Source organism: Grampus griseus (assembly GCF_964374135.1).
Source record: "Grampus griseus genome assembly, chromosome: 17".
Classification (NCBI taxonomy): domain Eukaryota; kingdom Metazoa; phylum Chordata; class Mammalia; order Artiodactyla; family Delphinidae; genus Grampus; species Grampus griseus.
The window spans coordinates 15741621-15868198 of NC_139011.1; the positions used below are offsets into that span (position 1 = coordinate 15741621).

At 38.8% G+C, this 126578-nt stretch overlaps 2 protein-coding genes across 3 annotated transcripts; both read left to right on the top strand.

Annotated features, from left to right (window-relative positions):
• Positions 1 to 3572: 3572 nt before the first annotated feature.
• On the top strand, positions 3573 to 73573 carry ATAD2 (ATPase family AAA domain containing 2). Its single transcript, XM_082675124.1, has 27 exons — positions 3573 to 3755; positions 15883 to 16031; positions 22190 to 22239; positions 24226 to 24391; positions 25024 to 25126; positions 25381 to 25468; positions 26189 to 26407; positions 35180 to 35297; positions 42907 to 43015; positions 43253 to 43368; positions 47216 to 47390; positions 48270 to 48358; positions 52804 to 52963; positions 53831 to 53921; positions 54940 to 55254; positions 55598 to 55730; positions 56079 to 56265; positions 57337 to 57522; positions 63851 to 63986; positions 65130 to 65326; positions 65864 to 66023; positions 67998 to 68120; positions 68243 to 68386; positions 69565 to 69957; positions 71617 to 71750; positions 72586 to 72714; positions 73485 to 73573. Exons 1-27 carry the CDS (start codon positions 3588 to 3590, stop codon positions 73527 to 73529), a joined length of 4083 nt encoding a protein of 1360 aa, XP_082531250.1. The 5' UTR covers positions 3573 to 3587; the 3' UTR covers positions 73530 to 73573.
• Positions 73574 to 93032: 19459 nt separating this feature from the next.
• ZHX1 (zinc fingers and homeoboxes 1) lies at positions 93033 to 117433 on the top strand. Of its 2 annotated transcripts, XR_014297937.1 has the most exons (5): positions 93033 to 93279; positions 101294 to 101410; positions 110186 to 113035; positions 113422 to 113518; positions 115550 to 117433. XR_014297937.1 is itself a non-coding variant. In XM_082674414.1 (4 exons), exon 3 carries the CDS (start codon positions 110411 to 110413, stop codon positions 113030 to 113032), a length of 2622 nt encoding a protein of 873 aa, XP_082530540.1. In that variant the 5' UTR covers positions 93033 to 93279; positions 101294 to 101410; positions 110186 to 110410; the 3' UTR covers positions 113033 to 113035; positions 115550 to 117433. The 2 variants fall into 2 exon arrangements, 1 of the variants encoding a protein (XP_082530540.1); XM_082674414.1 differs by lacking the exon at positions 113422 to 113518.
• Positions 117434 to 126578: the final 9145 nt, after the last annotated feature.

Consider the following 126578-nt stretch of genomic DNA (forward strand, 5'->3'; position numbering starts at 1 on the left):
CTATTTCAAATTAGGTCATGTTTACAGACACCAGAGTTTAGGACTTGGACGTATCCTGTTGGGGTACACAGATCAACCCACTACATCAACTAAAGGCTGAAGCAAGTATGGTAATTCTTAATGTTGTTGGAGAGAGAGTAAAGGAACAAAGAAAACCATTTGGCTGGCTCCATCTCTTGATGTTCTGAAATTTCTATTTCTTTGCTTATTAAAAAAAAACTATATGGGAACATATATATATGTGTAACTGATTCACTTTGTTATAAAGCAGAAACGAACACACCATTGTACAGCAATTATACTCCAATAAAGATGTTTAAAAAAAAGATATTATATTTCTAATACCCTAAAAAAAAACCCCTAAAAACTAGAATGACAGCTATAACTTCTGTGGAGGTCAATTTGGTAATATATAACAAAATCACAAATGTATATGCCTTTTGGGTGGAAGTTCTTTCCATAAATGTTTATCGATGTATAAGATGCATAAAGAAAAGTGGACATACCATAATGGTAGACTATGTTACTTTATTTTATTTTTATTTTTTTTGCAGTACGCGGGCCTGTCACTGTTGTGGCCTTTCCCGTTGCGGAGCACAGGCTCCGGATGCGCAGGCTCAGCGGCCATGGCTCACGGGCCCAGCTGCTCCGCGGCATGTGGGATCTTCCTGGACTGGGGCACGAACCAGTGTCCCCTGCATCGGCAGGCGGACTCTCAACCACTGCACCACCAGGGAAGCCCACTATGCTACTTTAAATATTGTTCTTTCTGCTTTCATTTATATTGGGTAAACAATCTTTTTATATATATATTTGAATTTTATTTTTTTTATATAGCAGTTTCTTATTATTTATCAATTTTATACATATTGGTGCATATATGTCAGTCCCAATCTCCCAATTCATCCCACCACTACCATCCCCCTAAGCAATCATCTTAAAGCTTTCTTTTCCCTATTGTAAAAGTAATACATATTCAATGCAAAAAAAAAAATCAGAAAAATTGAGAAAAGTACAGAGAAACTACACAACAACCATACTATTACCATCCAGAAATTAACCATTAACATTTTGTTGTAGTTTCTTTGGGGGCTTTTCCGATGCAAGTATACACATATACTTCTTTTTTTTTTTTGAATTTTATTTTATTTATTTTTTATACAGCAGGTTCTTATTAGTTATCAATTTTATACATATTGGTGCATATATGTCAGTCCCAATCTCCCAATTCATCCCACCACCACCATCCCCCTAAACAATCATCTTAAAGCTTTCTTTTCCCTATTGTAAAAGTAATACATATTTAGTGCAAAAAAAAAAAAACAGAAAAATTGAGAAAAGTACAGAGAAACTACACAACAACCATACTATTACCATCTATAAATTAAACATTAACATTTTGTTGTAGTTTCTTTGGGGGTTTTTCCGATGCAAGTATACACATATACTGTTTTTTAAACAAAGATATAACTGTATGGTATCTATTTCTTTGTACATTCTTAACAAGTTACAATGCACTATGCACAACTTTCTATATAATTAAATTAACACAGAGTTGCATCATAATTTTTAATGACTATTCTTCTTAAGGTCCCACTGAGGGACATTCAAGTTGTTTTCAGCTTTTTGACATTATAAATAATGCTGTGGTAAATATAATTTTTTTAAACTCTTAAAAGACCAAATTTTAAGTGGTGAATATATAGTAACTTCTGTATCTTAAATGTGCATGGAAAGGAATTCCTGATATTCCCTCCAAACTTGCTTTAGCCAGAGCCTTCTCTAAGTTAGGTACAGCTCCATCTTGCCATTAGCTCGAGCAAACAAACAAGCAACCAAATATTGGAGTCATCTTTGACTCTTCTCTTTCCCTCATGCCTAAATCCAATTAATTAGCAAATTTATGTGCTCTTTCTTCCAAAAATACCTAGTATTTGACCATTTCTCATTACCTCCACAGCTCTCATACTGGTCTGTGTCACGTCATCGCTTGCCTGGATAATTGTAGTGGCCTCCTAACTAGAGTTGCCAGATTTAGCAAATAAAAATACAGGACAACCAGTTAAAGTTGAATTTCAGATTAACAACAATTTTTTTAAGCATAAGTTTGTCCCCAATATTACATTCTCCATGCAGCAGCCAGACGGATTCTTTCAAAAAGTCAGAATAAGTCACTCCTCTGTTCAAAACCCTGTGATGTCTTTTCATCTCATAATAAAAAGCAAAAGCCTGAAAGCTGAGGCCTTGCAGGATCGGCTCCTAGCAGCTTTTTCCTCTTTGATCTCGTAGGCCCACTGTCCTCTCCTTCCCTCTGCATGCATCTCTCTTCTCCCAGATATACCTAACCTGCTTTAGGTCTTTGTTTACACTTCGTGAGACCTTCCCTAATCGCCGTTTAAAACTGCACGCTTCCCTTCACCTTCCCTACTCTATATTTCTCTGTTAACACTTACTAACTTTTAACAAACGTATCATTTAGTTTGTTGTCTTTCTCCTTTTACCAGAATTTAAGTTCCCTGAGGGCATTTTTGCTCTCTTTGTTCACAGCTGCATCCCCAGTGCTTAGAATACTGCCTGGCACATAACTGATGCTCAATCATGTCGAATTAAGGAAATGTGGTTATCCAAATCAATAAATAGCTTTTGTTTGTTTCAGTAGGGCTCCTCTCACATTCTGATCATTCAGCATGTTGCTATCTCTTTCAAAGTAGTCACGTTAACTGTTTTAATTTTTTAGAGAAGCCATCTTCTGTAATTCTGTAATGTTGGCAAACATTTATGTGTAGACACGGTTCTAAGGTATAATAAAATCTTAGAACCTCAGGTATTGTAATTAGAGTTAATACACAGATTAGGAAATTAAGACCCGGCGAGGTGAATCATTTGCTCAAGATCGCGGGATCTGTTGGCTCTAGGTACAGAACCTGCGCTTTAACTATAATACTCTGCCCGCTCTCTTTTATCTCTCTTTTTCTTAACTTGTTTGGGTTAAGCTCTTAAGAATCAAAGTCAAGACCTGTCAAAAGCCAAGTGCTTTCTCCTACTCCAGTTAAGGACTCTGCAATTCGCATTTGAATCCCGCGTGGCGGGAAGCCGAAGGCAGGTGTCGGGAGCAGCGGGGAGGAGCCGCCAGGCCCCGCCAGCCAATCACAGCGTCCGGGAGCCTCCCTTCCCCCTACGGCGTCCAAGCGCCAAAATTCCAAACGGGACGCGCGCCACTACCTGCCGTCTCCCTCCGCCGAGCTCTGCGAGCCGGCACTATCTAAGAAAAAGGAGAGAGTGGTCTCACGTCACTGTCCGCTCGGGTCCTCTACCCTGTCGGTGTGGATTCTCTTCAAGTTCGGCCCAAAGTCCTTTGCTCTACAGATGGGAGGGAAGTTTCGAGCCCGCCGTGATAGGGTGGCGACGTGGGAGGGACAGGCGGCGGAGGGATTCCGGGCGCGCGCGCTGCGGCCGTCGGCGCGGAGCTTGTGGCGCCAGAATTCGGAGCGCGGAAGAGCCTGAGCGGCTGTCGCTTGGCATCGGGTTCGTCTCCCGCCGCCGGGTTCGTCTCCCGCCGCGGACGCCCGGGCGAGGAAGGAGAGAAGATGGTGGTCCTCCGCAGCAGCCTAGAGCTGCACAGCCACCCCGCCGCCTCGGCCACGGACTCTCTGGACCTGTCCAGCGAGTTCCTGAGCCTGGAGCAGATCGGCCGGAGGCGGCTCCGCTCGGCCGGCGCCGCTGAGCAGTCCGCTGTCACCGTGGCCGCCGCGGGCGTGAGTACCGGCCTGGAGCGGGCCCCTCGGGGCCGGACCTGGGGACTGCTGGCGGCCCTTTGCCCGGTGGGGCCCAGGATGGTGGGGTGGGTGGGCGGGCGGTCCGGGTGACAGTTGGCTGGGGGTAGAGGAAGGAGAGGGAGGTAGGTTGGGAGGAGTATTGTCGAGGACAAGTAAAATGGAAGGCTTCTCAAGATCTGAGCCCCGGAGGGGTGTGGGTCGGGTGGAGAGATGGACTGACTGCGGGAGGGTGAGCGGTGCGTTACCACCCACTTTTACTCGAGAGGAAACCGGAGCCCTCCGCAGCCGAAGTGCAGCTGGAGGCCGAATCTCGGTTTGGGGCTGCCCCGCCCCCGACCTCACACACCTCCCTGTCCAGTCGCCCGGGCTCCCGCCCTAGGTTTGCAGCGATCGCGAGCCACACGCATTTACTGAGCGCTTCCTGTATGCATAACAAGTGTTTTAGGGGCCGCGGGGGATAGAAAGGTTGTAACTCAGGTTCCCTGACCTTCATTTACGATCCAGAGGGGTTCGGTAACCAGAACGCAGTGAATAATACCAGGTTGCATAATGTAGAGAGATGGAGAGCAACGTTTCATGTACGTCTTCTTCACTTAAGCCTCATAACAGCTCCATGAGAATGGATAGTTACGATATGGCTCTTACAGATGAAAAAACAGACTCAAGAAGCTAACCAGTAAGTGGTAGATCGAAAATTGGAACTTGGATTCTCTGCCGCCACCACCTTTCCCTTTCTGTTATTTCATGCTACGGTTATAAGCAAGGTCTGTAGGTTTCCAAGGAGGTGCAGGTCTTCCTGAAAAAAGTGCTTCTCCTCCCTTCACCTCCCCACCCCAGCTGCTGAAAGAGACACAGGTGGAGGAGACAGCGCTAACAAAAGGTTAGAGAAATTGAGGAAGCAACGTTAGTAAAGTTAAGGCAGCAGGAAGTAGTCTAGTTCTGTTGAAGGGAGGGTAGTCATGGGGGTGGGAAAACTAGGACCAGAGAGAGGGTTAGAACTGGGAAGTCAGAATGAGAGGCCAAGGGGAGGTAACCTGTGGTGGGAGAGAGGGACAAACCACAGGTAAGAGAGAGAACGCGATAGGAAATTAGTGGTGTCTTTTGTAGAGGCCCTATACGAGTTGTTCCTCTACTGAGGGGAATGAAATGGTCCAGTCAGTCTCTGAAATTGTGATTCTGAATTGAAAAAACAATTTCCTGACTTTTAGGATCTGTTTCTCAATCACAGGCAGAAGTTGTTAAGAGATCTGGGGAGGCTGGACACTTTTTCAATAAACTCAGTCACTCGACTCACTAACCTATGTTCAGAAACAGCTAATTATTTCAGTAAATATTTGAGTGTTTATTATCTTCAGGACAAAGCTAGTTCCTGGGACTGTAATGATGCATTGAATACTGGTTAAGAAACATAGGTGCTTAAAACAACTGTTACTTCTTCCTGTGATAAGCCATAATGGAAAAGAATATGAAAAAGAATGTATGTGTGTGTGTATATATATATACATATATGTATGTATAACTGAGTCACTTTGCTGTACAGCAGTAATTAACACAACATTGTAAATCAACTATACTTCAATAAAAAATTAATTTAAAAAAACAACTGTTAGTTATGAATATCAGTTTACCAATATCAGCAGGTTTCTATGCTTAAAAGGGGGTGATACCCACCACAAGGGTAGTGAGAATTAAATGTGATCAGGCATGTAAGGAGGTTACCTGAACACTTGGCTGATAGTTAGGACTCAGTCATTGTCAGCTGTTGAGACCACAGTCGATTTTAATGGCCACTCAATCTTTTAAGTTCCTCAAGCTAAAAACCTTAGAATCATCCTTAACTCTTCTCTCCGTTCATATTAGCAGATTCTGTTGGCTTTACTTTCAGAATGTTTTCAGAATCCGACCACGTCTCAGCTGCTCCATTGTTGCCATGCTGGTTCAAGCCATCATCTTTTGCCTGGATTATTAATATAGTGTTTTGGTTTTTGTGTGTGTGTTTTGGTTTGTTTTGGTTTTGTTTGTTTTGATCTAGTACTGTGGCTTGTGGGATCTTAGTTTCCCGACCAGGGATTGAACCCGGGCCCTGACAGTGAAAGCTCCGAGTCCTAACCACTGGACAGCCAGGGAATTCCCATGGATTATTAAAATAAATTCTTGACTAGCCTCCCTGTTTACCACCCTTATATGTAATGCCCTCCTCCCTTGAAAGTCAGTTCGCAGTATAGCTTACAGAGTGATCTTGTAAAAAGTCAAACAGTTGATCACTCCTCTGCTCAAAAATCCCTATCTAAGAGTAAAAGTTTAAAAGTTGAGAAGCAGCCCTGTACCTCCTTGCCCCCTTCTCTTTATGATGACATCCTCTTCCATTCTCCCTTTTGCAAAACCCAGTCTGTTCTACCCTCCCTGGCCTAGCTGCTTCTTGAATCCCAGGGCCTTTGCAGTTGCTCTGCTTTCTTTTGGGAATACTCTTTCCCTGGATATCTGCATGAGCTATTCCTTTACCTTTTACATTTTTTTTAATTAAAAAATAAAAAAAGCCTCAGAACTCGTAGTGCTTAATGTGTTCCAAGAATTTTACAAACATTAACTCAATCCTCATAACCTTATAAGGTAGGTGCGATTATCTTTGTTTTGCAGGTAAGAGGACTGAGGCACAGAGACTTAAATAAGTTGCTCAATTCACCATTATAGTAAGCAATAGAGCTGCGAGTCCTACCTAGGAGAACCTATGAAACAGTCTCTTTCAAGTGTTTGCTAAAATTTCACCTTTTCAATGATGCTTATCCTAACCACCCTGTTTAACATTGCAAACCACTCATTGACAGGCCCCTTTGCTCTGTTTTATGGTCCCCAGCACTTACCACCTTCTAAATATCCTATAATTTCCTACTTCTAAAATATTTTTATCTCTCCCCAAATCAGAATGTAACTCCATAGGGGTTTGGATTTTGACCTTTTGTTCAGCTGTTATTCCTAGCACCTAGAGCATAGTAGGTGCATAATAAATATTTTGTTGTTGTTTGTCTTGCTGTATCAGTGGTATGTGGTGGTTGAGCAATTAGCACTCACCTGGTTATTGTAGGGTTGAAAAGATTCTTTTCCAGACTAGGGTTTCCAGTAGGGATTATATCTTTTTGAGACATAGTACTCCTCTCTCAAATCCTCCGTAGAACAAATTGTAATCAGGGTGTTATTTAGTGAGCGTGGGATTGGGTCTTCAGGGGTAATGTATTCATGCTGACAAAGTCCACCAATACCAAAAATGAAACATACCTTTGTGATTGGAATATTTCCTAATTAGGGTTCTTTACATTCAATACATTTGATTTGATTATAGCTTGCTTTTTTACATCAATCATGCATTTCAGAAACTTAACTCCTTGATCCACCCTCATTGTATTTGGGTATTTCCTTGTCTCATTCACACATTTATTGACAGCATTTCTTAGAGTAGGTTCCTTTTAAAGATGGTTGGATTTATTCATATTAATTCATTAACTTGCATTTTTCTTCATCTAATCTTGGAGGCTGACCTTCAAGTTCTGAAGATACCTACAGTTACCTATTTATTAACCACATTTTCACATTTTGCTTTTTTTTTTTTTAAGTTTTTGGGTGCACTGCATGGCATGTGGGATCTTAGTTCCCTGACCAGGGATCGAACCCTCACCCCCTGAAGTGGAAGTGCAGAGTCTTAACCGCTGGACAGCTGGGGAAATTTCAACCACATTTTACTTTTACCTTTTGAATATGATCTCACTCAACTGCGCTTAAGGGTTTGTTTTCCCCCTGACTTGTATGGGTTCCCTGAAAATACTTTATTGTTGTTTTAAATCTGTTTCTTTGGTTTTTAAGCTTTTATTTTCTTCCTATTTATAAGTTTGGATGCCCTTTTCCTCCAGAGTCAGGCTAGCCATTGCCTATTTCTGTGCTTTCACAGGTCTGAGGCTCTTTGATTCATTAAATTTAGGGTTGTTTCTCATGCTGAAGAGATACTTAAGGATGGGTAGTAGGGGTTTTCTTGGTGATGATTGTACGTTACTTTTGGGTTGTGTTTATGTACGTTTTTATTCTTCGGTATGTTTTTAGGTAAAATGAAACACTGTAGTATGTAGAAGGTACTGTTTTTGGTTGTTTTTTTTTTCAATTGTATGTTTATTTACCCTGGAAAAATATCCCAAACTCGACACTGATATGTACAGCCTATGGGAGATACTTTAAAACTTGAAGCATATCACAACACAAAAATGACAAGTGTACAGTTCAGTGAAGTATGTCAAAGCATGGAGAGGGATATTTTGACAAGTGGCGATGACTGTTGCTCCCTGGAGTGGGCTGCTCTGCATTTGAGAGAGTGTACTTGTTTTGTGACAATAATAGTCCATTATTGTCCGTTTTTGTTAGTTTGTGTTGCGCTGGTTCTTGATTTTAGGCTTAGAAGTTGCAACTTTTAGAACAGAGATCTGATGAGATAGTGTTTAGGATGGATTATAGTCAACAGATCTGGAGTTTGGAAGACCAGTTAAAAGATTATAATACTGATAGCTACCATTTACATAGCATTTGCTGTGTTCCAGGCAAGGTACCTAATATGCACACACATACTTCCCCTGTAAAGTAACTATTATTATTTTGTTTGTTTTCCCGAAATTATTATTTTTAAATTTTTATAAATTTATTTATATTTTTAATTTTGGCTGCGTTGGGTCTTCATTGCTGTGCACGGGCTTCTCATTATAGTGGCTTCTCTTGTTACAGAGCACAGGCTCTAGGCGCGCGGGCTTCAGTAGTTGTGGCGCACGGGCTTAGTTGCTCCGTGGCATGTGGGATCTTCCTGCACCAGGGCTCGAATCCGTGTCCCCTGCATTGGCAGGCAGATTCTTAACCACTGTGCCACCAGGAAAGTCCCTATTTTTAAATTGAAGTATAGTAATTTAAAAGTTTACAAATAAAGTATTATTATACTCATTACAGATATGGAAACTAAGGTCTCTATGTAACTTGGAGAAGATTATACAGTTCAATCGTAGGCAGTCTATCTTTAAAAGGTTGGGCTCTTAATTAGTACATTATTATCACAACAGACCAAAGGAGAGAAAACCAGAGCCTAAATTAAGGTGGTATTAAGAGGCACGGAGAGAAAAAGTCCAAAAGTACTACAAGGGGTCTGAAAGCTGTTCAGATAGAGGCAGCAAAGGCAGTGTTGTTTCCAGCTGAAGAGGTAAGCTGTACATCTTTGGGACTATGACGCCAGAGTTCGGTGAGAGGTAAGGACTATTTTTCTTTGTGAGTCACCTATATAGAGTTGAGAGTTGAATCCTTGAAGGTGCATAGCAAAACACAAGAATATTTAAGATCTGGAGCAATGGCTTTATTTTAAGGGTGGGAAGAGGATGAATTAGGTTTAAAAAAAAAAGTATCATGGGCTTCCCTGGTGGCGCAGTGGTTGAGAGTCCGCCTGCCGATGCAAGGGACGCAGGTTCGTGCCCCAGTCTGGGAGGATCCCACATGCTGCGGAGCGGCTGGCCCGTGAGCCATGGCCGCTGAGCCTGTGCGTCTGGAGCCTGTGCTCCGCAACGGGAGAGGCCACAACAGTGAGAGGCCCGCATACCGCAAAAAAAAAAAAAAAAAATCATGTAAACAAAGGATCAAAGCAAACAACAGAGTGATCATAGAAGTGAATGAGGTAGAGAAGGCCATTGGCTTTAGCTATTTGGAGATTTAGATCTACTGGAAGAGCTGTATGGTTAGAAAGCAAATTGCTGGAACTTGTGGAGTAGATCCATGATGAGTAATTGACCACACCAGTGTTTAAATATGAAGCTAACGAGGGCTGTCACAACTATGTAATGTGGGTATAATGTGTATACCATTGTACATTAGAATACACTGCTTTTTAGGCTTTCAAGAAGCCCCAAGTCTGGATGAATACGTTTCATGTCAGTAATATAACTGTGATCTTAAAAATCCTGTTTAAATTTCATTTGTTGAATTGATAACTTGAATTAACTCAACCAATATGACTCCCATACATATTTTTTATTAATTTAAAGCTTTACTAAGTTTGATCTTTTGTGGAAAAATAACATCAGAATATTTGTTTCTCAATTGTGTCCACTTTGAGGAAAAACTTTTCTTATTGTTGCATGCTCCCTGTTCTAACTTACTGATTCTGCAACATTATAACAGACTTAAAATCTAATGAACTATATTTTTTCTCCTTTTAAACTTCACTTTTAAGAACAATCAGTGCTCTCAATATTAAAGTGGATTTTAGCGAAAGAATAAATGAGGACACTACATCACTAGGTTTAGTTTTCAGACTAAGTATGTTTTCTTTGCTTTTCACTTCTTAGGAAAATTTTTTCTTATAATGTTGCAAAAATGTAAAAAATAGATAGTGAAAGTACCCATTTCTATCATCCAGTGTTAATTACTGTTACTAGTTGGTGTTTAACTTACCTCTTGAGAATTATTTTGATTAGCTGTATTAAAATGTGACTTCGGGGCTTCCCTGGTGGCGCAGTGGTTGAGAGTCCGCCTGCCGATGCAGGGGACACGGGTTCATGCCCCGGTCTGGGAAGATCCCACATGCCGCGGAGCGGCTGGGCCCGTGAGCCATGGCCGCTGGGCCTGTGCGTGCGGAGCCTGTGCTCCGCAACGGGAGAGGCCAAAACAGTGAGAGGCCCACGTACCGCAAAAAAAAAAAAAAAAAAAAAAAAATGTGACTTTGATTTAACAACTGTGCTAGTTTCCTTAGGAAATCAGATGTTCAAAAGATAATTCAGGGCTTCCCTGGTGGTGCAGTGGTTGGGAGTCCGCCTGCCGATGCAGGGGACACAGGGTCGTGCCCCGGTCCGGGAAGATCTCACATGCCGTGGAGCGGCTGGGCCCGTGAGCCATGGCCGCTGAGCCTGCGCGTCCGGAGCCTGTGCGCCGCAACGGGAGAGGCCACAACAGTGAGAGGCCCACGTACTGGAAAAAAAAAAAAAAAAAAAAAGATAATTCATCTAGAGGTATTTATAACACAAAAAATTGCAGATTACCTATACATGAAACATTAAGCAGTTTGTTAAATTCATGTAATGGCTGAAATACTATTCATTCATGTAAAAAGATTTTTAGAATGGATTTTATGACATGGGAAAATGGTTGTATCACTAGAAAAAAGTAACAAAGAATAAATAATATTATCGCAATTTTAAAATTGTGTGAATGTGTTTGCAAAGGAAAAGAATGGTTTATGCACCAAAAGGTTAACTGTGGTTATCTGTGGGTAGCTTGGAATTAAGGGTGACAGTTTCATCTTTGTACATTTCTTCATTTTTCTGATTATAATGGGCACGTATTGCTTTTTATATTGCTTTTATAAAAACCATTTTTGAAAGTTATATTTTTAAATTCCCCAGTATGCGCCTTTATATAGGTGACTCTCAAAAAACCTGTTTTGTTTTTTTCTCCATGCTGTTAAGGAGAGCCTTTCTTGATGCTTAGTGCTTATTTAGGGACGATGAACTAAGCCACTCACTATGCAAACCAAAGATTCACTTATAAGATTAAATCTTCTAAGTTTCTCAAGGAATCTTTTTCCCGGTATTTAGCAACTTCCTCCTTTCTTTTTTCCTATGGAAACAAACTTTTTTTTTTTTATCCCCAGGAATATAGTGACATTTACTTTCTTTTTTTATTGTGATAACATATAGATAACATAAAATTATCATTTTAACCATTTTTAAGTGTATAGTTTTGTAATAAGTACATTCATTGTTCTGCAACCATCACCACCCTCTGCGTGCAGAATTTTTCATCTTGCAAAACTGAAACTCTGTACCTATCAAACACTAACTCCCCTGGGAATTCCCTGGCAGTCCAGTGGTTAGGACTCAGCCCTTTCACTGCCGTGGCCCAGGTTCAATCCCTAGTCGGGAAACAGAGATCCCGCCAAAAAAAAACCCAACACACCACACACACACACACACACACACACACACACACACACAATTTTCCCTCTTCCCAGCCCCTGGCAAGGAGCTTCATAAAAGGAACCTTACTTCTTCTGTGACTGACTTATTTCACTTAGCATAATGTATTCAAGGTTCATTCATGTTATTTCAGCGTGTTTAAAATTTCCTTTATTTTAAACACTGAATAATATTCCACTGTATGTACTATATATATGTATATATACATATATATATTTTTTAATCCGTTCATTTGTTGATGAACACTGGGATTGCTTCCACCTTTTGGCTGTTGTGAATATGCTGCTATAAACATGAGCGTTCAAATATCTCTTCAGGTCCCTGCTTTCACTTCTTTTGAGTATATACCCAGAAGCAACATTGCTGGATCATATGGTAATTCTATGTTGAATTTTTTGAGGAATTGCCATATCATTTTCCACAGTGTACACAAGGGTTCCAGTTTCTTCACATCCTTGCCAATACTTATTTTCTTTTTTTGTTTTTGATAATAGCCATCCTAATGAGTGTGAAGTGGTATCTCATTGGGCTTGATTTGCATTTCCTTATGACTACTCATGCTGAGCATCTTTTCATATGTATTGACCATTTGTGTATATTCTTCAGAGGAATGTCTATTTAAATATTTTGCCCATTTTTATCTTTTTTTGTTGTTGGTGTTAAAAGTATAGGAGTTCTTTATATATTGTGGATATCAGTCCTTTGTCATTGTCAGATACATGATTTGCAAATATGTTCTCCTGTTCCATGAGTTTCCATTTCACTCTACTGATAATGTCCTTTGTACAAAAGTTCTTTAATTTTGATGAAGTTCAACTTATCTGTTTTTTCTTTTGTTATCTGTGCTTTTGGTGTCCTAAGAAATCATTGCCAAATCCAATGTCATGAAAGTTTTCCCCTGCATTTCCAAATTTTTTTAGCTCTATAATCTCTTTCACATTTTTTAAAAAGTCTTTATTGAATTTGTTACAATATTGCTTGTTTTATGTTTTGGTTTTTTGGCCCTGAGGCATGTAGGATCTTAACTTCCTGACCAGGGATCTAACCCGCACCCCCTGCATTGGAAGGTGAAGTCTTAACCACTGGACCACCAGGGAAGTACCAGCTTTTACATTTTTAAGCTGACCTTAGATGTAAGGTCTCCCCCGCCCCCCGCATAGGTTTAAGTAGTTACAAAGGGATCATTTCTGTCATTTTTTAAGGTTGACATTAAAAAATAAAACTATTACATCACACTTTTATAAGTATCCACTGGAATGTAAAAATTATAGTTATTTGATACCTGTCTTGAAACATTAAAAATTAATAAATGGGGCTTCCCTGGTGGCGCAGTGGTTGAGAGTCCGCCTGCTGATGCAGGGGACACGGGTTCATGCCCCGGTCCGGGAAGATCCCACGTGCCGCGGAGCGGCTGGGCCCGTGAGCCATGGCCGCTGAGCCTGCGCGTACGGAGCCTGTGCTCCGCAACGGGAGAGGCCGCAACAGTGAGAAGCCTGCGTACCGCAAAAAAAAAAAAAAAAAAATTAATACATGAACAAGTTCTCTTAGTAGTCAGAAATTTTACCTTCTTTTTTTTCCCTCTTTTATTTTGTATTTTCAATCCACTTAACCCACAGCATTTTATCTTGATATATTTTCATGCTTGAAAGTCAGTTATTAATTATCCTTTCATACTTATAAAACAAAAGTTGGATTTTTTCCACTTTTCCATGATGACAGAGCTCCAAGAAATAAAATTTTTGTGTATTGAATTATCATTATTAACATTCAATTGATCAAAACAACAAAAAAGTATCTATTTTGATTAAAAATGATTAAACATAGGAAGTAATCTTTTATTAGGATTTCATGTGGTTTAAGTCTCCCTGCCCACCCGGTTAGTTTAAGTATCTGTGGATGAATCTTTTTTTTTGTTTTTTGTTTTTTTGTTTTTTGATTTTTGTTTTACATCTTTATTGGAGTATAATTGCTTTACAATGGTGTGTTAGTTTCTGCTTTATAACAAAGTGAATTAATTATACATATACATATGTTCCCATATCTCTTCCCTCTTGCGTCTCCCTCCCTCCCACCCCTCCAGGCGGTCACAAAGCACCGAGCTGATCTCCCTGTGCTATGCGGCTGCTTCCCACTAGCTATCTACCTTACTTGGTGGTGTATATATGTCCATGCCTCTCTCTCGCTTTGTCACAGCTTACCCTTCCCCCTACCCTGTGGATGAATCTTATTTATTGCTGAAGAGTGTTTTGTCATTAGTTTCATTGTTTTTATAAAGGTAAGCACTGAGAAACATTGTTCATATAAATAAGTAGATAGTAATGAAGGGAATTATATTTGCAGTGCCACTCAGTTTTTCTGGCTTATAAGCAGAAAATCACTTGCCAAACATTTTTAATGGTCTCTTAGCTTGATTAGATCTCCTTTCAATTTTGTTAAAAGCGGAAGAATTGGAAACCACCTAACAAAGGAAAGGATTTGTTGCCTAGCTTAGTCATTCATTCGCTTAACACCTACATTAGTGTTTTTCTTTGGCTTTAGGAAGGTTTTTAATGCCTTGAAGCAGCCCACAATAGTAAGATTCAGAATGAGTGAGAGTTATGACTTTCTTTTGTAAAATGGGAGAAAGGTAAATGAAAGAGGATGCCTGTGTTAAGATGCCTTCTTAGATCCGTTTTTTTTTTTTTTTGGTTTTTTGTGGGGTTTTTTTTTGTGGTACACGGGCCTCTTACTGTTGTGGCCTCTCCCGTTGCGGAGCACAGGCTCCGGACGCGCAGGCTCAGCAGCCGTGGCTCACGGGCCCAGCCGCTCCACGGCATGTGGGATCTTCCCAGACCGGGGCATGAACCCGTGTCCCCTGCATCAGCAGGCGGACTCTCAACCACTGCGCCACCAGGGAAGCCCTTAGGTCCATTTTAAGAAAAAAGTACACATGGAAGTTGAGAGAGTGGAAATAGATACCCTTACAATTTTCCTTGGAAAGTCTTATGTTACACTACACCCATCTAAGATGTAGGTAGGTATTCATCTAAAAAATAATACACCTACCTAAATGTATAGCTATTCTTTTTTGAAACATCCTGAAATATAGGTACACTGATAAAAGTAACAAATCATACGTATCACTTAATACCTTATGAAGAAACTAATTTTTTTAATTGTCCTCTCGTGCCTTTAAGAACCTGTCTAATTCTTGCACAGATCCTTGTGGTGTAAATATCCTTACTTTACCTTTGAACCAATCAAATATTCTTCCTGAAACAAAATTCAATGACAGAATATCCTAATAAAATATAAGGAAATGACCAGGTAAAGCCAGCCTGAGGTGCATGGGGTAAGGGGGCACTGATGTTTTATTGTTTTTTAAAAAAAACACTGCCTGTTTTTCTAAAATTATAAGTTTTTAGAGTAGTAAGACATAGGATTATAGAGTTGTTAGGTACATTTGCCTTCTCTTCTAACGTAAAAGTATCCTCTGTATGATTTCTAAGAGGCATGTATGAAATTTTGAATACTTTATGACAGAACCTCTGTAGCTCATAAAGCAACCCAGTAACTTAGAGAGCCTGTAGTCTCTTGAGCAAAAATAAAGTTAAATAGAGCTCTGTGGTTTTTAGAAGAAATTAATGTACCTAAACAGTCTCTAAATTCATTTTTTACATTATGTGGGTGAAATTGGGTGAGATAGTAATAACTCCTTTTTGTCATCCAAACCAAATTACACTTCTGACAGTCCAGTCATTTTAGGGTTGTTTCCAGTGGTTTCATGGTGTATGCGTATCTTTCTAATTTCTGTAGCCTTAAAATAGAGGAGTACTTACCGTTATGAACTATTACAACTTTTTATCAGTGGTAGAAAATTTCACTGGAGACTACTTGTTGTGAAGTAGAACTATAAAACATTAATAAATCTTATACTAGCCGCCTCATAGACATTGCTCATATTTGTTCATTGTAAAATGATTATTCTAGAGATTAATTATTTTCGTTTCTTGGGGAGATGCAAAGATGATACTGTGCACCGAAAGCAGTTGTTAAAACTTTTAATCAGAGACAGATCTTAGGAGTTTAACTTGGGGATTTGACTGAAGAAAAACTTAGATGTCTTTCTTAATTTTTTTTTAAAGGATGGGTCTTCAGTTAAGGAAGTTGAAACCTACCACCGGACACGTGCTTTAAGGTGCTTGAGAAAAAATGCACAGAATTCTTCAGATTCTAGTTTTGATAAGAATATGGAAATAACGGAGAAACATACTAATGGCAGGCATTTTACAAGGTAATACAAGATGCTTAAATGCTAATTCAAAATAGTTTTAAAGTAATAATTTAAGTTCTGCATTTAATTTTTAAGTGTGTTCTTGACTGGTCATCAAGAGTCCAGATTGTAAAATGTAATTTATTTGAGATGAAATTGCACTAAATGAATGTTATTGAATTAAAAATTTAATATGTCCTCCGGTCAGGTTTGTTTTTATTTTCTTGTTCAAAGATGGTATCTGTGATATGTGTGAGTGCAACTGAAGAGGTTGGTTGATATAGGATGAGTTCTGGGTACTTGAGTAATCTAAAGAGAGTTTATGACTATAACTTATGATATGTGGTTCTGCTTCATAGTCTGTAAAAAACCTTTATTCAAAATAGTAGTTATATTTCTGATTACTTACTGTCAAGTTTTTCATCAATTCTAAGTCATTTATGAATATCTCTATTGGTATTCTTCTAAGGCTTCACATAGGAGGCAGAACATGGCTTTGTTTTTGTTTTTTGACTTGTTTAGTGGTTCAATGGTTTTTTGACTAGGTGCTTTATACATATTTAAATTTTGTTTCTCAAGAACCCTGAGGTAGATGGCATGAATTACATTTTAATACTCAAGGAATTAATTTCAGTGAATTAGGAAGTATGTACTTCATGGAAATTGGGTTTATTTGGTCCAGGGCAAATTTAAATCTAACTTTAATTAGCTCAAAACCTTCACTTTTGTCCCCATTTTGGTGGGCTTAACAGGAATTGGGAGAGGGGTGCCAATTATAATAAAATTTGATGAAATAATTGTTTTTACATTAATTCTTCTCACAAAGAATTTACTCGTAATGACGTAGAAAACTAGAACCATCTTACTCTCAAATAGAATTTTTTTAAAAAATATTTATTTATTTATTTTTGGCTGCGTTGGATCTTCTTTGCTGCGCAAGGGCTTTCTGTAGTTGCAGTGAGTGGGCACTACTCTTTGTTGCGGTGCGCAGGCCACTGTGGTGGCTTCTGTTGTTGCGGAGTGCAGGCTCTAGGGAGCCTGATTCCTCCAGCTCTGTTTTTTTCCCCAGCGAGGTTGCTTTGGCTCGATTCTTATTTTGTGTAGCAGATTTTCCAGATAAGTGAGGTTGTGCCCTTTTAAGTTTCTTTTTGGTACTGTTATTTTTTTCAATTACATACTTGGTCTTTTATTGTATATATTTAAATCTGCATCTTGTTTCATCCACTATTCATGGAATACCTACTGTATTTCATGGAATCCAAGTTAGCAACAATTGAAACACACAGCATTATTTTATGAGACAGTAAGAAAGAAAAAAACACTGAAAGTTAAACTATGACATACCATCAGTAGTTAAGATATATCCCAATTTCAGAGATGGTAAAATGGGGGGGAAATGTACAATTTTTAGAATCAATGAAATACACTTTAAGCTACCCCAGTATTTCTGAAACTTGAAGTCTTCTTGGCGTGGGGTTGGATTGGTGGGTTCCGTGAATTCTCTATGAGAATTTAAAGATTATTTCATGATCTGAAGAAAAAATATTCTGAATCATCTAAATTGCTACCTCATAGAGAATAGCCATAAAATTTCAGGCACTATTTGGTACCAAGTAGTACTGCTTTAGTTATCTCGGGTTCTGGAGATAAGAACTGAGTCTGGGGACTTCTGTGGTGGTCCAGTGGGTAAGACTCTGCACTCCCAATGCAGGGGGCCCAGGCTCGATCCCTGGTCGGGGAACGAGATCCTGCATGCATGCCGCTACTAAGCAGTCCGCATACCGCAACCAAGAAGTTTGCATGCTGCAACCAAGAAGTCCACATGCCGCAGCAAAGGTCCCACATGCCACAACTAAGACCCAGCACAACCAAAATGAATAAATTAAAAAAAAAAAACAAAAAAAACTGAGTCTGACCTTAATACATAAAGGATGCATCTGCTTCCAAGAGAAAGCCACGTGATGTGATGTCATGACGTGCTGTTCAAATGAAGATTTGGAGCACTTCAGATAAAGAGAAATGGATGAATTGAGTCATCATGTTACACAATAAACATAATACATAACATGCCAAACTCAAGAGAAACCCATAGCAGTCTGAACCACATTCACACAGCAAATGGCTAATTTGTTTCAGCAAAACCTCCAATGTATTACGTTAATATTTTTGTTGGTAGTTGTTTTTATAGTTTCATTTGTATAAAACCTAAATGAATTTATTTATATCTAGTTTGGCTTGTACATAATCATAAAAAACTTAATATTGGAAATCCTCAAAAGTCTTTTTCTTTAAAAGGCTCTGTATGTTACTCAGGTCTGTGAAACATTGTGTTAGGTATTAAAGGAATGTATTAAAATAAGTACTTTTTTAATCCTGATTTAAAGATGAGTGACTTGGTGGGACTTCCCTGGTGGTCCAGTGGTAAAGAATCCGCCTTCCAATGCAGGGGACTCGGGTTCGATCCCTGGTCAGGGAACTAAGATCCCACATGGCGCAGGGCAACTAAGCCCGCACGCTGCAACTACTGAGCCTGCACGCCGCAACTAGAGCCTGCTTGCTGCAAACTACAAAGCCCACGTGCTCTGGAGCCCGTGCGCCACAACTAGAGAGAGAGAAAACCTGCATGCCACAGCTAGAGAGAAGCCCGCGTGCTGCGACAAAGATCCCACATGCCACAATGAAGATCCTGCGTGCTGCAACTAAGACCGACGCAGCCAAAAATATAAATAAATAAATAAACAAACAAAAATATTTTTTAAGATAATATTATTTTTAAAAATGAGTGACTTGGTGTTTTTAAATGAGGTTGCTTCTAAAATTTATTGAATTCCTATCTTTATTAATTATTTTAAAATAACAATTCACGTACCATTAAAATTCATGATTTTAAAGTGTATAATTCAGTGGTTTTAGAATATTTGCAGTATTGTACAAGTATTGCTGCTATCTAATTTCAGTATATTTTCATCACCCCAAAAGAAACACCATACGCATTATCCCTCCATCCCCAGCCCCTTGGGAACCACAAGTCTACTTTCTATCTCTGTGGATTTGCCTATTCTGGATATTTTATACAAGTGGAATCATACGACATATGTTCTTTCGTGTTTGGCTTCTTTTACTTGGTATGTTTTGAAGGTTCATGTATATTGTAGTATCTATCATCACTTCATTCTTTTTATTGCCAAGTAAGATTCCATTATATGAATATGTTACATTTTGTTTATCCACTCATTAGTTGATGAACATTGGTGTACAAATTTTTGTGTGAACATAGGGTTTTGGTTCTTTTGGGTATATACCTAGGAGTGAATTGGTGGGCTAAACGGTAACTCTGTTTTAACATTGTCCAAAGCAGCTGTACCATTTTACATTCCCACCAGCAGTGCATGAGGATTCCAATTTGTCTACATCCTCAGTAACACTTGCCATAGTCTGTCCTTTTGGTTTTAGCCATGTGGGTGTGAAGTATCTCATTGTGGTTCTCATTTGCATTTCCTTGGTGGTTAATGATGTTGAATATTTTTTCATGTGCTTATTGGCTGGCCATTTATATTTCTTCTGATCTTTAAAAGAAGAATTACTATCTTTAAAAAAACTCCCTGTATTCACATCATTATTACAAAGACGATAATTTTATATAGTAGTAACACCAGGATCTGTTTGTATAAGACATATAAAGTAGTCTATAGTATTTTTGAATTCTGCCTTATGTAGTTTTCTTATTTCCTATCATGGTGACCCTTTTTGCTGTTGCCAGTTTGACTATAGTAATCTCTAACTTCCTTTCTATGTTTTTTTACCCCTCACCCCTTTATTTTAAATCTATTTGGGGCTCAAAGACCAGGGGACCAAGACTGTTAGAATAATAAAGATTTGAATAACTGTGCCTTGAGAGCAGGATATATATTTGTCTGGTCCTGGAGTTCTTAACTAGGTCCAGTAATCATGGTTTTCAGGGGGCATATGAAACCTCTGAAGTAATGTTTAAACTTGTATATGTATATGCAGTTTTCTAGGGAGAAAAGATCCATAGCTTTCATCAGATTCACAGGAGTTGACAAAAGTCCAGACTCCTGTTTTGGTAAATAGTTTCATTGGAACACAGCCATGCCCATTACTTCTGTCTATGGCTGCATTCCTGCTTCACTGTTAGAGTTGTATGAGTAGTTATGACAGAAACTGACAAGCCAAAAATATTTATTATCTAGCTGTTTAAGAACAAGTATAGCAACCCCTGCAAGGGTAAAAAGTGCTTCCCTTCCCCTACAGGCAAAAAAAAAAGAAAACCCAGAAAAAAAACACTGCTTTAGTCTTTGTATCCCTAGCACCTGATGGGGGTCTGGTTTATAAAAGTGTAGACCTGCATGGTATGGAGGGAGTGTCTCCTCTATGAGAAGAGTCTGTGAACAAACTAGACCTTGATCTGTAGATGGATTGCTGAAAGGTTTTTTATTTTGTTCTTTGTTCTTACCTGTGTTCCAAAAGAGATAAGGAATTAATGATGACTTACATTGTTAGGAGGACACATGAGTTAGCTCTTCTGGATAAGATGGTTTTGTTTTATTTTAAAGTGTCCCATTTGAAACTCCATGGGTTTAACCAGCACACTTGCAAATATTGCTTGATTCATAGGTTGATTAATATAGCCTATCCAAGTATGGAAAATTGAGCCCCTAAAAATAGGTTAATGAGACATACTGCTTTGTTGCTCAGTGGATTTGGGGAAAAAGATGAGAGAAGGATACTTTGTTTAAGCTTTGGAAGGTCTTCTTTGCAATTCAACAGATTCTGTATACCAGTTTGTAGGTGGGATATCTGATTCACAAATGTGACTCTTTCTACATGTCATGTAAAGATTGTAGCCAGCAAATGTTTGGAGAAGGAAACGAACATGTCACTAAGTTCTGTAACATGTTTATAGGTCCTCAAGGATGTGGGACCACTATATCCCTGTGGTATAAAACACATTGTCTTGTTTTTACTCAGTGCTTAATAGTTTAGTTATACCTAAATACTTAGGCTAAGGATTTCATTTCTTGTTTTAAGTAAGATACTTTGTTCTGATTAATTCTGTTTAGCTAAAAGTTAACGCATACAGTTGGCGCTCTGTATCCACTGGTTCTGCATGTGCAGATTCAACCAACAGTGGATTGAAAATATCCCCTCCCCCCAAATTCCAGAAATCTCCAAAAAGCAAAACTTGAATTTACCACTCACCAACAGCTGTTTACATAGTATTTACATTGTATTAGGTATTATAAGTAAACTAGAGGTGATTTAAAGTATACAAGAGGACAGGCTTCCCTGATGGCACAGTGGTTAAGAATCTGCCTGCCAACGCAGGGGACACGTGTTCGAGCCCTGGTCCGGGAAGGTTCCCACATGCGGCGGAACACCTAAGCCCATGCGCCACAACTACTGAGCCTGCGCTCTAGAGCCCATGTGCCACAACTACTGAAGCCCGCGTGCCTAGAGCCCGTGTTCTGCAACAAGAGAAGCCTGCGCACCTCAATGAAGAGTAGCCCCCACTTGCGGCAGCTAGAGAAAGCCCACGCACAGCAAGGAAGACACAACGCAGCCAAAAATAAATAAATTTATTAAAAAAAAAAATACAAGAGGATGGGGCTTCCCTGGTGGCGCAGTGGTTGAGAGTCCGCCTGCCGATGCAGGGGACGCGGGTTCGTGCCCCGGTCCGGGAAGATCCCACGTGCCGCGGAGCGGCTGGGCCCGTGAGCCATGGCCGCTGAGCCTGCGCATCCGGAGACTGTGCTCCGCAACGGTAGAGGCCGCAACAGTGAGAGGCCCGCGTACCGCAAAAAAAAAATAATAATAAAAATAAAAGAGGATGGGCAGAGGTTATATGCAAATACTATGCCATTTTATATAAGAGACTTGAGCATCCTCGGATTTTGGTATCCATGTGGGGTCCTGGAACCAATCCCCTGCTGTTACTGAGACACAGCTGTATATCATTGAATTTCACAACAGGGTTCTCAGCCTTTGTTTAGCCATAACAATATATAAGCACAGGTATTCTCACGCTATTTTTTCACTGGTTTTTAGGTAACTAAGTATTTACCCTACAAGCTGATTTAATTTTTGGTCCTAGTTTGTAGTATTATAAAATATAGGATTTAAAATTATTTTGAATTATTTGCTATATTTTTTTCATATAGGCAGTTGGCCAGACAGCAGGCTGATAAAAAAAAAGAAGAGTGCAAAGAAGGTAAGTAATGTTAAAGGCATTTAAATTTTTTAAAGCATGTATTTAGTATTTTGTTTACAGGCATATTGTGGTACATACAATAAACTCCATATTTGAAGTGTACAGTTTGTTTGGTTTTGATATAAGTGCATGCCGTCAAACCATCACCACGATAAGGTAGTAAAGATAACCATCACCCTCCAGGATTTCCTCAGGCCCCTTTGTAATCGCTCCTGGCTCCTCTAGCTCCTCTCCATGACCCAAGATTCCTGAGCAGCCACCAATCTGCTTGCTGTCACTGTAGAGAGTGTGACAGCACTCTACAGAGTGCTGTAGAGTATGGTGAGTTTGTATTGTCTAGAGTTTTATATTAATGGAATTATACGGCATGCATTCTTCTTTGGCTTCTTTGACTCAGCATAATTACTTTGAGTATCATCCATGTTGTTGCTTTTTATTGCTGAGTAGTATTCCATTATGTGGATATACCACAATTTTTTTCCTTAGCTTTATTTTAATATAATTGGCATATAACATTGCCTTAACTTAAGGAGTACATTGCATTGTTGATTTGATACTTATATATTGCAAAATGATAATTACCGTGGCTTTATCTAACACCTGCATCATGTCACATAATTACCATTTCTTTTTTGTGCTGAGAACACTCAAGATCCACTCTCCCAGCAACTTTCAAGTATACAATATGGTAGCAGTCTCCATCCTGTTTAGCAGCAGGGACCAATTTCATGGAAGACAATTTTTCCACAGACCGGGGGGCGGGGGTGTTGGGGGGATGGTTTGGGGATGATTCAAGAGCATTACATTTATTGTGCACCTTATTTCTGTTATTATTACATTGTAATATATAATGAAATAATTATACAACTCACCATAATGCAGAATCAGTGGGAGCCCTGAGCTTGTTTTCACTTGCCACTCACTGATAGGGTTTTGGTATGAGTCGGCAAGCAATTGATTTATTATGGTCTCTGTGCAGTCAAATCTCTCTGCTAATGATAATCTGTATTTGCACCTGCTCCCCAGCGCTAGCATCACTGCCTCAGCTCCACCTCAGATCATCGGGCATTAGGTTCTCATAAGGAGTGTGCAACCTAGATCCCTCGCATGCGCAGTTCACAGTAGGGTTTGAGCTCCTATGAGAATCTAATGCCACCACTGATCTGACAGGAGGCGGAGGTCAGGCGGTAATGCAAGTGATGGGGAGCGACTGTAAATACAGATGAAGCTTCGCTTGATCACCTGCTGCTCACCTCCTGCTGTGCGGTCTGGTTCCTAACAGGCTCGTGGGTTGGGGACCCCTGCAATACAGTATTACTAACTATAGCCACTCTGCTGTACATTAGAGCCCCAGAACTTACTCATTTTATGGCTGAAAATTTGTACTCTTTGACTAACAATCTCCCCTTTTTCTCTCACTTCCCAGTCCTTTGTAACCATCATTCTAGTCTCTGTTTCTATGAGTTTGGTTTTTCTAGATTGAACATGTAAATGATATCATTCAGTATTTGTCTTTCTCTGACTTATTTCACTTAGTATAATGCCCTCAAGGTCCATCCATATTACTGCAAATAGCAGGATGTCCTTTCTCATGGCTAAATAATATTCTATTGTGTGTATATTCCACATCTTTATCCATTCACCTATTGATGGACACTTAGGTTGTTTCCCCCAGTTTCATCTTTTGATGGACATTTGGGTTGTTTCCATTTGGGGACTGTCACAAAACTGCTTTGAACATTGTGTACAAGTCTTTGTATTATATATATAGCTTTCATTTTTTCTTGAGAGTGGTATGGCTGGACCTATGGTAGGTGTATGTTGTAACTTTATTTTTGTTTTCTAGTATTTTTGAGAAGGGTAAGTTCAAGAAACTAAAATTTCGTTATATGAAAGTGTAGCTATTCAGTTGTTCATTTTAGAATTGTTTTATAAATGCTGTTATTTCAAATCTTTCTACTTGCTTTTATGTACACATCTATGAAGACAAAGTAATTACAGTTACTCGGTCATTGAGGACTAGAAACATAGTTCAAAAGACAGAACGCTTGCATGAAGAGAATGGTGATGTTGAAGTTCGCCGAAGTTGCAGGATTAGAAGTCGTTATGGTAGCGTGAACCAGTCTGTACTATTTGACAAACTTATAACAAAGTAAGTAAAAATTTAGATCACGATTATTTAGCTGGCAAAAAACTTTTTGTTGGGGACTAAGTTTTGACTAGCAGGAGTATTTAATGCATTCAGTTTATGTAAAGTATAAAGGAGAGTGATTATTAGAGGACTTTGTAATAATTCTGTATGTGTATTTAAATTCTTACAAAGAATATGAAATATTTTTACATTAGTAAATCAGTGCTTCTATTAAGGGTATTTAAAATCCCAGCACTCAGAGAATACAATGAAAGAAAAATGAAGTTTTTAAAAATATACTACTCTTTTATTTTTTAAATAAATTTCTTTATTTCTGGCTGCGTTGGGTCTTCGTTGCTGCATGCGAGCTTTCTCTAGTTGCATCGAGCTAGGGCTACTCTTCGTTGTGGTGCACAGGCTTCTCATTGTGGTGGCTTCTCTTGTTGCGGAGTGTGGGCTCTATAGAGTGTAGGCTCAGTAGCTGTGGCGCATGGGCTTAGTCGCTCCGCGGCATGTGGGATCTTCCCGGACTAGGGCTCGAACCCGTGTCCCCTGCATTGGCAGGCGGATTCTTAACCACTACGCCACCAGGAAAGTCCTAAAATATACTACTCTTACAGTTTTAGCTTATTTTTATATCATTTTTTTTAAAGCACTGCTGAAGCTGTACTTCAAAAAATGGATGATATGAAGAAGATGCGTAGACAGCGAATGAGAGAACTTGAAGACTTGGGAGTGTTTAATGAAACAGAAGAAGTAAATATATTCTTCCACTAAGGGGATGATTTAATAATCTCCAGTTTAACCTTTTTTCTCTAGAACCTATCCATTTCTTGGTTAAATTATTCATCATTTTGTTCAGCATTTGTTTGATCAGTCACTAGTTATTGCTGGAGTTTTAAGAGTTTATAGCTGGAAATATCTTCATTTTCAGTAGGATTGGAAGGCCCTACTGGATTCTTTTAAATAAACATACTAAACTTTAATGGATTTTATTTACATATTTTTAGGAGAATCTTAATATGTACACAAGAGGAAAACAAAAAGATATTCAAAGAACTGATGAAGAAACAACTGACAATCAAGAAGGCAGTGTGGGTTAGTCTTTTCTCTTGTTCTGTCTTTTGGGTTTTATTTAGCAGAATATAGCCTTTTTATTCAGAAGCTGTGACATTTATGGTAGTTTATGATAAGTTAGGGTTATCATAGTTTCAAAGAAAAAGTGAAGGCAGGGGAGATAAAAGGGTAATATGTTTTGTTGGGAAAGTACTTAAACATGCTAAAACAAATGAAACTGGTTTGCTTGTATAATACATCTACAGACAGCATATCTCTCTCTACCTGTTTGAGTTAAAAGTTAAAAGTTGAGTTTTACTATTCTGTTTAGGACTTATTGCTGCAATTTCTTAGAACTTTTATTGAATGAAAAATCAGTTTTCCGAAATGCATTTTAAATGTTTGGTGAGGGCGTTTTACATTATCTTAAGTAGATTATTTGAGTTATACTGCATGAAACTCAGTGGCAGCCAGAAGTCCACTATATCAATGAAATTAGCAGTAACGCTATAAACTTTAGTTTGGTATGTACTGGTAGTAGCCTTTAAACTACTTTTTTCCTTCCCCTAGTTGTTTTTAATTCTATAGTTTTTTACTTCATTTTTTAAAAATCTTCATTTGATGTTGCAGAATTACAGATTCTTTCTATGAACAACCTAGAAGTAAATAAATTTTAAAAGGAGAGTCTTTTTCTATTCCCCTATTTTAACAATTGTTAGCATTTGGGTGAGAAGCCTGAAAGTAAATGTTTCTTAATTGTAGAGTCATCCGAAGAGGGTGAAGACCAGGAAGATGAAGATGATGGTGAAGATGAAGATGATGATGAAGAAGATGATGATGAAGAAGATGACGATGATGAAGATGATGACGATGATGAAGATGATGACGATGAAGATGAAGAGGATGGAGAAGAAGATAATCAGAAACGATATTATCTTAGACAGAGAAAAGCTACTGTTTACTATCAGGCTCCATTGGAAAGTAAGTGCTATCTTTTTTTTTTTTTTTTTTCCAGGAGAAGATGTAAACAGGTTTCCTTTATCTTCACTGCCTTTCTTCTGTTATTCTTATTTTTCATGTTTTCATTTTGCAGAATACCCATGGCTGTTGTCTTTCATAACTTACCCAAGATGTGCAAGAAGTTATTTCTTCTAAAGAAAGTTAAATGTTAGCCTTGATGAAAGTAAATAATTGGATTATTTTGAAATTTCATGTCTGTTTTTAATTATTTTAGTTTTCACAGCTTTGTACTTTATTTTTTTTAACATCTTTATTGGAGTATAATTGCTTTACAACAAAATGAATCAGTTATATATATACATATGTTCCAATATCTCTTCCCTCTTGCGTCTCCCTCCCTCCCACCCTCCCTATCCCACCCCTCCAGGCAGTCACAAAGCACCGAGCCGATCTCCCTGTGCCATGCGACTGCTTCCCACTAGCTATCTACCTTACGTTTGGTAGTGTATATATGTCCACGCCTCTCTCTCGCTTTGTCACAGCTCACCCTTCCCCCTCCCTATATCCTCAAATCCATTCTCTCGTAGGTCTGGGTCTTTATTCCTGTCTTACTCCTAGGCTCTTCATGACATTTATTTTTTCTTAAATTCCATATATATGTGTTAGCATACGGTATTTGTCTCTCTCTTTCTGACTTACTTCACTCTGTATGACAGACTCTAGGTCTATCCACCTCATTACAAATAGTTCAATTTCATTTCTTTTTATGGCTGAGTAATATTCCATTGTATATATATGCCATATCTTCTTTATCCATTCATCCGATGATGGACACTTAGGTTGTTTCCATCTCCAGGCTATTGTAAATACAGCTGCAATGAACATTTTGGTACATGACTCTTTTTGAATTGTGGTTTTCTCAGGGTATATGCCCAGTAGTGGGATTGCTGGGTCATATGGTAGTTCTATTTGTAGTTTTTTAAGGAACCTCCATACTGTTCTCCACAGTGGCTGTATCAATTTACATTCCCACCAACAGTGCAAGAGTGTTCCCTTTTATCCACACCCTCCCCAGCATTTATTGTTTCTAGATTTTTTGATGATGGCCATTCTGACTGGTGTGAGATGATATCTCATTGTAGTTTTGATTTGCATTTCTCTAATGATTAGTGATGTTGAGCATTCTTTCATGTGTTTGTTGGCAGTCCACATATCTTCTTTAGAGAAATGTCTATTTAGGTCTTCTGTCCATTTTTGGACTGGGTTGTTTGTTTTTTTGTTATTAAGCTGCATGAGCTGCTTAAAAATTTTGAAGATTAATCCTTTGTCAGTTGCTTCATTTGCAAATATTTTCTCCTATTCTGAGGGTTGTCTTTTGGTCTTGTTTATGGTTTCCTTTGCTGTGCAAAAGCTTTGAAGTTTCATTAGGTCCCACTTGTTTATTTTTTGTTTGTTTGTTTTTTTAACATCTTTATTGGGGTATAATTGCTTTACAATGGTGTGTTAGTTTCTGCTTTATAACAAAGTGAATCACTTATACATATACATATGTTCCCATATCTCTTCCCTCTTGCGTCTCCCTCCCTCCCACCCTCCCTATCCCACCCCTCCAGGCGGTCACAAAGCACCGAGCCGATCCCCCTGTGCCATGCGGCTGCTTCCCACTAGCTATCTACCTTACGTTTGTTAGTGTATATATGTCCATGCCTCTCTCCCGCCCTGTCACAGCTCACCCTTCCCCCTCCCCATATCCTCAAGTCCATTCTCCAGTAGGTCTGTGTCTTTATTCCTGTCTTACCCCTAGGTTCTTCATGACATTTTTTTTCTTAAATTCCATGCATATGTGTTAGCATACGGTATTTGTCTTTTGCTTTCTGACTTACTTCACTCTGTATGACAGACTCTAGGTCTATCCACCTCATTACAAATAGCTCAATTTCGTTTCTTTTTATGGCTGAGTAATATTCCATTGTATATATATGCCATATCTTCTTTATCCATTCATCCGATGATGGGCACTTAGGTTGTTTCCATCTCCGGGCTATTGTAAATAGAGCTGCAATGAACATTTTGGTACATGACTCTTTTTGAATTGTGGTTTTCTCAGGGTATATGCCCAGTAGTGGGATTGCTGGGTCATATGGTAGTTCTATTTTTAGCTTTTTAAGGAACCTCCATACTGTTCTCCACAGTGGCTGTATCAATTTACATTCCCACCAACAGTGTAAGAGGGTTCCCTTTTCTCCACACCCTCTCCAGGATTTATTCTTTATAGATTTTTTGATGATGGCCATTCTGACTGGTATGAGGTGATACCTCATTGTAGTTTTGATTTGCATTTCTCTAATGATTAATGATGTTGAGCATCCTTTCACGTGTTTGTTGGCAGTCTGTATATCTTCTTTAGAGAAATGTCTATTTAGGTCTTCTGCCCATTTTTGGATTGGGTTGTCTGTTTTTTTGTTATTGAGCAGCATGAGCTGCTTGTAAATTTTGGAGATTCATCCTTTGTGAGTTGCTTCATTTGCAAATATTTTCTCCCATTCTGAGGATTGTCTTTTGGTCTTGTTTATGGTTTCCTTTGCTGTGCAAAAGCTTTGAAGTTTCATTAGGTCCTGTTTGTTTATTTTTGTTTTTATTTCCTCTTCTCTAGGAGGTGGGTCAGAAAGGATCTTGTTGTGATTTATGTCATAGAGTGTTCTGCCTATGTTTTCCTCTAAGAGTTTGGTAGTTTCTGGCCTTACATTTATGTCTTTAATCCATTTTGAGCTTATTTTTGTGTATGGTGTTAGGGAGTGATCTAATCTCATACTTTTACATGTACCTGTCCAGTTTCCCAGCACCACTTATTGAAGAGGCTGTCTTTTCTCCACTGTACATTCCTGCCACCTTTATCAAAGATAAGGTGTCCATATGTGCGTGGGTTTATCTCTGGGCTTTCTATCCTGTTCCATTGATCTATCTTTCTGTTTTTGTGCCAGTACCATACTGTCTTGATTACTGTAGCTTTGTAGTATAGTCTGAAGTCAGGGAGCCTGATTCCTCCAGCTCCGTTTTTCGTTCTCAAGATTGCTTTGAAAAAAAAACAGATTGCTTTGGCTATTCGGGGTCTTTTGTGTTTCCATACAAATTGTGAAATTTTTTGTTCTAGTTCTGTGAAAAATGCCAGTGGTAGTTTGATAGGGATTGCATTGAATCTGTAGATTGCTTTGGGTAGTAGAGTCATTTTCACAATGTTGATTCTTCCAATCCAAGAACATGGTGTATCTCTCCATCTATTTGTATCGTCTTTAATTTCTTTCATCAGTGTCTTATAATTTTCTGCATACAGGTCTTTTGTCTCCTTAGGTAGGTTTATTCCTAGGTATTTTATTCTTTTTGTTGCAGTGGTAAATGGGAGTATTTTCTTGATTTCACTTTCAAATTTTTCATCATTAGTGTATAGGAATGCCAGAGATTTCTGTGCATTAATTTTGTATCCTGCTACTTTACCAAATTCATTGATTAGCTCTAGCAGTTTTCTGGTAGCATCTTCAGGATTCTCTATGTATAGTATCATGTCATCTGCAAACAGTGACAGCTTTACTTCTTCTTTTCCGATTTGGATTCCTTTTATTTCCTTGTCTTCTCTGATTGCTGTGGCTAAAACTTCCAAAACTATGTTGAATAAGAGTGGTGAGAGTGGGCAACCTTGTCTTGTTCCTGATCTTAGTGGAAATGCTTTCAGTTTTTCACCATTGAGGACGATGTTGGCTGTGGGTTTGTCATATATGGCCTTTATTATGTTGAGGAAAGTTCCCTCTATGCCTACTTTCGGCAGGGTTTTTATCATAAATGGGTGATGAATTTTGTCGAAAGCTTTCTCTGCATCTATTGAGATGATCATATGGTTTTTCTCCTTCAGTTTGTTAATATGGTGTATCACGTTGATTGATTTGCGTATATTGAAGAATCCTTGCATTCCTGGAATAAACCCCACTTGATCATGGTGTATGATCCTTTTAATATGCTGTTGGATTCTGTTTGCTAGTATTTTGTTGGGGATTTTTGCATCTATGTTCATCAGTGATATTGGCCTATAGTTTTCTTTCTTTGTGACATCCTTGTCTGGTTTTGGTATCAGGGTGATGGTGGCCTCGTAGAATGAGTTTGGGAGTGTTCCTCCCTCTGCTATATTTTGGAAGAGTTTGAGAAGGATAGGTGTTAGCTCTTCTCTAAATGTTTGATAGAATTCGCCTGTGAAGCCATCTGGTCCTGGGCTTTTGTTTGTTGGAAGATTTTTAATCACAGTTTCAATTTCAGTGCTTGTGATTGGTCTGTTCATATTTTCTATTTCTTCCTGATTCAGTCTTGGCAGGTTGTGCATTTCTAAGAACTTGTCCATTTCTTCCAGGTTGTCCATTTTATTGGCATAGAGTTGCTTGTAGTAATCTCTCATGATCTTTTGTATTTCTGCAGTGTCAGTTGTTACTTCTCCTTTTTCATTTCTAATTCTATTGATTTGAGTCTTCTCCCTTTTTTTCTTGATGAGTCTGGCTAATGGTTTATCAATTTTGTTTATCTTCTCAAAGAACCAGCTTTTAGTTTTATTGATCTTTGCTATTGTTTCCTTCATTTCTGTTTCATTTATTTCTGATCTGATTTTTATGATTTCTTTCCTTCTGCTAACTTTGGGGTTTTTCTGTTCTTCTTCCTCTAATTGCTTTAGGTGCAAGGTTAGGTTGTTTATTCGAGATGTTTCCTGTTTCTTAAAGTAGGCTTGTATTGCTGTAAACTTGCCTCTTAGAACTGCTTTTGCTGTATCCCATAGGTTTTGAGTTGTCATGTCTCCATTGTCATTTGTTTCTAGGTATTTTTTACTTTCCTCTTTGATTTCTTCACTGATCACTTTGTTATTAAGTAGTGTATTGTTTAGCCTCCATGTGTTTGTATTCTTTACAGATCTTTTCCTGTAATTGATATCTAGTCTCATAGCGTTGTGGTTGGAAAAGATACTTGATACAACTTCAATTTTCTTAAATTTACCAAGGCTTGATTTGTGACCCAAGATATGATCTATCCTGGAGAATGTTCCATGAGCACTAGAGAAAAATGTGTATTCTGTTTTTTTGGATGGAATGTCCTATAAATATCAGTTAAGTCCATCTTGTTTAATGTATCATTTAAAGCTTGTGTTTCCTTATTTATTTTCATTTTGGATGATCTGTCCATTGGTGAAAGTGGGGTGTTAAATTCCCCTACTATGAATGTGTTACTGTCGATATCCCCTTTTATGGCTGTTAGTATTTGCCTTATGTATTGAGGTGCTCCTACGTTGGGTGCATAAATATTTACAATTGTTGTATCTTCTTCTTGGATCGATCCCTTGATCATTATGTAGTGTCCTTCTTTGTCTTTATTTGTAATAGTCTTTGTTTTAAAGTCTATTTTGTCTGATATGAGAATTGCTAGTCCAGCTTTCTTTTGATTTCCATTTGCATGGAATATCTTTTTCCATCCCCTCACTTTCAGTCTGTATGTGTCCCTAGGTCTGAAGTGGGTCTCTTGTAGACAGCATATATACGGGTCTCGTTTTTGTGTCCATTCGGCTAGTCTATGTCTTTTGGTTGGAGCATTTAATCCATTTACATTTAAGGTAATTATTGATATGTATGATCCTGTCACCATTTTCTTAATTGTTTTGGGTTTGTTATTGTAGGTCTTTTCTTTCTCTTGTGTTTCCTGCCTAGAGAAGTTCCTTTAGTGTTTGTTGTAAAGCTGGTTTGGTGGTGCTGAACTCTCTCAGCTTTTGCTTGTCTGTAAAGGTTTTAATTTCTCCATCAAATCTGAATGAGATCCTTGCTGGGTAGAGTAATCTTGGTTGTAGGTTTTTCTCCTTCATCACTTTAAATATGTCCTGCCAGTTCCTTCTGGCTTGCAGAGTTTCTGCTGAAAGATCAGCTGTTAACCTTATGGGGATTCCCTTGTGTGTTATTTGTTGTTTTTCCCTTGCTGCTTTTAATATGTTTTCTTTGTATTTAATTTTTGACAGTTGGATTAATATGTGTCTTGGCATATTTCTCCTTGGATTTATCCTGTATGGGACTCTCTGTGCTTCCTGGACTTGATTAACTATTTCCTTTCCCATATTAGGGAAGTTTTCAGCTATAATCTCTTCAAATATTTTCTCAGTCCCTTTCTTTTTCTTTTTTTCTTCTGGAACCCCTATAATTCGAATGTTGGTGCATTTAATATTGTCCCAGAGGTCTCTGAGACTGTCCTCAGTTCGTTTCATTCTTTTTTCTTTATTCTGCTCTGCAGTAGTTATTTCCACTATTTTATCTTCCAGGTCACTCATCCGTTCTTCTGCCTCAGTTATTCTGCTATTGATCCCATCTAGAGTCTTTTTCATTTCATTTATTGTGTTGTTCATCGTTGTTTGTTTCATCTTTAGTTCTTCTCTTCTAGGTCCTTGTTAAATGTTTCTTGCATTTTGTCTATTCTATTTCCAAGATTTGGGATCATCTTTACTATCATTATTCTGAATTCTTTTTCAGGTAGACTGCCTATTTCCTCTTCATTTGTTAGGTCTGGTGGGTTTTTATCTTGCTCCTTCATCTGCTGTGTGTCTTTCTTCTCATTTTGCTTATCTTAACTGTTTGGGGTCTCCTCTTTGCAGGCTGCAGGTTCGTAATTCCCTCTGTTTTTCGTGTCTGTCCCCAGTGGCTAAGGTTGGTTCAGTGGGTTGTGTAGGCCTCCTGGTGGAGGGGACTAGTGCCTGTGTTCTGGCGGATGAGGCTGGATCTTGTCTTTCTGGTGGGCAGGTCCACGTCTGGTGGTGTGTTTTGGGGTGTCTGTGGACTTATTATGATTTTAGGCAGCCTCTCTGCTAATGGATGGGGTTGTGTTCCTGTCTTGCTAGTTGTTTGGCATAGGATGTTTAGCACTGTAGCTTGCTGGTCGCTGAGTGAAGCTGGGTGATAGTGTTGATATGGAGATCTCTGGGAGATTTTCGCCGTTTGATATTATGTGGAGCTGGGAGGTCTCTTGTGGACCAATGTCCTGAAGTTGGCTCTCCCACCTCAGAGGCACAGCACTGACTCCTGGTTGCAGCACCAAGAGCCTTTCATCCACACGGCTCAGAATAAAAGGGAGAAAATGTAGAAAGAAAGAATTAGTAGAATAAGAAAGAAAGAAAGAAAGGAGGGAAGGAGGGAGGGAGGAAGGAAGGAGGGAAGGAAGGAAAAAAGAAAGAAAGAAGATAAAGTAAAATAAAATAATGTAAAGTAAAATATAATAAAGTTATTAAAATAAAAAAATAATTATTAAGAGAAAAAAACGGACGAATAGAGCCCTAGGACAAATGGTGGAAGTAAAGCTATACAGACAGAATCTCACATAGAAGCATACACATACACACTCACAAAAAAAGGAAAAGGGGAAAAAAATCATAACTCTTGCTCTCAAAGTCCACCTCGTCAATTTGGGATGATCGTTGTCTATTCATGTATTCCACAGATGCAGGGTACATCAAGTTGATTGTGGAGCTTTAATCCGCTGCTTCTGAGGCTGCTGGGAGAGATTTCCCTTTCTCTTCTTTGTTCTCACATCTCCCAGGGGCTCAGCTTTGGATTTGGCCCCACCTCTGCGTGTAGGTCGCCGGAGGGCATCTGTTCTTCACTCAGACAGGATGGGGTCAAAGGAGCCGCTGATTCGGGGGCTCCGGCTCACCCAGGCCGGGGGTGGGGGGAGGGGCACGGAGTGCGGGGCGAGCCTGCGGCGGCAGAGGCCGGCGTGACGTTGCACCAGCCTGAGGCGCGCCGTGCGTTCTCCCGGGGGAGTTGTCCCTGGTTACCGGGAACCTGGCAGTGGCGGGCTGCACAGGCTCTCCGGAAGTGGCGTGTGGATAGAGACCTGTGATCGCACAAAGGCTTCTTGGTGACGGCAGCAGCGGCGTTAGCGTTTCAGGCCCTTTTAGCCGCGGCTCACGCCCGTCTCTGGAGCTCAGTTACGGAGCATCCTTAATCCCCTCTCCTAGCGAATCAGGATACAAAGCAGGAAAAAAAGTCTCTTGCCTCTTCGGCAGGTCCAGACTTTTCCCCGGACTCCCTCCCTGCAGGCTGTGTTCATGCCTCGAACCCCAGTCCGCCCCCGGCGCTCCGGCCGAAGCCGGAGCATCAGCTCCCAGCCCCGCCCGCCCCGGCGGGGGAGAACACAAGCCTCTCAGGCTGGTGAGTGCCGGTCGGCACCGATCCTCTGTGCGGGAATCTCTCCTCTTTGACCCCCGCACCCCTGTTACTGGGGGTTTCTTGCCTTTTGGGAGGTCTGAGGTCTTCTGCCAGCGTTCAGTAGGTGTTCTGTAGGAGTTGTTCCACGTGTAGATGTATTTCTGGTGTATCTGTGGGGAGAAAGGTGATCTCCGCATTTTCCTCTTCCGCCATCTTCCCGGAAGCTCTGTACTTTATTTTATAAGTTAGTGTAAATAGGATCGCTTTTGATTTATGTTAAAGTTGTACCTCAATACATCTGAGCGTATATATGCAAAGCTGATAATCAGCTATTATGCATCAGTATAATCATAATGGTTGTTTATGGCCAGTGTGTGTTTTGGTTAGTTGTTGTTTATGCTACACATATATATTCAACAGCAACGTTGCAGGCATAAACGATTTAAAACATGAACAGTAAAATATTCTACAGTAGATATGTACTAGTATTTTCATGGAAAGTAGCATCATTGTAAATATTTAGGTGAAGAGCAAAATTGTCTTTATACATATTTATATGTCACATACATATAATTTTTTTTTTTAGAACCTCGTCATCAGAGAAAGCCCAACATATTTTATAGTGGCCCAGCTTCTCCCAAAAGACCAAGATATCGATTATCTTCTGCGGGACCAAGAAGTCCTTATTGTAAACGAATGAACAGGTTTGGTTCTGAAATAGTGACTGATTTATGACAACATAGTTGTCTGTATGTTAAGGTAGGATTGTAGAGTCTTAGGATTAGGTGTATCAGGATAGAATTCTAGAATTGTATATTTGGGAGAGTTAGCTCTATGCCTTTAGTGTTCTAATCCCCACTACCACTGACTAGTTTTTGGTTTTGCTTCCACTGATAGGAATTGTTAACAACTACCATGGTAAGGTAGTTTGTTCCATTGTTCCACACTAATAATAGAGAGCTACCTTTGCTTCAGTGTTTACTGTATTCCTGGCTTGGTGTTAAGCATTTTACATAGATTGTTTCATTTAATTTTCACATTAAGTTAGAGTATAGGTTTAGTCTTCTCTTCACATACTGTCCTAGATATATTTTCTTACCATGACAAATTCTAAGTTACATAGCTTCTAGACTTATGACTGTGACCATCCATTTTTGGATATATTTTTCAAATTTGCTCTTCTTACATACTGGGAAACATTAATTTTCTATGACTATTCAAATTATTTGTGGGTTTCTTTTCCTTTTACATCCTAACACTTGTTGCCTATCTGTCATACTTAAGTCTAAAGAGGTAATTCTTGTTATTTCTTCATTCTCCTGAGTAATAACAGATTTTCTGATGCATTAGAAATTTTCTGGGTAATAGTAGCATTATAGTAGTTCATGAATGAGAAAGCTTATAGGATGAAGCCTAAAAAGGCAGAAAAAAATGACACTCATGTGGGGAATGGTGCTTTTTTCCTAGTATTATTAATGTGCTCAGAAGTAAGACTGAGGTCTTATGAGACTTCAACTATTCGAACAGTTTTTAGAAGCCTCCTCATTAGAAGCAGACTATATCTGATCATGTTTTGGCCATGGAAGGCAACACCTCTATAGGTACTGACAAATTTCTCTCTTCTAGGACAAATATGAACCCAGGGTCTTTTAATTTGATGTTCAGAGTCTCAAAATCACAAGTGTACGGTCTAGATTTCTTGTTTCATCATCCCTTTTCACACAACCAGAGCCCAGAAGCATAGAGAATCAGAAAGACAACCTGTCAGGGCTGCCCAAGATAAACTGCACTTGAAAAGAGGCCAGTCACAGCTACTGAAGCCCGCGTGCCTAGAGCCCATGTTCCACAACAGGAGAAACCACCTCAGTGAGAAGCCTGCGCACTGCAACGAAGAGTAGGCCCCGCTCGCCGCAACTAGAGAAAGCCTGCGCGCAGCAACAAAGACCCAACGCAGCCAAAAATAATAAATAAATTTTAAAATAAATAAATAAATAATAAAATAAAATAGGTAACCAACAAGGACCTGTATAGCACAGGGAACTATACTCAATATCTTGTAATAACCTATAAGGAAAAAGAATCTGAAAAAGAATATATACATATTTTTATATATAGATGTATGTATAACTGAATCACTGTGCTGTACACCTGAAACTAACACAACATTGTAAATCAACTATACTTCAAAAAAAAAAAAAAGTTAAACACACACACAAAAAAAGAAAAGAGGCCAGGGACTTTTGTGATGGTCCAGTGGGTAAGACTCAGCGCTCCCAGTTCCGGGGGCCCGGGTTCGATAGCCGGTCAGGGAACTAGATCCCACATGCGTGCTGCAATTAAGAAGTCCACATGCCACAGCAAAGATCCTGTGTGCCACAACTAAGACCCAGTGCAGCCAAAATAAGTTAATAAATATTAAAAAAAAAAAAAAGGAGGCCATGCTGTCAGTACTTTTCATAGGCCCCATAGGATATTGTTAAAGACCAATATTTTGATAGTGTAATTTAATGATCTTCAGAAAAGGAGAGTAAGGTGTAGTGCTCCCTGGAGTCCCCATCAAGCATAGGGCCCAGGGCAGCTGTCTTGGTTGACTGACTCACAAAACAGGCCTATGTTTGATCCCACACAAGTGAGAGGCTGGCAGTTACTTTGAAATTTAATTTCTTTTCCCATATTTAATATGTTTATATTTCTGGAATTAACATGCTTGTTGATTGACTTACCTCTGTAATCACCACCTACGATATATCTTGCAGTAGGGAGGAATTTTTTTTGCCTGTTTGGTGCTTGAGTTCCCATATTTGGTTCACAGGGTATACTCTTTCTCTGTGGAGAGTGTCTCATGTCATTGCATAGCTCCTTGGGTACAGGATTTTTTCCCCCTCCTATTATTTAACAAATGTTTGAGTACTACTATGTGCCAAGCACTATGGATATAAAAATGACTTAAGTCAGAATTCCTGCCCTTGGATCTCGGACTAGTGGAGGATTCTGACTCATTTAAACTATGAACCAAGAGGTTTAATCTGTACCCTGAGTCACATTATTTGGCTTAATTACCTTGGTGTTGGTTTTGATAATTCCCTTTAGACTTTTTCTTTTTGATAACAACTTTATTGTGATATAATTCACATGCCATATAGTTCGCCCATTTAAAGTATACAATTCAATGGTTTTTATTCACTGAGTTGTGCAACTATCACCACAATTTTGTTTTATTTTTTAATATTAATTTTATTTATTTATTTATTTTGGCTGCACCAGGTCTTAGTTGTGGCACGCGGGATCTTTGTTGCGGCATGTGGAATCTTTTAGTTGCAGCATGTGGACTTCTTAGTTGTGGCATGCAAACTCTTAGTTGCGGCATGCATGCGGGATCTAGTTCCCCTACCAGGGATCAAACCTGGGCCCCTTGCATTGGGAGAGTGGAATCTTACCCACTGGACCACCAGGGAAATCCCAACCACCACAATTTTAGAACATTTTTCTTGCCTCAAAAAAGTAACCCTGGGGACTTACCTGGTGGTCCAGTGGTTAAGACTCAGCTCTCCCAATGTAGGGGGCACAGGTTCCATCCCTGACCGGGGAACTGAGATCCCGTACATGCACGGTGTGACCAAAAAAAAGAAAAAAGAAATGTAACCCCGTACTCTTTAGTTATCACTCGCCAATGCTTCCAGCCCTAACCTACCACTGTTCTATTTTCTGTCCATATAGATTCTGGGTATTTCATATAAGTGGAATTCTTTGTGACTGGCTTCTTTTGCTTGGTATAATATTTTCCAGGTTCATCCGCATTGTAGGATGTATTAGTACTTCATTCCTTTTTATTGCCAAATAAGATTCCATTGTATAAATATACTATACTTTGTTTATCCCTTTATTAGTTGATGGACATTTGGGTTGATTCTACTTTTTGGCTATTATGAGTAATGCTATTATGAACATTCATGTACAACTTTTTGTGTGAACAAATGTTTTCATTTCTCTTGGGTATATACCTAAAAGTGGAATTGCTAGATCAAATGCTAGCTATATTTAATGTTTTGAGGAATTGCCAGATTGTTTTTCCAAAATGGCTGCTGCACTTTACATTTCCACAAGCAATGTACTAGAGTTCCAATTTTTCTGCACCTTTACTAACACTTGTTATTACCTGATCTTTTGAATGTAGCCCTTTAAACCTTTTTTTTTTTTTTCAATTTCTTCACCATGGTGGAGTTAACATCTCATTCCTTCTAACAACTTTAATGGTAGTCATTTGGCTTATTAGTCTTTTTACTTTTTCTTGAAGAGACCAGCTTCTGTTTATCATTTATATCCTACTTAGGCAGGGAAAGAAAGCACACATCCAAAGAGTTGTTTGAACATTGCTCTTAGTGAAACTTGCAGCCACAATGTAGGATTTTTGAAGGGTCTTTGGCGTACTTACATAGCAGAACTTCAGAAATGCTGCCTTTAAGTAGGATTTTCTTTCTTCCTTGTGATTGCTAACCTCTAGTCATCTAAAGTTTACTCTTTAGCTTCAGTTTGGAGTTTCTGGAACAAGCCTAGCCCCTTTAAACAAGAAGGTAACATAAATAGCACAATTGCTTCACCGGTATTACAAAGTACACGTTACTGGTTGTCAAGGAACTAGAACTGGCAACTCTAGACGCTCTGGTTAGGTTCAAAGTGCTGGTTCAGTGCTGTCTGTGCCAAATTTTTCAAAAGTTATTAGTAAAATGGAAAAACGAAAAAGTGAATGTGGGTATATGTATTTAGAATTTTTTTAAAAAACTGAAATAATGGCCTTTCTACAGTGTAATTTTGAAGAACTAGGACTGCCTAGGTTGTGAGTTCAGCTCTACCACTTATTAATGACCTTTTCCAAGTTATTTATCCTCTCCATGCTTTAGTTTTTTGATCTGTAGAATGGAGACAGTAGCACCTATCTCATAGAATTGTGCAAATTAGGTGAGTTAATACCTATAAAATGTTTAAAATAGTATCTGGCATATGTTAAGTTCTATATGCGTTTGTAACTATAATGTTCAAAAATAATCCCTACTTTGCACATCAGACGTTGGAAACTTTCTCAGTCCACAAGGTTTTGTTGTTTGCTTATAACTTTATTGGTTTATGAAATAAACAACTGGAGATCATCAATGTGGTAGTGTACAGAAGGTGGATTTTTTTTTAAATAGACAAAGGTTTTGAATTATACCATCATTGACTAATTCTGATATTTTAAGCAAGTTCTTTAAACTATGAGCCACGTTGGCCCCAACTGTATAATGAGCCTACTAATATGTACTTGTCCAATTTTAATTAAGTTTGATAATACGTCAACCACCTGGTACAAGAAACACTTAGTAAATGTTAGTCCTTTTTATTAATTGTTAGTCTTAATTATGTGAATTCACACACAATTATGTATATTACATAATTATAAGTAAGATTCTATTATAATATTAATGATAGTATTAAATAAGTTAGTCTTGCATATAAAACTGGAGACTTGTACTCGGTGGTTTTACAGGCAGATCACAAATATGGTCTTTGGACGTGTTTGAATGGGTAGATGGTGAAGGATTATTTTCTTACTTATATCTGTTTCCACAGCCCCTTATCAAAACCCTGGGGCTGCTTTATATTTCAGAATTCAGATTTGGGGGAGGGATTTACAAAGAAAACATACAACATATATAATGTGCAATATTAACATTTGTAGGTGTGTCTGGGCCAGCACTGTATAGTCAGATATATTAATTTTATAGTAAAATGTATGAATAACCATAGTAAGCAGGACAAATAGAGATTTTGAATTGCCTTTATGACATTTCAGGTCATGTTTTGCTGCTAAGTGAATAATGGAAAAAGTTGTTTTCAGAGGTTTTTTTTAGGTATAAGATTCTGGACCTCAATTTTTCAGATAATAGATTGTGAACCTTTTATATTTTTGGACATACCTACTTAACCATGATTGTACTCTGACTCAGGAAATGCTCTAGACCCTGAGCCAATAGAATGATTAAATCTGGTTTTCCCAGCCAGATTCTGTTTTTATTCTGTGAGTCTTTGCAACTGTCCAAAGGCAGAAGTGATTTTAAAACTTTTTGAGTATTTGCAGCACTCAGCATTGTATTTTTGTTTTGAATTTTATTTATTTTTTTATACAGCAGGTTCTTATTAGTTTCTATTTTATACATACTAGTGTATATATGTCAATCCCAATCTCCCAATTCATCCCACCACCACCACCCCACCCACCATTGTCCCCCCTTGGTGTCCATAAGTTTGTTCCCTACACCTGTGTCTCTATTTCTGACTTGCAAACAGGTTCATCTGTACCATTTTTCTAGATTCCACATATATCAGCATCGTATTGGATACTACCAACCAGCCTACGATTTTGATTATTTTTATCTTTTTTTTTTTTTTTTCGGTACGCGGGCCTCTCACTATTGCGGCCTCTCCCGTTGTGGAGCACAGGCTCCGGATGCGCAGGCGGACTCTCAACCACTGCGCCACCAGGGAAGCCCTATTTTTGTCTTTTTTTTTTAAATTAATTTATTTATTTTTGGCTGTGTAGGGTATTCGTTGCTGCGCACGGGCTTGCTCTAGTTGTGGTGAGTGGGGGCTACTCCTCGTTGCGGTGCGTGGGCTTCTCATTGCGGTGGCTTCTCTTGTTGCGGATCACAGGCTCTAGGCGCGTGGGCTTCAGGGGTTGTGGCTCGCGGACTCTAGAGCGCAGGCTCAGTAGTTGTGGCGCACGGGCTTAGTTGCTCCGCGGCATGTGGCATCTTTCCGGAACAGGGCTCAAACCCATGTCCTCTGCATTGGCAGGCGGATTCTTAACCACTGCACCACCAGGGAAGTCCAATACCTTAATTTTTTAAATATTGATTTTGTATGATTAAATGATAATATTTTGGATATATTGGGATATATAAAATACATTATTAAAATTAATTTTACTCTGTTTAGTGTGGTTAATAGAAAATTTTAAATTACATTTTTGGCTTGCATTTCATATCTATTGGACAGCAATGAGATCATTCAAAAGTTATGTACTTTGCCTTCATTTCATAAAAATGTGCATCTAACCTTATGGCTTTTTTTTTTTTTTTTTGGCTGCCCTGGGTCTTAGCTGTGGCAGGTGGGCTGCTTAGTTGCAGCTCCCCGGCTCCTTAGTTGCAGCACGTTGGCCCCGTAGTTGCGGCTCCAGGGCTCCTTAGTTGTGGCTCACTGGCTCCTTAGTTGTGACATGCGAACTCTTAGTTGCGGCATGCATGTGGGTGTGGGATAGGACCCAGGCCCCCTGCATTGGGAGCACGGAGTCCCATCCACTGCACCACCAGGGCAGTCCCAATCCTATGGTTTTTATTATTATGCAGTTCTATTAAGAATTGTTTAAGAAATATCTTTTTAAAAGCCACAGCTGAAAACTTTTCCATCTTAGACTTTACAGTATAAATTCCTCGTGGAGTTTGAGACTAGCAAGAATTGTCACTTGGGGTGAGCATGGTGTGCTTTTACTTGTGTTCAGTTGGAGCAGGCATTTTTTGCTTAGGCATTCTGCTACAAGCATCTTAACTTTTAACATAAGTGTGTTCATTCTTCCAGCTATAAAACAAGCAGGTTTTTCTAGGTATATTTTTTGTAACCTACCATAACTGTTTTTGAAAGTAATTAGGAAAGTAGTGATTCATTCTTGCTTGAAAGGGTTGATATGGATCCAGGTGCTGGTAGACTGAGTATTTTGCTGAGAGGTATAGTAGCAGAGTTGTTGCAGATCTGGAGACATGCTGCTTGTATGTGATTCCTAGATTTGCCATTTCCTAGTTGCGTGATCTTGGGCATTACAGTTAACCTTTCTGTGCCTCGGTTTTCTTTTAAAATTGGGGAAATAATAATACCTACTTCATAAGAATATTGTGAGGATTTAATGAATTTATACATGTAAATCACCTAAACTAAAACAGTGTTTGACAAATGGTAAACTCTCTGTAGGTCAGACAAGATTATTATAATGTATATTGATACTTTCTGAATTCTCAACCATGAATTACTTTATGTTGCTGTGGTATCTTGAAAACTGGTATTTTCATTTGATTGTATATCTTTAATAATAAAGGTTCAGATATAAATATTTCTAACACTTAAGTTCTCAACCTGTAAAGAAAATGAGGAACTTGAAACACATAATCTCATGATTTCCCCATTTGAAATTTTTTTAATTCTTAAGAAAAATGTATATATTCTAACATGGAATTTGGGGAAGGAAAGGGGGTTGATGAATGGGTTTTTTTTTTAATCTTTTTAAAATAGGTGCCTCCCACTAAATTTTCGGAAAGATGAATTAAAAGGAATTTATAAAGATGGAATGAAAATTGGAGGAAGCCTTGCTGATGTTGATCTAATGCAAGTAGATTCTTCAGTAAGTACAGTCTGAAATGTTATTTTTTGCTTCAGTTCAAAGTTAAAAAAGAAATCAATTGTTTTATCAGAAATTTTAATCTTTATAGATTCTTTTCTTTCTTCTTTTAATCTTTAGGCCACAACTAAGATCCTGTTACTCAGTTGACTGTGTGTGGCTTGGGTAGTTTGGGAATGGAGTAAGATTTTAATTTTGATTCCAAATTTAAGAATGTCAATGTTTCCCTTCCATTACCAGGTGCGATTTGATAGTGTTGGTGGCTTGTCTAATCATATTGCAGCTCTAAAAGAGATGGTGGTGTTTCCACTACTTTATCCAGAAGTCTTTGAAAAATTCAAAATTCAACCTCCAAGGTAATTTAATTATACATTTTATTTTAGCCAAAATCTGAGCTATGCTATGTCCAGAAAGATAATGCTTCTCTGTTGAAAATTTTCAGGTCTACAGTAATTTGTTATATTTGCCCTGCAACATCCTGGGTGTTTCGAATATTTTACTTTCTTAATGTTTAACATGAAAAATGGTTTCAAAATTGATTCTCCATTAAAAAAAAAATCGTTTTCCATGGCTTTTCATAATTTAGTAGAATTCCTCTCATACATACTCTTTACTTTTTTTCTTTCAGTTTTGTAATTTAGTTTTGAATTTATGTCAAAGTAATACATGTATGTAATTTTTAATATATTCTTTATTTTATAATGAAGTATAGTTGATTATATGTACATAATTTTAAAAGTTAAATAGTACTATAAGTTTTACAAAGAAAAAATGGTAGTAGTCCCTTCTGTTTTTTCTATTTTAGACATAATATATAGACTTCCTGTGAACAATGACTATTTGACTCTTACTTTCCCCACCCTCCACATATACACATTTTCCCCCTTCCATATTTCCAGTAGTTTATTTATATATAGATAAACTTGATTTTCACTGTTTGCTTTATGACTATGTAAATATTTCTTGCAGTTTAGCCATGTATTATATAACTTCATTTCCTCTTTTATATCTCTCCTCTCCCCACCATAAAACTCCTAGAGGAAAACATAGGCAGAACACTCTTTAACATAAATCATAGCAAAATTTTTTTGGATCTGTTTCCTAAAACAAAGGAAATAAAAGCAAAATAAACAAATGAGACATAGTTATATTAAAAGCTTTTGCACAGCAAAGGAAACCATTGACAAAACACAAAGACAACATATGGGAGAAGATATTTGCAAATGATATGACTGACTGATAAGGGGTAAATATCCAACATATATAAACAGCTCATATAACTCAACATTAAAAAACAAAAAACATGATTAAAAAATGGGCAAAAGAACTGAATAGATATTTTTCCAAAGGGGACATGCAGATGGCCAACAGGCAGTTGAAAAGATGCTCAGCATCATTAATCATCAGGGAAATGCAAATCAAAACCACAATGAGATATCACCTCACACCTGTCAGAATGGCTGTTATCAAAAAGAACACAAATATAGCTTCCCTGGTGGCACAGTGGTTAAGAATCCACCTGCCAATGCAAGAGACATGGGTTCGAGCCCTGGTCCGGGAAGATTCCACATGCCATGGAGCAACTAAGCCCGTGCACCACAACTACTGACCCTGCGCTCTAGAGCCCACAAGCCACAGCTACCAAAGCCCATGCGCCTAGAGCCTGTGCTCCGCAACAAGAGAAGCCACCGCAATGAGAAGCCCACTCAGCACAACGAAGAGTAGCCCCCGCTTGCCGCAACTAGAGAAAGCCTGCATGCAGCAACAAAGACTCAACACAGCCATAAATAAATAAATAAATAAATTTATTTTAAAAAGAACACAAATAACAAATGTGGGGAAAATGTGTAGAAAAGGGAACCCTCATACATTGTTGGTGGGAGTGTAAATTGGTGCACTACTGTGGAAAACAGTATGGAGGTTTCTCAAAAAACTAAAGATAGAACTACCACCGTATGCCCCAGTAATTCCACTCCTGGGTATATATCCGAAAAAAACAAAAACACTAATTCAAAAAGACACATGCAACCCAATGTTCATAGCAGCATTATTTACAGTTGCCAAGTTATGGAAGCAACCTAAGTGTCCATCAGCAGATGAATGGATAAAGAAGATGTGGTATGTATATACTCAATGGAATACTACTCAGCCATAGAAAAAGAATGAAATTTTGCCATTTGCAGCAACACTGATGGACTTGGAGGGCATTATGCTGAGTGAAATAAGTCAGACAGAGGAAGGCAGATACTGTATGATATCACTCATATGTGGAATACGAAAGTACAATACACTAGTGAATATAAGAAAAAAGAAGCAGACTCACAGATATGGAGGACAAACTAATGCTTACCAGTGGGGAGAGGGAACTGGGGAGGGGCAATATAGGGGTAGGGGATTAAGAGGTACAAACTATTAGGTATAAAATAAGCTACAAGGATATATTGTACAACATAGGGAATAGAGCACATATTTTCTAATTACTATAAATGGAATATAACCTTTAAAAATTGTGAATTACTATATTGTATGCCTGTAACTTAGTTAATATTTTATATCCACTATACTTGAATTTTAAAAATTAAAGTAAAAAAATTCAACAACAGATTCCTTCAATTTTTTCTCTTCATTTCCCCTTCCTTACATTTCCCCTTTCTTACATTTCTGCTCATAAAAAATCAATATATGACTATGTTAAACTATTTTCATATGGTATGTTCTCTTTCCATTTTAATGGCTGAATAATATTCCATTTTGTGGATGTATCACATTTTATTTAATTGATTCTGCTATTTCTGGCTATTTTGTTTTCTCCTGTTTTCATTATCATAGATGTCAATATCATGAACATCTCATTGCTTCCTCTTTATGGGAATCATTAAGTTTTTTCTTTAAGATACCACCTTACAAATAAGATTACTGTGAGATATATTTAAAAAATATATATATATATATATATATATATATTTTTTTTTTTTTTTTACGGTATGCGGGCCTCTCACCACTGTGGCCTCTCCCGCTGCAGAGCAGAGGCTCCGGACGTGCAGGCTCAGTGGCCATGGCTTACGGGCCCAGCTGCCTTGCAGCATGTGGGATCCTCCCGGACCGGGGCACGAACCCACGTCCCCCGCATAGGCAGGCGGACTCTCAACCACTGCGCCACCAGGGAAGCCCAAAAATAGATATATTTTTAAAAATCTGTTTCTGTCTTGACTTTTGTACATTGAAATCACTGGTTTATTTCACTTGTCTGATTGTTTTCTTAACAATTGCTTTGTTTTTTTACCATTTGCATTTGATTATGTTCGTTTCTTATTATTTTTTATTTCTTTTGGCTGCAATGCGCGGCTTGTGGGATACTAGTTCCCTGACCAGGGATTGAACCCGCGCCCTGGCAGTGCAAGCACCAAGTCCTAAACACTGGACTGCCAGGGAATTCCCTTATTTTTCTTTTATTTTTTTCTTGACTTTGAATAGATTTTATCCATCACTTGTGATTTTTTTTTTTTTTTTGCCATTCTTATTTTGTCATTTCTGTTTTTCTGGGATCTTCCTTAACTTTTCTTTTCAAGAGCAGTTATTTGATGATCATTTCTAGTAAGATTATGAATATAACCCATTTTCTCAGAATTCTGTCCTGAGAACAATGAATAACTTTGGAAATATGTGAAAAAGCTGTACATTACCCTATGACAGTGCAGTGATGTCACCAAAAATTATCTTGAATTCTTTGTGTTGTCCTAGTCCCTGTCACCCAGCCACTACTTCAAGTTCTCTCTTCTTTTATCTTATTTTCTCTTGTGTCCATTCCCACTGTTTTCTTGCAAAACTTTTGCTATTATGTTACTGGTGCTCAGACCAAAGATTATACGTGAAATCTGCTGTTCTTTCCCCTGATATGTTATAAAATTAAACAGTCCGGTCTTTTCAATCATAACTTTTATGCAAGATAAGATAATATGATGAGCATGATGAATGAATGAAAGAAAATATGTTTCACATAAAGGGTTTTATTTAGTTTCAATATTAATTTTATAGTATGAATATTAATTCCTAGGTTTTAAGTTGTGCTTTGTGGATTGAAATGATATTTCACTTGTCTTAATTACATTCTTATTCATTAAATGTATCCATGAAATTGGTTTCTAAGTTTTTGTTTGGTCTGTTTTTCAGTATAGTACTAAAATAATACTTATTCTTTTACAGGGGTTGCTTGTTTTATGGTCCACCTGGAACTGGAAAAACTCTGGTTGCTAGAGCACTTGCCAATGAATGCAGTCAAGGGGATAAAAGAGTAGCATTTTTCATGAGGAAAGGTGCTGATGGTCTGAGTAAGTGGGTAGGAGAATCTGAAAGACAGCTGCGATTGCTATTTGATCAGGTATGATATTAAAATTTACCTGTATAGATCTGTAATCAGTGTAGATTAAGTATAAGGATTGGATAAACCTTGCATTTGATCACTTTTCATAGAAATAAACTCATAATAATTATACCAAATATATACTCTTCCTAGATTATTTTCCTTTGTCGTGTCATGATTACACCAACGTATGATGAACAGTTTTATAGTAAAAAGAGGAAGGAATAATTGGGTCTAAGTTCTCTGGAGTCTTAGATCTCATATCTAAAGACTAGAGACAGAGTGGTAGTCTCACTCTTAAAAGAGACGACAGTAGTGAGTTATGTTTCAGTATACGAGCTGAAGATTAGCTCTGCCCTAGAGTGGCTTTCAGTTTCATATCCCAATTGTATTGACAGTAAGTTGTGAGATAATAGCATTCTTAGCTACTGAGGCATATTGTTGCAAATGCTTTTATATCTCTTTGTAGAATTCACTGAGGTTTTTTTGTTTTAACTTTACTGAAATAGATTTTAAACTATGGCATCTTATTAAATAAATGTTTTTTTCCTCCTGACATGGAGGAAAGCTATGTCACTGTCTTCTATTCTTTGTCTTGTTTCGACAGTTGGTCTTCAGTAGATATTTTTTGTGTCCCAATAATTGTAGCTGTATGAAATCTGAGGGATATAACCAGTGGAGTATATTGAATGTTTCCAGCTGAAAATGCAAATAAACTTAAGTTGTATGCTCTTATAATTTATTATGTCTGAATCCTTAAAACATAGTTCTTGAGTTTATATTTTTAAAAACTTCTTATAAGCAAATAGGAATGAAAATGGATTAAAATGCTTTATACTAAGTCTATGTATTTGAAGTTTTTCATGATAACATGCAATCACTGGACTTGCTTCCTAGGCCTATCAGATGCGCCCATCAATTATTTTCTTTGATGAAATCGATGGTCTGGCTCCAGTACGATCAAGCAGGCAAGATCAAATTCACAGGTAAAACTTGCTTGATGGTACTTCTGCCTTTCTTCCTATATTCTGAGCAGTATTGATGTTGCATGAGGGATAGAATGTTAGATGGTGAAAGAAAGTTTATAAACCAGTGTTGTTTGGTAGTAGAAACCAATGTGTAGTACAGAAGAAAAAGAAAAAGTGAACCTGTTCTAAAGGGTAGGGTGTTCTCAAGCACAGTATTGGTTATAGATTTAACTTGTGATACAGACTTAAATGCCCATTGGCCAGTGAGGTAAGGCAAATAAAATGAGTGAGGCAGGCCAGTGATAAGGGTGGGTCTGGGAAATGTGGCTGAGTGTCCAATCATGAAGAGTGTGGCCAATTGTTTTTAGCTCCAGCCTATTACTGAAGTGCAAAAGCTGACTCAGACTTGAAAAATAAATTTTATTTCCTCAATTTTATATTCAGATTTTTGCGTTAAATATCTTTTAGGTGTTGCCAACTAATTCAGATGCTTTTTTTTTTTTTACCCTAGTACTAGCCCAACTTCCTGATTTTCAGAATGGGAAAGTTACATCTCCCCTGTGATAATTCCTTACCCAAGGGAGCAGTTTTCACTAGTACCACTGACTCAACCTGAATCTAAATTCATTTTAGTCCTAGTTCATCTTCAGTTTTTCACAGCTTCTTTTTAAATGTAATTATTTAATTAATTTGGGTACCCAAAAGCAAATGTTTGCATGCTTTCATTATGCCAGTATTGTTTTTCATTGTAGATAATATAAAAGAGAAACGAGACATAAAATTATGAGTGATAGGTAGGTTTTGGCTTTTCTAACACCTAACAACATTTACTATATTCTGGTCCCCTTCTTTGACTTGATACTATAAAATTTTATTTGTTCTGAGTAAATTAAAATGTTTACTCCTATATGGTAAAAATAGTTGTGTGTGCACATACCCTACCAATAATCATACACGCTTTTTATATATATGACACATTTCATTATCAGCCATACTGTATTCATTGTGTTGATAGGGAAAAATATATTTAACAATACGACCATCACTTTGCAATCAAGTAATTGAGTACTTACTGTATTTTGGAACAGTTCTAAAAGGGATTAGAGAAATTTTAACAAGAAATATAGAATAATTTTAGCAAGCACTTATCATTTCAAATATATATTTTTAAGAGAACTTTAGTTTTTTGTTTTTTCCAAAGACTTAAAAAATCTGAGAGAAAAACATTTTTGTTAAATTAAGCTTATTTATTTATTTACTTTAAGGGAGTAAATCTTTTTCTTTTTTTTTACAAATTTATTTATTTATTTATATTTTTTATTTTTGGCTGTGTGGGTATTCGTTGCTGCGCGCGGGCTTTCTCTAGTTGCGGCGCTCAGGGGCTGCTTTTCATTGTGTTGCGTGGGCTTCTCATTGCGGCGGCTTCTCTTGTTGAGGAGCACAGGCTCTAGGTGCGCGGGCTTCAGTAGTTGTGTCTCACAGGCTTAGTTGCTCCGCGGCATGTGGGATCTTCCTGGACCAGGGCTCGAACCTATGTCCCCTGCACTGGCAGGTGGACCACTGCACCACTAGGGAAGTCCAAATTCAGCTTTTTTAGAAGTTAGCACATTGAACATGCTTAAACTATCCTCTTTATCTTATTGTTGGTAATAATTGTAGGATAATGCAAATAAGTAAGTATGTGAATGCATTAGAAAATAAGATTTTTAGCCTAAGAAAAGAGGATACAAATATAAAGTAAATTAAATTAAAACCCTCAAATCGGGCTTCCCTGGTGGCACAGTGGTTGAGAGTCCACCTGCCGATGCAGGGGACACGGGTTCGTGCCCTGGTCCGGGAGGACCCCACATGGTGCGGAGCGGCTGGGCCCGTGAGCCATGGCCTCTGGGCCTGCGGGTCCGGAGCCTGTGCTCCGCAACGGGAGAGGCCACAGCAGTGAGAGGCCCACGTACTGCAAAAAAAAAAAAAAAAAAAAAAAAAAACCCTCAAATCTTTACTTGAATTAGAAATACCAGTATGAACTTACGATGAATTTTATTTTTAAAGAAAAAAATGATTCCTATCTCTGGACACTAAAAAGGCCTAGAAACAATCACAGTCCAGTGACAATTCATACCCTTCGTAATCAGAGTGTGATCTCTAAATACTAGGATTCTTTAGTAGAGGAGGTGTTAGGCAGAACTGAGATGGGAAATAGCAAGACAAACCTGGAACATATTGTAATTCCTGGAAGTGAAGAAGCAATCAAAGACTACTGGGATCACATCAGAGTGACATAGCCAGTTTGAAGGGATTTCCATTGGCCAAAGACGGGACAGTTTGAGACCCAGTATACTGAGTCTCTTAAATATGTATACACATATTTAAGAGACTCGGTATATTGAAGTGTATCAAGTACACAGAAATCATCAGTTTTTAATGATCTCTTTAAAAAAAGAACTTAACTGGTCACTCCAAAGGTTGCTAAGACAGTGACTCATTACTCTGAAAATTGATGAAGAGAATGAATCAAGCATTTCTTTTTCCTGTCCTGTAACCATGATTCAGAGTAATTTAATAATAATGATAAAGAGAACTTTGTTCTCTATAGAAAAATCACATTTAATAAACGCAAAGGAAATTATTGAATTAGAAAAATAACCATTTTGCAACCCCTTATGAAATAGTGGATCAAGAACTATGGTTTTCAACTGGGAGTGATTTTGCCCCCCAGGGGACACGTCTGGATATATTTTTGATTGTCACAACTGGGAGGGGGGAGTGCTGTACTGGCTTCAAGTGGGTGAAAACCATGGATGCTGTTAAAAATCCTACAGTGGACAGGAGAGCTCTCCACAACAAAGAATTATCTGGCCCAAAATGTCAATGGTGCCAAGATTGAGAAACCTTAATCTAAGCAATAGTTATCGGTGGCTGCTATGAAAGCAGATAAGTTGAAAAGGTTAATAGTAAAGTTTATGATGAGTGGAGTAAGCTGATAACACCTCAACTAAACCCAACCTACTGATCTTAAAAATGAAAATATGGTATCGCTTGCCTCCTGCTGTATACAGTAGGAAATACATGGTATCTTCCTGTGAAATATGCTATCCCAAATAGTTTAATCTATATTTATTAAGCTTGTAGATGTAACTACCAGTTTACAGGAAATATGAAAGCTAAAGGACAAGTTAAATGAGCCTATCAGGAAGCAATCAGCTCAATCCAGATGTGGGAGGGAAATTCTACAAAACAAATGAACCAGTTTCTTCAAAAAATAAATGGCATGGAGGAAGAAAAAAAAAGTGAGGGAAGGGTGATGGGGAACTGTTATGGATTTGAGGGTTGTTTGACCAAGTGCAATGTGTGTAGATCTTGGCTTGAACAAACCAAATGTAAAAAGATATTTTGAGACGATCAGGGAAATTGGAATTAGTGTCATTTACATTGGTGTCATAGTATTGTGGGAGTTTTTAAAAGTCCTTATCCTCAGAAATACATATGTGAAGCACTTAACATGAAATATTTATGGGTTAAATGACCTGAGATTTTTTTGTTTGGTTGGTTTTTTTAAAAGCTATTGGGTGAAGACAAAAAAGGAATACTGATAATTGTTGAAACTGAGTGATGAAGATGTGGAGACTGTTTTACTATTCTCTCTCCATAATGAAAAGTTTAAAATGTAATTAAAACTCTTTTTAAAAAAAATTAATTTATTTATTTATTTATTTTATTTATTTATTTTTGGCTGTGTTGGGTCTTCATTGCTGTGCGCGGGCTTTCTCTAGTTGCGGCGAGTGGGGGCTACTCTGTTGCGGTGTGCGGGCTTCTCATTGCAGTGGCTTCTCTTGTGGAGCACGGGCTCTAGGCACACAGGCTTCAGTAGCTGTGGCACGTGGGCTCAGTAGTTGTGGCTCACGGGCTGTAGAGCTCAGGCTCAGTAGCTGTGGCGCACGGGCTTAGTTGCTCCGCAGCATGTGGGATCTTCCCGGACCAGGGATTGAACCTGTGTCCCCTGCATTGGCAGGGGGGTTCTTAACCACTGTGCCAGCAGGGAAGTCCAAATCCTATGTTTTTATGCTTTATGTATATTCTGTTTTATTTTGGGGTCCTTTGATAATGTGTACACAATGAACCATTTTATTATTTTTACTTTCTGTTTGTCTGCCTAGTACTTGTATTTTTTTGATGTTGTATCCCTGTTTGAGAACTCTAAAGTTCCTATGTGAAATTATGCTTTATGAAATGGCTTCCAGGATCCATTTGTAGCATTCTAAAAACTGTGTTTTCCATTGACTTTAAATGTCTATGTGCCATGTAGTATGTTATTTTACAGATTTTCTTTTTAAAAAGCTTATTGAAAGTAGTGGAATGCTCTGAGAAAATTCAGTCACACATTTAATGTATTAAATCTTAGCAAAAAAAAGAAAGGATGTGTTCAGCTTCCATACAATTAATCTCTTCTCTCTTATTTTTAAATTTAGTTCAATTGTTTCCACCCTGCTAGCTCTTATGGATGGATTGGACAGCAGAGGAGAAATTGTCATCATTGGTGCTACGAACAGACTGGATTCTATCGATCCTGCTTTACGAAGGCCTGGTCGTTTTGACAGAGAATTCCTTTTTAGCCTACCTGATAAAGATGTAAGAATTTAACATCACTCAAATTTTGACAAAGTTGATTGCCTTTATCATGAACAAGTCTTGGTATAGCGAAAAACTGAAGATTGAGTTTTGTATGTTCTGAAGCAAAGTTGTATGATTAACATTCAAACATGTATGTATGTATTTTTAGGGAGGCATTATTTTATTTAAAGAAAATAACTTGGATAAATTTTTATTCTTTTTTTTTTTTTTTTTTTTTGGTTCCCGCGGCTTGTGGGATCCTAGTTCCCCGACCAGGGATGAATCCAGGCCACAGCAGTGAGAGTGCCAAGTCCTAACCACTGGACAGCCAGGGAACTCCCCACCCCACCCCCCTCTTTTTTTTTTTTTGTAATAAAATAGTGCCTCCCTAGAAATACTCTTAAAATTCTTTCAATTTGAGCACAACATTTGCATGTTAATTATACAGCTTTATTTTGATTCAGAACACGTGGCCTAACAGTCAATCCTTAGCCAATTCATTAGCCTTGGCTTTTTTCACAGATACAACCATATAATCCTATGCAGTTATTTTAAAGCTGCCTAATATTTTGAGAACCAAGTAAGAAAATATGGGTAGAGCTGTCAGTACTCTTAAAAACAGTTCTTAATATGTACCAGAATAAACAATAGTCCAGTAGTTTCTTAATATCTCTCATTCACATTTATGATGACTAGAACTTGAGCTATAAATGTAGATCTGTTTAACATAAAATCCTCAAGCTCTTACAAATACATCTTTTTTTTTCGTTTTTACTGTTTCATATTTCTGTTTATATTAGGTATTAAAATCTTTAAAATTTTAGATAAATTATTCTAAATTGAAATTAATCTGAATAATAAAAATTTAACTGTTTTTATTTGTAGGCTCGAAAAGAAATTCTAAAGATTCACACAAGGGATTGGAATCCTAAACCACTGGACATATTTCTAGAAGAACTAGCGGAAAACTGTGCTGGTAAACATTGCTTTAAGCATTAAAAGAAATATTACATGCATTTCAAAGATGGAATAAGTTGTAGTTTTGCCAAGGTTATGTTTAAAGAAATGCAAATTATATTTGTTTCTTATTTATAGTTGCTGGCATGTTTTCTTTTTTTTTTCTTTTGGCCGCGTTGGGTCTTCATTGCTGTGCGGGGTCTTTCTCTAGGTGCAATGAGCTGGGGCTACTCTTTGTTGCGGTGCACGGACTTCTCATTGCGGTGGCTTCTCTTGTTGCGGAGCACGGGCTCTAGGCGTGCGGGCTCAATAGTTGCGGCGTGCGAGTGTGCAGGCTTTCAGTAGTTGTGGTGCATGGGCTCAGTAGTTGTGGCGCACAGGCGTAGTTGCTCCGCGGCATGTGGGATCTTCCTGGACTGGGGCTCGAGCCCGTGTCCCCTGCATTGGCAGGCGGATTCTTAACCACTGTGCCACCAGGGAAGTCCTGTTTTCTTCGTATAAAGTCCTAGATATTATATAGAGGTAATTGATATTTTGACTGTCAGGGAATATCAGAATGAAGTTAGATCTTTTACTAACTGTTCACATTTTTCTAATTATCCTATTAAGCATTCTACATGTATTATTTCAGGTAATTCTTACATCGGTCCTGTGAAGTAGGTAGCTTTATCCCCATTTTACAGATGTAGAAATGGCTGAGAGAGCATAAATGAATAAAGAGAGCATAAATCTCTAAAGATCACACGTCTAGTAAATGACAAACTGGAATTTGAACCTGATTGATTTCAAAAGTCGCGCTCTTGACCCTTGTGCTCTACTTCATGCCTGCATATTTCACTCTCAAAAGTTGATTGATTTGTTAAGGGTTATTATCAACCATGTAAGTTCACTGGGGGAATGAGAGACATTTTAGCCTTATTACTCCTAAATATTTTACTACTATATTGCTAGGCTGATTTTTAATTTTCTTTTAACCATGGTCAAGCTAATAGGGCGGTGGTTTACTTAAAAAAATTTTTTTTGGTTGCCTTGGATAGGATACTGTGGTGCAGATATTAAGTCAATATGTTCTGAGGCTGCTCTGTGTGCTCTGCGTCGACGCTACCCACAGATCTATACCACCAGTGAGAAACTACAGTTGGATCTCTCTTCAATTAATATCTCAGCTAAAGACTTCGAAGTAGCTATGCAAAAGATGATACCAGCCTCCCGAAGAGCTGTGACATCACCTGGGCAGGCACTGTCCGCCATTGTGAAACCACTTCTGCAAAGCACAGTTGACAAGATCTTAGAAGCTCTGCAGAGAGTATTTCCACATGTGGAAATCGGAACTAAAAAGGCATTAGACTCAGGTATGAAACTTGATTGACCATTTAATTTTCATAATCTGTAAAACTAAATGTTTTGTACATCCCTGTACAGTAATGTTTCTTTATAAAAGAGCTTCTTGAAAGGAATTTGGCCATGCTTTGCCTAGATATTTGAAAGAAATTTACTTCACAGATTGCCCTAGACTTAATCTAAGTTTGGAATGCATTATTTTAATTTACTTGTTATTTATATCTACACAAACATTTTTGATTCTTAAAAAAATGTCATTGAAGTTCCTTGGTTTGCTAACTGAGGCATTACATGAAGATTTACTTTGTAATTCAGAAAAGTTACTAATGCACACTTTTTTTGTTTACTTTATAGATATTTCTTGTCCTCTTTTAGAAAGTGACTTGGCATACAGTGATGACGATGTTCCTTCAGTATATGAAAATGGACTTTCTCAAAAATCCTTTAATAAGGGAAAAGAAAATGTTAATTTTCTTCATTTGAATAGGTACACTTCCCTTGAAAATTAATATATTTTTTTTCTTGTGTAAATTCCCTAAAACTAAATGAAATGACGTTTGAAAAGATAAAAGATGCCAGCCAATTGACTTTTTTAAAAAGTTAAAATATTAGAAAATTTTTTGTTGTTACAGTTGTCATGATGGTAGAAACTATACTGTATGAAGTATTCCTAAAAATCTGTAGGGGTTGATTCTTTCCAAAAACCATATGAACCATGATGTTATGACTGGCCATATTGTCAAAACATTTGACTTCTAAAGTTCATAGTTGGTAATTGGGAGGGAAATTTAAACTTTTTTTCCCTAAATCATAGGTTATTACTCATTTCTTTCAGAAATACTTGTTATCAACCTATGTCTTTTCGACCAAGAATATTGATAGTAGGAGAACCAGGATTTGGGCAAGGTTCTCATTTAGCACCAGCTGTCATCCATGCTTTGGAAAAATTTGCAGTGTACACATTAGACATTCCTGTTCTTTTTGGAGTCAGTGCTACATCTCCTGAAGAAACATGTGCCCAGGTAATTCATTGTTGCCCAGACACATAAGTTGTAAGTCAAAGTAGTCTTCCAAAGACAAAATGTAGAATTGCCTCGTTCTTTTTGTACTGTGTTTTTTGTCTTTCTGATTTCTAACTTCAGGTTTTCAAAATAGAACTATGCGTAAGTGCTTAGTTATTGAAGAGCGTGAGTTTAAATCCCTTTTCCACCACTTACTTGCTATGTGACTTAGAAAAGTTATTAGATCTCTCTGCCCCATTTTCCCCATTTGCAAAATGGAGATAATAATAGTCCTTACCTTGTATGGCTGTTGTGAGAAATGAGTAAAATACTTAAAACAGTGACGGCTATGCAAAATAAAATTTTAATTTTCTTCATTTGAATAGGTACATTTCCCTTGAAAATTAGTATATATATATTTTTTGTGTGTGTGTAAATTCCCTAAAACTAAATGAAATGATGTTTGAAAAGATAAAAGATGCCAGCTAATTGATTTTTTTTTGAAGTTAAAATATTAGAAAATTTGTTGTTGTTACAGTTGTCATGATGGTAGAAACTATACTGTATGAAATATTCCTAAAAATCTGTAGGGGTTGATTCTTTCCAAAAACCATATGAACCTTGCTGCTTCTGTTTTTGCTATATTAAAATTTTTTAAATGTAAAAGTGTTTTATATTTGTATTTTTATATTTAACCTTGGTTGCCATAACAGAAAAGTCTTCTAGATTTCTTGAGCTGTTTTCTAATTGCTTGAAGCAATTATGTTTTTCTAAAAACGAGACTTTTTTTGTGTGTGTGGTACGCGGGCCTCTCACTGTTGTGGCCAGATCTTCCCGGTCCGGGGCACGAACCCGTGTCCCCTGCCTCAGCAGGCAGACTCTCAACCACTGCGCCACCAGGGAAGCCAAGCCCTAAAAATGAGACTTTTATAAAACATTTAAAAACAAGATTGTGGGATTGGGGAAGCATTTTTAAAACTTCAGGGTTTTATATGACAATTCCGGGAAATTAAACATTGTTCCAGATTAATAAAGCATATAGCTAATGTGCTGACTCTCTAATTGAATGTAATTTTTTTCTCTCTCTACTAGATGATTCATGAAGCTAAGAAAACAGCACCAAGTATAGTGTATATTCCTCATATTCACTTGTGGTGGGAAATAGTTGGACCAACACTTAAAGCCACATTTACCACATTATTACAGAATATTCCTTCTTTTGCTCCAGTTTTACTACTTGCAACTTCTGACAAACCCCATTCCACTCTACCAGAAGAGGTAATTTGGGAGAAATTATTATATTTTAAAAAGAGATGTACTTAAGTAATAAGAATTTATGGAAAAAATTCCAAGTGCTACAGAGGTGAATAAAATTATAAGGAAAAGTTTTCCTATTAAAGATACCATTGTTAGCTATTTGATACATGTGCTTGTTGGGCAGGATGGTATATGTATATGTGTATGTATATTCTAAGACCATATTGTAAATTTTTTTTCTCTAAATGGAATATGATGCATACTATTCTGTAACTTACTTTATATATCTTATGTGTTTTTTAATACATAAGTCTTATTTCTTTTAAGAGCAGCATAGCTTTTTCTGTTTTCTTGATATACCATAATTTATTTATCCAAATCCTTATTAATAGGATTTTAGTTATTTTCCAGTTTTTTTCCTGTTGAACTGCTACAGTGAGCATTCTTGGGTTTTAAATTACATGAGCATTACTATGTGGATTTTTTTTAACATGTATTCCTAAAAGTGGAATAACTATAGCTTAGCCAAAGAGTATGCACATTTGACATTTTTGATAGTACCAAATTACTGTCCTTCAAATTTGTGCCAATTTAGACAACTACCAGTGACAAAGTTCATTCTGCTTCTGCCTGTAATACTCTTCTCCTAGATACATAGAAAATAAAGGTGTGATCCTTTATTTTTCTCAGATGTCTGCCTAGATATCACCTCAGAGGTCTTCCTGATCAGTTTCTCAATTACAGCAGTACCACCTCTGCCTATCACTGTCTTCTCCCTTACTCTGCTTTGTTTTTACTTGACATTAAGTATTAATTTGTTTGACTCTATCTCTACTAGCAGAATGTAAAATACGTGAAATCAGGGACATTTTTCCACCTCTCCGTCCCCAGAATACATAATAAGCATGTTGTAGTCTTGTGTGTGTGTTTTTAGAACATTAGTAGGAAGATAATTCAAATATTTTATTTTAAATATATTTACTGAGCACTTATTCTGTGACAGACATGGTTATAGGCATTGGGAATATAGCATTGAACAATATAGAGAAAAATCTGTATCCTCCTAGGGCTTACATTTTAGTTGAGGGAGAGACATACAAAAATAAAATATAATACCAAGCTACCAGTATGGAGAAAAATTTAGCTAAGCAATGCCAAAAGAGTGTGGTAGGGCCACAGTGTTAAATCCACTAGGTTAGCCTCACCAAGAAGATGACATTTGAGCAAATACCTGGAGTAGATAAGGTAGTGACCCATTTGAGTATCTGAGGGACAGAGGCTCCTGGCAGAGGAAAAGCAAGTGCGAAAGCGCTGAAGGAAGAGTGTGGTGTGTTGAAAAAATCGCAGAAAGTCTAGAGTGGCTAGAACAGAGTGAATAAAGGACGGAGTAGAAGGAAATGATGTCAGGGAGTTATCAAAGGACCAGATTGTGTCCCTGATGGCAGTTTTGTAGTTGTTAATTCTTCAACTAAAACTTAAGTAAACTGGGAAATGAACATTAAGTATATATTAATTACAGATTCTTAGGGTGGGAAGAGTCCTTAAAGTTTTCTACTTTAGTCATCTAGTTCTGGACTCTTAAGTCTTTCTTTTGTATAGAACACCTTCACAATTCATTTTGTTAGTTCTGACTCCTTAGAAAAATCAACTTATTTTGAGAGGCTTCCATTTCTTAATCTCCATTTGTTTCCCACATAAAATAGAGAGCCCGTCTATTCTGTCTTCATCATGACAAGCTCTTTGTATGTTTGAATATGGTTTTGTGTTCATTTCTATCTCCTTACTCTGACCCAGTCTTCTTCACACTAAAAATTCCTTCTTCTATGATAAGATATATTCCTTAGGACTATTAAATACAATAAAAGTTTATTTCTTGCTCACTTAACAATACCAGGCAGATGAGTAGGTTGGCGGGTCCACCCTCCACCATGTAGTCATACCAGACACTCAGGCTGAGAGAGCTTTCTCATTTTCATCATGTGACTTTCCAGGTTACTTTCATTCCACCCAGCTGAAAGGATTGGCCTTCTTGTGCCTGGTCTGAAAGTGATACATATCATTTCCTTTCACATTCCATTGGCTAAAACTCACATAGCCGTACCTAACTACAAGGGAGACCAGGAAATATGATATAGCAGTGTGCCCAAAAGGAAGAGAACATGGAGTGTGATAATAGCAGGCTCTGCTACACGTCACACATATTTTTAGTTTCTTCAAAATTCTAGTCACTCTCTTGAATGTCTTTCTCTTTATATTCCTTTTGAAAGGCTGTACTCAGAATGAATTAAGTACTCTAGCAATGTTCTGATTAACAGAGTAAAGAATTGCTATTTAGTAGCCCCATTAACCATTGATTTATTGTACTCACTGTCAATTAAAACTTTGTTAATTATTTCAAAGTTTAAAACAAAGATAAGTTTATACTCTTGGTAATAAGTAAGGCAAACTAGCTGAACTTTATAAAGACGTAGGGAGGTTGAAAAGCTGTCATCAGTTTAATCTTGGATAACTTTATCAAGAATGTGGAAATTTTGGGGCTTCCCTGGTGGCACAGTGGTTGAGAGTCCGCCTGCCGATGCAGGGGACACGGGTTCGTGCCCCGGTCCGGGAAGATCCCACATGCCGTGGAGCAGCTGGGCCCGTGAGCCACGGCCGCTGAGCCTGCATGTCCGGAGCCTGTGCTCCGCAACAGGAGAGACCACAACAGTGAGAGGCCCGCGTACAGCAAAAAAAAAAAAAAAAAAAAGAATGTGGGAATTTTGTACTTAAAAAAAATTTTTTTAAAGATAGCTTCTTTGTTTTCTTATGGTAATATTTCCTAAGCATATCACTGTAAACTGAGTAAAGTATCCCAGTATCACACTGTACTGTAGGGTGGAATGGGCACTGGACCAGGAATTGCTCATTTTATAAAATGAATAGTCTATGTGGATACAAATAAGCAAGTCCGCTTTGAGCCTTATATAGTCTATGTAGTCCTTAGTGATCCAGTGATATTGTCTATATAGCATTGGACTATAATATGTGAGAATTACTGTGTATACCATTATTAGCTACATTAAAGTTTGTCCATCTCAAAACTGCAGTCAGAGTATCTATATGTATGAGTACTAGTGGACCCTAACAACACAGCAGTATGGAAAAATGAGAAAGAAAGTCATCAGTGGATTAGAAACTTTGATGAATCGTGAAAGACAAGCAGTGGGGATTAGATTGATACAGGTAACCACATTTTAAAGCATGTGCATGAAAGGACTGCTTTGAAAGATGGGAGTGGTTTCTAGCTCTGGTTTGGTGCTAGGAGGGAATTGAAAGAGCCTTTGGACAACTTTGGATTTTTTGGCTTTCTTCACTTCTGGCCATTGCCAGACAGCAGTCAGCTGAGTTGTTTGTCCTCAGCTAGAGCAGTAAAGGTGGGCCCAAGGACTAGTGTGGCAGAGCAGTGACTTATGTATAGGTACTGAATGGGAGAAGTAGGGAGACCCTGTGCCCAGAAGACAAATTACAGGCACATTCTGTGTCTAACATAGGCAAGCTTCTTTCATAATCACTGGAAGTAGAAGCTAGAATAAACAGAAAAGGCATCTGTGGACAGTTGAAGATTTCAAAGGCAAAGATAAATTTATAAGTAAGCTTTTGAGGAAGGACAGCTCCATGGAAAATCATATCCATGCATCAGCAACAGATTGTTGTGGAAAATAACCACTGAAGACATTATACATGAAATAACTCCCCCCAAATAAAAAACCCCACAGGGCTAAAAAGAAGCAAACACAGATAAGAGTGAATTAGCAAGATGGAAGATCATGAGATCAGAAATTCTTATAGTAAATAATAAAAACAAGACAAAGATTTGAAAAGTGAGGAAGAAGTTAAAGGAAACAGAGGACATAGATTCAGGTCTAACATCTGTTTAATGGGATTTATGGGAGGAGAAAAATGTACAAGAGAAAAATAGTCACATAATAGAACATTTCATAGAATTAAAGAATACCATAATGTTCAGATTTAAAAGGTCCCCTGTTCTAACTGATGGGTATAAAAAGGCCCACATCTAGATAAAATTTCAGAACTCCAAAAGTATAGAGAAAAATCTAAAAATCTTCCAAGAGAATAAAACATTACTAGAAAGGACTGAAAATCAAATTGCTTCTACATTCTCACTGGTATAATACCAGCTACTAAGGAGGCAACTGAGCAATATTTTCAAAGTTAGAAGGAAAATAATTTTGCACCTGTAATTTTCTTCCCAGCAAAGTTAGCATTTGAGTGAAAGAACAAAATAAAGATATTTTTGAACATGCAGTGGCTAAGAAACTATTACCCATAAACCCGTGACTGAAATAATTATTAAGGGATTATTTCTCCTCTTGGATTTTTTTTATTTTGCAGAAGTTGCATATAAGAAGCAATGAGCAAAGAAAACAGTAAAACTTGTCACAAAACTGTGCTAGTAACATTTTTTTAAGGACTATAAATCTAAGTTGATCTTGGTTCTGAACTCAAAACGGCAGGAAGGACATAGTGAAGGAGAATGAGGAAGTAAAAGCACATTCAGATTTGTATCTGATATGTAGATATTATTAACTTCACAGTTTGGTAGGAAAAGAAGCTTAGAGATATGTCTGTTAAAACTTGTAACAATAAAAGAATAGAAATACAACATACAACTTCCAGGCCACCAGAAAGGGGGAAAAGGTACAAACTGCAATAGAAATATCAAAAAAATAGATTCTAAAATTTAATGTAGAAGAAGAAACTGCTTGAGGGACTTCGCTGCTGGTCCAGTGGTTAAGACTCCATGCTTCTACTGTACAGGGCACAGGTTCAATCCCTGGTTGGGGAACTAAGATCCTGCATGCCACGTGGCATGGCTAAAAAAAAGTTCTTGAATTTCCAAGAAAATTTTGAAAAAGCCCTCCAAATATGGTAAAGCATACCACAATGTTAGTGATTAAAACTGTGCATTTGGGCCAGAAATGACAAATTAATGTAATACAGTTCATTAGTAGACTCTTGTATACATAGTAGTTTAGTAAATGGATTAGCAAAAGGAGAGACTTATTTCATAAATGATGTTGTGTATGTAGTCTTCATAAGTTTGGAGCATGGAAGAACCTACAAAGCAGAAAATGCAAAAGCTGTGAATGTAAATTTCTCTGTATCAGAGGTAGGCTGAACAAAGTACACAAACATCATACAAGGAATAAACATTATCATCCTCTAATAATTCTTGGAAAGATCTAGAGGTTTGTTTAGAAACATCCTTTTGAGACCTGTTTTGCCTTTATTCTTTTTTTGGTGGTAAAATATACCTAATTTACCATTTTAACCATTTTTAAGTGTACAGTTCAGTGACATCAAGTACATTGCTTTAAGTTCATTCATGATGTTGTGCAGCCATCACCACTATCCATTTCCAGAACTTTTTCATCATCTCAAACAGAAACTCTGTATCCATTAAACAATTATTCCCCATTCCTTCCTCTCCCAGCCCTTGGACACCTCTAGTAACTTCCGGTCTCTTTGAATTTACCTATTCTAGGTATCCTCATATAAGTGGAACATAAAGTATCTGTCCTTTTGTGACTGGCTTATTTCACTTACCATAATGTTTTCATTGTTCATCCATGTTGTAGCAGGTGTTCAAATTTCATTCCTTTTTAGGCTGAATAATATTCCATTGTAAGTACATACCACATTTTCTTTATCTCTTCATCTGGTGATGAACATTTGGATTGTCTCTACCTCCTGCCTACTGTAAATAATTCTGCTATGATTATTGGTATACAAGTATCTGTTGAGTCTTTTATTTTTTTTTTTCTTGCAGTTTTTTTGCATATACTGGGTTACATGATAATTTTGGGTTTAACTTTTTGAGGAACCATCATACTGTTTTCTACAGTGGCTGCACCCTTTTACATTCCTACCAGCACAAGGGGTCTAACTTCTCCACATCCTTACCAATACTTATTATTTTCCAGCCTTTATTCTTACTGAAGAACCACTCATTCTCATATCTCACTTTGGGTTGTGAAGGTGAATTACTTGATCTCAACAAAACCCATTAAGTAAAATATCACCATATCAGTTATTGTATGAATTATAGTTTGGAGCCTTGAGTTCTAAAGAAGATCCCATGTTTTTAGTTCCTTATCTATTGCATACATGGTTTATATAATAAGTTCAATATAAGTAAAAGATTTAAGAAATTATTTCTTTATTACACAATTTAGATTGTCATTAAAAACGTGTACAGTAACCTACTGTGGCATTGAATGATTGATACATAGTAATGTATGTGTATACATACATATGTATATAAAATGCATCTGTTTTCTTTTTTAAGGTACAAGAATTATTTGTCCATGATTATGGAGAAATTTTTAATGTCCAGTTGCCTAATAAAGAAGAACGGACACAATTTTTTGAAGATTTAATTCTAAAGCAAGCTGCTAAGCCTCCTATATCAAAAAAGAAAGCAGGTTAGTTCTTGTATCAAAGTTAATATGTAATAATTTTGAGAAAGTGGAAATGAAATATCAGTTAATGGCATTGCCATCTTCTAATATCAGAAGCTCAAAACCTCAGTTGAGGTTGATACCTCTTACTTACCTCTTAAAATCCCTATGTTTCCCATTAAAATAGACTAAAGTTCTTACTTATTTATTTGTTTGTTTGTTTATTTAGGCTACGTCAGGTCTTAGTTGCAGCATGCAGACTCTTAGTTGCTGTATGCATGCGGGATCTAGTTCCCAGAGATTGAACCCCAGCCCCCTGCATTGGGAGCTCAGAGTCTTACCCAGTGGGCCACCAGGGAAGTCCCTAGACTCAAGTTCTTGAAGCATACAAGGGCTTTCATAGTGTAGCCCTAATCTATGTGGAATTGGGGCTAGAATTCATAGCATAGCCCCAATCTGTCTTTCCAAGCGCACCTTTGGCACTTTTCTCTCCCCCACCTTTTTCCTTCCAAAGCACTCTATCTTTAAACCATATACAGCATATTGTGTCTTTTCATAATTTCATTCATACTTCTTTCCAGTATATCTTATTATTTCTTCCCTAACATCTAGACAAAATTAATTTATTACCTTTATGATGCACTGTACTTTTTTCATACTACTAATATGATATTACAGTGATGTTATAATTATGTCTCTTACTCCCTTAATTGATTGCCAACTTATTGGGGCAGCACTCTCATATTCCCTTTTTTATCCTTATTACTTATTAGTGCATATCTGTTTAAACAAAATTAAATTTTTGTTATATTTGAAACGTACCACAATTTTTTGTTAGTTTAAAAGTTAACTAGTAAAAATGACTTTTTAAAAAATTAGAATATTCTTGTCTTGGAAATATGCATTTTCAAAATTTTAATAGCCTCTTAAATGATCTTAAAATGGTAATGATTTAGGAATTAGCACTCCAAATTACAAGTTAGCGATTATTGCTGGGGGTGTTGTAGAGGTCGAGATTATGATAGCTGTTTAGTATTCCAAATCCTCTGATTCCTGGCAAATACAAGGAGGATAATCCCTGAGAGCTTGTCTACTTTGTGTACTGAATTGTTTATTACCCTTGATACGGTGGGAGAGTGGTAACTAAAATCTTCCATTCATGTAAAGTTTTGCAGGCCTTGGAGGTACTCCCTGTAGCACCACCACCTGAACCAAGACCATTGACAGCAGAAGAAGTGAAACGACTAGAAGAACAAGAAGAAGATACATTTAGAGAACTAAGGATTTTTTTAAGAAATGTTACACATAGGCTTGCTATTGACAAGCGATTCAGAATATTTACTAAACCTGTTGACCCTGATGAGGTATTAATTTAATCTTTGGATCAAAATGCTTCAGAATTAGAGACTATTTGACTAGTTTATGTGGTTCCCTCTGTATACTGTGATCTTGTTTTCTGTATTTGGAAACATACCAAGTAGTATCCTAAGCACACAGAGGCTTCAAGAGCTATGTAAAGCATTTTCCTTTCCTGCAGAGCATAGACAATTAACTTTGCCCAACTCAAATGTTGTAGAAGTAATTTGAGAATGTCTTAACACTACATGATATTACTGTGACCTACACAGTTAAGAATGAGGTCCTAAGTTGACATTGAAGGGTGGGTGGCATTTGGATGAGGAAAGAGGTTTAGAATGTTACTGGAGATACAGGTGACCAAGAATAAGAATGAATACAAAACAAAACTCGCCTTAAATAGAGTCACAGTTTTGTATTAATATATTTTCATTATATCTTATGTATTTATTCTCTCTCCTTTATTTTGCCTGGTAGAAAAACTTGACTCAAATTTTTTACGTTCAGAGTTAATTTAGTGATTTGGTCATTTGCTTGAATTTTAGGTTCCTGATTATGTCACTGTAATAAAGCAACCAATGGACCTTTCATCTGTAATCAGTAAAATTGATCTCCACAAGTATCTGACTGTGAAAGACTATTTGAGTGATATCGATCTAATCTGTAGTAATGCTTTAGAATACAATCCAGATAGAGATCCTGGAGGTGAGCATTACTGGTTTTGTTTTTCTTCCTCAGAGGGTGGAATGGGGGCTGCTAATGCTTAGTGGTGGGTGATTTCATACTAGGTGCTATATTATAAACATTTCATATTCACAGTGCCATTCAGTCCTCAACAACGATATCCTCATTTTACAGATGAGAAAAATGGAAGTTTAGAGAGGTTAAAAAACTTACTCAAGGTCATACTATCAGGAAGTGGCAGAGGCAGAATTCAAATGCAGGTTTCTTTCACTCCAAAACAATTATATGATATAGCCTCTAATGAAATACAAAATTGCATAACAACTTAGCTTGTTTCCTTTGTTTATCAATGTTCTTTCTCAAAGTAGAAAAATTAAAGCTCTCTGTAATAAAATAAGTTTGAAAGGATTTTCTTAGTTAAGACCATTATAAATTTTATTACAAAAGTAATACAGCATAATTCTTGCTAACAGTAATACTTGAAAAACTAAGTCACCCATTTCCTTTCTCCGAGGGTGGACACTGTTAAGTTTGGGGATATCTTTCCAGATCTTTTCTATGCGTAGAATGCATTCACGTTCTACCTCACATACCCAGTCCGTTAAATAAAATGTATAAAGTAAGGGATTTTTAAGTGATATATTTGTTCATATTTATAATGATATATTCAAATATCTATATGTTTGTTATAAACGTGTTCATTTCCAAAAAATATTTTCTCAGGTGCTTTTTCCTAGCTTCCTATTCTTGCTTTATGGATGCTATGCCCTTAACTGTCTTAGTGGATAATTTTTTTTAATAGTTCTATTTCCTGCATTGGCTCTCTCCTCCAGTACATTGGCATTCTGTTTTTAAATTTGTAGTCCTTATGAATTAGATTGATTTCCACCACTAAGCGTTTCCTCAACAATTTAAAAGCTCACTGTTCTTCCCTTGCCAGTCTTCTGCCCACACCTTCCCTAGACTTTATCCTGTAGTTCAGAGTTCTGGAGGTAAGCAGTGGGAAACAGCCTACCATGTTGGGAATACCCCTTAACTGTAGAAAGAAGGAAGCATTTATCCTGGAGGAAGAGGGCTTTTTCTGTTTCATTGCAGTCATACTGCCGCTGCTTCCCTTTTCGTCCACTGTGACAACCTAAAATTACTTTAGAGCAGTGGTGTTCACACTTTAGCTACCATCAGCATCTCCTACAGGACATGTTAAGATGCAGCTTGCTGGGCCTTACCTCCACAATTTCTGATTCTGTAGATGCAGGGCCTGAGAGTGATGTGCATTCTGACAGATTCCAAGGTTTTGCCGATGCTGCCACACTCCAGGAACCAATGAACGTCGCCTGGCCTTTCTTCAGGCCATGTTAAAAGCCCCCAGCAACATCCCTTCTGTTATTATAGCTGTTCCTGTCACCTATAAACTGAATATTGTGTGAATTTTGCAGCCTACTGCCCTGTGAGGGGGACTGATCCAGCAGTTCAAGCAAATTTACATTCACTTATTATCTGCCTGTTGCCTCAAGGCATTTTCCAGTTAACAGTGCTTAGGCTCAGTTTTGGATTTTTTTCTAGTGTTTCCTATGTAGAGTTGCTGTTTCATTGTCTTTGTTTAGTTTCTCTGTCAATGTAATAACATCCTCTATATCTCTTCCAAAATTGTTTTACATCCCTGGTTCACTCATGACACTGATAGCCTTCCTTGCTGTTTTTGTGTCATTATGTTGTTTAGTTTTGCTACTGATTCTTATAATTTCTCTGGTATTTCAAAGGGATCTGGATAGGACAGGGCCATGAAATTAGGTTGAGTCTGCCATGTTGAATCAGATGTCCAGAACATTAGATTAACATCAAAAACAGAAATAACACAATTCCAGTAACTTTTACTATTCATGGTAGAAGTAAAAAAGGAATTGTAACAGCTATAATCTTAGCCCAATATATGGTGTTAATTTTTGTTACATTAGCAAAAGGAAAACATTTTAAAATTCTTTATTCATTCCATAGATCGTCTTATTAGACATAGAGCCTGTGCTTTAAGAGATACTGCCTATGCAATAATTAAAGAAGAACTTGATGAAGACTTTGAGCGGCTTTGTGAAGAAATTCAGGAATCTAGGAAGAAGAGAGGTAGGAAAATGATTGGATATCAGAAAAAGATGCTTTAGATGTATTGAGTCCTTTTAATTAATTGTTCATGTAATTTTCAAATCTGGAAATTTGATTTGATATTCCACATGTCTGTTTATAAGGTTGTAGCTCTTCCAAATATGCTCCATCTTACTACCATGTAATGCCAAAGCAAAATTCCACTCCTGCTGGTGAAAGAAGACCAGATCCAGAGAAAAATGAAAAGCTGAAGACCCCCAGTACTCCTGTGGCTTGCAGCACTCCTGGTAAGTGCACTTACGTAATTTTTACTTACGAAACTATAGCCTTTATTCTCCTCTAATGCTGTTTACTTTTTCCATCAGTTTCCTTTGCCTATATTGATGCAGCGAATTATGTTGATTTCATTAACAGTAAGACAACTTTTCATTCTTGAAATAAATCCAGGCTTGCAATAAAGTACCACTTGCAATCCCAGTTTACCTGTCACCTCTCAGGTCACAATCTAATTGTGGTATGACTTGATTTGAAACTGACTTTTATTTCCTATAAATCCTAGTCTGTTTCCTGTTCCTCTTTCTTCTTAGAGTATAATTCCATGGAGTACCAACCCAAATCCTGTGGGGTTCCTGAGGCCTCTCTTCTTTGGCAAGCTCTTAATTCCAGTTTTTGCCCTTTAAGCTCCGTGAATTTCAGACTGTCCTCAGCTTCTTAGCCTCTCAGCTATTCATTTGTTTTCCCAGATTTTGGTGCCATAATTCCTCAATGCTTTTAAACAGAATGTTCATAGAGGCAGTATTCAATGGGAGCAACCCAATGCAGATCAACAGCAGAATATGGAAAAACACAGATTATTGTACAAAAGTGAAAATTATTAAACTTCAAGTACATACAACAGTATGGATGAGTCTCCCAAACATAAGGTTGCAGTGTGGTTACACTACATCTAGTCTAGGCAGAATGTTGAATCTCTGTATACTGTAGTTTCTTCATCTGTAAAATGATGTCGATAATGGTAGCAAACCTGATCAGGTTAAAGTGGAATGTCAGTGAGTTAGTACATATAAAGGCCTTAGAAGAGTTCCTACTATACCGTAAGCACTCAGGAAGTGTAAGCTATTTTTAGTCTCACCCTTCCTTCAGTTCATTCCTTATACTACTGCCAAAGCGACCTTTGTAAAATATGCATCAGACAATTCATGTCATTGCCCTCGTCAAAGTTATTTGATTTTTTTAAAAATTATTCAAGATAAAATCCAAATTCCTTAGAATGACAGGTCATTGACCACTTTCTACCTTCTCACAGAACTCTCTACTTTTGTTTGTGTATTCCAACCATACAGTACTATGGTGATATCTCAGATTCTCCCCTTAATATCGCAGGAGGTATTTTTTTCTCCCACTTACTTAGACTTTAAAAAATTGTTGAATGTTCTCTTACCCTTTTTCTTTAAATTATTTTAAGCTCCGTTGAAGAGAAAAATCCGCAGAAAGTCAAAGTGGTACTTAGGCACCATAACAAAACGAAGGAGGATATCACGGGCAAAAGATGATGGCCAAAATGTCGTAGATGACAAAATTGAGAATGATACAGAGGAAAATCAAGACACAAGCGTAGACCACAATGCGGCTGGAGACATAGGGGAGTCTTCAATAGAGGAAAACGAAAAGCAGCAAAATGCCTCTGAAAGCGAAATGGAATTGGGAAATAATTATTCAAGTACTTGTTTTGAAAATCAAGTTGAAGAATCTGGAAAGACTATAGCATGTACAGAATTGAGGAAAGATAAGATCACTTGCAATGGAGATGCTTCTGGCTCTGAGATAGCAGATACTTCTGATGAAAATGAAGCAAAAGGTAAGTCTCAGTCAAGCAACTTACTAAGTTTAAAAGATGTTTCATTCAAAGTTCTTAAATAGTTAATTACCATCTCAGTTTACTCCTTTTTCCTTGGCTTTCAGAGTACAGGAGTTAATTAGGGAAAATAGCATTATCTTTAATAACTATTGAGCTAGTAAATCACTGTTGTTAAAAGCACACTACAGCATCAAACAGTAGTTTACTGCTTAGTAGCTTGTGACCTCGGTCAAGATTCTTGACCCATCAGCGTCAGTTTTCTCATTTGCAAAATTGGGGTAGATAGTTGCTGGGTAATAAGATATTCTGAGGATTGAATAAAGTAATTCATCTAAAGCATGTAGCAAAGTGCTTGGCTATACAATTTTTAAAAGCTGGCAGGATACCCTCTCATTTTTAAGCAAGATAAGCAGTTTCTTATCCTGCGATTTCTTGCTGAGTGATGTAGAACAACTGTTACCCACCCCCATCATTCCTCTATTCCTACTGTAGGTTTAGCCCAAGGTTATTTATATTTATTCTAATGATCCTGCTCCCAAAGTCTTTCATGTAGAATTGTTTCCTGTCTGCACCTTTTTGGACCTTTGGCATTAGATTTGTTTGGTTTTTGGAAAAGCCAAACATTATTTAGTCTTACAAAGCAAAAAAGGGTAACAGGGTCAAAAATTTATTTTGGTCAAAAACAAGTATTGACTAAGTTAATGAGACTGGTTTTCTTCAGTGGCTTATATGCTGTAGATAAATCTTTTCCAAGGACTCCCTTAAAATGAGTTCTCGTGTGTTTGAGTAATCTTAGAATGGTCTATTTTAAATGTTAATCCTCTGGCTGTATAATTTAGTATGTTTTGTTTAGGTTCGAAGTTTATTTTTTCTTTTATCATTATCTTTTTTAAAAGGACACTATTTAGTGAGACAGGTACCTGTTTCCATGTCAGGAGATTTGGTTCTTGTCCTGGCTCTTAGAACAGTTAGGTATGTTGACCATAGAAAAGTCTTCACCTTTCTTTGGCCTCATTTTTCTCATCTCTCAGTGAATAGATTGTTCTAGATCAGGGATAGGCAAACTTTATCTGTAAAGGACCAGATAGTCACAACTATTCAACCCTGCTAGAAAAGCCACATTGACACACATATGTAAAATGGGCATGGTTGTGTTCTAAGAAGACTTTAATTATGGATTAATTAAATCCATATTTAGCCTATGCATAGTAGTTTGCAACTCCTATTCGAGATTACTGAAGCCCCTTCCAGCTCTTAAATTCTGAGTTTTATGCCTAAGTAGGAGACAGTCTAATCTGTTGAGGATCCCTTGAAATACTCTTATTTGAGAAAATATTTCTGAAATGTCCTTAATTTTTTTTTTTTTTTTTGGCCGCGCTGTGCGGCATGCAGGTTCTTAGTTCCCCGACCAGGGATTGAACCTGTGCCCCCTGCAGTGGAAGCTCAGACTCCTAACCACTTGGACCACCAGGGAATTCCCTGTCCTTAATTTCTGAGCGTGTAAATGGCAGCATCTTAATCTTACAGCAGAGTCAATAAACCAGAACAGGGGTTTGTGTCTAAGTAAATATGTCCTGCTATTTAATCTGCCTAATATTTATTTTAGGTATTATAAAATGTCTATGAAACAAATAATAGTTATTTATTTTTTCATTCTAGAAATGTGTGTTCTGCGAATGACTCGAGCTAGACGTTCCCAAGTAGAGCAACAGCAGCTCATCAGTGTTGAAAAGGCTTTGGCAATTCTTTCTCAGCCTACACCCTCACTTGTTGTGGACCATAAGCAATTAAAAGTATGTAAATTGAAATCATAATGCTTTCATTGTGCAGGTTAGAAACATAACCCACCAAAAGAGGGGTTGTAATAGTACATTGCATAAATTTGGCATGTAATAAATAATGATCTTATGAAAGGATAAACTTGGTATAGAATAACTTTCATAAAGGCAGTGGTTGGAGATAGCTAGTATGTTGATATTATTGTTTTTAACATACTTATCTATGTCACTGATCCCATACATTGTTTTTATGACCATTACATATGGCCATTTTAGTTGGTTTTTACTTAACAAAAACATGCAACCGTGGTTAACTATGAGGTAATGGAATATCAAGGTAAGACCAGACTTGAAGAATCACAGAAATTTATCAATAGTAAGTCCATTTCAGTCATGACAAAAAAACACTGAGTGGATGGAAATTCCTTTTTGTAAGAAAAGAACCCTGACGTGGTGAGGTCATTTATGTACTGTCTCTTTTTATTTCACATAACAGAATTGATTATAATGTACTCATAGTGCCATAAAATAGTCTGCAAAAATGTTGCCTTTTTTCCTGTTAGTCTAATTTGAGATTATTTTTAAATTTGTCTCTAGTGATGTATGGCTAGAATTGAAATTGGCAACCTCCTCAGCTGTAGTTTTTAGGATGAGAGGCCAGAGTCATAGAATGTTGATAACATTAACTTACAGCTGAATGTCAGAGTCATTATCAGAGGCTGCAGTGTCTCATTAGATGACTTGGCCTGCCTTCTCTCTGGCTTATATTCTAAAAATGCCCCCACATCTTCAAAATTAAAATATCTCAGGGAATTTCTCTCACATATGTAACACTTACGTTTTCTTTTAGAATCTTTTGAAGACTGTTGTTAGAAAAAGTCAAGAATACAATATTTCTCAGTTGGAAAATTTGTATGCTGTAATCAGCCAGTGTATTTATCAGCATCGCAGGGATTATGACAAAACAACACTTATTCAGGTAAACTAATATATATAAGTTAACACATTATAAAAATTTTTAAATACCATTTTTTAATGTGTGGATTATGGATTATTTCTAGGTATAACTGTGTTCTGTGCTTTTTTAAATCTAGCACTTAAATTAGTTTGTGTTTCTTTAATAAGCAATGGAACACTGTAGTATCTGTAAACTATGAAAAATCTATTTTGTGTGTATATTGATGAAGATATATAGTTCCTTTTTAAGGCAGACTTAACATAGACCTATTTGTCTTTACTTAATCCTGCTTTACAGTGGGCATTCAAGTACTAATGTTTAAAAATAGAGTTTGGCTGATACCTATATAGTATTTTATATTATATATAACTGGTATCTACTATATACCTATTAGCATGTAATATATATAGTATTTATTATATCTAATAAAGTATACTATGGTACCTACACAGAATAATATATATGTAACAGTAATACCTACAAAATATAAAGTATTAATATCTATATGTACACCAGTGCCTTGATTAATAACTGTATGAATTTAATGTAAGATGAAAGCATCTCAGACTTACTTCAAAGAGGTTTAAATAATGAAGTCCCATCAGTGATACCAGTCTATGTGATAGTCATAAACACTGGACAAAGTTTCTGTTTCACTATCAGATATATACATGGATAATAATATCCTTAAGGTTGTTTACTGCGAAAAAAAAACCCCAGCAATGGAGTCATGTTTCTTTGATTTTTTCCATATTGAAACTTACTATTTTTCCTTCCTACCCTTTATCTAGAAAATGGAGCAAGAAATAGAAAACTACAGTTGTTCCAGATCATGAGGTTATGGTACCAAATATTCTTTATATTCCGTTCCTATTTAATTCACCTTTGTCATGCTGACATAACTGATGCAAGATGAAATCCTGTATCTTTAAGGAAAAGATTAAAATAGTAAATAAAAATATTTAAACTTTTCTGGTATTTATGTACATGTGTAAGATAAATTACAGAGATAACTGATAAATATTGGAATTTTCATTGAGTCACTGTAGTATAGTATTCCTGTGCTTATCAGTAGTTAAAGTGTGGCCAACTCTTAATAAAGTTATTTTGATAACTAATGTTTATGGCACTTAAGAGTAATTAGTGGGCTTCCCTGGTGGCGCAGTGGTTGAGAATCTGCCTGCCAATGCAGGGGACACGGGTTCGAGCCCTGGTCTGGGAAGATCCCATATGCCGCGGAGCAACTGGGCCCGTGAGCCACAATTACTGAGCCTGTGCGTCTGGAGCCTGTGCTCCGCAATAAGAGAGGCGGTGATAGTGAGAGGCCCGCGCACCGTGATGAAGAGTGGCCCCCGTTTGCCACAACTAGAGAAAGCCCTCACACAGGAACGAAGACCCAACACAGCCATAAATAAATAAATAAAGCAAACTGTCAACAAGTAAAAATAAATAAACACTATTATATTTAAGGGCAGTCTGTTCCTTTAAAAAAAAAAAGAGTAATTAGTGACATTGACATTCTTTTGTTTTAAGCACTTTTAATTTTATCCTTCCTAAAAATAGTTTATTGTGTCAGACTAGAAACTTATTTAACCATTGTCTCTTTGCCATCCTTTGTCATCTTTGTTTTCTTCAATGCCCATCTCCCATCTGCCTTTAGCGTCCTCGCCTGTTCACTTAAAAGCTAGTGTTCGAGTAGTGATTTGCAGGAGGGCCCTTGAACAACTTCTAGCTGCACCACAATTCTGTACTTGAAGGTCAAAATTAATGCTTTTTAGATAAACATTTTTTATAATTCTCATTTGGATTAATAAAAATTTAAAATATTTTTCGGTTTACTTTTATGATATATACAACAAATGTATTAATGACTACTTTGTTAAACATCTTTTTAATAGCACGAAATTTTTATATTTGAAAACTATTTATATCCTAAATGTGTTTAGGTTGTATTCTATAGATACCTTTTATATACAATTATGTAAATATTATAAATTTTGTATTAATGATACCAAAAATACATTTCTTTCTTAAAGAAATAAAAACATTCACTGCCATGCATATTCACTCCCTTCCCCCTCTGCCTGTGTTTTTCCTTTTTAGGAGACATTCTACTATTAGTTTGTGAAATAGCTTCTGTTAGAAACTTCTTTTGAGGGGAATAGGGGATAATGATCTCATATGAGAGATTCTGGATTCTAATACAGTTTCTGAGTTAAACTGCCTTTTGTTGTCATTTTATCTGGATATTGTATTTAAAGCCTTCTAAAACTCAACTCAGATACCTTAATTAGTAGATACTGTCTTTTGTAATGCGTGATGCAATGCAAGTCACTGAAAACGTTTAAGTACCTGTATATTCCTGGATTCGCATACACACACACGTACTCATTTTTAGTGAAGTTTATTATAACTTATTCTAGATGCATTTTTTATAACTAGGATTTTATTTTATATTTATAGCTTCTGTAATAAATTTTAAAGGTGAAAATTGCTTCTCAATGTTGTTTCTGTTTCTTAATTATTTTAAAATAATTCAGTGCAAAACAGTTGCAAAAATCTGTTTTATTACTGTGCATAATTTAAAATGCTGTTGACGCTGAAATGTGTATATTCTTTAGCTACAAAGACTAATCTGCTTCCTGTCCTTTTCATGACATACTGTCTGCAGACGTGGGAAGTAATATATCTACATTCCTATGTAGACTTTCAAAACCATGCTGAAATTGCAAACCTAGAATTTTTTTTCTCATTTTTTTGCTTAAAAGTGCAATCAGGCTATAGTAATTAGGCAAGAAAAAGAAATAAAAGGCATATTCACAGATGATCTTATATATAGAAAATCCTAAAGAATCCACAAAACATCGGTTAGAGCCAATAAATACCGCAAAGTTTCAGGATAGAATATCAGCATAAAAATCAGTTGTATTTCTGTATACTAGCAATGAACGATCCAAAAAAGGAAACTAAGAAAGCAGGTCCATTTACAATAACACCTAAGACAGTGGAAGACCTAGGAATTAACTTAACGAAGGCAGTGTAAACTTGTACACTCATGAGTAAAAAATGTTGCTGAAAGAAATTAAATGAGACCTAAATAAATGGAAAGAGATCCTGTATTCATGTATTGGAAGACTTAATGTTGTTAAAATGGCAATGTTCCCCAAAGCAATCCGCAGATTCAGTGCAATACCTTTCAAAGTCCCAATGGCCCTTTTTGCAGAAATGGGAAAGTCAGTCCTAAATTCATAACGGAACTGCAAGGGACCCTGACTGGCCAAAACAATCTTGAAAAAGAAGAGAAAGTTGGAAGACTCATACTTTCTTTATTCCAAAACTTACACGAAGTTACATTCACAAAACAGTGTGGTACTGGCATAAAGGACAGACAAATTTAAGAGCTAAAACTATAAAATCCTTAGAAGAAAACATGACCTTGAATTTGGTGATGATTTCTTAAATATGGCACAAAAAATACTCTAGCAACTAAAGGAAAGTTGGATAAATGATATTTCATCAAAATTCAAAACCTTCATACTACTTCTGCAGATAGTATCTATACTATAATTATTATATAATTATGTAATTTAATATGATACTATCTTAAAACTCAACAAGAAAAAGACAATCCAGCAACGGATCTTTCTGATGACTTAACAGTTTTGAGGAGTACTGGTCAGGTATTTTGGAAGATCTCCCTCTGTTGGAATTAGTCTGTTTTTCTCATGATTAGACTGGGATTATGGGTTTTGCAGAGGAAGATCACAGAAGTAAAGTGATCATATCAAGGTTACTTACTATCATGGTGAGTTATGACTGTTGATTGACCTTGATCACCTGGCAGAAGCAGCGTTTCTCAGGTTTCTCCATTGTAAAATTACTCTTTGGGTACTGTGCTCTGGAGGAAGGTCACTGTATACAGCCCAGTCTTAAGGAACGAGAAGTTATGCTCCCCCTTCGCCTTTTTTTTTTTTTTTTACTCTTTCTATCAGGGATCCCTGTAAGTGTACACCGTGGGATCAACTGAGATTATTTCAGTCTCACTTATCTTCTCTTCAGTACAACCTCCCTGCCACATAACACACAAAGAATACATTTTTGCTCAAAGTAATGCAATTGAGAGATTTCCCCATAATAAGAGGGACTTTATTAGGACTTGAGTGTAAGGTAACTACTTGCTGAGAGATACTATATGTGGGGGTAAAAACTCTATTTATTTTTTACTGACGTAGAGTTGATTTACAAAGTTATGTTAGTTTCTGGTGTAAAGCAAAGTGATTAAGTTATATATTTATTTCTGTGCATCTGTGTTTCCTTTTACCTGGTGCCTGGAAAAAATTCATATTTATAGTTTTTCATATAAATTCATATTTCATATAAATAAATTCATATTTATAGTTTTAAAATGTATTTATATATTATTATCTGTATTAAATATATATATAAGCAGAGAAGGGCAGAAAATGCTCTCACCCCTTTCCTTCCAGAGACCTTTCCTAGAAATTGTGCACACTCCCCTTTTTTATCTCACTGGCTGGAACTTAGTCACATGGCCCCATTTTGTTGAGAGAGAGAGAGAGGGAGAGGGAGGGAGAAAGGAAATAGCTGGAATTCCAGAAGCTATCTTGGACTGTGAGGTGACCTTAAAGATGGCAAGATTCAGGGACTATAATATTTTTAAATTCAGGACTTGTTGCTTATAGGAAGTAACAGCTGAAAAAGTAAGGAGCCACTGAGTCCTTGAGCACACAAGTGGCATGGTCAAATGGACTTGAAAGCTTTTCTTAGATGGTCTAGAAAAGTGACAGGCTAGAGGCAGGAAAGTCGAAAGAAAGACTTTAGAAGGCATATTTGTAAAGGCTTAGTAAGACCTTGATTAGTAGTACAGTGCATATTAAAGATAATTCCATAGTTGTATACATAAGCCCCCTGGGGATTGGTGGGGATATTCACAGTAATACAGAAAAGTTGCCAGTTTCAGAGATGAGTTGAATACAATTAAAAACATTTTGATTTTCAGGTAATATGGGGAGGCAGAAGACAGTACAGTCTTTTTTTTATTTTTTTTTTAACATAGTTGATTTTTTTTTTTTTTTTTTTTTTTGCGGTACGCGGGCCTCTCACTGTTGTGGCCTCTCCCGTTGCGGAGTACAGGCTCCGGACGCGCAGGCTCAGCGGCCGTGGCTCACAGGCCCAGCCGCTCCGCGGCATGTGGGATCCTCGCGGACCGGGGCACGAACCTGCGTCCCCTGCATCGACAGGCGGACTCTCAACCACTGCGCCACCAGGGAAGCCCCTGAGAGTACAGTCTTTGTAAGTCCATATTTTGAACATAATTGTGGCAGGCTGAAAAACGGCCACCAGAAAGATATCTTCATCCTAATCCCTGGAACCTGTGAATGTTTCCTTCTATGGCAAAACAAAAAAGGAAAGGGTTCTTTAGATATAATTAAGGATCTTGAGATGGGGAGATTATTCTCGATTGTGTGGACCCTAAATGCAATTATGTATCCTGATGAAAGGGAGACAGAGGGAGATTTTAAAGAGAAGGCAGTGTGACCATCAAGTCAAAACTTGAGACATCAGGGACTTCCCTGGTGGCACAGTGGTTAAGAATCTGCCTGCCAATGCAGGGGACACGGGTTCGAGCCCTGCTCCGGGAAGTTCCCACATGCCGCTCTGAGCCTGCGCTCTAGAGCCCGCGAGCCACAGCTACTGAGCCCACGTGCCACAACTACTGGAGCCCGCATGCCTAGAGCCTGTGCTCCGCAACAAGAGAAGCCACCGCAATGAGAAGCCCACGCACCACATCAAAGAGTAGCCCCTGCTCACCGCAACTACAGAAAGCCCGTGTGCAGCAATGAAGACCCAGCGCAGCCCAAAAAAAAGAAAGAAAGAAAGAAATTGACATCATGTGGCCACAAGCAAGAAAATGCTGGCAGCCAGCCACCAGAAGCTAGACAAAGCAAGGAACAGATTCTCCCTTCATTCCTCTAGAGGAGTGCAGCCCTGCCAACATTTTGATTTTGGCCTACTGATAATGATTTTGTACTTCTTGCCTCCAGAATTGTAGGAGTTATAAGTAAATGATGGTGAGAGGGGCTTTTCCCTGGTGGTGCAGTGGTTAAGAATCCACCTGCCAGTGCAGGGGACACGGGTTCGAGCCCTGGTCCGGGAAGATCCCACATGCTGCGGAGCAACTAAGCCTGTGCTCAGCAACAAGAGAAGCCCTCAGTGAGAAGCCCGCGCACCTCAATGAAGAGTAGCCCCCGCTCGCCGCGACTAGAGAAAGCCTTCACGCAGCAATGAAGACCCAACGCAGCCAAAACTAAAGTAGAATTAAAAAAAAAAAAATGATGGTGAGAAAGAGCAACTCATCTCCCCTTGAGATGCGTCTTCCTCAGAAGATGAGGTGGTCATAGGAGAGTAAGATGAGGAAGGAAATTAAAGAGGTTCTGAATCAATTTTATATGAAGGGGAATTTCTCACCTTGGAATAGGAGTGCTACAAGTTTCAAAGCAAAAGGAAGGAGGTTTCTGCATTTTAAAAAAATGTTTGTTCAGGGAGAAGGGCATGATTGGAATAGGGCATAGCTGGCTGCTAAAATGCTTCTTCCAACTGCACTCACTAAGGGGACGAGTGACTGCCTTTTTGCTGAATCAAATGTGCACTTCTTGGTCTTTTTCTTACTCTACTTCTCAGCACCATTCTATGTGATAGAACACGTATATGTTTTGAAACAATTTTTTTCTCCTGCCTGTTGGACACTACACCCATGTGGTTTTCTTTCCAGATTCCAGAGCTGCTCCTTTTTTTTTTTTTTTTTCCCTTGTGGTGGCCTTCTTTCTCTACCCTTACTCTTCATGTTCTCTAGAGCTTGGTGCCAGGCTCTCTTTTCACTCTGCACTCTTTCTCCACATGGTGTTCCTTGCTCTTAAGGCTTTGAATATCACCTGTATACTACCAACTACTCCCAAATTTATATCTCCAGGCCATATCACTTTTCTGAACTAAAGACCAATATTTCTTAATCTTTCCCTGAAACCTGGTGCTCCTCCAGAGTTCCTTTTATCAATAAATGCCGCTAGCATCCATCCCAATGCCAAAACCAGAAACCTCAAGCTTCCTTCCCCTTCAGCTTCCAGTCCATTGCCAAGTCCTGATTTTCTGCCTCCCAAATATCTCTCAATTCTTTCCGCTTCCTCTAGTAGCTCTCTCAACCCACTGAAATCACACGCCTGTACTACTGCAAGAGCCTCCTGATTGGTCTGGCTTCTAATCTTGCCCCCTGCCATCCGTTCTCCAATCAGTAGCCAAAATATTCTTTTAAGGAACTCAAATCTGATACCATCATTTTTTCATACTCAGTGTTTCCCATTGCAGATCTTTGTTATGGCCCCTGCCTGCCTCTCAGCTTCCTCTCTCCACTCCTCCCCTGGCTCACGACACTTTAGCCACAATTAGACTTTTTTCACTTCTTTTTTCCTACCTCTGGGCTATTTCATGTATTGTTCCCTTTGTCTAGAATGCCCTTCCCTTCCCCAGTGCATGTCTAACTCCTACTCCTATCCTTTACTTCTCAGCGTGAAAGTAACTGTTTTAGAGAAGTTTTCCTGACCCCCCTCAATCTAAATGCAGTTTCCTATGTTAATCTATCATTTAATCTCTAATAGTCTTACATGACACTTGCAATTTTTGCTGTATATTTTCTACTGTTTATTTAATGTGTATCTCACCACAGATCATAGGCTTTTTAAAGTCAGGAGCTAAGTTTGTTTCGTTTTTATGATTATAGATCTAGCACTTACATAATAGGTTCATGGTTGACAATAAATAATCAGTTGACTTAATGATTGTGTAATGGATAAGCAGAGCAGAAGATCTGGGAGCAGAATAGGAAGATATGAAGTTGTTAGAAATAGAGGCCCAGGGGGGCTACGGTAAGGGGAAGCCTACGCTTCAGAAAAGGAGAGGGATCTAGCTAATAGCATCTAATTTTTAGAAAGATAAAATCAGGTTTATATTTTTAGAAGCTGCTTCTGTTAGATTTATCCAATTTCAAGGCTATAAAAAGAGCAGATTTTCACTTCAATTTGCTGGTAGTTAATTGTCCACATATTGGGCACCCTCATGAGATTGAAACCCATCTAATTAACGATTGTATATTCTTAGCTTTGCATAGTCAGAATAAAGAAACTGAATACAGAAACTGAGGTTTAGATTAGGTAATTTATTCAATTTCACACGTAAGTGGGAGAAGCAGGACTCCACTAGGTCTGTTTGATCGAAATCCATGTTCTTAGTCACTTTCCCTGAACACATACTGTAGGTGCCCTACTCATAGGCTCTTGGCATTCAACATTCTGGTATATGCCATGGTTGGCAACCTGCAAATATCTATAACCCCACCTGAGGGTGTTCTCATGATCCATGCTGGATGTAGGCTGGAAGTGACAGGAAGTTAACATCCCTGGGAATAGCTGCCAGCCACACAAAAGTAGGAGTCAGTGAATAATACCCCAGCTCCCTTGCCCCTTGGGTGGGACAACTCTGAGGTGTGTTCTACACTTTGTCTCTAAGTTCTCCATGGAGGTTGAGCCCTAGGTCTCAGAGCAACAACCTGCTTGAAACTGACTCTGTTCGCTTTCTTCCCTTCTCTGTCTCACTTCACTCCCCTGCCTGTACTTCTTGGCATCACCTCCCAAATAACCACTTACATCCTTTACTCCAAGTCTGCTTTAGGAAGAATCCAACATAAGACACTCGCTCCATTTATAAAGTAAAGGAGAAAATGTGAAATGCCCCAACAATAGCTATAAATTTTTTTTAGTTTTCTCCACTATTATTGAACCTCACAAACCAACATTAATTTCCTCAATATTTATTGTGATAGCCTAAACAATTTTATTTTCAAATTCCTTCCCATTTTAAAGATTGTCTTAGTTATCTTGTAGCAATGTTAAATTATGTTTTTACTCTGTTCTTAACAGGAAAAATCTGGAAGCTTCATGTTTAGGCTATGTAATTTTAGTATGCAAAGGTTGGAATTGAAATCACTATATTTGAGCAATCAACCCTGCCAACATCCGAGCTCTGGCTGAGAGTCAGAGAATAGCACTTAACATGCAGTGAGAGGACTCTTGGAATACTACTACCTTCAGAGCACATGCCAAATCAAAATGATTTAAACGTCCAAAAGATATGGGACTAAAACATTTAATGGATCAAAAAGTGCCAAACGTGGGTACCCTGGACATGCAGACATTGTGAGCTACAAGTACCATTGTGAAACTTCAACTGGCTTAAAGATTGACTTGGGGAGAAGGCGGGTGTTGCTCATTGCAATAGATAATGTATTCATGAAATAATTTGGAAACTGATTACGTGTGATGAATCCTAATTATAGCTATTTACTGTGGTGAATATTTAAGAAAATCAGGGTCTTAAAAAAAGACACTAGCATCTGCTTTAATTATTTAGGAAGAAAAATAAGTTACCCCCCAATCTTATGTTCTGTAATTATTTTTTACATTCAGTTTACGTGTTTTATATTTAGGACCACAGCATATGTCCCTTTTCTGTTTCTTCCTTAAATTTTCCTTAAGACTCCTTCCCCAACCCATCAAGGAGAAAATGTAAATTACCACCATCACTCAAATAAATTCCCTGGTTTCTTCTGAACCTTCACCTCACAGCTGTTGCATGAAGTATAATCACTAAAGTACTAGCTAAATGAAATTGTCTATCCAAAATGACAGTTTTCTAATATTCTTATACCAAATAACTTTTCAGGAGAAGAAACAGATTATTAAACACATTTTTTTTTCCATCTAAAAATAGCTGATCTGGAAATACAACAAAATGCTAATAGTGGTTAGGAAGGGAGAAGCATGAATGAATTCTTATCTTTCTTAAGTTTCTGTGAAGTGATTATTTTATATTGTCCCGCTACTGTCTTTGGGCAAATAGTTCTCAGAAAAGTTGTTAAAAGTCTGCAGATCTTATCTGTGTGATCAGAAAGGAGGTATTCAACCTTTGGGTACATGCATAATATAAGCATAGCATTATATCACCTCGCTGGCTGCAAACTGCATACCTCTCACCCAGCTATGAAACAGGAGGGAAATGTGAAAGGAAGAAGTAAATTACAATATACCTGAGCTACAAAGTAACTGAAAAGTTAACAATGAGAAATCCAAGCTAATTGGCCTACATTTTCAATTTATAACATTCATAATTAAAATGAGATAATGATAGTTAAACTACATTACAATTGACAAGACACAAAATGAAGATGTTATTAGGATTTTTTTTTTTTGAGTGGTTCTGAATATTCTTCTATTAGGATATTTTAATTGTAGTCATGAGGGCAGGGACTATGTGTCTTGTCCAATTAATATTTGCTGAATTTATATATTTATGTATGTATCCTAATACCTATAAGATATTTGCTGAATTTATATATTTATGTATGTATCCTAATACCTATAAGGCATTAGGGAGATTTTTTTAAAAAAGAATGAGATATGGTCCCTGCCCCCTAAGGAATGTGTAATATGGTGAAATTACATGTTAACACACCCAAATTGCCTCATACCTCACTAAAGAATATGGGTTTGCCTTTACCTTATCCTCCATGGCACAGAAGCACAGACTGTAGGCTTCACTGTGCAGTGGAGAAGCAGAGACTGTGGAGTCAAACATGGGCTTCAATCTTCTTGAAGATGTTCTCCAAAAAAGAAGCCTTTTGTTACAGTAACATGGCAGAGACATTTACCGCTCACCAAAATGTCCTTGTGCTCCCTCACATTTCCTGTGACTAGGGCTGATCAAAGAGCTCTAAGCAGAAGTGCTATGTGTCACTTCTAAACCAAAGCATTTAATAGCTGGCAGAAATCTCTCTTCCCTCTGCCTCGGCAACCTAGAAGAAGGGTATTCCAAATGATATAGCCAAAGAGAGGAAGCAGCCTGGATCCCTGAGTCACTTGTTGGTAAACATTGCCCCGGAGAGTCACTAAGAGCTATAAGAAACCTTGATGAATAATGAATAAATCATTATATGTTAAACAGAGGGTATTTGGGTTTGTTACAGCAGCATCGCCGAGTCTGTTCTGATAAATAGAGATAATACGTTCACTTGATGATTGGTGAGCCAGTGATGGAAGAATCAGTATGAAGGCAAGACTATGAGATCTGATTTTTAAAAGCAGCCAAGGGATTCCCTGGTGACGCAGTGGTTAAGAATCCGCCTGCCAATGCAGAGGACAGGGGTTCGAGCCCTGGTCCGGGAAGATCCCATATGCTGCGGAGCAATGAAGCCCATGCACCGCAACTACTGAGCCTGCGATCTAGAGCCCGCGAGCCACAACTACTTTAGCCCGCACACCTAGAGCCCGTGCTCCGCAAAAAGAGAAACCACTGCAATAAGAAGCCCGCGTGCCACAACGAACAGTAGCCCCCACTCACTGCAACTAGAGAAAGCCCTCGCGCAACAACAAAGACCCAGCACAGCCAAAAGTAAATATATAAATTTGTTTAAAAAATTAAAAGTAGCCAAAACTGCTGTGTCTTTCTGTGCTGATTCACTTCACAACAGTGAAAAAGGCCTGAACAACCTCCAGACCTAGACAGGCCCCTGTTACCCAACATTTAAACCCAAATAAACTTTTGGCCTCCACAACTTTCGGGATTTTATCAAAGCAAGCAAAGACCCAACGCAGCCATAAATGATAGGTAGACAGGTAGATGGATAAAATCATTAGAGAAGTTTTGTTTTGTTTTGTTTTGTTTTGTTTAAGTTATTTATTTGGCTGTACCAGGTCTTAGTTGTAGCATGCGGGATCTTCCTTGCAGCATGTGGAATCTTTAGTTGTGACATGTGGGATCTAGTTCCCTGACCAGGGATGGAACCTGGTCCCCCTGCATTGGGAGCACAGAGCCTTAGCCACTGGACCACCAGGGAAGTCCCTGTGAAGCTCTTTTTTTTTTTAAAAAAAAAAAACACTGGACACATGCATGTCTTTTTTTTTTTAACAAATTAATTTTATTTATTTATTTTTGGCTGTGTTGGGTTTTCATTGCTGTGCACAGGCTTTCTCTAATTGCATCAAGTGGGGGCTACTCTTCATTGTGGTGCACAGGCTTCTCATTGCAGTGGCTTCTCTTGTTGCAGAACATGGACTCTAGGCATGCAGGCTCCAGTAGTTGTGGAGCGCAGGCTCAGTAGTTGTGGCTTGCAGGCTCTAGAGAGCAGGCTCAGTAGTTGTGGCGCACAGGCTTAGTTGCTCCGCAGCATGTGGGATCTTCCTGGACCAGGGCTCGAAACTGTGTCCCCTGCATTGGCAGACAGATTCTTAACCACTGTGCCACCAGGGAAGCCCTGGGAAGCTATTTTTTTAAAAAAAATAATACCTGTATCCCACCCTAAAACAAATAATCAGAATCTGTGGAGGTGAGGCTGGGGCAGATGGTTTTTAAAAGCACCACGTGAGTCTGTTGTCCAACCAGGGTTGAGAACTATTGCCTTAGGCAATGTGTAGGCAAAATATTTGATTACACATAATTTAAAATAAAGCCTTCATCATTGGGCTTCATCATCATCTTAATAATAGAAAAAAAAAACTTCAAACAATACAGAGAATGGCCACTTTTTCACAGACTTGGAGCTTTAAAAAAGGCTTATTTATAAATGACAGACACGGAGTCAATAAGTAGTTACTAGATGCTGTTGGGACTGAAGGACCTTCTGATAAGCCCAGCGATGTTGCAATGGAAAGAACAGGCTTGAGATACCATTTATGTTGTTTATAGTGATGATTGTTTTTCTGCTGTTATGGGCTGAATTGTGTCTCTCTCTGAATTCATATGTTGAAGTCCTAACCCCAGTACCTCCTAATTTGTATCTGGACGTAGAGTCTTTGCAGAGGGAATTAAATTAAAATGAGGTCATTAGGGTGGGCCCTAATCCTATATGATTGGTGTCCTCATAAGAGGAAGTTGAACACAGACACGTACAGATGGAAGATGATATGAAGACACTGGGTGAAGATAGCCATCTGCACGTCAAAGAGAGAGACCTGGGACAAATCCTTCCCTTACAGCCCTCTGAAGGAACCACCCCTAACAACGCCTTGATCTCGGACTTACAGCCTCTGGAACTATGAGAAAAATAAATTTCTGTCACCCAGCATGTAGTACTTTATTACAGCAGCCATAGCAAACTAATATACCTGTGTCATAGCTAAAGTGTGTGGTAGGTTTTTGGTGAGTGGGTGGGAGAAATAGCCACCCTGCCTCTGTTTTATTAAGAGATGTTCAGAGAGAAGATGGGGTTTTTGTAAGGTTCTTGAAGTTGAGTACTTCGAATATTTGATAGGAAGGTAGTTTTAATTAGAGAAGGCCAGGAAATGTGAATCATTGTGTCTTCTGGCTCAAAGCCTCTGTTGCCCACATAAAGCTGCCCTTTTCCCCCACAAGAGTGCCTACCCCTCCTGCCATGGCAGATTGGACTAAGCTGACCTTTCAAGAAAACATGTGCTGGACCAATCAGATTCTCTCTTTAGATTTTGGAATTGCAACACTGAGAACCAGACCATTTAGCTCTAATGAACAGAGTTGAACAGTCATATTGGACTCCCTGGCCAAGGCCACTTGGCTGGGCCATATTCTAGAAGAGTCTTAAAAGGTGAGTCGAGGGAGGAGAGGATAAAGTAGACATGCAGGGACAAACAGTAGATTTGACTTCTTTAGCGGAGCTAGCTTGAATGGGTTTCTGTACCACAAACAGAAGAGTGTTAACTGGAACATCATGAAATCAAGAGTGAGAACCTTGAGGCCAAAGCCCTGCCCTGAGGGGCCACCAAAAAATCAGCCTAATCTCTCTTCTGTGCAGATACAGAAGATTTTCAGGCTGGAAAAACCCTAGAGGACAGCATCAGCAGCATCATGGCTACTATTTTCTGAGAAATTAAGATAAGCCAGGCCCTTTGCATGAACTATCAGCTTTTGAGATAGGGCATGACAACAGATGAGTAAAAACAGAGAGGTTAAGAAACCTGCCCTTAGTTGTATAGTTATTGTGGTAAATTGAATACAAATATGGCCACAATTTGCCCTTCCTGTATCCTCCCCCTTTGCAATGTGACTTTATAGCTGCTGTCATCAAGAGGAAGAATCTGGGCTGGCCCTGTGACTTGCTCTGGGCCAGTAGAATGTGGCATAACTGACATTGTCAGTTCTGAGGCTAGGCTTAAGAGGTCTTAATGCTGCTTCTTGATTTCTTAGAACCCTGTACATGTGAAGGAGTCCAGGCTACTCTAATGAAAGGTGAGACACATGTGGTCCAGTAACCCCTGTGATCAATAGCCAGCCGACCACTGGAGGTGTGACTGAGGCCATCCTAGATGAGTCAGCCCCTAGATGATCCCCTGACACTCGGCCGACTAATAGACGTATGAATGAGGCCAGGCAGCTCTGGGACAACCCACCTGCTGACTGCGGATGCATGAGTGAGTCCAGCGAAGATCAGCCGAGCCACCCAGCCAACTTCACAGAGTTATGAGCTAAATAATTACCTTAGACTTTTAAGCCACTAAGCTTTGGTGGGTTTGTTATGCAGCAACAACTGCTGGTGCTGAGGGTCTGGGACCTGAACAGAAGAGCATCTGACTTCCACACCAGTGTATGCTCTCAAATCCTGTGCACACTGGAGCCTGGCCAATGCATTACCTTCCTTCTGAGAAGCCCTATATGTAGCATCTTCATTAGATTGCAGGATTGGTCTGAGTGAGTTCAAAACCCACTTTACTTTGCAGGTTACTGGGCAACTGTCTGGGCAGATTAACTTGTCCAAACCTTGGCTTCCTCATTTTGTTAACTGCGAACAATACCAACTACCTCACAGAGACACCAGGAAGGTAAAATGAGATAGTACATCTAAAGTGTCCAGAGTTTAGCAGGCCATGAGGTTTCCTGGAAGATGGAAGTTTGCAATGGGGGTGGGAGCATCAAAAATTTCTTAGTAGCTGCAGTAGAATTTCACTTTCAGTGTTGATGTTCAACCAACTGGCAGTTTTAGGAATGGAAATCTCTTCTTAGAGATACTGACTCTTGTGGGGGGAACTTCCCTGGCAGTCCAGTGGTTAAGAATCCATGCTTCCACTGGTTTGATCCCTGGTTGGGGAACTAAGATTGCACGTGCCGCATGGTGAGTCCAAAAAACACAAAAAACAACCGACAGATACTGACTTTGATATAGCTTGTAACCCTTAATTCTAAAAGAATGCAGTAAGTTTTTCCCCCAATTATAAGCTTTTTTCTAGCTCAGCATTTCTCAAAGTAAAATCTACAGGTCACTCACATAACAGTCACCAGCTGCCTGTCAAATGCAGATTTACAGCCTCATCCCAGACCTACTGAATGAGACACTCCTGGGAGCAGGGTCTGAGAATCCACATTTTAAACAAAGTGCCCCGATAATTTCCATGCACATTAAAGTTCCTCTGCTAAGACTTTTTTTTTTTTTTTTTTTTTTGCGGTACGCGGGCCTCTCACTGCCGTGGCCTCTCCAGTTGCGGAGCACAGGCTCCGGACGCGCAGGCCCAGTGGCCACGGCTCACAGGCCCAGCCGCTCTGCGGCATGTGGGATCTTCCCCGGTGGGGGCACGACCCCGCATCCCCCGCATCAGCAGGCGGACCCCCAACCACTGCGCCACCAGGGAAGCCCCCTCTACTAAGACTTTAAAAACAGGGACGCAATGCGAACACATATATATGGAATCTAAAAAAAAAAAAAAATGGTACTGATGAACCTAGTGGCAGGGCAGGAATAAAGACGTAGACATAGAGAATGGACTTGAGGACACGGAGGGGCGGGGTGGGGAAGTGAGAGTGACATCGACATATATACACTACCGAATTAAAATAGATAGCTAGTGAGAAGCAGCAGCATAGCACAGGGAGATCAGCTCGGTGCTTTGCCATGACCTAGAGGGGTGGGATAGGGAGGGAGGGAGGGAGGCTCAAGAGGGAGGGGACATATGTATGCATATGGCTGATTCATTTTGTCGTACAACAGTAACTAACACAGTATTATGAAGCAATTATAATCCAATAAAGATCTATTTTTTAAAAAAAGTTACATTGGAAAAAAAAACAAAAACAGACGCATTGCATGTTCTCACTCTAATATTGCTTTCTAGTTGGGTGTTCCCCTAGGGTTGTTTGTGTCCTAAGATTTTAGGTCAAAAACTAATACCTTTTTTGCAGAAGTAGTGTTGACATAGCCACTAACTTTTTGGTGGAAATAGAGTACACACCAATGAATGACCCAACCCAGATGACACCATGATTTTTTTTTTTTTTGCGGTACACGGGCCTCTCACTGTTGTGGCCTCTCCTGTTGCGGAGCACAGGCTCCGGATGCGCAGGCTCAGCAGCCATGGCTTACGGGCCTAGCCACTCTGCGGCACGTGGGATCTTCCCGGACCGGGGCATGAACCCGTGTCTCCTGCATCGGCAGGCGGACTCTCAACCACTGCGCCACCAGGGAAGCCCCGACACCATGATTTTTTTAAGTGTATCAACATATTACTCTCTGAATAAATACTGGGAAATCAGTTTTTCCTGTTTTTCTTGTTTTGCATCTATAATCTTTATATATGGACTTATGCTAGTTACAGAAATAGGGGAGGAGAAGAGTGGGGAGGGCATTTACCAAAATACTAACTTGTTAACAAAATTAACTTATTTTTACTGTTCTTATCAATTACATTATTATTTTCACAAAACAAGCACTAAGAGGAATAGGAAATGACTTGACCTTAAATTGACTTTGAAAGTTTGTGCAGTCTGAACTAGCTTTAAGCAGGAATGTTTTTGTTCACCTTCTGAATGTAGCCATTAGAGGGACTTCCCTGGAGGCGCAGCGGGTAAGAATCCACCTGCCAATGCAGGGGACACAGGTTCGATCCCTGAACCAGGAAGATCCCACATGCTGCGGAGCAACTAAGCCCACAACTACTGAGCCCACGCACCGCGTCTACTGAAGCCCGCGTGCTCTAGAGCCCATGCTCCGCAACAAGAGAAGCCACCACAATGAGAAGCCTGCGCACCACAACGAAGAGTAGACCCCCGATCGGCGCAACTAGAGAAAGCCCGCACGCAGCAACAAAGACCCAAAGCAGCCAAAAAAAACAAAACAAAACAAAAATCGTTTGAAAGTAGCCATTAGAGAGAGTAGTGGGAGTATTTGACTAGGGCTAAATTTTCAGGTTCACCTAGCTCTAGTTAAAAGTGTCTCAGTTTGATGTCTTTTTGGCTGATCTGTTTCATGGTAGCATGTTTTTTAGAAACCTTTTCACCAAAAGTAGAAAAAGGAAAAATAATAACAGAAGGAAACAACTTCAATAAGTAGTGGTGGAAGTCTATTCCTCTTCAGATGACACCAGTGCTTAGAACTTTTGATTCAGAGCTTTTCATTTCCTACAAATATTTTTTTTCACTGTTCCAAAGGTAGAAGTGGCTCTGAATAGCAAAAATTCTGTGCTTTTTAAAACCTGCTGGACAACTTCTCATCTCTAAGAGTACTGAAGTTTTGCCACACCAGACTGTGTATGACAAATCACAAAACATATGCATAAAGAAATCTAGACTCTTCTAATTGTGCCGATCCGTGGGTAAAAAACTTACTTCTGGAGCCACACAGCTGTTGAAATCAGTCATATTTACAATTTTTACAAATGAGTTTATTTTAATAAAAACAAGTTACTCTGTGAACATGATCTCTAAACAGATTTATGTGGGCTGGCACAATCTGCTATGCTAAACATATATTCATATTGCTTAGGTCTGCAACCAGTTTTTTGCTTTGGGGGTTTTTGGGTTTTTTTATTTTTTTTGTTTTTTTGAGTGGTGATGATAACAGTCTTGCTTTGTACAAGGATACAAATAATTGGCAGCACTTCAGCTAAGGACACTGTTCTCAGCACTGAGCTGTTGAAATTGTTTTCCTGGACAGAACTGCCCTCTGGGCATGGCCCTAAATTGGGAGGACTCTGGGCTGCTGGCACTGGGCAGTGAACCAGGCAGACAGCTTATAGACAGAAGAAGATGACTATAAACTGATGCTAAATAAGAGGAGGGGGAGGGGGAGGGGAGGGGGAGGGGGAAGGGGAGGATGGGTCGGAGGAAAGGAAGAAAGGAAAAAAGGGTGGGAGAAGGAGAGAGAGGAAGGGAGAGGTGAGATTTACATTCATTAGTCCATACCCTTAAGGGGTCTCTATGTATTTCTCCTTGATCTTTCTGACTGCCCACATTGCTTGAGGTTTTTATGCTCATGTATTTTGCTTGGTTGTTAGACTGTAATCTCCTTGAAGACAGAAATATTGCCTGACTCAGCTTTGCATCTACCACAGTGCCTGGTGCTCAAAAAACTAGTTGTTAAATGCATGAACAAAAGAATAAATTTCCATATCTAAAGCCTTTCCTTTCCTTAGAGATAAATCCTAAGCAGTTCTCAGTGGGCACAGCAGTGCCCCTAGGGGGCATATTGAAATTTTGTTGGGGCAGTTTTTGTACTGTAGTTCTCGTATTGGTGCCAGTTTTTCCATAGTGAAAAACACGTTATTATTTTTATTGATATTAGAATAGTATTTTTAATAAATTTATTTATTTATTATTTTTGGTTGTGTTGGGTCTTCGTTGCTGCTTGCAGGCTTTCACTAGTTGCGGCGAGCGGGGGCTACTCTTCGTTGCGGTGCGAGGGCTTCTCTTGTTGCCAAGCACAGGCTCTAGAGCGCGCGGGCTTCAGTAGATGTGGTGCGTGGGCTCAGTAGTTGTGGCTCGTGGGCTCTAGAGCGCAGGCTCAGTAGTTGTGGTGCACGGACTTAGTTGCTCCGCGGCATGTGGGATCTTCCCGGACCAGGGCTCCAACCCGTGTCCCCCTGCATTGGTAGGCAGATTCTTAACCACTATGCCACCAGGGAAGCCCAATATTAATACAGTATTTTAAAAGACATTACTTTCGCTTATTTCACCTTTGTATTATTAGAATATTACAGTGTTTTCTTGCAGATAGTTTACATTATCAATAAATTTAATTCCGGGAGAGTAAAGTGGTGTTAAATTTTTGTTGTGTTGAGTAATATACAGGGTGTTGAGTATGGCAGGATTGAATACTTACGTTTACAAGACTAAGCTTTGCTTGCTTCTGCTTCCACACGTTCTAGGATTCTAGCACGAAACATGCAAGTAAAAGGAAGCTTGTGTACATTGATTTCAACCATCAGGCTTTCACTTTAAGCAACTCCATGTTTTAGGATTCAAGTGGCTCAGTGGAGCGCTGTTGTCAAAGCACAGAGGGTCCGTGACTGGGATGGGGGCTGGGAATGAACATCAGGGCACCAGAGAGTTCTCACACGTCCTGGCCCGTGAATCTATGCAGAGTAGCTTGAAGGGTGAGACGTTTTCTTTTTGCTTTGGTCTGTACTTTTCTCCATTTTAAAAATGATGGGGGTGGGGGCTGCAGAGGGAAGGAGAGAGGTGGGAAGGGGCCATTTTCCCCAAAGCCTGGGTCCTCCGCTGGCCTCTGCGGGGCTGGTTCACATTGACGCCATCTGGATTTGAAGAACACAGCTTGAAGAGAAAACCCTCCAGAAGAGTGACTCGTAAGGGGGAAAAGGAAGATTTTCGGGGAGCAGAGGGCGGCTCCGTCTTGCACCGCGGTTCGAAGTGAAGTTGAACCGAACTTTTGCTGTCCGCGAGTGGAGCGGCTGCTTTTGGTGGAGTAGGAGGCGAGAGGAGGCGGGACGGCAGTTGACAGGAGGTGGGGCTTCGGGGTAGAATCGAGAAGGGTCTCAGGAAGGCGGGGCTTCTGTTGACAGTGGGGGCGGTCTCCCACCTAAAGGGGCGGGGCTTGGATCGTACTGCCGCCAAATGGGGCTTATGATGACAAGGGGCGTTTCTCACGATCTGTTGGTGACATTAGAAAAGCGGAGCGCTCAAAGGGCAGGGCCACAACTAACTGAGGGCCGGGTGCCTTCTGCATTGACCTGAGTGAAGACCAGGCTTCTGCCAGTAGCGGGCGGAGCTATCACCGGCAAGGGGCGGGGCCACTTCGAGACCTGGAGAAGGCGGGGCTTCTGTTGACATAAGGCGGGGCTTCCGTAGACCTGGGCGGGGCTTCTGTTGACAGAGGGGCGGGACGGTTCCCTACCTCCCGCCGTGAGGCAGAGGCCTGCAGAGGGCCGGGTCGGACCCCAGGGAAGCAGGAGGGTCCGGGAGTGGAGAGCCAGGCACGGAGCGGGGTGGGGGCGCGCGGAGGGCGCGCGCGCGGGCGCACGTGGGAGGGCGTCGCCTGGGCCGGCTCTTCCCCTACCCCCGCTCCCGCCCCCGGTCGGCTGCTGGGGCGCGCGCCTCGCCTCGCACCCCCACCCCCGACTCCCTACGCTCCGCGGAGTTCGCAGAGCTTCCGAAGCCGTGAGCCGACCCGCCGAGCGGTTCCGGGTGTAGGGTTCACAGGTCAAAGTTGACTCCCTGAAGAGTGCAGCCGGTTTGAAATGCAAGATGGCGGCGGCGGGGCTCTGAGAGGTACGGCGGCCCCTGCAGGTAGCTGCGCGAGCGGGCTCCGCGACCAGCGGCCCAGGGCGTCCGGGGCTACGGGTGGGGACCGGCGGCGCAGAGTCCGCGGCGGGCCGGACGGGGGAGGGCGGCCCCGGGGCAGAGACCCCGGAGAGCTAAGCGCGCTCGGCGCGGCGGGTGGCCAGGCGGATGGGCGCGGGGCGTCCAAGTGGCAGGGACCCGGCCTTCCTGGGCCGGGATCGCCGCCAGGGGACAGACCCTGAGCCTCCTTTGCGCTCTCGGGGTCTCTGCGGCCGCGGAAGGAGCTGGGGTGGGCTCTGTAAGGGGAAATTTCAGCCCTCCTGCCTACGGGAGGGCTGAGCAACTTGGGATTGTTGAAGGAAGTGAGAACTGGGTCTCCCTAGAAGGGGGGCAGGCGCCGCAGTGATGGAACACCCTAGCAATGTTGAGGGTCCTGGGGGAGGTCGGGAGCCCTGCCCTGCAGGGGCGTGTGGCCTCGTGGGGACTTAGTCTCCCTGAGAGTCAGGAGAGATTCTCTTGCTGGAGCTGAGCGCACTGGTATTGGGGTTGGAGCCCGGAGAGATCCTTCGGGGAAGGGCTGTACCTCACTTCGGGTAAGGCTGGGCACCCATTTCGGGGCAAGACTCAGAGCTGAGTCCTTAAGAACTATATTAGCTTTTGAGGGAGCCCTGGGACTTAGGGAGAAGTTGATTAGAGAGAATGTAAATGTTATCCGTCCCTTTCAGGAGGGAGAGAGGGAGGCTGACCATGGACCGGTCCAAGCCTTAGGGCCTGAAGGGAACAACCTCCCGGTCTTTGCAGGGAATGAAGGGCTAGGAAGGAGCTGTGAGAGGAAGGGGGTCTAATGGCAGGAAAGAAGAGCCCTGGCGGATGCTCTTTCCCTGCGTATTTACACCAAAGTTCTAGGAAACAGGACTTGAAATTCTTTGTTTCAATACGTCTCTCCCCACCTCTCTGTGGGTAACACTAAGGGAAAAGCAAAACCCTGGAGAAGAAGAAGGAAAACAAAAAAGATAAATTAAAAAAAATTCAAGAAAGAAAGAAAAAAATAAAATAAAGAGAAGAAAAAGGTTCCGTTGGATATCCTTAGCTTATGTTAGCGCAGGATCCAGCTCTCTGGCAGGTTTCAGTGAGAGACTCGGGTAGGAGAATTAGGAAGCGGGAGAGGGGATGGATAGAGGAGGCATATGGGGAAGAGATTGGGCAGAGCGGGAATTCCACAGGGCTTTTCTGTCATCTCACCCCAGCTCTAAAGAAAAACATGAGAAGAGGCTAATCTTTGTGGGGAGAAAAAAATGTCAGGAAAACTAACTGATAGAGAATTTGTAATGTGTTTAGGTTGGGATTGCATGTAACTTGAAACGAAGAAGCAATTCTCTTGGAGAGTGAGAGGATAGCAAAAAAGGGAAAATCACAGGATTGGGAAATAGAGTAGTTCCCAGTTAGGGAGGAAGAAGCAGCTTTATCCCAGGAATAGTGACTATTTGTTGGGTTGGAGTATATGTTTGTGTATAACCTACATGAGTGCACCTTAAGATTTGTCGGTATTGGTCACTGTTTCTCAGTCTTTGTCTGAAAGCTTTAACTTGTGTTATATGGTGCTACGTGAATTATCCTTGCTTCTGAAAAATCATCCTGAAAAAGTCGTTTGTTTTTATGCCAGTGGTGAGGATGAACAGGATTTGGTGTTAACAAAGATACTGACCCTAGCATATCTCATAGATTTTTAAAAAAAATTTCTTAAGTAGAAATTCTGACTCTTGATTTTAAGCAAAAGAAATGTGAGTGCTGCCAAAAACAATAATGCTGTAACAGGATATAAAAGAAAAAGGGCTTTCATGAATATTTTTTCCTCTTAGTTTTTCCCTTCTTACTCTAAGCATTTTAGGGCTAAGCAGACTAATTTTGTGCAAAATAAGTTGTCAAACCTTGGGTCCTTTCAATATAGAATTGATAGCATTTCATTTATCAAGGACTCTTTTTGTAGAAGAATCTCTTCAGATGCTTTATTTAGTGATCAGGATTAAAATGAAAAAAAAGAATTAAAGGAAGACTTGGGTAACTGATGACAGCTCTGATTCATATAGATTTCTTGAACCATTCTAGTATTTTTTAAAACAGCTTTAACGTCTTCAATAGAAATGTTTTTAAAAACACATTTCAAGTATAAACTAGTTTAGAGCTGCATGTTTGGAACATTGTTATTCATGTGTGCTGTTCTTTGGTTTCCCCAAAGTGCACGTAGGTCTAGTTTTATATTCAATTCTGACCAGATTAGGCTGGATGAACCAGAAAGGCATTGCTGCCAGATGGTTTGAAAATATGCTAAGGCTGAAAACATAAATGTGCCTGTGCTGGTGAGCGCTCATTAGTAGATGTCTCTCCCTTATAGTGAGCTGATTATTTCACTGGATTGGAGGACAGTTCACGAATGATGCAGCAATTATTTCACCTTTAATGATACTTGTGTTATAAGTTCTTTTTTTCAATAAATGTGAAAAAAAGTTTTACAATTATTTTATTTATGAACTTGATAGCATAGGTGAGGTGGCTCATTTTGGAGATTTTCTCCCTTTTGTTATTATATTTCACATTGAGACTGAAAGGTGATGTTATGATATACTATACATTTTCCTTCTTGTAATGGTAAATAGGCACAAAAATGTGATATTTGGGACTTACTTAAATGGAAGTACTCTTAAAATTACTAAAATGATTACAAGCGTAGCTGAGGAAATAACCTTTTTATGTACGTTGCAGCATTGTGGATTTGGGCTCAAAAGACTCTATTTAGGGCTTCCCTGGTGGCGCAGTGGTTGAGAGTCTGCCCGACGATACAGGGGACGCGAGTTCGTGCCTTGGTCCGGGAAGATCTCACATGCCGCGGAGCGGCTGGGCCCGTGAGCCATGGCCGCTGAGCCTGCGCGTCCGGAGCCTGTGCTCCGCAACGGGAGAGGCCACAACAGTGAGAGGCCCGCGTACCGCAAAAAAAAAAAAAAAAAAAAAAAAAAAGGCTCTATTTATTTGAATATTAACAGTTTTGAAATTTCAGTGCCTAAGCTAGTTTTTAATCTAATATCATATTCAGTCAATTCAGGGAGGTGTCCAGAAATATCTATTGCACTGTTTGTGGTAATAGCCAGTATAGCACATTCACTTTTATGTCTAAATTTTTTCTAACTTAAAATCCTCTTAAGTCATCCTATGTAATTTCAAAAGTAATTTAAATTACATTTATTTGAAGGGAAAAAAAACTATGGCACTAGCCTTTGCATAATAGCCAGTGTTTCCCTAATATGATTGTATACTGTTGCTCTGATATATTAATAGTTGTAGTCCGTGAGTAACCAGATTTGCATGACTCAGCTGCTGATTAAATTACTAATCAGGATATACATTTGCATTTACATTTTGGAGATCTGTGTTTTATACAGTTAATTTTTTTTAATATAGATTTATTTATTTATTTATTTATTGGCTGCGTTGGGTCTTCCATGGCTGTGTGCAGGCTTTCTCTAGTTGCTGAGGGCTTCTCATTGCGGTGGCTTCTCTTGTTGCGGAGTACAGGCTCCAGGCGCGCAGGCTTCAGCAGTTGTGGCACACGGGCTTCAGTAGTTGTGGCTCGTGGGCTCTAGAGCGCAGGCTCAGTAGTTGTGGCACACGGGCTTAGTTGCTCTGCGCCATGTAGGATCTTCCCGGACCAGGGCTCGAACCGATGTCCCCTGCATTGGCAGGTGGATTCTTAACCACTGTGCCACCAATGAAGCCCTATACATTTAATTTTTTTTTTTTTTTTTTTTTTGGTACGCGGGCCTCTCACTGTTGTGGCCTCTCCCGTTGCGGAGCACAGGCTCCGGACGCGCAGGCTCAGCGGCCATGGCTCACGGGCCCAGCCGTTCCACGGCATGTGGGATATTCCCGGACCGGGGCACGAATCCGTGTCCCCTGCATCGGCAGGTGGACTCTCAACCACTGCACCACCAGTGAAGACCTATACAGTAAATTTTTAAAGTAAATATTTATGTAGGTTGCCAGGTTTTGGTCTTAAAGGGTACGTAATCTTTTCAGTTTATATAATCAGTATCCCATAATGTATTTGAAAGGTATAAAGATGGTCTTATGTACCTTTGGTCTGAACAAATATGATGATATGCTTTGGAAAACAAGTATATATGAGCAGTTTAAGAGTGACGTTTTTTCAAGGGAGTAAAAACTGAGTAAACCACTTTTTATACAGGATTTTTGTTTTCAGTTTTAAATTTAGATTTTTTAAAAATCATTTTATCAAAGCTTATGTAAAAAATTAAACCATTAAAGTGGTAGACATATCATATACATATTTATCATTTAAAATAAAATAACTTTGTCATTAAATTTTAGTGATTTAATATTTCCCTTAGGACTTCTGACTCCCTTTTTCCCCTTCCTAAAGGTCTTTCTCTTTTTTTGATTGTTGTGAGGAATGAAGGGACATAGGAATATTCTGATATTTCTAAGCACTTCACTCATAATTATGTTTTTCTTCTTTACTAAGTTTATTCCCTTTTACCTTCCGATATTATGAAAAAGAAGTTTGTTAAAATTTGTCTGGGGGCTTCTCTGGTGGCGCAGTGGTTAAGAATCCGCCTGCCAATGCAGGGGACACTGGTTCGAGCCCTGGTCCGGGAAGATCCCACATGCCGTGGAGCAGCTAAGCCCGCGAGCCACAGCTACTGAAGCCCGCGGACCTAGAGCCTGTGCCTCACAACAAGAGAAGCCACCGCAATGAGAAGCCCTCACACCGCAACGAAGAGTAGCCCCCACTCTCCGCAACTGGAGAAGAGCCCACGCACAGCAACGAAGACCCAATGCAGCCAAAATAAATAAATAAATAAATAAATAAAATAATAATAAAAAAAACTTGGCTGGGCTTGGACTCTACTTGGGAGTGGGGGTTGGAAAAAAAGAACACTCACTGTATTACTATGATAAGATTTATATCAGAAGTTTGTGAGTTCTATGAAACACCCCTTATAACGTGTCATATATTAGTGATTTATCTTGAAGCTAAGGTCAGAGAAACTATGTGCATGTTGGGGTGGGGGGTATAAATTATGATTGATTAATGTCTACCTGCTAAAGCCAGCCTATTCTATCATTGCTTAATATGCTCAGAGGTATGAAATGGAAAATAAAATGGATTGTTTTGTGGACTTTTAAAATATTTTATAATGTTTCAACATTTAGCAAATTGTATGTGTGTGTGATAAGAACTCCTAGGATTTAGTCTTTTGACAACTTTCGTATATAACATAGAACAGTGTTAATTATATTTATCGTGCTGTACAGTACATCCTTAGTACTTATTTATCTTATAACTGCAAGTTTGTACCTTTTGACCACCTTCATCCAATTCCCCCACCCCCCAGTCCTGTATCCTGCCTCAGTAACCACAAATCTCATCTCTTTTTCTATGAGTTTGTTTGTTTTTTGAAGTATAACTGACCCAGAACACTATGCTAGTTCTCAACATTTAGCAAAATTTAAACAAAGACTTTCTTTGTTGTATAACTTAGTTAATACCTTAAATAAGAGTCAGAAAAATCTAATTTCAGACTTACCATGGGCCAGGAAATAGTCCAAGCACTTTACATGTGTTATTTCTTTCAATACTTACAGCAACCCTATTAAATAGGTACTATCATTAGCCCCATTTTACAGATGACGGGGCTATGGCACAATCAGGCTAAGTGGCTTATCCGGGACCACACAGCTAGTAAGTGACAGAGCTGGGACTTGAACCCATGCACTCTGGTTCCAAAACCCAAATTCTTCATCTTTATTTCCAGTCCGTCCTCTACTGCCAAAATAACTGATCTGTTTTATTACATAATGTATATGGTTGAGATGACTTATTTAATTTTCTAAGTTCACTCTATTCCTAAATTTTAAAATGATACTTTGAATTTGAGAGGTGTCCTAAAGTACTCCCAGTATCAGGACCTGAACTAACATCAGGCAAGTATGCTTTTCATCCAGAAATGCCGAGGAACTCATTTGTTGCTCCTCTAGTTGCCTTGTGCCTTTGCATGTCTTGGCAGCTCTTCTCAGAGACTCTGGTTCAGTAAAACATCTTGCAATTACTGTGTGATTTAAGAATTGATTCAAATAGGTTACCAATTTCCTATAATATTAATAATTCATTTTGGAAAATAACCTCCCCGCTTTGACAGCTGTTTCCTATCCTCTCTGCTAGTCCACATCTTGTAGATGGATGGCTAAGGAGTGTCCAAACAAGGAGATACCAGGAAATGAAATTGTAGAATCCCAGGCTGCAGACAGAACAGGATGCTCCACTGGGTCTACCAAGAAAATGCTCTTTTGCTTTTCATGAAAATAGTGTAATTATTCAGCCTAAGCTTTAACTTACCCTACAAGTATTTTACTAAAGAACTGGTATATTTACGTGATTTCTCGATTTAAGTGGGCTCTTCATAAGCAATGCTAGAATAGGCTGGCTCTAGCAGGTAGACATTAATCAACATGCACCCCAACACCCATCCCAACATGCACATAGTTTCTCTGACCTTAGCTTCAAGATGAGTCACTAATATATGACACGTTTTAAGGGGTGTTTCATAGAACTCACAAACTTCTGATATAAATAATCTTACCATAGTAATACAGTGAGATTGTTCTTTTTTCACCAACCCCCACTCCCAAGTAGAGTCCAAGCCCAGCCAAGTTTTTTTTCTTTTTTTTTTAACTTTTGGCTGCGTTAGGTCTTCGTTGCTGTGTGCGGCCTTTCTCTAGTTGCGGCAAGCTGGGGCTACTCTTTGTTGTGGTGCGCGGGCTTCTCATTGCGGTGACTTCTCTTGTTGTGGAGCACAGGCTCTAGGTGCGCGGGTTTCGGTAGTTGCAGCACGTGGGCTCAGTAGTTGTGGCTCGCGGGCTCTAGAGTGCAGGCTCAGTAGTTGTGGCGCACAGGCTTAGTTGCTCCACAGTATGTGGGATCCTGCTGGACCAGGTATCGAGTCAGTGTCCCCCGCATTGGCAGGTGGATTCTTAACCACTGCGCCACCAGGGAAGTTCCCAGCCAAGTTTTAACAAACTTCTTCATAAAAGTTGTATGTAGTAATAGCAGGAATCAAAGGATAAGGTACTGAGGGAAATCATCTTCCTTAATATTCATTCACTATGGTTTTCAGAGTTTCTCTGCTTAAAGAACAATTATAAAAATGCTTCAACCCTTCAAAAGCATTATTTACTTTTATTTAATAAGACAAACAATTATAGTTTTTACTTAATTTTCCTGACTGGTTTAACAACTGTGAATAATATACCACAACATTTTTAGACACAAATCTGAGTTTTCAGAGAATTTTCAGTTTGCTTGATTTTGTACCATCTAATGCTTCACAATGCACTGATTGAAAAACCATTCAGTAGTAGCTTTCTTGCAAAAATGAAATAACCACCAGTCATTCTATTAGATATACCATATGTTTAGGGGTAGAATACCACTAATTTATTTAAGTAGTATTGGCATGTCCCCAGCATTAATGATCCACTTCATTCCAATTAATATGTAGTAGATTAGGGTACAAATATCACTAGGCTTACATGTAAACATACAAACACACACCTCCTCCCAACTCTTAGTTTAATTAAGTTGTCTATCGTAACTTTTGTGTACTAATTTTTTACAATCCCCAATTTCTTCATCTCAGCTTTCATATTATAGACTGCATATATTCACCTTTTGAAAACTTTTATTGAAAATAGTACAATAGTGACTTGGTTGTTTTATAAAATATAAAGATATTTTGAAATGTAGTTTTCAGTTTTGAATTTCTTACTAAGATTGAGTTTGGCATTTCGATGATTCTTTTAAAAGTTCTGTGAGGAAATGAAATTTTTTAAAAATTACATTTATTTTTAAAAAGCCAAAGCGTAAGCTTAAAGTTTCCGAATAAGACTGAATCGTATCTAGAATAATAAAGCGATATTACTTTTTTTGTAGGAGATGGCAGATAGGTACTTTGGACCTGTTGGTAATGATGGCCTGAGCTAAACATCTCCTAATTTGAGGGGACACCCTTCTGTGTCAAAGAACAGAATGCGAAGGAAGCTATGGCAAGTATGTGTTTCATCGTTTTGGTATGGTAAAAACTCAGATACTGAATGTGCTCACTTAATATAGTGATACTATATTTGGCTAAAGTTTTAAAAGCTTTTCTTAAAAAAGCAGCAGATATATTCTTAACCCTTTTTCAAGAAATGTACTTTCGAACTTGAAAAATATAGAAGTATTGTCTGCTTTAATTTCAAAGGAAACAGCATCACACTTCATAATAAATCTATGTGGTATATTTAGAATTGAGTTTTCAATCTATTCAATACATTTGCTGACATCCACTGTGTATCAGGCACTGTACCAGGTGCTGTGGTAATAGTGGTGAAACAGACAAATGAAGGTCATGAGGGTAGAGACCTTTTCTGTGGGGAAATTGATCTAGAAATTTTACTGTTCTTTTGCCTATATCCAGAAAAATGCTTCAAGACTTACAAGAACAACTTCTGAAAATATGTTTTCAGCATACAGTCCTCTAAGAATAATTACAATTATAAAATTTAAGATACTAATAATTAAATACTTTGATTTAGGTTAGGCATACCACTATTTAAATATTTGAATATATTTTTACTTAATTACTTATTATATTTTATTTACCTGATATAACTTGGCTTTTATAAGAAGCATTAGATTACATACTATACTGTTGGAAATATTTATTTAGTCCAATTGTTATTGTATATGATTCCAGAAAGTACTAGGAAAGATTCCATAACCATTAATTTGGTGGTTCACTTTCATTTTTTGTGTTCTTACAAGTTGACATTACCAATACTAATTACTGTTATCCTTCAAAGTATTTTTTAAATTAATTAATTAATTTTATTTATTTACTTTTGGCTGTGTTGGGTCTCGGTTGCTCCGCGTGGGCTTTCTCTAGTTGCGGCGAGCGGGGGCTACTCTTCGTTGCTCTGCGTGGGCTTCTCATTGCGGTGGCTTCTCTTGTTGCAGAGCACAGGCTGTAGGCGCGCGGGCTTCAGTAGTTGTAGCACGCAGGCTCAGTAGTTGTGGCTTGTGGGCTCTAGAGCGCAGGCTCAGTAGTTGTTGCGCACAGGCTTAGTTGCTCTGCGGCATGTGGGATCTTCCTGGACCAGGGCTTGAACCCGTGTCCCCTGCATTGGCAGGCGGATTCTTAACCACTGCGCCACCAGGGAAGCCCCCTTCCAAGTATTTTTAAAAATTGAATGATTATATCCTGAGTGAAATAGTTAACAGTTACTTTATTTTATAAATGGGGAAGATAATGGACAGATGAATGGCTTTTCAGCCTTTCAATGATAATCTCACTTAGAATCAAGAATAGCATTCTTGTGTTAGATTGTCTGTGAAAGATTTGATACGCTTCCTTGAGAAAAGTAGGGGAAAATTATTTTCAGCCGAAAATTACTTTTGGATCATATTCACAAACTTGAATAATAAAGACAGGAGATTTCATTATAGGGCTAGTTTGTATATCACTCTCATTATGTTACATACCGACCTACATGCCAGCAGAAGGTAGAACACCAGGATGTTAGTGTCCTAGAGACCATTCAAAAAGACATTTCACTCCTCAAATCTGGGGTCAGAGCTTACCAGGAGAAATCTGTCTAGCTTAGATTCTTCTTTTAATCTTTCGCAGCGTTAAAGTTGGCTTTCTCGGGTAGAAAAAAAAACAGAGAGGATAGAGTTTCTAACCCTTTAAGCCTTAATTAGCATTAGCAAAGGGATCTTCTGAAATTAGATAATCTTTGGCCACAGTTTCTTAGATGCTGTTACTTGGATCACATTCACTCCCGTCTGTATGCACCTTGATACTTGAATTTTTATTATTTTGAGACCATTTTGGCAATTTTCTTGAGACTTATCTCTTAGGTAATAATTCTAGGTTACAGTAATTTTTACAAACGTTTGTTGTGGGTACAAATTTGGGTTGACAAATCGCTCATTTAATTTTTTTTTGAGAACTTGACTCTTGTTTCTAAATATTTTTATATTTTAGCTTTGAAAAATGCCTCAAGTTTGTAAAGACCAAAGAAAAATTTTGTAATTAAAAAAAGTATCCTCTTGGACACTTTTTTTTTGAAAAAACATGGTAGATAGCATTTGTTTTAATTTGAGTCCATTATTCTTTGTTCCTACTGTTATTTCAGGCATTCTGTGATTTTGGTGGATTTGTAACTTTTAGTTTGAATACAAACATGTAAAAATAAGTATTTTCAGCTGGCTAAACAGAACTCTGACTCAGAGAGGGAGAAGTGAAACTAAATAGAATACAGAATCCTAAGAGTTCTCAGGATAGGTATAAATACACATTTCAAAGGATTCTTAGTTTGTATATTTTAGTTGTCCTAAGAACAGTTTTACTTAGTTGGTACTTGGTCAAAACTAACACAGTACTTAAAAATCATAGTTATCTTCTAAATGTTCTTATTTGACCCAGAATTGGCCTAAAAACAAAGTTTGTTTTTATTCGCATAAAATCTTACCAAAATAACATGGCTTTGTGGCTAACTAGGCCAATAAACTGTTAATCATTTAATTTAAAGTACAAGACAGTCAGAAAAATAGAGGCTTGGAAATTCAGTGTAGCTATGGACCTACTTAGTTATAAAATTTTTTAAACTTTTTTTTTAGCACTAAGCATAGAATTTGAAACAATTCACTAACTTTTTATAGTGTATTACATTGAGAACCTGTTTTTAAATCTCTTTAAAAATATAGAATATCATTAAAATATAGTTTTCTCTTATAGAGAAATAATGATTCTAAGTTCAAATTTGCATTTGCTATCTTTATAAGAACTGTGCCTTTTCTTCTGAATTCTACTGCAGGACTAATTCTTTGAATGAATTTATCATCCTTGTTTCATTTTTATATAGTCTACAAATTTAGATATACACTATTCACACATAAAACTGATTTGTTATGGTAGAATTATAGATATTGGTAAATATTTGTTGAATATCCATTGCTGTGTTTTAATAAATAGAGTGTTTTATATTTGAGCATGTTTTCGTATTCTAGGGACTAAGGTAATTTTATTAGTAAGGATTTTACCAGTGAAAGTACTGTAAAGCGAGCACAGCTGTTCTTTATAGCTCCTCTATAAATGAGTGCTTAATGAAGTAGAATGTAGGTTATAATACACAATACACATATATTTTAAAGCTTGTTTTTTCCCCAGCAAATATTATTGGAGTCTTAATAGGCGCTGTTTGGCCCTGAGAATATAGTGGAGAGCCATGTAAGAAGAACTACTCTTAGAACTGCTCCAGATTTTTATTCTGTGATGAAATAAATTTTGCTTTCACTAAATGCTTTTCTGCAGAGAAAATTTCATGTAATTATTTTCATGAGTTAAGAATCATGAATTGATTAAGGAGCATCCTACCCTCCGGAGAAGAACCAGTGCGCAGATAGAACCATGGAAATTGGCTTGGCCTATATCTACACCCTGGAGATTATGTGTGGTCTTGCGGGCTCTTAGAACCAGTCTGACTTCTCTACCGTGGGGCAGCAGTCCCCAAAGACGTCTGGAATACCCCTGAATGCTGTACACACTCAGATTCTTCTTCCTCCTGAAAAAACCTTTATGTAGCACATGTTTTTGCTTTAAAAATAGAAAGTAAACTTTGTTTCCAGCTTGAGACAAATGACCATAGAAATATTTTAGTCTGTTTGCAGTTTTAAGGCCTTGAAACTATTGTTTGTTGTATTTACAGTAAAGCAATATCATAACAATATTAAAGAAAACTTGTAAATACCACACATAAAAAAATTTCACCCATAATCTCATGTGAAAATTTCATTTTTTATGTTCTCATCTAGTCTTTGTCCACATGCATACATATTTTCCCATAGTTATTTTATAATCAATATACAAATTTTGTTCTGATTTTTAAAAATTTAACAGTAAATGGATACTTTACCATATTCCTTAATTACTTTTTTGAATATCTTTTTTTTTTTTTTTTTGCGGTACGCGGGCCTCTCCCTGCTGTGGCCTCTCCCGTTGCGGAGCACAGGCTCTGGACGCGCAGGCCCAGTGGCCATGGCTCACGGGCCCAGCCACTCCGCGGCACGTGGGATCTTCCCGGACCGGGGCACGAACCCATGTCCTCTGCATCGGCAGGCGGACTCTCAACCACTGCGCCACCAGGGAAGCCCTGAATATCATTTTTAATGGCAGTGTAATGGATTTGATCATTTATTTTTTTAACGTATTTCTCTACTGAAAGAGTAACTGAAAATAGCATTCAAATATAATTATATTTACAGTGCTGGATGCATTTAGAGCATGATTTTTTCTTTTATTGGCAGACTTCACTTTAATTATGTTTTAACTGCAAAGCCACCTAGCTCCTCAGTTGTGCAACTAAACTCTAACCCTCTTTTATAGGTAAATAGTGCAAGCTTCTGCAAATTGATTTTAAGCTTTTTTGAGTTGACTTTCAAAGGGAGGATGAGATGCCTGTCAGCTAATAGAAATTTCTATATGGCAGTTTTCCTGTTTCAGCTCCACTGCACTGTAATGATGAAAGGAGATGAACTGAAACCACACCATGGAAATTCTTATTCTGTATTTTTAACCCCTTTTGCTTTTTCATTCAACTTGTGTGCTGATTATGATTATTATTATCAACTTGTCAGCTGATTATGTTGCTTGAGAGATAGAAAGAGAATCATAGTAAATAAATGGTATTTATTTATTCCGAAAAGAATTTTTCAGGGACTGGGGGAAAAAGCATTAGTTAGGCACCTGCTGTATATCAGAGTGTGTGAAGCATTTTTATTTGATCAGCCTCTGAGGTAGGATACCAGTATTCTTATTTTCTCCAGGGCAGCCTTCTCTGCTTCTTTTCTAGAAGCCTCCTGTAGTGTGCTTATATAGTTCCCGATACTTCCTCTCTCATTGCGTTGATCATAGTTAGTCTAAGTAATTGTTTACTGCCTGTTTTCCTTGCTCAACTGCTAGAATCTGGCAGACCAGAGATGATCTGTCCTGGTCACTGCTGTAATCCAAGTGCCCAACACAGTGCCTGGCACGTGGTTGACCTTCAACAAATAGTTGTTCAGTGGATTTGTTGAACTGAAATTTTGGTTTTATAGGTGAGAAAACTGAGGTTGACATGAAGTTGATATTGGGTAACTTTTCCAGTCACCTAACTACTAAGTGACAGAGGAGACTCTAAAACCTGTGGTTTTACCCTACACCACAAAGCCTCTGTGAACTTATCCCCCTGGGCCTGGGTTTCTTCTTCCATAAAAAAATGGGACGATTGGGCTTCCCTGGTGGCGCAGTGGTTGAGAGTCCGCCTGCCGATGCAGGGGACACGGGTTCGTGCCCCGGTCCGGGAAGATCCCACATGCCGCGGAGCGGCTGGGCCCGTGAGCCATGGCCGCTGAGCCTGCGCGTCCGGAGCCTGTGCTCCACAACGGGAGAGGCCACAGCAGTGAGAGGCCCGCGTACTGGTAAAAAAGAAAAAAAAAAAAAGGGACGGTTGTGCTGAGGTCCCTGCTTACCCCCCAGAACATGACTTTATAATAAGGACCACGAGGATGCCCTTGTTTGTGCTTTGATTTATTTTTAGGTTATATCATAATAATAGAATTGAGCCATTGGACCAAATCTTGAGGCTCTTTTGGAAACTCTTAGTCTCCCTTTGGAAATATGTTAAATAATATATTGACTCTGGTTTTGTTAGCAAAATGTGAGCAAACAGTTTTAGAAGTGAAGAGGAAAGAGTATTTCTCAGGTCTATGTAGTTGAGTATAGAAGTAATCCAGGTTGAGGCAACCTAGGCTACTCAAAATAATCAGATTTTTAGTCTTTTGCATTACTGAAGATTTTTTTTTAAGCCTTTCTTTTTTTTTTTTTTTGCGGTACGCGGGCCTCTCACTGTTGTGGCCTCTCCCGTTGCGGAGCACAGGCTCTGGACGCGCAGGCTCAGTGGCCATGGCTCACGGGCCCAGCCGCTCCGCGGCACGTGGGATCTTCCCAGACCGAGGCACGAACCCGTGTCCCCTGCATCGGCAGGCGGACTCTCAACCACTGCGCCACCAGGGAAGCCCCAGTATTTACATTTTTAAGGCAAAGACTTCAGACACATCTCAGAACCCATCAGAGGTGGAAGTAGGGATTGTGGGGTCCGTGGGATGGGGTCAGGAAGTAGTTTAGCTTCTATACTTCTCCGACCAGTGGCTATATTATTTAATCAGTTTTGCACTTAGGCTTCTCATAGAATTTTGTTTGAAGAAAGGGCTGTCCTGCTTACAACAAAAAGTTTGAAAACCACCATTTTCAGGAAATGTAGTTTCAAGAAAAACCCCTCTATCTTTGACTTCTGGCTGTTAATATACCCTAACTAAATATAATCTAAGATTCTATGAGAATAACAGTCACAAAATAGCTTACTCCCCTGCCTTTCAGCAATTCTCCTTCACTGTTAAAAATGTGGGTGCTGCTCATTGGTTACTGTTCTGCTTAAAGTCTTATTTGAGGAATTCCCTGTTTCTAATGAGGAAAAAATGATAAAAACAGTGGTGTTCCTTATTGAACTGAGTAGGAGAGATGGTATTATCTTAGTTTATAACATTTAGTTAAGAAATCATTTTAAATTTCAGTGATTTCTTTATGTTCCCTTAGAAATCAAAATTGTTTTTTTTTTTTTTTTTTGCGGTACGCGGGCCTCTCACCGTTGTGGCCTCTCCCACCGCGGAGCACAGGCTCCGGACGTGCAGGCCCAGCGGCCATGGCTCACGGGCCCAGCCGCTCCGCGGCATGTGGGATCTTCCCGGACCGGGGATCGAACCCGTGTCTCCTGCATCGGCAGGCGAACTCTCAACCACTGCGCCACCAGGGAATCCCCAAAGATTTTTTATAGAAAAAAAAGAACACTAACACTTTTGAGAGTGGGGTTTGGATTGTTGATACCATTATTATTACTAAGCTGATGCTCTTTATTTTGTAATATGGGAAATCAGGACATTTAGTCTGACTTTTGGTCCAACTTTCCACCCGTTGCTTGGATCCATCAAATGGATATGTAGTATATATTTGAATAATCCCAGTGAGGAGGATCTTACCACCTTCAAAGGCAGGACATTCTCTCTTTGGACAGCTCTGTTTCCTAAAAATGTTTCTCCCTTTACTGAGTCATGGAGACCTAGTTTTGCTATAATCTTTGAAATAAACTTTTTCTCCTCAGTTCAGCTAGGACAAGGATTATGCTAGTAAATGAAAATAGTTCCAATTCGTGGTACAAAATAAGTGATACCACTTACTGTATTCATTTTCATTTGGTTTAGAATTTAGAAGCACGCCAACTTTGATTTAGCATGAAAATTGTATTTTAACTATTTTGGGTGCAAAAGTATTAAAATGTATTTGTATGAACATAAGTCACTTTTTCTTGATGATTCAAGGTCTTTCTTGTGAATTTCAGCTACGTTTTCCATGGTGATGCCCTTAGGGCATTTTGAATTTTACAGGACTCTTTTCCTATTCATTCTAGTTCAGGTTGGGAGTAGTTTTGTGTGTGTGTGTGTTGAGGGGGGGTGGATCTTAGTTCCCCAACCAGGGATTGAACCCCGGGGCACAACAGTGAAAGCGCTGCAACCTAACCACTAGACCACCAGGGAACTCCCTAGTTCAGGTTAATAAGCATTTAGAGTCTCTACTTCCAGGCTTCTGTATGCAAAAGGAGATATAGAAATGTATGAGAAGTCAGCCAAGATAGCTCAACTGGGAGAGCTTAGATTGAAGACAAAGGAAGTTGCCTCCATCCAGAGTTTCAGGAGCTTTGCTATGTCTCAAAAAAGCTATTACTTTAAAAAAGAAGGAAAAAATGAATAAGGAAACTGGAGGTTTCGGGACAGAAGTGTAACATTCCTCTGGTACAATATGGTAAGTTCTAGACTAGAAAATAAGCCGGGGAGGAGGTTGGGCCGAGCTAAGGGGAGAAGGTGATCTATCAGGCAGATTTATAGAGAGGTCATCACACCCAGCGCACAAACAAGTGTCCTGGCACAAGGAATGGCCTGCACTGAGAGTCCTTAGAATAGCAATCGTTTTTGCTCTGTGCCTAAAACATAAAGAAATAGGAGATGGTAGGAAATTGAGGTTGCAGCCAGGATGTGAAGAGAACTACATGTGGCTTAAGGAGTTTGAACTTCATTCTTTCAGCACTGGGGACCCATCATAAGCTTGAAGTCAGGAGACTGACATGATTAGATATGTTTTACCAATTTTGATAGCATTGTGGAGAATGATTAAGATAATGTTTCTGAAACTTTGATCATTTATATTCTGCCTTTGTTGCTTTTGCCATACTTGGGCATGCTTTGGGGATAAGACAGACCAGGAGGAAGAAGCGGGCATAACTGATGGATTGAATTTCTTATACACTTAGTGGTCATAGTCTTGAGTATCTGTGGCTGCTTTTATAGTTTTAAAGTTCCTCCCCTGTTAACAGATTATCATTTCACACTGATATTAGTATGCCTGCCGAAGCAGACTCTTTTTCCCCCTTCCCTTCCAATGTATAGCTGGCTAGCTGAAAAATCCAAATAAACAAGCCCGTGGGCTGACCCATGAGGTACAGTACATGACCTAAAGTGAGTTGGCTTGGAGACATCTATTTTGACCCTTAGAGGACTTTTTTCCTGGTCTGGTCTTATTCTACATCTTTATAACTGAGCTCTCCAACAACTTCATGTAAGTGAAATATAACTGTAATTTGCTTAATAGATCATAATCACTCATTTAAAAACATTTTTTAATTTATCTTAATGTAGGTGATTGGAGTTGTGCTTCAAAAATTTCAGCAGTTCAGCAGTATTTTATTTGCCAACCATAAGCTCTTTACTTGATAGCACCATGAAAAAGCTGCTAATGAGACTTGTTGAGCACAAAGACAGACTTGAAGAACCAAAAGCCATTGTTTTCAAATGAAGAATACTGAACAGTTTTAAGCCCCAATGCTTTTTAATCACCACTGAGATTTCCCCCATAACATCAGAATGGCAAGCAGGCGAAAATCCACAACACCCTGCATGGTCCTTGCCAGTGAACAGGATCCAGACCTCGAGCTGATATCAGATTTGGATGAAGGTCCTCCTGTACTTACACCTGTAGAAAACACCAGAGCAGAGAGTATCTCAAGTGATGAAGAAGTTCATGAATCCGTAGACTCTGACAATCAGCAAAATAAAAAAGTTGAAGGTGGCTATGAATGTAAATATTGTACTTTTCAAACTCCAGATCTAAATATGTTTACTTTTCATGTGGATTCAGAACATCCCAATGTAGTGCTAAATTCATCCTATGTTTGTGTCGAATGCAATTTTCTTACCAAAAGGTATGATGCACTTTCCGAGCATAATCTGAAATATCACCCGGGAGAAGAAAATTTCAAGTTGACTATGGTGAAACGAAATAACCAGACAATCTTTGAACAAACAATAAATGATCTGACTTTTGATGGTAGTTTTGTTAAAGAGGAGAATTCAGAGCAAGCTGAATCGACAGAAGTTTCTTCTTCGGGAATATCTATCAGTAAAACTCCTATCATGAAAATGATGAAAAATAAAGTGGAGAACAAACGGATTACAGTTCATCATAATTCAGTTGAGGACGTTCCGGAAGAGAAAGAGAATGAAATCAAACCAGACCGTGAAGGAACTGTGGAAAATCCAAGTTCTTCAGCTTCTGAATCGAATACAAGTACTTCCATTGTAAACAGAATACATCCAAATACTGCCAGCACAGTTGTGACCCCGGCAGCAGTTCTTCCTGGGTTAGCACAGGTTATCACTGCTGTATCAGCTCAGCAGAATTCCAATTTGATTCCCAAAGTCCTCATCCCTGTTAATAGCATTCCTACCTACAATGCTGCATTGGATAACAACCCCCTTTTGCTTAACACCTACAACAAATTCCCTTATCCAACAATGTCAGAAATTACTGTTCTTTCTGCCCAAGCGAAATATACGGAGGAACAGATCAAGATATGGTTTTCAGCCCAACGTCTAAAACATGGTGTTAGCTGGACTCCCGAGGAAGTAGAGGAGGCGAGAAGAAAACAATTCAACGGAACAGTCCACACTGTACCTCAGACCATAACTGTCATCCCCACCCACATTTCCACAGGGAGTAATGGTTTACCATCTATCTTACAGACATGCCAAATAGTTGGCCAGCCAGGTCTGGTCCTTACCCAAGTGGCTGGCACGAATACCTTGCCAGTAGCAGCACCTATAGCCTTGACAGTGGCAGGGGTTCCAAATCAAACAAACGCACAGAAAAGTCAGCTCCCAGCCACTCAGCCTACTGCAGAGACCAAGCCAGCAGCAGCAGGAGCCCCATCCTCTCAGCTTGTAAAAAATGAGACTGCAGTGGCGAACCCTGATGCGTTCGGCGTTCGGGCAAAAAAGACTAAAGAGCAACTGGCAGAATTAAAAGTTAGCTACCTAAAGAATCAGTTTCCCCATGATTCCGAAATTATCAGACTTATGAAAATCACAGGGCTGACAAAAGGAGAGATTAAAAAATGGTTTAGTGACACAAGGTACAACCAGAGAAATTCAAAGAGTAATCAGTGCTTACATCTCAACAGTGATTCCTCCGCCACTATTATCATAGACTCCAGTGATGAAACCACGGAATCCCCAACTGTTGTTACTTCACAGCAGAAACAATCCTGGAATCCTTTTCCAGACTTTACTCCCCAAAAGTTTAAAGAGAAGACGGCAGAGCAGCTTCGTGCCCTACAGGCAAGTTTTCTCAACAGCTCCGTACTTACAGAAGAAGAATTAAATAGGTTAAGAGCGCAAACCAAACTTACCAGAAGGGAAATTGATGCTTGGTTTACAGAGAAGAAGAAATCAAAAGCTTTAAAGGAAGAGAAAGGAGAAATAGAGGAAAGCAATGCAGGTAGTTCCAAAGAAGAAACTGGAGAAACTTCTCCTGGAGATGAGTCTAGTGCACCTAAGTCAGGGAGTACGGGCAAAATATGTAAAAAAACACCCGAGCAGTTGCACATGCTTAAAAGCGCATTTGTCCGAACACAGTGGCCGTCGCCAGAAGAGTATGACAAGTTGGCTGAAGAAAGTGGGCTTGCTAGAACAGACATAGTTAGTTGGTTTGGGGACACCCGTTATGCTTGGAAAAATGGAAACTTAAAATGGTACTACTACTATCAAAGCGCCAATTCAAGCAGTATGAACGGTCTGTCTTCTCTTAGAAAAAGGGGGAGAGGGAGACCCAAAGGAAGGGGAAGAGGAAGACCTCGCGGGCGGCCCAGAGGAAGCAAGAGAATGAACAACTGGGACAGGGGGCCGTCCCTCATCAAATTTAAAACTGGAACTGCAATACTTAAGGATTATTACCTGAAGCACAAATTTCTTAATGAGCAAGACCTCGATGAACTTGTTAACAAATCACATATGGGCTACGAGCAGGTCAGAGAATGGTTTGCTGAAAGACAGAGAAGATCAGAGTTAGGTATAGAATTATTTGAGGAAAATGAGGAGGAAGATGAAGTTATTGATGATCAGGAAGAGGATGAAGAAGAAACAGATGACAGTGACACTTGGGAACCCCCACGACATGTGAAGCGGAAGCTTTCTAAATCAGATGACTGAAATGTAAGTTGTTAAGCTGCGTGTGCATTCACCAACCACATACATTTAGCACAGTCACCTCGTATTTGTCATCGTCACTTTTGACGGATTTTTTCTAAAATAGTTTCTCTTATGCCTCATAAGAGGACTAGGTGCCATGAGTATAGCCAAGAGATACGATTATCATGTGTAGTCTGATTCTTGTGATGGTTATGTTTATTATGTAGAGTTTAATGTTGCCTTAATTATTTTTTATGTGAAATGTTCTTTACTTTGTTTTAAGGGAAAGTTACCCATTCTCGAAGAAGGAAGACTGGTGGGCGGGTTGGGGATTCACACATACTAAAGATAACTAAAATGTATTTCTTGCAACCCTCCTTCACTAAAGCTTCATTTTTTGCCTGTTTAAGGAAAGAATTCAAAAACGAAAACTAAAAAGAAGGGGAAAAGTATACCGAAGGAAAGACTTACCACAGGGGTGAAGATTGCTCAGTTTTAGGAAACTAGGTGAAAATGGCTATCTCTCTTTCTTTCTTCATTGTATTGCCCCCCAAACTATTAGATTTTTAACTAGAGTTTAAAATGCTTTAAGTATTAAAATTATTCAATTTTTTTCTATTAAAAGCCAAAGGTCTGTTTTAAGCAATATATAAATTCATGTTTGCTTAGGTGGCATCTGTCTTTGAAAACTGTGATATAAATTATTTCTGTTTTAGGGATCAGTGGTAAATAACAGATTTTATATTAAATTAACTCAATTGCCTAAAATGTCTTTTCCTTATTTGATATAAAACAAACCTGCTACCAGCAGAAACACATTATTAAGTTAAAAATATCTCTCTGTAGGCATAAAAGTGCAAGTATATATGCTTTAAATTTGAAAGGTTTGGCCTGTTCCTTAACTCTTAATTCTTTTATAGATTGGATTAATTAAAATTTCACTGTAGTTGCAAATCCAGATACCTGATTTGGAGTTAGAACTTGAATTCTTAATACTTTTGGAATTCAGTAGCATAGTTTGCTTCTTTTCTACTCTCTGTTTTAGAGTGTTCTAGGATAAGACTGTACTTTTTTTAAAAACAGTGCAATTGTCATGAAGTGTTTGTATCTGTCCATCAGTCCAAAAGCACCTTGTTGTCAGAAATCACTGCAGTGTTCTGAAACAGCAGGGGAGGAAAAGAGGCTTAGACCCTCATCATGTGAGCATATTTATTATACTTACTTCCATAGCTTTTTGCATCCCTACCCCATCTGCTACTTTTATGCTCTCTTATTCTACACAGAATTTCTTTAATTCCCCCATGCCTTCCTCCCTGGTTTTATTTATTTTGTTTTAACAATTATTTATAGAGAGCTTAATATGTACCAGGCACTATTCTTATTGCTTGGCAGTAAGCAAGATATTCTTTTTTTCCAGATATTCTTTTCATTAACAGTTTTTTTTTTCAGGCAGAAAAACAGATGAGACTAAAAATGCACCTATTTTAGAATGAATCTCACTCCAGGTTATAGAGCATAATGTATCCTTGTGAGTCACAAGAAGTTAAACAGTCTTGTACGGCTTTATCCTGAAACGCAGCCCTCCATTTCCTTATGTCAGAAATCTTCAGGACAGGCTTTCTTCTGACCCAGATGCAGAAAATATTTTTTACAGGCTTTTTTGTTGTTGTTGCTAAACACAAGAATGTGCACTCGGCCAAGACTGAATCAACAAATTTGTTGCTGCAGTGAATTGTTGTCGTTGTTGTAGTAGTAAGCTCTGCAGTGATTTTGGAGGAAGTTGTAATCTCATTCTAAAAATAATGTGAACTTTGTTGTACAGCTTAGTTTGACCTTACTTTAAGTTTGTGTGGGTAATTCTTAAGTTATATATCAATACGCTAATGGACACTAGGGTCAGAAAATTCACACAAAGCCATGCATGGTTTTTTAAAAATTGTATCGTATATGTTATACATGTACTTTTGTGGTACCTATATTGGCATGCTCTAATTTTAAAATACGCAAAAGTCTAAAATTATAAAACCCATTAATTACCAAGTTATCACTGGCTTAACAAAATAATTTTTCATCTTATAAAAGGATTCACCATAAATTTCCTCTAAACAGTTACTTCTTCATTTAGATACGGTTTAATTTACCAAAAAAAAAAAAGTAACCAAAACCTTTCCAAAACAGCTACTGCAAAAAAGTGATAAACACATATGTCTTTTGCACAAGCTAGCCCCATATATAAAAGTCTTTAGATTTCATAGTCTATTATGAATACAATGAAATATATACTTCCAACTAATATTTTTTTATAAATTATTACATGTAGGTAAAAAATGTCTATAAGCAAATCTGGTATATGCAGAACATATACACTGGAGTTGCACACAAAATCTGCATTACACAAGATACATATGGCAAGTGATCTCAGGATTAATAAGCGAATACAGAGGATGTATTTTAATCGTTTTTGTTTCTAAAAGTGGTAAATGTTAAAATATGGTTATCTTTAAAATTTTAGTTTTTTATTATGTTTTTCTTTTATAGCTGCCTAAAACGTTGGAGGAGAATCAATTCTTCAACTCCAGATGTCTGGTTTACTGTGAATGGGCTCAATCTTTGATGACACTGAAAACGTTTGGGGGCATACACAATCTCAAAAAATAGGATCCAATACCCAAAAACAGTGGGACTCAATGTTGTGTCAAAGTTAAACTGCTGCAGACGGCAGAAGTCCTGCAGCGCACACAGGACACTAATTAAAACAACTTGTAAGCAGTCACATTTCAATGAAGTGCATTTTTATTCTGATATGATGGAGACATTCTGATTCTTAGACTTTCTGAGGGGGTTTAATGACCACTAGAGCTTGTCCTCATATTCTGTTCAGCTTAATACTGTATGTCTCGTAAGATGGGCCTTATTGCCTGTATTCTTTGATATATGATTAAGATTATAGCTTTGAGTGACCAAACATTTTACAGAGTAAAACTTGTTTGAAGCAGGAAAAAGAAAAATCTGATTTATTTCTATGTCTCATTTCTCAGGCCCTGCACTAAGATTAAGGAGTTGTGCGTGGGTTTATGTAATTACAGCGTAAGTGAAAAACAGGCTGTGGACATATTGGAGCAAGAAGGTTTTGTGGTATCATTGGCGCTGAATGATTGGATCTTTCATTGAACACATTCATGGATACCACTATTACTACTTGTAATACTCTGTTACTTTTTTTCATTAGAAATTGAATTAGCTTTTTCTTAAACGGAACATAATCAGTACTGAAGAAGGGAAAGAAACTGGCATAAGAATTTGGATAGGGTGAAACTCTGAAATAAATATTGTACCAAAAATGTGAAAAAGAACCATGTAGTAAATATTAACTTAGTGTTTTCTTACAATCGTATAGAAATCAGAAATTTTGTACAGGTGACAGATCAGAATTTTCAAGAATTATCTTTTGGTGAAATTCTACTTTGTGTAACAACTTCAATGAATAAAGAAAAAAATTCTGAACTGATCAGAATGAGGTAAAACTTAGCTTCTCACTTATGAACATGGCAGTGTTCACTGTTAACTCTTGCCATTTCAGGAGACTGAAAGTTCCTCCTAACTCAAACTTTGTAAAGACCGGTGCTGTTCATTCGTGTTGAGAAGGACCCTTTCCTTTGTGACTACAGGACCATTTTTCAAAATGTGCTTTCTTCATAGAAGAAATGTTCAGTTTCATTAGCTTTGGATTTTAAAATGTTTTTCTGAATGACCAGATGTAGTGGGCTTGGCCAGTTTATTTTATCTAATTTAATGAATAATAAATATTAAGCTCTTGTTTTTACCTAAATGTTTGTCATCTAATGAAAATGTTATGAAAAAGCCTTGACTATGCATGCTGCTTTCATTTTTATAAACTTTTCATTTTTTAACTATAGCTTTATTAGTAATTCCAAAATGCTGCAATTTAGCTTATTTCTTCATTCAAACAGCTGGCTTTGTGGGTGGCTTTTTCATACTACTGTTAACTTTTTTTAAGAGAAGCAATGTAAAGACAGTAACGATTTAATGCACTAAACTGTTCTTTCTTTTACACGTTTAAAAACTTCTTAAAGCACTCTGTATTATAATGATTAAATTGCTCCCTTTTTTAAATCATTGCTAATGTGGTCTGAGTTTTGTTTGACAATAATTTTAATGTTTTCAAAATTTGAAATGTCAAGTATTGGAAATGAAACCTTTGAATATATTTATATTATGTTTCCCTTGCAATATGTTAACTTTGTATAACTGTAAATAACTATTAGTAATTTTTCCCCAGTCTCTTAAGACTTGACACTTAAATCTGCTCTGATGTTTGCTAGCTTTTAAATATATTTATTTGACAGAGCAAAGAACCCTCTTCTCCTGGTTAACTGTGTCCTTGAATACAAAATAAAAGTTAGCAGTGATTAGTAGTTTTCAGTGATTTTTTTTTCATTTTATTAACTGAATTTTCAAAAAATCATGGTAAAATATAACAAAAGTTGCCATTATATCCATTTTTAAGTGTACAGTTCAATGGCATTAATTATATATACAGTGTTGGGCAACAGTATCCACTATTTCCAAAACTTTTCATCATCCCAAACAGAACTCTGTAACTGTTAAGCAATAACTCTCCATTGCCCCCTCCCTACAACCCCTGGTAACTTTTCATCTACTTTCTGTTTCTATGAATTTGCCTATTCTTGATATTTCAAATAAGTGGAATCATACAATCCTTGTCCTTTTATGTCTGAATTATTTCATTTAGCATAGTGTTTTCAAAGTTCATTCATATGGTAGCATATAGCAGAATTTCATTCTTTTTTTAATAAATTTATTTATTTTTATTTGGGGGGCTGTGTTGGGTCTTCGTTGCTGCGTGCGGGCTTTCTCTAGTTGCGGCGAGTGGGGGCTACTCTTCGTTGCGGTGCGTGGGCTTCTCATTGTGGTGGGTTCTCTTGTTGCAGAGTATGGGCTGTAGGTGTTCGGGCTTCAGTAGTTGAGGCATGTGGGCTGAGCAGTCGTGGCTTGTGGGCTCTAGAGCACAGGCTCAGTAGTTGTGGCGCTCGGGCTTAGTTGCTCCACGGCATGGGAGATCTTCCCGGACCAGGGCTCGAACCCATATCCCCTGCATTGGCAGGCATTCTTAACCACTGACCACCAGGGAAGCCCTCATTCTTTTTTATGGCTGAATAATATTCCAGTGTGTATGCCCACGTGTGTGTGTATTCATCTGTTTATGGATGGACACTTGGGTTGTTGTCACCTTTTGGCTAGAAAAATGCTACAGTGAACATCAGCATACAACTCACAGTGTGAGTCCCTATTTTCAGTTCTTTTGGGTATGTATCTAGGAGTGGAATTGCTGAATCTTATGGCAATTCTGTGTTTAACTTTTTGAGAAACCATCAAACTGTTTTCCACAGTTGTCTGTAGCCATTTTACATTCCACCAGCAATATACAAGGGTTCTAATTTCTCAGTATCCTCACCAACACCTTTTATTTTCAGTTTTTTAAATTATTGTTATCACCATCCTAGTAGGTGTGAAGTGATATCTCACTGTGGCTTTGATTTGCATTTCTCTAATGGCTAATGATGTTGAGCATCTTTTATGTGGTTAACGACCATTTGTATATCATCTTTGGAAAAATGTCTGTCCGAGTCCTTTGCTAAGTTTTTAATTGGGTTGCCTTTTTGTTGTTGAGTTTTTCATATATTCTGGATGTTACACTCTTATCAGATATACGATTCGTAAATACAGTCAATCCTCATTTACAGATTCTATATACGCAAACTTTACTCGTTAAAACTTAACTGTAACCCCCGAATCAATATTCATGGCACTTTAGTGCTCATTCATGTGCTTGTGCATAGTGGCAAAAATATTTGAGTTGCCCAGTGTGTACATTCCCAGCTGAGGTCAAAAAAGGTGACGTTTTGCCTCTTGTTTCAGCTCTCAGACTGTAAAGAAGCATCCTTTTTGTAATGTTTAGTGCCACTTTTGTGTTTTTTGTTGGTGATTTCACTGTTTAAAATGATCCCCCAAGTGTAGTACCAAAGTGTTGTCTAGCATTCCTAAACTCAAGAAGGCTGTGGGGTGCCTTGTGGAGAAAATGTGTGTTAGATAAGCTTCATTCAGACATGAGGACTAGTGCTCTTGGCCGTGAATTCAACGTTAATGAGTAAATAGTATATATCAATATATATTTAAAAAGGTGTCTTTAAGCAAAAACACATGAAGCAAGGTTATGTATTGACTGATGAAACTTATGACCAGAAGATCCCAGGATCTTTTTAAATTAGTTAATTAATTTATGGCTGCGTTGGGTCTTCGTTGCTGCGTGTGGACTTTCTCTAGTTGCAGCGAGCGGGGGCTACTCTTGGTAGTGGTGCGCGGGCTTCTCATTGTGGCGGCTTCTCTTGTTGCGGAGCACAGGCTCTAGGCACACGGGCTTCAGAAGCTGTGGCATGAGGGTTCAGTAGTTGTGCCTCATGGGTTCTAGAGCGCAGGCTCAGTAGTTGTGGCGCACAGGCTTAAGTTGCCCCACGGCATGTGGGATCTTCACCAACCGGGGCTCGAACCCATATCCCCTGCATTGGCAGGTGGATTCTTAACCACTGCACTACCAGGGAAGTCCAGATCCCAGGATCTTAACCCTAGGAGCATCTGTTCAGTATTCGTGGTGACTTTATAGAACATAACTACTGTAAGTAATGAGAATTGACTGTACTTTATCCCCTTCTTTGGGTTGTCTTTTTCACTTTATTGATAGTGCACACAGAAAAATTGATGCACGCACAGTTTTAATTTTGGTGAAGTCCAGTTTATTTTTCTTTGTTGTTGCTTATGCTTTTGGTGTCATATCTAAGAATCCATTGCCAAATCCAAGGTCATGAAGATTGACCCCTATATTTTCTTCTAAGATTTTATGGTTGTAGCTCTAATATTTAGGTTAATCCAGTTTGAGTAAATTTTTGTATATGCTGTGAGGTAAGGGTCCAACTTCATTCTTTAGTATGTGGCAATCCAGTTATCCCAGCACCATCTGTTGAGGCACCTATCTTTTCCCCTTTGAATGGACCTGGCGCCCTTGTCAAAAACCAATTGGCCATATATGTAAAGGTTTATTTCTGGGCTCTCAGTTCCACTCCATTGGTCTATATGTCTAGCCTTATGCCAGTACCACACTGTTTTGACTATTTTAGGTTTGTAGTGCATTTTCAAATCAGGAGTACGAGTCCTTCAGCTTTCTTGTTTATCAAGACTGTTTTGTTTATTCGGGGTCCCTAGGAATTCCATATGAATTTGAGGGTTGGTTTTTACATTTATGCAAAAAAAGTTGTTGAAAGTTTGAATTATGAATTATGGAAGGAATTATGTTGAATCTTTAGATTGCTTTGGGTAGTACTAACATCTTGACAATATTAAGTATTCCTATATATGAACACAAGATGTTTTTCCACTTATTTAGGTCTTATTTAATTTCTTTCAGCAATGTTTTGTAGTTTTCAGTGTACAAGTCTTTCTTTCACCTTCTTGGTTACATTTATTGATAGGTATTTTATTCTTTTAGGATGTTATTGTTAATTAGAATTGCTTTCTTAATTTCCTTTTCAGATTGTTCATTGCTGGTATGTAGAAACACAACAAATTTTTTTTGTTGATCTTGTAACCTGCAACTTCTCTGAACTTGTTTATTAGCCCTAGTAGATTTCTTGTGGATTCTTTAGAATTTTCTATATATAGGAAATTCTAAAGAATCATAAATAGATGTTGTTTTACTCCTTTCCAATTTGGATGCCTATTATTCTTTTTCTTCTCTAATGGTTCTGGCTAGAACTTCTAGTACTGTGTTGAATAGCAATAGTGAAAGAGGGCATCCTTGTCTTGTTCTTGATCATAAAAGAAAGCTTTCAGTCTCACCATCAAATATGATGTTCTCTGTGGGTTTTTATTAAATGCTGTTTATCATGTTGAGGAAGTTCTACTCCTAGTTTTCTAAGAGGTATTTTTTAAAACTTATTTATTTAATTTATTTATTTTTTGGCTGTGTTGGGTCTTCGTTGCTGCACACGGGCTTTCTCTAGTTGCGGTGAGCAGGGGCTACTCTTCGTTGCAGTGCGTGGGCTTCTCATTGTGGTGGCTTCTCTTGTTGCAGAGCACAGGCTCTAGACGCACGGGCTTCAGTAGCTGTGGCTCACGGGCTCTAGAGCACAGGCTCAGTAGTTGTGGCGCACAGGCTTAGTAGCTCCGTGGCATGTGGCATATTCCCAGACCAAGGCTCGAACCCATGTCCCCTGCATTGGCAGGCGGCGCCACCAGGGAAGCCCAGCAGGCAGATTCTTAACCACTGCACCACCAGGGAAGCCCTCTAAGAGGTTTTATCATGAAAGAGTTTTGGCTTTTGTCAAATGCCTTTTCTGCATCGATTGAAATGAGCTTACTTTTTTTAAAATTAAATTTATTTATTCATTTATTTTTGGCTGCATTGGGTCTTAGTTGCTGCACGCGGGCTTTCTCTTTTTGTTTTTTTTTGGTTTTGTTTTTGGTGTTTTTTTTTGCGGTACGCGGGCCTCTCACTGTTGTGGCCTCTCCCGTTGCAGAGCACAGGCTCCGGACGCGCAGGCTCAGTGGCCATGGCTCACAGGCCCAGCTGCTCCGCGGCATGTGGGATCTTCCCGGACCGGGGCACGAACCCGTGTCCCCTGCATCGGCAGGCGGACTCTCAACCACTGCACCACCAGGGAAGCCCCACGCGGGCTTTCTTTAGCTGTGATGAGTGGGGGCTACTCTTTGTTGCAGAGCACGGGCTTCTCACTGCGTTGGCTTCTCTTGTTGTGGAGCACAGGCTCTGGGCACGCAGGCTTAAGTAGTTGTGGCATGTGGACTCAGTAGTTGTGGCTCGCGGGCTCTAGAGCACAGGCTCAGTAGTTGTGGCACACAGGCTTAGTTGCTCTGCAGCATGTGGGATCTTCCTGGACCAGGGATCGAACCCGTGTCCCCTGCATGGGCAGGTGGATTCTTAACTGCTGCACCACCAGGGAAGCCCTAAGCTTACTTTTTTCCCCTTCGTTCTGTTAACATGATGTAGTACATTGATTCATTTTCTTTTGCTGAGTCACTCATATTCCTAGGATAAATCCCACTTGGTTATGGTGTGCCATACTTTTGATATGCTGTTGTATTACGTTTGCTAGTATTTTGTTGAGGATTTTCACACTTACATTCATAAGGGATATTGGTCTATACGTATCTCTTCTTGTGATGTCTTTATGACACATGGTAAAAGTATGTTTAGTTTTGTAAGAGACTGCCAACCTATCCTCCAAAGTGGTTATACCATTTTCCATTCCCACCAGGAATGAATGAGAGTTCCTGTAGCTCCGCATTCTCACCAGCATTTGGTGTTGTCAACATCCTGGATTTGGGCCATTCTAATAGGTATGTAGCGGTATCTCACTGTTGTTTTAATTTACATTTCCTTGATGACATATGGTGTTGAGCATCTTTTCATGTGCTTATTTGCCATCTGTATATCTTCCTTGGTGAGATTTCTGTTAAGGTCTTCGGCATGCTTTTATTTTTATTTTTTTTGTGGTACGCGGGCCTCTCACTGTTGTGGCCTCTCCCGTTGCGGAGCACAGGCTCTGGACGCGCAGGCTTAGTGGCCATGGCTCACGGGCCCAGCCGCTCTGCGGCATGTGGGATCTTCCCGGACCGGGGCACGAACCCGTGTCCCCTGCATCGGCAGGTGGACTCTCAACAACTGCGCCACCAGGGAAGCCCTTTGGCCTGCTTTTAAATCAGGTTGTTTGTTTTCTTACTAAGTTTTAGGAGTTCTTTCTATATGTTGGATAACAGTCCTTTTTTTAAAAAAAAATTCTATTTATTTTTTGGCTGCATTGGGTCTTCCTTGCTGCATGCAGGCTTTCTCTAGTTGCGGTGAGCGGGGGCTACTGTTTGGTATGGTGTGCAGGCTTCTTGTTGCAGTGGCCTCTCTTGTTGCAGAGCACGGGCTCTAGTTTTGTGGGCTCGGTAGTTGTGGCTTGCACGCTCTAGAGCGCAGGCTCAGTAGTTGTGGCACACGGGCTTAGTTGCTCAGCAGCATACGGGATCTTCCCGGACCAGGAATCGAACCTGTGCCCCCCCTGCATTGGCAGGTGGATTCTCAACCACTGTGCCACCGGGGAAGTCCCTGGATAACAGTCCTTTATCAGATTTGCCTTTTGCAAATATTTTCACCCAGGTTATGGCTTATCTTCTCATCCTTTTGAAACTGTCTTTCATAGAGCAGAAGTTTTTAATTTTAATGAAGTCCATTTCATCAATCATTTCTTTCATGGATTATGCCTTTGGTGTTGTATCTAAAAAGCCATTGCCATACTGAAGGTCATCTTGGTTTTCCCCATGTTATTTTCTAGGAGTTTAATAGTTTTGCATTTTACATTTAGATCTATGATCCATTTTGTGTTACTTTTTGTGAAGGGTGTAAGGTGTGTGTCTAGATTCTTTTTTTTTTTTTTTTTTTTTTTTGCCTGTGGATGTCCAGTTATTCCAGCACCATTTGTTGAAGACTATCTTGAAATACAAAGTACCTTAGTGGAATTAAGCTCTCTTTCTCCTTGACTTCCTTTGCACTTTATATTTCTCTTAAGGGGTTCATTACTTTCAATCTTGTATTATATTCAGGCCCTTGTTCATTAACTGTTTTTTACACAGGTACACAGCTGCTTTGACTGAAATAATACATTTATGTTATTCCTTCTGTCTGGCTTGTTCTTCTGACGTCACCACCACAGTTGCTGCCCCCTTGAGGCCTCCCTCATTCCCTTCCTGCTCTAGTCAATACTGACTGCTCCCCCTACATCTACCCAGCAGGTCCTAGTTGACTCTGTATGTACATCTATTTCACTAGCTTATAGCACTTTGAAGGCAGAAACCACATTTTAAAAAAAATTTTTTTAAGCTAACATTTATTGAACACTATGTGTCAAGCACTGGATTGAGAGAGTTACATGATTTATTTCAATCCATGGATGATCCATGAGGTAGATATTATTATTACCCCCACGGTATAGATAAGGAAAGCAAGCCTCACAAAGGCTCAAATTCACATACCTAGTAAGTGTTGGAGGCATAAAACATGAACTGTCTCCAGAGCTCTCACCCTTAACCACTGCCTCTAGTGCCTAGCCTTGTCTTCACAAAATTGTTGCTCAGTAAATGTTCATCAAATTGCACTGAAGATTGCAAGTTTGGGAGCCAGGAGAGAAAAAAGCAATGCCGGCTGGTTGTGCACATAGCCGGTGTTGGCAGGCAGTGTTTGTCTTTGGGGCAACAGCCTGTGATACTGGAATGAAATGATCTCAGCAAGAGACAGTACACTCCACAAGTCCTGAGAAAATTTCATTTGGCTCAGGAGTTGCTGACCTGAATAAAAGGGCATGAAATTGAGTTTTGTAGAGGGAAAGAGGAAAGAGGCCAAAATTCAGCTACAGAGTCAGATCATATGACAACCGAGGGAGTGATGGCAAAATAATGCGACATCATGGGCACCAGACACAGTAAATACAATAAAGTACAGCCAAGAAGCTTACGGGTACTGGCCACTTGCCAGATTCTGCTCCCCCAGACCACTGTCTCCCAAAAAGAAGTGTCATCTGGGACCTACCGGGCTGCACTGAATCGATCTGGTTGTGCCTTACACACACACACACACACACACACACACACACACACACAGGCATAATGATTGATTGCTTAGAATGGGCTCCTCTAGGATTACCTTTTTTTCTCTAAGTTAGTTTTCTCTTTAAATTTAACCTTCAGTTTTGAGTCACTTAGTTGGCTGCTGCATCAAATGATTCTTCGGCTTTATAGGGTCTCCCAGTGATGCCCGATGGGATCAGCACAGCCCCAGGTGCTAGTTGCTAATGCCTATAAAATACCACCCACCCCCAAAAAGGAGAATCATTTAACAGTTCTTTGGACTTCATCTTCAAAAGTAGCCAAAGAATTCAAGTGACACGTTATCCCAGGAAATCTTTTGCAATCAGTGAACTTACGGTATAACTAAGAACATTCAGAATACTACACACAGAGTTTAGTTGATCTTGGTATAGTGGTAGGACAGCAGTGATTATAAAATGAAAGTAACATGTACATGCTCTGTTGGGGGAGACTAAAGGGAAAGAGGTGTTCGGCCTAGAAAAACATTTCTCAGTGGATTTCCTATGAAGTCAATGTGTCTTGGGTTTAACTTTGAAACAAACTTAAAAATTTAAAAACTGAAAAAAAAAAAATACAGCCAAGAAGCTAGTAAGATGCAATACTTGAAGTCTGGGATCATTAGATCATTCGTTCTTTCAATAAACATGTGTTGTGCACACGATTTGCTCCCTGCCTGGCTACCCACCCTCCCGTCTCAGGCCACACAGCAAGCTCTGCTGCACGCTCGCCCGGCCTCGGCGCCGTGGCTCGCCTCCCACTCATTCTTGCCTTGCAGTTTTTCAGATACTCTTGCTCCAGATGTCCTCTTGGCCAGCTCCTTCTCTTCACTCCAGGCTCAGCTCTTCAGAGGCACCTTCCCTGGCCACCCTACATGAAGGAGTCCCTTATACATCATCCCTCAAATTTTCTTTGTAGCGCTTAACATGGTCTAAAACTACCTTGTTCGTTTACTTCCTTGTTTATTATTTGTCTGCCCACTACAACTGAAGTTCCATGAGGGCAAGGATCTCATCTGTCTTATTTATCACTGTATCCTCCACTCTGAAAACAGTCCTTGCTTATAGCAGGTACTCAATACATTTTAGTTGAATCAATGAATGTACCAACTATAAAAATTTACAGAATATGGGAAATAAATGAGCAAGCTTAATACAGTAATATAAATTAATAAATACTTGAGAATTAGTGGGCTGGAACTCATAACAGTAATGGAAGGGTATGCTTTGCTCGAAACCAAAAGAGATGGAAAAGGAGGAAAAGCAATATTTACAAATATCCATGGAAACTGAGAAAGGGAGGTCAGAGGTAAACTGCTTGGGTAAGAAAAGGAGAGGAAGAGATGTGATTTCATCATGGAAGATGTTTTACACCTGCTAAGCCCTGTTATTCTCTATCCTAGCACTTTGCCACAACCTGTAATTAAATAATTTGCTTGCTTACATGTTTATCACCTGTCTTCCCCACTTTAATTTAGGCTCTTTAAGAGCAGGAACCATGGGTGGTATCCTCAGCCCCTGGCACAGAGCAGGCCCTCAACAATATATTGGGTGGCGCACAGAATGCAGAAGTGAATACTGTGGACCAAGTGTTTCCCTAGAGGACGAGGGGACAGTGTACAGGGGAGAGAATTCTGTGCAAACAGCTAATGATTAATCCATTTAACAAACATGGAGTGAGGGCCTGCTGGGTGCCAGACACTGCTCGGTGCTACACACAGAGAGAATGACGCAGTCCCTGCGTAGAACGAGCTCACAGTCTCCTGCAGGTGATGGACAAGTGAGCAAGGGCCAAAAAGCGAGCTTGGACAAGAGCTATCCGGGATGAGAAG

What these genes read in the sequence shown, in the direction of transcription:
- ATAD2 (XM_082675124.1), top strand. Translation starts at nt 3,588, where the DNA reads ATGGTGGTCCTCCGCAGCAGCCTAGAGCTGCACAGCCACCCCGCCGCC. An exon ending in TGTTTAATGAAACAGAAGAA is followed by an intron (nt 25,127 to 25,380) that starts GTAAATATATTC and finishes ACATATTTTTAG; the next exon opens with GAGAATCTTAATATGTACAC. An exon ending in AACCTGTTGACCCTGATGAG is followed by an intron (nt 65,327 to 65,863) that starts GTATTAATTTAA and finishes CTTGAATTTTAG; the next exon opens with GTTCCTGATTATGTCACTGT.
- ZHX1 (XM_082674414.1), top strand. Translation starts at nt 110,411, where the DNA reads ATGGCAAGCAGGCGAAAATCCACAACACCCTGCATGGTCCTTGCCAGT.